Source organism: Pantherophis guttatus, chromosome 6, assembly GCF_059756535.1.
Source record: "Pantherophis guttatus breed Tessera chromosome 6, ASM5975653v1, whole genome shotgun sequence".
Classification (NCBI taxonomy): domain Eukaryota; kingdom Metazoa; phylum Chordata; class Lepidosauria; order Squamata; family Colubridae; genus Pantherophis; species Pantherophis guttatus.
In genome coordinates this window covers 104,198,164-104,342,342 of record NC_142068.1, presented here as the reverse complement: position 1 = coordinate 104,342,342, position 144,179 = coordinate 104,198,164, and the positions used below count along the sequence as shown (strand labels likewise).

General features: G+C 45.1%; 1 protein-coding gene and 2 long non-coding RNA genes across 3 annotated transcripts; 2 read left to right on the top strand and 1 right to left on the bottom strand.

Moving 5' to 3' along the window:
* Window positions 1-42,347: 42,347 nt before the first annotated feature.
* LOC148113222 (vomeronasal type-2 receptor 116-like) lies at window positions 42,348-142,252 on the bottom strand. The gene is made up of 2 exons (XM_087872175.1): window positions 141,838-142,252; window positions 42,348-42,521 (listed from the first exon to the last, which is right to left on the bottom strand). The coding sequence occupies exons 1-2, from the start codon at window positions 142,153-142,155 to the stop codon at window positions 42,348-42,350; spliced, it is 492 nt and encodes a 163-aa protein (XP_087728301.1). The 5' UTR covers window positions 142,156-142,252.
* LOC148113224 (uncharacterized) lies at window positions 96,875-110,006 on the top strand. The gene is made up of 3 exons (XR_015728540.1): window positions 96,875-97,017; window positions 108,974-109,100; window positions 109,921-110,006. It is a non-coding gene; the product is annotated as an uncharacterized LOC148113224 (long non-coding RNA).
* LOC148113223 (uncharacterized) lies at window positions 119,369-120,204 on the top strand. Its single transcript, XR_015728466.1, has 2 exons — window positions 119,369-119,787; window positions 120,045-120,204. It is a non-coding gene; the product is annotated as an uncharacterized LOC148113223 (long non-coding RNA).
* Window positions 142,253-144,179: the final 1,927 nt, after the last annotated feature.

The following is a 144,179-nucleotide window of genomic DNA, read 5'->3' as shown; positions in this document are numbered from 1 at the left end:
TTAGGGTACATACATGACAACTTTTTAGGATCTAAATGCCATCTATAAAACATTTTATAAAAATTTTCCCTCAAATTCTGGGACTGTGTAAATTTAACATTCTGAACCCAAATTTTTTCCCATGTTTCCAACATCACTGGTTCTTCAAAATTTTGTGCCCACTTAATCATACAATCTTTAACTAATTCCGTTTCTGAATCCCTTTCTAGCAAAACATTGTAAAGCCTTTTAATATGCATTGGACCTTTCTCTCTTATATGTCTAACCAATTCTTCCTCATGCAACATAATACCAGTTTTTTGGTCCTCTTTCCATCTCAATTGTAATTGATTATATTGTAACCAGGTTAAATTAATCCCTTCGTCCAACAGTGTCTGCAATGTCTTCAACTGCCATCTGCCCGCATCTGTAAAAAGAACCTCTTTGTATAAAAACCCCCCGAGTGACATTATATTTGTATTCCACAAGGTATGACCAAGATCCAGCCATAGCGGTATTTTATAATCCCATTTGAGTCGGTGCTTCTTCCAAACTCTCATCAAAGAGTCTCTAAGTATATGACTTTTAAATACTTTATCAACTTTGTCATCATAAAATAGGTAAGCATGCCATCCAAATTCAAGATCAAAACTTTCTGCATTCAATATTCCAGCCTTTTTACTTCCAAACCAATCACTTGTTAAAGTTAAAGCTGCTGCATCATAGTATAACTGTAGGTTTGGAAGTTTAAGGCCTCCTCTTTCTGGAACATCTTGCATAATTTTCAATTTCACTCTCGGCTTTTTTTCGTTCCAGACAAACTTATTAAGTCCAGTTTGCCAAACTTTCAGTTGTTTATCACTTTTAAGCACCGGAATCATTTGAAACAAAAAGAGAAATCTTGGCAAAATGTTCATCTTAACTGCTGCTATTCTTCCAAGTAAAGACAGTTGCAGCTTTTTCCAAGTCCCCATGTCTTTCTGAACCTCTCGCCACAACACCTCATAGTTATTTTGAAACAATTTCATGTTTGATTCTGCAACCTGAACTCCAAGATATTTTACCTTAGGTACAATTTCAAAACCTGCCCTCCTTTCAAACTCATGTTTACGATCTTGTGTCATATTTTTGACTATCATTTTAGTCTTTTTTGAGTTCACTCTGAAACCTGAAACTCTACCATAGTCTTGTATAATGTCGTTCATCAAGATTATTGATTCCATTGGTTGTGATAGGGTAACCACCAGATCATCTGCAAATGCCTTTACTCTATAATCCTCTTGCCTTATCATTATGCCTTTCAAAATTTTTGAGTCCCGTATTGTATTTAGCAAGACTTCCAATGTTAAAATAAATAAAAGTGGGGACAACGGACATCCCTGTCTTGTTCCTTTTTCAATTTTAAACTCTGTCGTCAAACTTCCATTAATAATAATCTGTGCTTTTTGCTCTTGATAAATTGCTGAAATTGCCTGTGTAAACTGGTCCCCAAAGCCCATCTTTTTTAAAGTCTTTAGTAGAAAATTCCAATCCACTCTATCAAAGGCCTTCTCCGCATCCAAAAAGACCAGCACTGCAGAAATCTGTTTATTCTTATCAAGATATTCCAATAAGTCTATTACTTGCCTTACATTGTCCTTCATGTATCTACCCTCAATAAATCCCGCTTGGTCCTCATGAATCACCTTTTGGATTACTGGCATCAACCTGTTGGCTAATACCTTCGCGTAAATTTTATAGTCTGTGTTCAAAAGAGATATTGGTCTGTAGTTCTCTGGTTTTTTAGGACCAACTTGTTCTTTTGGTATCAAAGATATATAAGCAGTTGTCCAGGATGGGGGTATTTTACCCCCTTGTTGAATATTACAAAATAAATCTCTAAGTTGTCCCACCATTTCAGCTTGTAAAGTTTTGTAATACACTGCAGTCAAACCATCCGTGCCAGGAGCTTTGGCTGTTTTTAGCTGTTTAATTGCTGCTGTTATCTCCTCCTCTGTTATAGGATAATTCATTCTTTCCTTTTGTTGATCAGTAATTTTTGTAACTCTCTTATCCTTTAAATATTTTTCTATAAGTCCATTCTGCACCTCATCTTTGGCATATAGTTTAGTATAATAATCCACAAAAGCTTCTTTAATTAGTTTTTGTTGAAAGATTTCTTTCCCTCCAATATCAATACTATCAATAGTCCGTATACTTTGTTTTTTCCTCAATGTGTAAGCCAACCATCTGCCCGGTTTATTAGCATTGCAAAATGTATTATGCTTCGCGTATTGTAAACTTGTTGCAACTTGTTCCGCCATAAGCATTTGGAATTGGTCTTTCAAAAGTTTTATAGCACTTCGTATTCTTTCATCTGTTGGGTTTTTAATAAGTAACTGTTCTTTATTCTTTATTTCCATTTCCAACTCAGATCTTTTCTTTTGTCGGAACAATCTATGTTTAGAATTCATGTAGATAAGTACCCCTCTCATATAAGCTTTACTTGCATCCCAAACAATTTCAACTGGGGTACCTTTATTCAAATTTATTTCAAAAAATTCTTTCAAATGCTTTTTAAGTTCTATTATATTTTTTTCATATCTAAACAGGTTCTCATTTAATCTCCAAGAACGTCTCTCAACCTTATCCATCTCGATTTCTATCCATACAGGACTATGATCAGTCAAAATTCTTGGAAAAATCTTTGTTCTTTTTGTCTTAACAAGTAGATCATTTGACAACAAAATAAAATCAATCCTAGAAAAAGATCTATGTCTATCAGAAAAAAAAGTGTAATCCAATTCATTTGGGTTATGTATTCTCCAAACATCTTTTAGTTCCATATCTTCTTTCATATCAAAAAAGGTCTGTGGTAATCTAATTCTAGACTTTGCCAAGCTCTTTTTATCTAATTTAGAATCAATTACTCCATTCCAATCTCCCATAATTAAAATAGATCTGTAGTCCCATTGCAATATTTTAGTATGTAACATCTTGTAAAAATAATCCTGTTGTTGGTTGGGAGCATAAATTCCAATCAAAAGAATTTGACCATTTGCTGTAAACAATTCAATTGCTACAAATCTACCATCTTGATCTACTTCTATAACTTTTGCTGTTAATTTTTTATTTACATAAATAACCACACCATTCTTTTTCTGCGAAGTTGAAGATATATAATGTGCTCCTAGTTTTGAGTTTATCAAATATTTTTGATCTTGAGTTGTAATGTGCGTTTCTTGTAAACATATTATATCATTATTAAATTGTTTCAAATATGTAAATAATTTTTTCCTTTTCTGTGCTGAATTCAACCCATTGACATTCCAAGATAAACACTTAAAGGTCATTAGCCTCTTCATGGAGCGCGGAGCAATATGCTTGAAGTTGATCCACAAGCTTCGATCTCGCTCCTCCCATAGCGCCAATCTCTTGTGCAGTGCTCTTAACTGCCTTCTTGTCTTGTCTTTCCTGTTGTTGTTGTTGCTTCTGTTTAAGTAGCTTGGATTGAGCTCTAGTTATACGTTGATCTTTAACTTCAGTCAACTGAATCAAGTCCAAAATTGGAGAAGAATCCAGCGATGGCTCACTCAGAATACCTCCTTCTGCACCTTGCACATTTTCTAATTCCTGCTTAGACTGTTCTTTCAATTGCCTCTCTTCACTCTCCTTAATCTCCAGAACTGTAGATGTACGTGGAGATGGTGTTCTTTCCATAAGAATAGTACTGTAAAAGTGTTGCGCCTTCTCCACGGTATTCAACCGATATCCTTCTCCCTTATATCTGAAAATTACCCCAGCTGGTGCATCCCACCGGAAGGGTATCTGTAAATTTTTCAATTCCTTAACAAGAAAACCAAATTCTTTTCTAGCTTTCAGCATTTTAGGAGGTAACTCTTTAAAAATTACAAGCCGTGAGCCCCCCACTTGTATAGAGGTGTGAAAAGATTTTTGCAGGATATCATTTCTAATTTCTCTCTCAGTAAAGTATATGACCACATCTCTGGGTAATTGTCTTTGCCTGGCCACCCAAGAGTTCACTCTGTAAATTTTATCTATTTTATGAAATACCAAATCAGGATTAACTTGTAAAATCTTAGCCAGGGCTTCAGAGCAAACTTGTCTCAAGTCCTGTCTTTCCTCCTCTCGAATTCCCCGAAGCCGTATGGCAAATTCCATCGCCCGGAATTGTATCATAACAATCTCATCTTCAATTCTCTGCATTTTATTGTCAACTTCATCAATTTTATAATCATTGTCTTTCATCCTAACATTAACTTCTGATTTAAATTCTTCAACTTTAAAATCAACTTTCCCAATAAAATCTGCCAGGCCAGACGCCACTTCTGATATTTTTTTGGTCACCATAATTTGATTCTGTTTCACCATGTCTTTAATTTCATTAATTTCCTGCAAAAATTCCTGATGTGATTTTTGAAGTTCCTGTTGTGATTCTTGAAATTTATCATCCAAAGTTTTAGAAATAAATTCTTTTAAATCTGCCACATCAAATTCTTTTTTCTGAGTTTGTAGCTGTTGAGCAGGGGGAAGTTGCGTTTGCTGTTTGTGTGTGGGGGATCCCCCCCCTAATGCCTTCCCTTCCTGCTTCTTTGAAGCCATCCTGGCTCGTGATCTAGTTTTTCTAAAGAGGGAGGTTCCTTTTCCTTTCCCTCCTGCACAAAGACTTCTAAAAAAGTCCCCCAGATTTGATCAAACAAGGGTTAAAATAAAGCAAAGTCCAATATTGAAAGGGGAAAAAATTTCCCAGTTATTTCTCTTATAACAAGCGAGGCAGCTTAGTAGCAACTTGGAAACTTTGTAGCAAAACAAAGTAACTTCACCAATCCACACTCGCTGGCTCGTTAACTCTGAAGCTAGGCGCCATGTTTTTTCAAAGCACTTTCACTCATTTGCATTTTCTCAGATTGAAAAGTCAACAAAGTGCTAATACTTGCGTTTCCAAATTTCAGGATTCAGGTAGTTTCGCTGTTTATTAAAGCTGGTTCTTTCGCTTTAAGTTTCCTGCAGCCGGCTTGTTCTGCAGAAGCAGAATCGTCCCACGCCGCCCGGAGTCTCAGCAGGTTGGAAGGGAGCCGCGCCTGTTTCCTCCCCAGAAACGATTCCCTGGGGGGTTACAGGGGCTCGACCTGTGCCCTGCTATCTCTCCTCCAACAATCCTCAGGATTTTGAAGTTTTCGAGCCGCTTCTTCGTCTCGAAGCGGCTCTACAGGCGGCGGGGCTGGCGGAGCTTCAAAGAGCGCCGCCGTCGCCGAAGACAAGGAAACCGGAAGTCCCTATTTCCTTTTTCTATACTATGTAACCGGATGGACAAAAATTGTATTATTATAATTTCTTAATAATAAAACATTTAAAACCAAAAAAAAAAAAAGAAAAAAGAAACCAGAGGGATGTATAATAAGTGGATAAAAACTGTCTTCAAAATGATACTCAAATAATTTTTAACCCTTTTTACTGTAAATCTTTCCTATGAAACCTGAAGGTGATGGATAACAATTTGCTGTTAGCCATCAATTTTTCTACGTTGTCATTAATACGATAATTAATACGATCTTAGAATAAGCTAATTTGATCTGATTTAAAGAACATCAAGCTTTTCAATTTACAAGCCTTATTTGAAACTTCATTTAAATTTTTGATAAAATAACAAAGGTTTTAAATCAACTTAACAGCGATAATCAGAAGATAGCAACAATTGTTGAATTGGATGGATTGGATGGTCGGATGTACGGGAACTTAATTTGCTGCTGGCATCCCTGAAGGAGGAGTCTGGTTTGAAGGCAGCAGGGGTGAAATCTAATATTTTTTGCTACCGGTTCTGTGGGCGTGGCTTAATTAGTGGGCGTGGCTTGGTGGTAAGGTGACTGGCTGGGCGTGGCCAAGTCAATGTCACTTCTTTGCCCTTTTTTAACCTACAAAACACAACACAACACAACTGGCTCACCCACAATGTAAAAGCAGCTGTGCTAGACTCAAAATGGCTCCGCAACAAGCAGGAACCTCACACAGCCACAAAAAGCCCAAAAAAACAACTTTCACACTTCGCACACACAAAATTCCACATATAGCTTTGTGAGAGTTTGTGTGATTGTGTAGTTAGAGTGAAACACTACAGAAACACACTAAATCTCAGAAAGCTGCACAAATATTATTTTATTTTATTTTTATTTTTATATAAAAGCAGCTAAATTTAAAACTTCCTAAACTTTAAATGGCTAGGTCTAAAAAAAGAACAACTATAAAAACCCCAATTAAATATTTTTTTTAAAGCTCCCAAAGGGGAAAAAAACTTACCCAATAGAACAGGGGTCTCCAACCTTGGCAATTTTAAGACTTGTGGACTTCAACTCCGAGAATTCCTCAGGCAGCTTTGCTGGGAGTTGAAGTCCACAAATCTAGGCAAAAAGGCAGGCAGGCAGAAAGAGCTGCTCACCGATGAGCTTGATTGCAGGCAGGGAGATTCAGTTGCTTGCTGATGCAATGGATTGCAGGTATTATAGTGTTGCGACAGCAGCTAAGGTAAGCAAGCTGGAGGCTGGGAGAGGAGGCGGGGGAGAAAAAAAGAAAGTTTTTTTCTTTTACATGGCTCTGGCGATCCAAGCTGAGTTGTCTGATTCAGGCAACTGGGATGTCAGAGCTTGGCTGGTCAGAGCCATTTAAAAGGAAAAAAAGGTTCTGATGATCGCGGGGCTCAGCTGGGCATGGAGGGGTGGGGGCAGGGATTTTTGCTACCGGTTCTCCAAACTGCCCGCCGCCATCGCTACCTACTTGCTCGAGCCGGTCCGAACCGGAAGCATTTCACCCCTGGAAGGCAGGCTGCTTGTAGATGGCTGGAGAGGCCATTGACCCTGAAGACTCAAAGTGGACAGAACAGATGATTGAAGAAATGGATTCTTTCAAGAAGATTGAGGGAGATTGGGGAATGGACGTGTCATATTTCCAGAAAAAATATTTATGATTAGGACACAGAGAAGGGTGCATAAATAAAAAGCAGTAGAAAAATATCTGATTTTTAGCAACTAGGACTTGACTAACAATAGAGTCTCATAAAAGAACATGAATGATGGACTGGAAGAAAGATGAGGGACACCAAACTTGATATGTATGTTTGTGAAAATGATCTCAAAATCGTAGTTAACTGGAAACAGACTATGAGTCAGCAGGGAGATATTAATGGAAAGAAGGCAAATGCAGCCATAAGAATCTCAGGAAGTGAATATTGTGGTTTGAGGAGACCCCAACTCAAGGACCAGGTCCCCTTGCAGGCACCATGCTTGGAGGAGAATTTGCCCAAAATCTACATGAACTTCAGGGAAGGAGAAATCAGCCAAGGAAGAGATCAAAGGAGCTGCTCTTAGCCTTGAGGAAAGAGAACAAGGAGAAGAGCTGAAGATCAGGAGGAGTCTGGGAGCCCCTTTTCCAACTGACACAGTGTGTGTAAAATCTGCTCACTATTATTCTAGATTGTCAGACACGGAAAAATGAATTCTGTTACAAGAGAGGAGAATTTAGCTGAATGAGAGAAAAAAATATGATAAAAGGATGAACTGTTTTAGAGCTGAGCCAGTAAAGCAGAGACGTTCAGTCTCCTCTTCATGGATTATCTGAGTGCAAAGACTGAGCAGCCATCAGTCAGAGAAGCTTTAACTGGGATTCCTGCAGAGAGGAGAGGTTGGGCTAGATGGTCTCAGGGTCTCTTCAAAATTGATAAAGGTTGTCATGCCACAACATGTATCTATTGTGCTGTTGTTGCTCTAGCCCCACCTAGTGGCCGGGGGCAGATAAGCCTAACTGTATGGTCTGAAGCCAGACTCCCTTTTCTCTCAGCCTTTGGAAGAGACGGAAGCAGCCGGTTTGACCGAGACACCTGGTCATCCAGAGGCCTCCGTCCCTCACACGGAGCATCCTTGGAGAGGTCCCAGCTGCTTCTTTGTTGGCTGTTAGTTAATGCTGCCTATCTCCTATTTCTATTTGATTCTCACTCTTTGCATCTCCTCAGTTTCTCCGTGCCCTTTTCTCCCAATGAAACACCCAGATCCACCCCAGGCTTCCTTTCACTGGAGGAGAAGAGGGGGGTTTAGCTGCCTGTTGAGCTGCACACAGACCCACCTGCAGTGGGGACAGAACAAAGGGGAAATTCCACCATGCTCATCACAAACCCACAAATACAGGAATTTATTTAAAAAACAATACAGCATTTTCAAATGAGCAATACTTAATAATGCCATGGTATCTACTCTTTGGAACCATTATTCCCTGAGTGATTGAATTGGCCAGATCTGTTGAGATGGTTCCCCTCCTTCTCCTCTGGATTCCTCCTCCAAAGGATCTAAGATTGATGGATCTATATCGGGACCCCATACTTGCCACGGCTGCAGCCTTGGAGACCCCAACATCTTTTCTCCCTCCTTCCTCCTCCTCCTCAATCTGGAGGAATAAGCGGCATTCAAGGCCTGGGCCAGAGTCTGAATGATACTGTAATATTGATAGTGATTTGGGAACCTTCCTCTGTTCCTTTTCTCCTGGGTCTCCAGTGGGGCTTTCTGGGTGCATCTTCTGCGGCCTTTGATAGAAAAGACGTTCTTTGAAAGAGAACAGAGAAAATAAGGATCTTGAAACTTTTCTTCCACAGAGAAATGGGGTTCAAAGGCAGAATCTTTTGGCCTTTCTTTTTTCAGATAACCAAAGTTCCAAATACTATGGATGTATTTGAGAAGTCTACGATTGTTCATTCTATATCCTACAAAATTTGTGAGGATCCAGACTTTCCCTTCAATGGGTCCTGGCAGACGCATAAATGTTAAATGGAAAGGAAGGATTCTGCCCCAAATGGAATCAAATTCCATGAAGTGAACAAAAATGTTGACTTGTCTCCACTTAGAGAGGGAATCCCTGAGGGCTGTTGTGTATCCAATTCTTGAGAACAGTTGTGATATAACAACACAAATTCCACTCCTGACAAGCAAAGGAGGAAAAATCCTCATGAAATTCTCTCCATTTTCTGTGTCTGAAGCAAAGAGGCCAATCAGGGTCCATCTGAAACGGAGGAGCAGTGGGACAATTGCTGGGTACTGGAATCCTTCTTTGGGATTCATCTGGTGGTAAAAGGGGAATTGACTTTTATCACTCAGAGCCTCTGAAACAATGTCATGACTGATCTGAAAAAGCAATGAAGAATGCGTTATATTTGGAGTCAGATCAACTCCAAAATATTAGATTTTAATAAATCCAACCTGGTTCTCATGAATATATTAGAATAGTTTGTTAATCAGACATTGTTTAAAATATCTTTAATATTTTATTACATATTAGCAGGATTGTATCATAATAATGGAAAATAATAAGCAAATTAAAAAATAAAAATGTAAATCATATTACTGTATCACCCCTACAATTTACCACAATTAGATTAACACGTGCAAATGCCAATTGGAGTATTCTATACCAATAAAGGGCCTATTATAATTTTCGAGGATTGCTGCATCTTTTTTTGCTTCTATATCCCAGATTCTTTATGGAGGAAATTTTTTAACTTCTTTCTCCGGTTATACAAGAAACAGGCAGACCTCAAAGCCTAACAAGATTTGTCAGTTGCATAATCCAAGTTTGGTCTTTAATTATAGTTTTGTCTGTTCCAACAGCCACAATTTTCAGAGTCTGTCAGTTTTCATAGATTAAATTTTATGCCAATGCCCGTATCTTCTGAATTTAGACAAAGCAGAAATTGTGTAAATTCCCAAATCAGCTCTGAGGGCAACAGCTGGAGTCCTTTTACCCACCCAGAGGCTGAGATTGGGTTGGTTCTGCTGGTGGTTTCTCTCTGAAGCCCCAAACATTTTTTGATCAGTTAAATAGTTGTTATAATATCTTCTCCAGGGAAGAAGATATTTCAGGCCTTTTATGATTAATCTCAACATGAACATTGTTGTAGGAAAAGACGGGACAAGGCCAAGCTCTTCAATGCAGGAAAGGTTTATTATGCATAAAGGTTCAAACAGCAATAACACAGCAAAATGTTTGAACCCTGAAGGGTGTACAAAGGTGTTGTTCTTATACTCTAAATTACGTATACATGGTCTGGGTGTTACATTTAGACATATATGGTCCTAGGAGGAACCGAAAGACGCCTAGTCCAGACATTTGGTAACAGATAAGGGGGGAAAAGGGAGTCACATGAATATACAGGGAGTTGCATATACTATCATATGTTATACATGACATTTAGGGTGGAATGCAGAAGTGAACAACAGGATGCATCTGTCTGGGTCAGTCTGCTCTTTGCTGATAAAAATACCTTGTGTCATCTCAGCAACTTCTTACTGGTGAAGAGAAAAACTTTTAGCCTTGACCAAAGTTTTGGGCCCTTAATATTGAGGTTTTAGGTCTGAACCAAGACTTTGGCCCGGACCCCAAATCTAGTCCTCCTCACTCCCCCCTTTGTGACTCATCTGACATATCCAGAAGAGTCACATACTCAGGTTCCTCTCTGGGTTGGAGTATTTCATATTCCCACATAGCCATCACCTGAGCTGTTGCTTTTCGCTCTACTAACAAAGATAAACTGTTGGAAATGGTTTTAACAAAAATAGGTAAAATACATGGAAGCAATACAGAACCTGCCGCTATCAATCCAATCAAACCTACAATTGCTTGTAATCCAGGTAGTTTAGGCCACCATCCTGAAAACATATCCCTCAAGTTTAATCCTCTCCATGTTTGTACAGGTACATGAGCTATCTTAACCATCTTATCAGTAATTTCTTTTATGACCTTACCACTTCCATCTATCTCAATGCAGCAATTAGTTAGGTTAAGTTTTCCACATACTCCCCCCCCACTTATTTAGCAAGCAAATAATCCAAAGCTAATCTATTTTGCATGATGTAAGTTCTTGATTTGACACTTTCTCTGGCTAACTGAGTAAGACCTTTTACTGTTTCATTGGTAATTATTTCAGCCACAGCCTGCAAACGAATCAATCTATTCAGGATATACACAGGAGTTCGATAGCCATACAAACCATCTTCTGCCCAGGTGGCAGGTCCGTATACCTGAATAATTCGCTCTGCAGGCCATTCCTCCTCTCCCCACGTAGGCTGATTACCACCAACATGAACTTTTCCTGTGTGGGATGTGTCTACATGTCTCCTTCGTCTATTCTGATTTCCCACTTCATCATACACTGGAACACCCAGAATTTGTCTAGTCTTCAAAGGCAGTAGAAAGAACCCAGGTCTAATTATCCCTAATACACATGCTCCACACCAATTTTCAGGTAGGTATCTGTATGCCATCTTCCCACATATCCAATACAGTCCATCGGGAGCCATCCATCCAAGGGTTTGATTATCTGGATCGTTTAAGAACGCTAGCCCTTTGATTTTAAACAGGGCTTGCTCATCAATACCCTCTGTTGCGTTACTTCCCGACCACCATATCTTACTTTCCCATTTTCCGATGCATATTAGGTTTCCAACTTCTTTGCATCCTTTTATACTTTTTCTTTTGAAGCATACATTGCCTACCAAATTAGTGGTGAGTGTCCAATCTCCATCCTTCCCTTTAGTATAGGATAAATTACCTTTCTGGTCCATTTCTAATACCTTTGAATAGTTTAGCTCCTGGGCTTCCCATGGCCATTTCTCTCCCATGTTGGTCCCTCCACAGACAAAACAATTAGACACATTTAGAGTGTGTGCTATATTTTCAGCTAATTTAACAAATGTGTTAGTTACATATTTGGGGATTTCAGGTATGTTGAGTTTTTCCATTTCTAAATAAAATGACCAAATTAGTCCCTTGGTGTCCTGTAGTTTCCTGGTGATCTTTGTGACTTTCCAACTAAGTGCTACATGAGGATCTGCTCCTTTGGCATAAATTCCTAAGCCATACCTTACATCCCATGTTCTAGTAGGAGTACAGGTAAGCTTAACAGGATTGCATCTATTTCTTTGACAGTTACTGGTTGCCACTCCTGTTTCTAGCTTACACCTCTGATTACCGACAGGAGAGTCCCCAGACCACATAGTTACACAGGACCAATAGGGGCAATAACTATAAGTATTTTGGTCATGACATTCACCTTAATTATAACACATATATTTCTGGTTCAGCATATAGCTCCTCTCCCATTCTAAAGTCCCACAAGAAGCCTTCCAGCAATTCCGATTAATGGCTACGCATGCATCGAAAGATAGTTCGACTTGCCTATTCAAGGACCGGAATTCGGTCTTATTTAACAATTCCTCTCTTCTGCATTCAGTGGTATATATTGACATTTCATATGTGGTTATTTATTTAGCCTCTGCGGGGTTATAACATTGTACTTTACCATTTAATACGCACATATGGTATACTGTGGTCTTCACCTGACATGTGGGGTTAAAAATTGACTTTTTTCTAATATGGAGAAAAGCAGCTCTTTGATTCCATGGAGAAGACATGATTGCATCTATTGCTCACCCACCACCACCCACTCCTCACTTTACCAGAAGGAGAAACACACACAAACCTGCGGGACTTTGTAGGTGCCTCCTAATGTTGACATCTGGATGGAGATCTCCCTCTTGGCTCCATCAAGAAGAGCCAGGAGGTTCTCCTTCCTTCCACAGCTGTAGTTGGGGACATTGGTTTCTCCAGTGGAGAGCATGTCCAGCAAGGCATCTGAAGTGTGGAAATTGCTCATATAGTTGTTATGGAGGTTGTAGCCAAGTGTGAGATTGTGCAAGAGTTGGGAATTCTTGTTGGCCAGTTGAATGTTGAAAATGAATATTAAGCAATAACAAAATTCATTAAAAGTCCTATTGAAAAAAAAGTTATTATAATCCACAGCCACAACAAATACTTTTGTTACATATAATATATATATAATCCTCCAGAAGCCTTAAACCAGCATTGATCTAAAACTAATGATCAGTTACACAAATATGGAAATGGGCTGAGGTACAGCAACTACAACTGATTCTACCACTACTTAAAATAAAACTCATTATCCAAGTGATAAATTAAGGATTGAACTGAAGGAGGAAAATAATCTGCAGCCCTTTCAGCTTTTTTTCAGACCCCTTTTTGAGTCTCTTTCACAAAATCAGACCAAAGAGAGAAGCCATGGAAATCAAAATCATTCAGGAAATTACACATATCCCCCAATATAGGAATAAATGAAAAATAAAAAACAGAAAAGAAGTTGAGTGTTAGAATTGAGGGACTGCAACTCCATCACCCTGAATGACTTACGAATCATGGAAAACAAACTGAAGAGAAGGAGCCACATTGAAAAGCAACTTTGCATGCAATCTTTCCTTTCCACTGGTGACTATACCGATTAGATGGTCTCCTGGCCTATAAAAGCTCTGTGGTGGTTTTCCATCCTGGTGCTCCGGCCTCAGCGGGCATTTCATTCTCAGCTTCCCAGAGACTGAATGGGACAAAAGCAGCATCAGAGGCAGAAGCAGGAGGTCCATCATTCATGGGGTGAATCAATGAATCCCTTTCCTGTTTCTAAAGAAGAATTAGAAGAATTCAAAGAACTCTCACAAGGTGGAACATCCAGTTGCTTTTTCTCAACACAGAGAAACACTCAGCTTCACCTGGAAAGGAGAGAGATGTACATTCAAGAGGACAGACTCTGCCTGTCTCCAAAATCCATATTTCTCTGCCCGAAGTCTCCCCTGGAGGATTCGGCCAAAGAGCAGAGCTGAAACTTTTATCATAATTCTCCCTCTCAGGAGGGATCCCTGGATAATTCAAGTAGTTCTTGTACTTGGAGATTGTTGGGAAATTCTCTGGAGGGAAATGAAAAGGGAATAATCCCCATGTGATTTAAAATAACAGGAGCAGAGATGGAATTAAATTGGTCATCTAGAATTGAGAGTTTTGGGAGCTCCATGCAGGGAATACATGGCACCTGTGGCTGAAGAAACAAATAAATCTGAGATTTGTTTCCATAGTGATGAAAGACAGAATGGGGTGTGGAGGCCAGTTAATGCCGGAGCATGTCACAGATCTGAAATAGCTGCCAGCTGAGTTGGAGCCAAAATTTACTTTATTTTGAAAGCTAATGCTCAAGGGCATCGCACAAAAGGGCTGATGCAATAGTGCGGCCAGGCTCTAAGAACAAAATCAACTTTAGTAAAAAACTATTTTTTTGAACTTTGTAGAGTTAAAAAAATGAGAGAGAGAGGGAGGGAGGGAGAGAGAGAGACGTACATTAGAAAAAAACCATGTGAAAAGAGATGGAGAAATCAAGGCTGCCTCTCACCCCATGAGGGGAGGGGAGGGGAGGGAAGGGGAGCTCAGGACCCTCGTGTTGGAGGTGGAAAGCTGATCTTCAAAATCCAACTTCTATCTTCAGAGACCTGGGAATGCAGAAGCCCATGTCCCATGTTCCCCTGCCACCCTTTCCCATGTGCAGGCCAAGCAAGGGGGCTCTTGCAGGGATGCCAGACAGGCCTCTGACCTGCTGAGTGGGGAGCCCCTCTTGGGAGAAGGAAGCTGGGGAGCCTCGTGGTGGGGAAGAGAAACAGATCTGCAAAATCTCCCTCCAGGTTCCATCTTCTGAATCCTGGAAACAGGGGAGACCATATCCCATGTTGCTCGGCCACCTCTTTCCATGCATGGGGCACTCAGGGGAAAGCAAAGACCAGACCCACAGAGAAAGTCCAGGATGGGCAGGGAGGAGGAGGGGATCTGGGGCATTCCAGGGAAGAGAGTAACCTGGTTTATGAGTCCCAGGGTTGAATATTGGGGGGATGCAGCCCCCAGGATTTCTCCAGCCTCGCTTGGGCTTTGTGTCTTTCCAGGAGAGGCTCCTGTGGGGGAGAAGCCATGCAGGGCTGGGTCTTCCAAGGGGCATCCAGGGTTGCCCTGGGGGAAAAGACAGCCAGCCTCACCCTGGAGGGGACCCTCCATGACTCTGAGGAAGATGGGGGTCCCCTGTGGCCCCTCCAGAGCCCCCAGCTGAGGAGACCCTCTTCATTGCAGCCTTTTTTGGGGAAGGGACTTAAGCCCCCCCTCCCTCTGCAATTCTGAGAGCTTTTGCCTCTTTCTCATCCCCCCCCCAAGCTTTGAATTTTGCTCTTTATTTGACACCCCCCCCCCCTTTGGCTTGGCTTCTTCAGCCTCTTCTCCATCTGTAATGATTGCCTCTCCTTCCATCTTAAGAAAGTAAAGACTCTTGAAACATGATAGTTCAAAAGGATCCTTTTATTAAGCAGGAGAGATAGCAACCCAGTTAAAGAAAGAGCTGAATACTCTTAGGCAAGACAAGTAGGATTAAAGCAGTAGAGACCCCTCCCTTTAAATCAGAATGCAGATTTTAGCCACTACACAAGTGTGAAGATGTTTTCTTTACTAGTTTCCCTGAGAACCTGAACAAACATGGATTCCTACCATTATCGTTTAAAGTGAAACAACCCACATGGCTATCATAAACATTCCTCCACGTTAAGAGGATCTCAGGGCTCTTTGGTGCCAGGATATAAATTGTAAAATATCTGTTGACACAGGCAATGCTAGTAAATTGAATCCAAGTCTCCCCCTTCTCCCAATTGATTGGAGTATCACTTTTAGGGATCTGACAGGTGTTTTAAATTGATTGGTTCACACTACAGGTGGGAAATTCAAGAGATCTCAGTGGCTGAGCTGTCAGACAGCTCCCTTTAAAAGAGGGAAGAGAGCTGTGACATTCACTCACTGACTTCTTGTACCAGTCTACCAAATAAAAGAGCTATTATCTTAGCCGAGAGTCCTGCCTCTTCACTTGACCCACACTTAACACTTTCCACACTCCGTGCATGGATCTGGTCTCCTCCTGAGGGGATCCTTTGATGGGAAGGGAGGGATTGCCCCTTTCCTGAGACTCTTTCCACCCATCATGGGTTGAAATGGCTTCTCCTCTTGGCTCTCTGGCTGCTTTTCCTCCGGCCTTTTGAGGTCCTCATTGAGATGGAAGGGACTCTCCTCCTGGGTTACGTCCAGTTCCTTGTAAGATTTGGCTCATCCACTCCTAGACACAAATAAAGAAACTCCCATTAAAATACAAGAACAAGAGATCCGTCTACCTACTTTGTGTGTCTTCTTTTACCACCACCAATATATTTTTCCCTGAGGTTGTTTTCCTTCTGACTCCGTCCCAGACAATTTAAGGCCTCCTTGCTCGGCCTTTCCTGTCGGTCACAAGAGAAACTGATTTGTCTCTATTCCTAAGTGGGTCCCACTTCCATTAGACTCAGAGAATGAGGGAGTGGCAGGAAAGACCGGACTAAAGAGGAAAAAGTCACCTCTAAGGAACCATAAACCTTTTTTCCATCTCCTGCAGAGGGAAGTGAAATGCGGCCTGAAGGAGTTTTTCCTCCAGGAGCCCCTCCTGCTTCTATAAAGCCCCCTCCTCCCTGAGCTGGTGGCCTCCTCCTTGTTTCTGCCCCTCCACAAGGGGAGACTTTGCTTCTTGGAGCACCCACAACTTTCCTTTCCTCTCTTTGGGAAGACAAAGGGGTTTTGGGAAGAGAGATCAGGGTCCTTCTCCAGGCGCCTGAAGGTCCCAGTGCTTTGGATGGGGGACAAAACCTTCAGCTGAACCTGGCAGGAGTGAAGGGGGCTCCTGAGTTGTTTTCTCCTTTTGGTTCTGGGACTTTATCACCTCTGACGATAGATGGATAGATTAATGGGGGGCACCAGCCCAGACCCCCCCCCCAGGGCCTGATCTGGGGGTCCTTCTGGAGCCACAACTCCTGCCTGAGGATCAGGGGGCAGCCGTAGTTAGGAGAGGCCATGGCAGAGTTTTGGGTTTTGCCCCAGTCGTTCCCTTTCCTGGGACACCTGGCTCCCTTCACGGCCATTCATGCCCTGCTCGCCCCCAGGATGGACTACTGCAAAGCTCTCTCTGTGGGGCTGCCCTTGGAGAGCATCCGGGGACTCCAACTGAGGCAGAAGGCAGCTGCGAGGACAGTTGTATCTCTGCTGAAACAGCGATGGACAAAGAACAAAGGGACCTCGATCTACAACGGTCCATTTAGTGACGGTTCAAAGTTACGAGGACACTAAAAAAGGACTTATGACCCTTTTTCACGCTTACAATTATTGCAGTATCCCCATGGCCACGGGACCAAAACTCAGATGCTTGGTAACTGTCTCCAATTTATGACGGTCGTAGTGTCTCGGACTCAGGTGATGGCCTTTTGGGACTTCTGGCAAGCAAAGTCAATGGGAAGCCAGATTTGCTTAATGACTGTGTTGCTAACTTAACAACTGTGTGATTCACTTAACAACTGAGACAAAAAAGGTTGTAAAATGGGGCAAAACTCACTTAACGATTGCCTTATTTAGCAACATAAAATTCTGGGCTCCATTGTGGTCATAAGTCGAGGACCATCTATAGACTTATTTGGAAGCCTCCTTCCCAAATGGTGAAGTGACATTCGACACAAAGACACACAATTGCGCACAAAGGGCCAGAGTGCGACTGTGACAGAAGGGGATGAATGGGGGCAGGTGGGAAGTCCTGGGATTTGGCTCCCTTCAGACAGAGCCCTTCCTCCCCTGGGATGAGCCCCGAGTTAGATCCCCCAGGGAGATCACACACACACACACACACACACACACACGAGTGTGGGTGTTGGGGGGGGCTGTGGAGGTTCCCTCTTGCCTGGGAGGGGTCCCCTCCCTGACAGCCTCTTCACCTGGAAGCCAAGAAAAGGGGGAGTCAAAGGCAGCAGCCAAGAAGGGCTGAATTTGAACTCTTTGCTGCCATTTTGCCAGCTCTGAGCCAGCCGGGAGAAGGGAAACAATCCGGGCAAAGCAAAGGGGAAGAAAGATTTTTTCTTTCCGGCCTCCATCCCAGAAAAGACCAGCAGGGAGGCATGGAAGATGGAGGAAAACGGATCAGCTCTTATCCCCTGTTGGGAATCCTCCCCCTGAAGCTCCCCCTCCTCTTCCGGGCTGAGGAAGAAGCCTTCTGCTGAGGAAAGGTCTCCCCTCCCCCATCCCAAATCCAGCTCTGGTCTCCAGGGACAGGATGGCCGGAGCTGCTCAGGGACCCCCAGGTGCCCCATCTGAGCTTCTGGGGTTTTCCTGCTTCAGCCACACAGGATGGTGGAGGCAGCTGCCGTTTTCCCAGGGCCCCTCCGGGTAACACAACTCTTGAAGTGGGGATGTTGTGGACCAAAACTTATGTGGTTCCTTCCTGCGGGTTCTTTGTCTTGAGGCTTGGCCAGAGTTTTCCCTGAGGCCCAGAAGGATAGGGGGGCTTTTCCCCACCTCTGCTGCCCTGCAAAGCCCCTTTTCCATGGGGCTGACATGGAACCTCCTGGACCTGCCAAGAGGAAAGTGGTTTCTGGAGACCAGGAATTCCCTCGGCCTGTTCCAGGAGCTCTTTACCCCTCCAGACAGGGAGAAGCTTTCCTTGTCACACGAGATCCTTTCCTCTCTCCAACCAATCCCACTGATCACCTCCAGATTAAAGAGTATTTTATGGGGTGCAATCTGATGGGATGCAGCTGCCGCTCTTCCCCCCCAATAACCAGCATTCCCCCCAACACAGTCCTGGCTAGGCTGTTTTCTCCTTTGGATTTGCAAAGGGGGATTTTTCTCATTTCTCTTGATCTGAAAGGGTTCGGGGCAGCCAGCAGCACATTCTGGGGCCTCTGCCCACCTGCTCCAGGCACAGAATCTGCCTTGGTCCCTTTGGGCCAGCACCAGCAGTTCTTCCAGGGTCTCTGGTTGAGAAGGGCGTCCAAAGTGCCTGGGATCTCTGGTCCCTCCAGGCTGGCTCTTCAGGACCAAGCAAGCATCCCTCTCTGGGGTCCCAAGTGGGTCCCCTAAGTGGATGGAGGGAGTCTGCCCAGGGCTCCCTTCCTTGGAGTTGGGCAGAAACGGCCCTTCCCAACCTTCTCCCTCCCTTTTGGCCTTCCACCTGCGGAGGGGAGTGGGATTTAGCCAGGCTGAGTCTTGGACAGGATTAGCCAATCAACCTCACAGTCCAGCTGAGGGGCCATAAGGGGCCAGGCAGGCGACGTGATTGACAGATGTAACAGTAGGGGGGCTTCGATCCCACTCCCTCCCATGAGGGTCCCCCAACCTTCCCCCACCCGAGTCTTGGATTGACCCACCCAACTTTCTGTTGGAGATCCATAAGGGGCCCAGATAGACACAGAAACACACACACAGGGGGGGGGAAGCCTTGTCTCTCCCTCCCTCCCAGGAAGGGTCCTAAAATGCCCCCCTCCCAGCCTCCTGCAGGGAACCCCCAGCAACGCTGCCAGCAGCTCCTTTCTTGCAGGGAAATCCTGGATTATCCGGGGAGTTGGGGGGGGACAGTGGCTGCCCACCCTTTACTTGGCAATGCTGGGGAGACCCCCGAAGAGCAGGAGGGATTCCTTCCTGGGGTTCCCAAAGAGCATCCAAACTTTCCTGGCACGGAGAGGAAAAGAAGCCTAAAAGGAGAGAAATTCCTGTGTTGGCTGCGATTGTGTCTGGGAGGAGATAGGAAACCCCCCTCCTTGCAAGACCCCACCCCCACTGTAGCCTTCCATCTGGTGGGACCCTGGGGATGGTCCTCCTGGCCCCTCCCTCCTGCCAGGCCCCCTTGCAGCCTCTTCGCCCTGGAGGGAGGGCTGGGGTGTGTCTGGGTGCAAAGGGCGGGGGGAGAGGGGATTCCCATGTATTTCCATCAGGTGGGGGGGGGCGAAAGAAGCAGAGACAGGCAAAGGGCAGACACACATGCTCAGTTCCCTTCTGAGGCTCTCAGGCTGCCAGGACTTCACTGCCTACGGAGGGCGCCCCCTGCTGATCCCCACCGGCCATCGCAGCTCCACTTGCAAGAGATGTACCTTTTCCTCCTTCGTGCCGCCATCCAAGTGGGGTTAGATCTGATGGGTGGGGGGAGTGTATGAGGGAACACAGAGGAGATGCCAATTGACAGCATGCAGTCCGCGTACATAGGCAGCCTCATCTACGCCGGTCTGATTGAGGCTCAGCACAAGGGTTAAGGCCAGAGAGGTGTTGAGTCCTAGAGCAGAAAGGAGTTCCAGTTTCCTTGCAAAAGATCCTCCCATGTGGAATTCTTCCTCCTCCATCCAGGAGCGACTGCGGGCACCATTCTCTCGCACATGCTCCGTTTGTCCTCTGAAGCCACTGAGGCCGCTTCTCCCGGGCATTCTGTGAGCAAGGCTCGGAGGCTTCCCTCAAGCTGGGGGGGGGGTGGTTGTGAGGGGGGGGGAGTCACGAGGCAATCTGGCTCCACTCTGTGCCCTCCTTTTCCCTGCGTTGAACTGTTTGGATGGGCGCCACCGGGGGGGGTTGGGTGGCTGTTTGGGGGGGCTACAAGGGGCCTTTCTGGCAGGCGCTGCTAAAAGGGCCTGGCTGCCCCTCCCCATGGGAAAAGAGTGGTGGATTCTCCCAGGGGGTTGGGGGGAGAAGTCTGGTATTAAGAGAGAATTATGGGTTTTGTGGTCCAGGATATCTGTTGGAGGGTGGAGTTCTGGGGCTGTTCTAGTGTTTCTTTCTCTTTCTCTTTCCCCTCCCCCCCCTCACACACACAAACTATCACAAATCTCAGAGTAGAATATTGATAACTACCCAGCACAACAAAGTGATGTCCCTCCTCCACATCTGAAGGAGCCCCAAAGGTCCCATTCCCAGCCAACTCCCCAGTGGAAGAGGGAGAAAGTTCTTACCCCACCCCCAACCCTTCTACACGATACAGAGGGGCTTGCAGGGGGGGCGTTGAAGGGGGACAATACAAGGGACTCAAGAAGAAACTTACACCCGTTGGAAGAAAGCAGAGCTCTCTTTTGGGAAGATGGAAAAGGGGGGTCTTTTGGGGGGTGATCCTGGGGGGCAGAAAGAGGGCTCCCTTTGCCCTCAGTTCTTCTTTTCCCCAGAGTAGCCCCCTTTGATGGGAAGGGATCCAGGCAGCCCTGATCTTCAGTGGGGAGGGAAGTCCAGAGTCTGAAATTGCTTAGTGAAACTTTTTGCCTGAAGCCAAGTTCTCTGGCAGGAAAGTTTTCCATTTGGGGCCTTTGGGGCCAGGGGGGAGAAGAGAGAAGCTGCCTCGACTCCCTGGGTCTCTGCCCAAAGTCTCCCAGGAGGATTCGGCCAAAGAGCAGAGCAGAAACTCAGAGGGTAATAATTCTCCCTCTCAGGAGGGATCCCTGGATAATTCAATGAGTTCTTGAACTCCGAGATTGTTGGGCATTTCTCTGGAGGGAAGTGAGAGGGAAATAATCCCCATGTGGTTCATAATGATAGAGTAGAGATGGAATTAAATCTGTCATCTAGAATTGAGAGCTTTGGGATCTACAGCCTTGAAATTGGCCCCAGAGGAAATACACGGCACCTGTGGCTGAAGATAAAAAGAAATGTGACATTTGTTGGCATAGCAATTAGAGAGAAAACCTCGGGGGATAATTAATGCCTGAGCATGTCACGGATCTGCTTGTTGAGTTGGAGCCAAACTTTACTTTACTTGGAAAGCTGATGCTCAATGACAAAAGGGCTGATGTAATAGTGTGGCCTGACTCCAAGAACTAAATGAAAAAATAGTGAAAAACTACTTATCAGAATTTTGCATAGTTGGAAAAAAACCACCACATGCACAGACAAACAGAGAGAGGGAGAAGTGAAAGAAAACCAAGTGAACAGAGATGGAGAAATAAAGGAAGCAACTCACCCCTGGAAAGGAGGGAGGGAGGGATATGGAAAACTATTATGCAAAATCCCCTTCAAACTTCCATTCTCTGAGACCAGGGAATGAGGAAGCCCATATCCCATGTTCCCCTGCCTCCCTTTCCCATGCCCAGGCCAGGCAAGGGGGCTCTTGCAGGGAAGAAGGTCCATTGATTGATGAAGCAGAACCACCAGGGCTCTGGACCAGCTGAACAACTAGCTGGACGAATGCCAGGATTTTATGCAGGTCCCGAAATGCTGCTGGGGGGGGAGGGGTTGTGCAATGCCTGAAATGCCCTTAGGAAATTGTGCCATGTAGTGAGCTCTGTGTCTTCTGCTAAATGGTGGTGGGTTAATTCTAAAGACCGAGTCTGCTTTCTGTCTTTAAAAGCCTCTTTCTCCATTTCTCCTTTAGGGATATATAATATTCTGCCTTTTTAATATTTCCCAAAATATTTCATTCTTCGGGGGAGGGGGAGCTTCCCACACTGGGAAGAGACTAACCTGGTTTATGGGTTGAATGTTGGGGGGATGCAGCCCCCAGGGTTTCTCCAGCTTCCCTTGGGCTCCATGTCTTTCCAGGACAGGCTCCTGTGGGGGAGAAGCCATGCAGGGCTGGGTCTCCCAAGGGGGATCCGGGGTTGCCTTGGAAGAGAGAGGGAGAGAAAAAATTGTGTCTGGCTTATTGAGCAACGTGTGAGTTAGCCAATTCTTGGTTTAATTCCTTCTAGAAGGGAGGAATGAAGAGCTGCATTTTTCAAACTTGGAATTTTAAGATGAATGGACTTTTAATTCCCAGAATTTCCTGGCCAGCATGATGAACTCCATGCATTGTTGGGTGGGGAATTCTGGGGGTTGAAGTCCATTCATCTTAAAGTTTGAAAAACATGGATGCAGGACAACAACTCTCCACGTTACCTCCATTTTGGAAAACAACAGACACCTGAAGAGACCACCAGTGATTGCATAATGCAGAAACCATGATTTGGTATGGCCATCACAAGTGAAACATGCCACAATTAATTGGATTGACATACAACCCCAAGACCCTGATCCTGGTTTGGAAGCCATCCTGGTTTGTTCTTAGAACTCTCTAAGCCAACATTGAGCAAAGCCTGGGATGCCCTGTGAATTCAGCCCCTTCCTGGCCCTTCAGACTCTCACAGAGTCACAAAACCTTCCCAGATATTCCAAGTGAGGCTCTCAGGCCCAAAACCTCCCTGGACCAGGAATGGCTGGCAGGAGCTTCCAGGAGAGCCTCCTTGGCTCTTTCTCTCTGGCTGTAACCACTGAGCCCACCGGCTCCTCCTTGGGGGACAGAACAGCCTCCTCCGAACCTCCGTCTTTGGCATCTGCTGACGGCATAGCTATGGCTGAGGATGATGGGAGCTGAAGTCCATGCATTTGGAAGGGGCGGATGGGAATTCACTCCATTCAGGCGGGACAGAGATCCATAAAGAGGACTTGGAAAAAGGCTCTTGAAAGCAGCAGCCTCCATTCTTCCTCCCAACGCCTGGCAGGAGAGAGAGAGAGAGAGAAGGGAACCCAGGGAGGGTCACAGCCACATTCTCCCTTTTTCAGTTTTATGGAATTCATGTCCAGCCTTTCTGCTCTGGGGAGCAGCCCCAGTATCCTGAGCCATGGCCTCACTGGGAATACTGGAAACCAGCATCCAAAGCCATTTCTGGGGCTCCAAGTGGGATGAGGAGATTCAAAGTGACCGGTGGATCCTCTGAAGAGACACGGAGAGATCTGTGGAAGTCTCCATGAAGGTTTCCAGTTTCAAGGTTCCCATTGATTTTCAGGGTGATAATCAGGGCTTATTTTTTCCTTTAAAGGCCGGAGATCCCTGGAGTAAAGAATGGAGTGAGGAGGGTTCAGTCTGGGAGAAGAAGGAATGGATGGATAGAAAGTCCGTCTCTTTCCTCCCCAAACAGCCGGAAAAAAGGACGAGGCCTTTAACTCTCCTGACTCTGTTCTCCTCCTACGTGTCTATTTGGGTGTGTTTGTCCTGAAGCCTCAAACAGAGTCATTTTTCTTTCCCTTCTTCATTTACGCTGCTTTGGTTTAATCAGGGTTGGAAGATCTACATGGGGCTCTCCTTGAAGAGCACTCGGAGGCCCCAACTGTTCCAGAATGTGGCTGCGTGGGTGGTTATGGGCGCAACCTGCGTGAGCTGCACTGGCTCCGGGTGTGATTCAAGGTGCTGGTTACCACCTTTAAAGCGCTCCATGGCATAGGACCCGGGTACCTTCGAGACCGTCTTCTGCCACCAGTAGCCTCCCACTGGCCAGTCCGCTCCCACAGAGAGGGTCTCCTCAGGGTGCCATAAGCCAAGTTATGTTGGCTGGGGACACCCAGGGGGAGGGCCTTCTCTGTAGGAGCCCCTGCCCTGTGGAATGAAATACCCCGGAAATGCGTAAGATCTCTGACCTCCGTGTATTTCGCTGTGCCCTCAAGACCCTGCTGTTCCGCCAGGCCAGGCTATCAATGTAATGATTTTAAATTAGGTGTTTTAAATTTTGGGGGTTTTAAATTTGAGCCAAAATTATTTAATAATTTTAATTATTTTTAATTGATGTTTGTCTTTGTGCTTTTAATAGGCTGTGCATCACCCTGAGTCCTCCAGGAGAAGGGCGGTATAGAAATAAAATTATTATTATTATTATTATTATTATTATTATTATTATTATTATTATTATTATTATTATTATTATTGTTGTTGTTATTATTATTGTTATTATTATTATTGTTGTTGTTATCATCATCATCATCATCATCATCTTTGGTTCGGTTGATGCTCCAAAAAACCGATCTTCTTGCGCTGCGAGACTCCCCCCTCTCGCAGGCCTGGCCCTCCACGTTATCGAGGGCCTATCTTGATGACGGGCTTTGGGACCCCGAGAGATGGCATGCAGCAAAGAGGGGGCTGAGGGGTTTTTTAGCTAAATTTTTAAGGAAAATTTTAAGGGGACCCAGGAGGATGGGTGGGGGTTGTAAAAGTGGACCTGGGGGGGTCCAGATAGCGACTGTGCGGGATGATGGGTTGGTTAGCTGCAGCAGAGGGGTCGTGAAAGGAAATTTAACTGGGGGGCAGGGGGACGATAGAAAGGGCTGTGTAATTGAAATCATGAGTGGGAGGGGTAGGTATGACGGGCGCAGGGGGTCATATCAAGTGTCGGGGGTGCGCACGCGCTGTCTCCGAGCGATTGCGCACTCCGACCCCCAATGCGTGACTCGTGTCCTGGGTTGTGTAGAGTCTCAGGCCCAGGGTCCGCGGCTGATGTTATGTAATGCCAGGTCGGTGGTTAATAAGGCCCCCCTCATCTGTGATCTTATTTTGGAGGGGGGTGCAGACCTGGCAGGTATTACGGAGACCTGGTTGGGCCAAGAGGGGGGGGTCCCCCTCATAGAGATGTGCCCGCCAGGTTTCCGTGCATTTCATCAGCCAAGGGCCCAGGGGAGGGGTGGGGGAGTGGCGGTGATCATTAGGGAGAGTCTTTGTCCGAGGGAGACCACTGTTCCTCAGATAGCCGGATGTGAGTCCCTTTGTGTGAAGTGGGGCCATGCAGTGCAGATGGGTTTGCTGACTACGTACCTGGCTCCCTGCCACGTGGCAGCGATCCTGCCTGAGCTACTCGACGTCATTGCCGGGCTGGCGGTCGATACCCCCAGACTTATTGTCATGGGGGATTTCAACCTCCCATCCACAGGTGAGGCGTCAGAGGTGGCTCGGGAGTTCATGGCTTCAATGACGGCCTTGGACCTGACCCAGTTAGTTCAAGGCCCCACTCACATAGGGGGACACACTCTGGACCTGATTTTTATCTCTGGTCAGTGGTTGAATGATCTTGGTAGAGGGGACCTAGATATTAAACCCTTGTCATGGACAGATCATTCACTCCTTCAACTAGACTTTCCTACCGCCTGCCCCCACCGCAGGGAGACGGAACCGACTAGATGGTTCCGTCCCAGGCGCCTGATGGATCCCGAAAGGTTCCTGACGGAGCTTGGGCCGTTTCCTGAGACTCTAACACACGACTCGACTGAAGAGCTGGTGGCCGCCTGGGAGAGTGCGGCCGCTGGAGCTTTGGACCGCGTCGTGCCTTTGCGGCCTCTGACCCGATGCTGATCTCAATTACCTCCTTGGTTCTCTGAGGAGCTGAGAGAGATGAAGCGTCGGAAAAGACGCCTAGAGAGCATTTGGAGGACTAGTCAATCCGATTCCGACTGGACACAGGTGAGGTCTTATATCAAGACCTACCTAGTGGCGATAAAAGCGGCAAAATCTAACCATTTTTCCGCTCTTATCGCATCTGCAGAGAACCACCCAGCCGCCCTGTTTAGGGTGACCCACTCCCTTCTTCGGGGGGGAGTGCGGGAAGATCCCTTGCAGGGTCGTGCTGAGGATTTTGTGCAATTCCTGCACGATAAAGTCGCTCGGATTCGGGATGGCTTGGACTCCGATTGGATGAGTCCACGGGAGGAGACCGGGGCAGGTCTTGAGAATGTTATCTGTGAGGAGTTTGATCCTGTGACTCCCGAGGATGTGGACAGGGTTCTGGGTAAGATTAGTGCTGCCACGTGTTTATTGGACCCGTGTCTCTCCTGGTTGGTACTGGCCTCCCGGGAGGTTACAAGGGGCTGGCTCCAGGGGATTATAGGTGCTTCTCTGGGTGAGGGTGCCTTTCCTGCTGCCTTGAAAGAGGCGGTAGTGAGACCCCTCCTCAAGAAGCCTTCCCTGGACCCGGCTGAATTAGCCAACTATCGTCCAGTCTCCAACCTTCGTTTGTGGCGAAGGTTGTTGAGAGCGTGGTGGCACGACAACTTCCCCGGCACCTGGATGAAGCTATCTATCTAGACCCGTACCAATCGGGCTTCAGGCAGGGGTACAGCACAGAAACGGCATTGGTCGCGTTGGTGGATGATCTCTGGAGGGCTCGGGACAGGGGTTGTTCCTCTGTCCTAGTCCTATTAGATCTCTCAGCGGCTTTTGATACCATCGACCATGGTATCATGCTGCAGCGGTTGAGGGGGTTAGGAATAGGGGGCACCGTTTTGCGGTGGTTCTCCTCCTTCCTCTCCGACCGCTCGCAGTTCGTGTTGGCAGGGGGGCAGAGGTCGACCTCGAGGCGTCTCGCATGGGGAGTGCCGCAAGGGTCGGTCCTCTCGCCCCTCCTGTTCAACATTTATGTGAAGCCGCTGGGTGAGATCATCTGTGGTTTTGGGGTGAAGTACCATCTGTACGCTGATGATACTCAGCTGTACATCTCCACCCCAGACCACCCCAACGATGCCCTTGATGTGATGTCCCGCTGCCTGGAGGCCGTGCGGGTCTGGATGGGGAGGAACAGGCTCAGACTCAACCCCTCCAAGACCGAGTGGCTGTGGCTTCCGGCGCCCCGATATAGTCAGCAGGTGCCATCGCTGACTATTGGGGGTGAATCTTTGCCCCCCATGGAGAGGGCTCGCAATCTGGGTGTCCTCCTAGATGCGTGGCTGTCTTTAGAAGAGCATATGACGGCCGTGGCCAGGGGGGCTTTTTATCAGGTTCGCCTGATTCGCCAGTTGCAGCCCTTTCTGGATCAGGACGCCCTGCGCACGGTCACTCATGCCCTTGTTACTTCCCGGTTGGACTATTGTAATGCTCTCTACATGGGGCTCCCCTTGAAGAGCACTCGGAGGCTCCAACTGGTCCAGAATGCGGCCGCGCGGGTGGTTATGGCGCAACCCGTTATGCCCATGTGACACCCCTCCTGCGCGAGCTGCACTGGCTCCCGGTGATCTTCCGGGTGCGATTCAAGATGTTGGTTACCACCTTTAAAGCGCTCCATGGCATAGGACCCGGGTACCTCCGAGACCGTCTTCTGCCACCAATAGCCTCCCACCGACCAGTTCGTTCCCACAGAGAGGGTCTCCTCAGGGTGCCGTAAGCCAAGTTATGTCGGCTGGGGACGCCCAGGGGGAGGGCCTTCTCTGTGGGAGCCCCAGCCCTGTGGAACGAACTGCCCCCGGAAATTCGTAAGATCTCCGACCTCCGGGTGTTTCGCTGCGCATTGAAGACCCTGTTGTTCCGCCAGGCCGGACTATCAACACAATAGTTTTAAATTGGGGTATTTAAATTTATTGGGGTTTTAAATTTGAGCCACTTATTTAATTATTTTAAATTTTATATCATTGTTTTGTCTGTGTTTTTAAATAGGCTGTACACCGCCCTGAGTCCTTCGGGAGAAGGGCGGTATAGAAATAAAATTATTATTATTATTATTATTATTATTATTATTATTATTATTATTATTATTATTATTATTATTATTATTATTATTTATTGGTTAATCTTTAGTGAGATTCACAGCTTTTGAGGCTGGTTAATAGCTCAGCAGTCGAGTCCTAACCAAGGACCTAGGAACTGTTAAGGTATCGTCGGAGGATGTAAGCTGTTCCAAGTAAGGTGGTTTTTTGTAGAGTCAAAATGTTCAAATCCGGCAAATTTAGAATTTCTAAATAGCGGGGTAGCCCTTTGGGTATTGCTCCGAGGGCTCCAATTACAATCGGGACAACACACGATTTCTTTTTCCACAGTCGCTCAATTTCAATTTGTAAGTCCCGGTACTTTGTGATTTTTTCTTGCTGCTTATCTTCAATTTGTGCATCACCAGGTATTGCAATGTCAATGAACCATACTTTTTTCTTTTCAACTATTGTTATGTCAGGTGTGTTGTGGACCAAGTGCCTGTCAGTCTGAATCCTAAAGTCCCACAAGATCTTGAGTTTCTCATTCTCTAAAACTTTCTCAACCTGATGTTCCCAGTGGTTTTTGCTGTACTCAAATCCAAACTTCTGGCACAATTTCCAGTGAATGATTTTAGCAACACGGTCATGGCGTTGTAGGTAGTCAGTTTGTGAAATTTTGCTGCACCCACTGATCAGGTGGTCAACTGTCTCTTCTTTTTCATTGCAGAGGCGGCATTTGCTGTTGGTGGTAACATGTTGAATTTTTGCCTTCATACAGTTTGTGGCTAGGGCTTGTTCTTGAGCTGCCAAAATAAAGCTTTCTGTTTCTTTTTTCAGTACTCCTGATCTTAACCAGTTCCAAGTTAGTTTCTGGTCAGCTTTGCCTTCAATACTTTTCAAGTATTGGCCATGCAGAGCTTTGTGTTTCCAATTTTCAGCTCGCTGCTCAATTACTTCTTTCTTATATTTTGCTTTTGTTTTAGTTGTCTTTAAAAGGCCTCCTTTATTTACTTCCTTAATCATTGGTTCTTCACTTTTCTGGATGTAACCATTCAAGCTGCATTTTTCTTCTCCCACAGTCTGCTTTACTTGTAGGAGTCCTCGACCACCCTCTGCTCTTGGTAAATATAATCGGTCAACATCACTTTTAGGGTGCAAGGCATGATTCATTGTCATAAGCTTCCTTGTTTTTCTGTCCAAATTGTCTAACTCCATCTGGGTCCAGTCAATTATTCCTGCAGAGTATCTAATCACAGGTATAGCCCAGGTATTTATGGCTTTTATGATGTTTCCTCCACTCAATTTGGACATTAATATCTTACGAATTCGTCGAATGTACTTGGCTGAAGTTAATTCCTTGACTTTATTATGCATTAAGTCAGAGGCTTCTAAAATCCCCAAGTACTTGTAGCCTTCTTCTGATTTTACTGCCTTTATCATTTCTTCATTCTCTAGTTCTATTCCATCCTCTTCTATGATCTTGCCTGCTTTGGTTGCTATTGTTGCACATTTGTCAATTCCAAACTGCATACCAATGTCTTGGCTGAATTCTTTTGTGTTTTCAATTAATAAATTCAGTTCAGCTTTTGTTTTACCAAACAGCTTCAAATCATCCATGTACATCAAGTGCGAGATTTTCAGTCCTTTCTTTGCAAGTTCGTATCCACAGTTCATCTTCTTCAAAATGATTGTCAGTGGTAGCATTGAGAGTATAAAAAGTAGGGGTGAAAGGGAATCGCCCTGGAAAATGCCTCGTTTAATTTCAACTTCACCCAGTTCTTCTTCATTAGCCATAAGTTTTGTTTTCCAGAGGTTCATTGAAGATTCCATGAATTTTTGTATGTTGCTGCTGATGCCTAATATTTCCAGGCATTTCTTGATCCAGCTATGGGGAACTGAATCAAATGCTTTCTTATAGTCTATCCAAGCCATGAACAGGTTGGTTCGTCTTTTCTTTGAGTTCTTTAGGATTAGCTTGTCGATCAGCAATTGATCTTTTGTTCCTCTTGAGTTTTTGCAGCATCCTTTCTGTTCTACAGGAAGCAAGTTATTTCTTTCCAGGTATCCATAGATTTGGTTTGCAATGATACCAGTAAGAAGCTTGTATGTTGTTGGCAAGCAGGTGATTGGCCTATAGTTTCCAGGGTCCTTTCCTTTTTCTTTATCTTTTTGGATCAAAAATGTCCTTCCAGTTGTCATCCATCCATCATTTTCAGGTGTTTTTAGGATCTGGTTCATCTGGGTTGCCAATCTTTTGTGCAGACTTGTAAGTGCCTTTAACCAGAAGCCATGCAGCTCATCCGGTCCAGGTGCACTCCAGTTCTTCACTTTTCTTGACTGTCTTTGCACCATTGCTTTTGTTATTTTCACGTCTTCCATTTTATGCACTTTAATAGAGTCCTCAACCTGTTTGATCCATTTTGCATTTCTGTTGTGCTTCTTGTTGTTTTCCCACAAATTCTTCCAGAATTTCAGAGCTTTCTCTTTATCAGGCTTTTCATTGGTTGTTACTCCGTTTCCATTTTCTAAACTCTTATAAAACTGGTGCTGATTTGCTCTGAACTGTGAGTTTTCCTTGAACTGAGTTACTCGGTTTTCATACCTTTTAATCTTTTCAGCAATGGCAACAACCCTCTACTTCAGCTCTTCAATTACTATTGCAATCTCCTTATTCCTTAGATCGTATCTTGCTTCCAGGCTGCTTTTGACCTGCTTGTTCTTTAGCTGACCTTGCCTTAGGTTCTTCAAGTTGCTCAAATCTCCACGTACTTTTTTGATCTTCAATTCTAACCGAATTTTCCACTTAGGCTTCCCCTTCTTGCCTCTTTGGTTCTTTTGTATTTTCAACCCCAGTTCTTTGGTGGTTATGACAGCTGCTGCATACATCAGTTGGTTAGTTTCGGCTAATGTAGTGGTTCGAATAGTTTGCACAGCCTCATTGACCTTTTTTAGTACATTTCTCAATTCTTTCCGGTTCACTTGGTTCAGCTTTGGCAAACGTGTTCTTTCATCATCTTCCATTTGGTGCTTTATTTTTCCAGCTAATTGAGCACTATCTGTTGGTGTTTGTTCTTCAGTGCTTCCTTGTTCTTTATCTTCATCCATTTCAGTATCCTCTTCTTCTCTTTCTTCCTCAATTTGCTTTTGAGTCTGGAAATCATTCTTGATGTTACTCCTCTTTGTTGTTGTACTCAGACCATTAATTGCTTTCTCTTCTATTGCTATTAATTCTTCTGTAGTGAAAAATTTGTGGTTTAGGATTACACGTCGTTGGTCCATTAACCTTTGTTCACTGGTGTCACAGTCCGTATGGTTCATCTTCCAAATCTGATACATTCTTTTTTGAAATCCATGTTTTGCTGGTTCAGACTGATAGTAAGCTTTCATAATAGAGGTGTTTTCTTCCCTGGTCCAGATTTTTCGCTTTTTGGGTTTTTCTTCCAGTAGCTTGTCAGCTCCATGCCTTGGTTGCCTAGCAGAGGGAGTTGAGCCCTGTAACTCATTTTGCATAGAATGCCCAGGAGCCATAGCATCCAACGGAACCCTTGTTAATCCGGGCGACGGTTCAGCCGGCATAAATTTCATTTTTTCTGTATTCACCATATTTGAATGGGTTGTGGAGCAGATTTTGTCTGGCCCTTCACCTAAGGTCTGTCTGATATGGTTGCACCTGTTCAGCATAGCCCTTAGGATCACTAGAGCACGCAAGCCCCTCCACCACGACAAGGTAGAGCTCCTCGGAGGGGTTATTATTATTATTATTATTATTATTATTATTATTATTATTGCAGGAGGATTATTCCGGCTTCTCATTTTAAGTGGAAAGTGCAGAAAAGATGAACAGCAGTCCTGTAATTCTTCCATTAGCCACCTGTCCTGGTCTCCCCCCCCCCAACGCCCCTCCCCCCAACCCCCCTCCCCCCCTTTGGGGAACCTTCCCAACTCCAAAAATCTCCCCTCAGTTTTTTTCTCCCCTCAAAATGGAGGGAGGGAGAATCGCCTCAGGAAAAAAGAGGCCACAAAATGGAGGACGCTGCAGGGTCTTTGCCCGCTTTAGCTGTCCTGCTCGCGGCCTGTGGGGGGCCAGCTGGGGCTGAAAGGCCGGACTGTAGGCTGCCCCCTACAGGCAGCATGAGGGACAGCTAAAGCATGGAAAGAGGATGGAGGACCCCGAGTGCTGGACAGCGGATTCTGGGAGTTGAAGTCCAGAGGCCTTTGCTGAGGTTGAGCCACCTGCCCTGGGAGGCCCTGCACTGGACACTCGAACAGATGACCTCCACTGTAGGGCCCCCAAGGGGGGGAGGCCCAACCCCCCCTTCCCCTTTTCCCTGATTTCATGGGGGCAGGAGGGGGATATGGGACACTGGGGGGCAACCAGGGAATGAAAGATTTTTACCTCTTTTTTAATATATATATAAATATATTTTGTATTTGAAGGGCACAAAATATTTAATACTACACTTATTAACCACTGCCAGGATTGCCTTTGCACAATGTTGGAAACAGCCATGGACACCCGTAGAGAAACTGGTCATACAAAAGGTCATGAATTGCGCAGAAATGGACAAATTAACGCTGAGTCTAAAAGATAAAGAGGCATCGATATTTTACAATGTGTGGGAACAGTCGTATAACTGGATAGAACGGAGGTAGATGGAAGATAGATAGTTATTAAGTATAAGTAATAGATAAAATAAGAATGTAAATATGAACAATTTAATTTTTGTAAATAATGCATGAATTACTATTACAAGAAAAACACCACAAATAGTTGTTGTTGAATGAAATATTTTTTTTATGTTTTTAATGTAATAAAAGTTTAATAACTTTTATTAAACTAAAAAAGTTTATTGCTGAGCACATTGTAAGCCACCCTGAGTCTTTGGAGAAGGGCGGCATATAAATCAAATTAAAAAAATAAAAAATAAAGTGTTTAAAGAATATTTTTTTCCTGATCCATCAGCAGAGAATTCACACCCACCTGGGGGTGAAATAGGCTTTTAATTTAAGGCAGCACTTCTGCAGTACTTTTGCAAGCTTTTCAAGCTGTACCAGCGATATCACCCCTCACTGGCCCTCCCCCACACCCTTCGGCTTCACCTCCAGCAGCAGCAGCTGCGTGATCAGAAGTGCAGCTCAGCCGGTGAAAGACATGTGGCTAGAGTGGATGCTCGCTGGAAGATAAAGCCGAGGGTAAGGGGGCGGGGCTTAATCCCACCACTCCGCGGGCTGGATGCGTTGCATTGGTGGGCTGTATCTGGCCCGCGGGCCCTAGTTTGAGCATCCCTGCCATAACCCTTCCCACTGCCACCTAAAGGCCACCATAGGAGCTTCTGTCAGACCACAGTCTGTGTCCAAGTGTCTCTTGTGGCTGGAAAGGTTTGTGGTCCCTTCCGTCCCAATTTCTCAGCCTCCCTGGCCCTGCTGTGAGCTCAGCCGAGCGATGTCTGGAGGTATCCAGGAACTGAGGGGGAATTTGGCTTTGAGGAGTGAATGGGACCCTCTGTTGAAGAATGGAGACTGACCCAGAGGTTCTGTGCAAACTCCCTTTTTCCTGTTGTCTGAATGGAGGAACTCAGCTGATCCTAGGCAGGGAGGGAAGTGGATGATGGGACTCAGGGGGACTCTGATTGGGGAAGGAATCTTTCCCAAAGAAACAGGGAAACTGTTATGTATATATCTATTTTGTGCGGGAAATTCAAATGTACAGTGAATTCTGATTGGTTCTTGGTTGCCTCTGAAAAGTATATAAGGAGGGCTGTTGCCTGTGTTTCTTTGCTGAAGTCTCACCCTGAATTAAAGAGCTGTTGTCACTAGCCTGCTTGTGCCTCTCGTTATTCCCGCGCTACAACATTGGCGACGAAGGTGGGATTGAGGCCACAAGAAGCAACCCAAAAAGAGCTCTGAGTTTCAGCCAGGGTGACTAGCGAACACGGAGACACGACATGTCTGCCTACGTTCCACCAAAACCCTTCAACCCGACCCAAGAGAAGTGGGGATCGTATATGACCAGGTTTGAGTGTTCCCTGGAAGCAAGCGAAATGCAAGGGCTCTCAGCGAACAGAAAAAGGGCTCTGTTCTTAAGCCACTGTGGGCCAGACGTATTCGAGATGGCCGAGTCCCTCTGCGAGCCAGCCCCAGTCCAGATGGTCCCCTGGGACGTCCTTCAAGCCAACCTGAGAGCCCACTATGCTCCAGTTCCTTCCAAATTTGTACAGCGCTACGAACTCCAGCAACGAGTTCAAAAAGAAGGAGAGCCAGTCAGCGCTTATGTGGCCGCGCTTAGAAAAGCCGCAGTGCATTGTGACTATAAAGACTTAGACGACGTGCTGCTTGAACAATTGATTTGCGGGGTTTGGGATAACCGGTTACAAAGGCGCCTTCTGGCCAAGCCAGACTTAAGACTAGCCGGCGCGCTGGATGAAGCCCATGCACATGAGGCATCAACGAAGGCTTCGGAAGCGCTGCAACGACCACTTTCAAGCAAAGACGGGCCGAAAATGGCCCCCGTCCACAGAGAAGAGGCGCGAACTAGCACAGAGGAAGAGTCAGACGAGGACGTCTTCCATACTGAAAAGAAATTGAGTGAGCAAAGCCGCCGCCATGAGAACTGTCCTAGCTGTAGCGGGGATCACGAGAGACAATCGTGTAAATACAGAGAAGCCATTTGCAGGCGTTGCGATAGGAAAGGCCACCTAGCATGAGTTTGTAGAGTTCAATTTCCGCGTAGTCGGAAGCCACGTGACTACCACGACCAACCAGAACCGGCTCGTTCAAAACAGCCAATCAAAGATGACAGCGTGAGGAAACGGCGCGAATCTCAAAAGCGGGAGACCTACAGCACGAGAATCGGCCAAGCCAGCACAACCGACGATGAGAAAGTCTACACGAAAGTAGAAATCGATGGCAGACCGTGTGAAATGGAAATCGACACTGGGTCTACGTTATCGATCATGTCCTGGACAACACTCAAGGCGCTCCTTCCCATGTTCCAGAAAACGCAGCTGTCCCGACAGAAAATTCGCCTCCTCGACTACCAGGGAAACCGAGTTCCCGTAGAAGGCGTGGGCACATTCCGGGTCACCTACGGCGAGTTCCAGAGAGAGCTGCCCCTGACCATCGTAAGCAAGCCACTACCGAGTCTCCTGGGTATGAAATGGTTTCGAGCCCTCGGCATGGGCTTCACCGGCGTTCACAGCATCAGTGGCTCATCCCTCAAAGAAACCCTTCTTCACGAGTTTCGGGACGTTTTCTTTTTTTTTTCTTTTTTTTTTTATTGCAAAAGTTTTACAATTACATTTTCACCCCTTTCCCCCCCCCACCTCCCCCCTCAAACTTCCCAACCTCCCTAACCCTCCCTGACCCTCCCCTCCCTCCAGACTTCCCTATAATATACTCATAACTGGTAAAAAGAAAACACAAAAAAAAACCCTTAATATGACACTTATATGTAAACTTGAACCCCTCCCTCCCCTGTATAATTTTTCTCTTTACCTCATTACATTAAAATATTTCTAATACATTATTTTCAAATAAAAGCTATTTGATACTTTCTAGTTTGATATTTGTTCTGAACATATTCTATCCACCTTTTCCATTCCCATTCATAAGTCTCTTGTGAACAATCTTTTAAGTATGCTGAAATCTTCGCCATCTCTGCAAAACTGGCCATCTTTAAAGTCCATTCCTCGATAGTGGGCAAAGCTTTATTCTTCCAGTATTTACCTATCAACAATCTTGCTGCTGTTATCATATACAATATCAATTTTGTTTCACCCAATGTAAAACCCTTAACTATACCCAATAAAAACAGTTGTGGAGAAAATTGAATTTTTTTCTTCAAAACATTCTGCATGACCCACCAAATTTTTATCCAAAAGGCCTTAACTTTCCTACAGGTCCACCAAACATGATAATACGTAGCATCCAAACATTCACATCTCCAACATTTTGGCTGAACATTAGGGTACATACATGACAACTTTTTGGGATCTAAATGCCATCTATAAAACATTTTATAGAAATTTTCCCTCAGGTTCTGCGACGTTTTCAAAGAAACTCTAGGCAAGAACGTGGGGACCCCTATATCTTTTAATTTAGACCCCAACATAGCGCCAATTAGACTGAAAGCAAGACGAGTTCCATTTGCTTTAAAGCCCAAAATTGATGCGGAGCTCGACAAGCTTATTAAGCAAGGGGTGTTAATTCCCATAGATCACGCTAAGTGGGAAACCCCAATAGTCATGCCAGTCAAATCGGACGGCTGAATTAGAATTTGCGCTGACTATAAGTGTTCGATCAACAAGGCATTGCAGCAGAGCGCCTATCCGGTTCCGATAGTCCAGCGGTTCTCAACCTGGGGGTCGCAACCCCTTTGGGGGTCAAATGGTCATTTCACAGGGGTCACCAAAGCCCTCTCTCACCCCCCCATGCCTTCACTCACCCTCTGCCTCTGTTGGATCGCCGGTTGCCGTTTGCTTACCCCGCCCACTCCTAATCTATTGCTGCCTCCGGAGTCCCAGTTGATGGCTAGAGGGGAAAAAAACTTTAAATTCTTGCCGCGGGGCTTCAAAGAGCCGCCCTACTCTCAGCTGTTTTGCGGAGGGCTCTGTTGCTATCTAGCTGCAAAGAGGTAAATTCCTGGAGCAGATTTTTTTCCCCCTAGCTATGCTGAAAAAGCGAAATTGAAAGTAAGCAGGGTCTTTGGTGCAATGTGACAAAATGAGGCAGAGAAATTTCTTTTTCTTTTTCCTCACCAAAAAAGGTAGGTACAAAACTGCAAACAATGGGAAATTTAGGGCAAAACAGGTGGTTCAAGATTTTAAAACACAAAAGAAAAAAAGCTCTATTTAACTAGGGAATTGTAATAATTGAGATACTATTAATTGTATACTGTGTTAAAAGCCGAAATGGTTAAGTTGTTGTTTGGAGGAATATATGGGGAAAATTATTTGGTTTATTATTATTGGTAAATATAATTAATTGATTTGTAAGGAATTGGATTGTATGGAAATAATTGGAATATTCATGTTCATATTGATTAATATACAAAAAAGATAGTTATATAACTAACTGATTTATATTAAAATGTTGAATTTGTATTAAACAACTGTATTACATAATTACATAATTAACCAATGTGAGGATGGATATAAAATAGATGACAATGGGAAGGGGTATAATATAGAATAGAAAGGAAAAATTGAATTTGATTAAGATTAGAGATGAGGATGAAGGGTAATATTGGTTTTTTTAAAAAATAGATGAGGAATAAATATGGTAAAAAGGAAATATAGAAATTGTAAATTTAATTGAAATGACTAAACACTGTGTTGGAAGAAATATCCCTCTGGGTTCTGCTCCAAGTGGGGAAAAAGACACTGGAAACATGGAGAATGTTGTGTTAGTTTCTGTTGCTATTGTGTTCCAAATGTGCTTTGACAAAGGATTGACTTTCTGCCTCTGGCCCATTAACAAAGGGTGGGGGGCAGGAAGGTGGGAGCTGCTTTGTCTGTAAAATATGCTTCTCCATTTCTCATCCAGGGAAATATAATATTCTGCCTTTTTAATATTTCCCAAAATATTTCATTCTTCTAGGAAAGGGGTGGGTGCTAACCTCCTACAACTGTTTAAATTTGTGAACCGGCCAAATACTCTGTTCAAAGAAAATACGTTGTATGTTTGTATGTGTGTTTCTAATTATTGCTATTTATTCCTATTTGTTCTCTTTTATTCTTTAAAGTTTAACAATTCATTCTTTATCTTAATATCTTTATATTTGTTTGGGGTTGGCTTTCTTCCCTTTCATCTTTTTTATTGTACAGCAATCTTTCTCCTCAAACCTACCACCTCTGTCTTTTCTTTCCTTCTTACTTTCTCTTCCCCCCTCTTCTTCTTCTCCCTACTTCCTCTTCCTTTCTCCTTCTCCTCCTCTCTTCCTCCCTCTCTTACCCTCACTCCTACTCTAATTTCCCTTCCCTTCCTTCATCCCTCTCTATTGCTGTATCCTTTTATGCATATGGACTACTCAGAGGGCTGAAAAAGTAATTTTTGACTGGTCCTCGCACTTTTGACCAGTCCTTGAACTTACGACTGTCCTCACAATTTACGTTTTTGCCCTATCTTGTCACCATGGTGAAGAGAAGCAGTTGTGAAATGAGTGACACGGTTGTGAAGAATGCTGCAATGGGCATAAATGATGACCAGTCATAACTGCAAAGACCGGTCAAACGTGCGAGGACCTGTCAGAAATCACTTTTTTCAGCCCTCTGGGTAGTTCTTTTATACACAGGGACTACTCAGAGGGCTGAAAAAGTTATTTTTGACTGGTCCTCGCACTTTTGACCAGTCCTCGAATTTACGATTGTCCTCACATTTTACGTTTTTTGCCCTATCTTATCACCATGTTGAAGAGAAGCAGTTGTGAAATGAGTGACATGGTTGTTAAGAATGCTGCACAGGCATAAATGTGAGGATGGTCATAAGTGTGAGGACCAGTCAAAAGTCCGAGAACCTGTCAGAAATGACTTTTTTCAGTCCTCTGAGTAGTCCCTATACACATAGCCATGGCCACCCAGTCACATGACCAGCTAGCCATGCCCACCCAGTCACATGACCTCCAAGCCACGCCCACAAAATAAGCCATGCCCACAGAACCGGTAGTAAAAAATTTAGAACCGACCCCTGGTTGGAGGTCACCACAACATGAGGAACTGTATTAAAGGGTCGTGGCATTAGGAAGGTTGAGAACCACTGCGATAGTCCATCATCTACTACACTCCCTGGGGCCTGGCAAGCTATTCGCAAAACTAGACCTTGCGCAGGTGTACCAACAACTGCCTGTAGATGACACTACGGCAGAATCACAGACAATAGTAACTCACAGAGGTGCCTTTAAATGCACCAGACTACAGTTTGGGGTCAGCATCACCCCTGGGCTCTTTCAGAGCACAATGGAGCACCTTCTACAAGGCCTCCCGGGTGTCGTCCCGTATTTCGACGACATTTTGATTAGTGGCCAAGACGAGACTCAGTTAGGTCAGAGGGTTAGACAAGTCCTAACCAGATTCAGAGAAGCGGGACTCAAACTCAAATGAGCAAAATGCAAAATAGCGGTTCCATCAGTGGAATTCTGAGGTTACTGGATCGATGGCACAGGCATTCACCCCACAGAAAGGAAAGTCAGGGCCATCCAAAACACGCCCACCCCCAAGTCGAAGACCGAACTGCAGGCCTTTCTGGGGCTTCTCAATTTCTATACGATGTTTTTGAAACACAAAGCCTCCGTTGCAGAGCCTCTGCACAGGCTCCTTGGAAAAAACGTCCCGTGGGTGTGGGGCAAGCGAAAAGCGGCCGCATTTAATGTAGTTAAGAGACTTTTGTCTGAGGACAGTTTCCTTATCCAATACAATTCTGAACTACCTCTAGTGTTGGTCTGTGATGCTTCCCCCTTTGGTGTAGGCGTGGTTTTAAGCCATAGACTGCCGAATGGGTTAGAGGCGCCCATTGCCTATTACTCTTGCACCTTGTCTAGTGCTGAAAGGAACTATAGCCAGCTAGATAGGGAGGCATTAGCAGCTGTAGCTGGGGTCAAAAAATTTCATGAGTATTTGTTTGGCCGCACCTTTGAACTCATTACTGACCACCAGCCTCTTTTGGGACTTTTGGCTGGAGATAAACCGACCCCGGCTGCTCTTTCCCCCCGGATGTCCAGATGGTCCATTTTCTTAGCCGCCTATTCTTACAGACTGCTCCACCGGCCGGGCAAAACTCTGGGACATGCTGACGCCCTCAGCCGATGCCCCTTGCCCGAACTGTTGGACAACCCGACCCCGGAAGCCCCAGTTTTACTTATTGACATTGTTTCCCCGGGCCCCATGGCTTCTGCCAGAGACTCTGTTTTTCGCACTGTAATGGGCTGGGTAACGAGGGGTTGGCCTACCAAGGTGGACGGTGGTGATTTTCAATTGTACTTTAACAAAAAAAATGAACTGTCAATGTTGGGGGGTTGCTTGTTGTGGGGAGACAGGGTGGTCATTCCTTCGCGGTTAAGGCACAGAGTTCTAGAAGTGCTGCATGAGGAACACCCTGGTATTGTTCGCATGAAAGGCCTAGCTCATAGCTATGTGTGGTGGCCACATCTCGACCAAGATGTCACTGAGTGGGGGGGGGGAGTGCAGGCCCTGCCACGAATCCCACCCAGATCCTCCTATAGCTTCCGTTCGGGAATGGGAAAAACCAAAGGGACCATGGGGGAGGATTCATATCGATTTCGCTGGCCCGTTCCACGGCCAGAACTTTCTAATCATTGTAGATGCATATTCTAAGTAGCTCGAAATTGCCTTAATGCCATCTACCACTTCTGAGGCCGTAATCAAAGTACTCAGAAAACTATTCGCAACATACGGGTTGCCGGACACCCTGGTATCCGACAATGGGCCCCAATTCACGGCAACTCAATTTGAGGGCTACTTAGCCGAATTAGGCATAAGACATGCATTATCCGCTCCTTTTCATCCGGCTTCGAATGGCCTTGTAGAAAGATTTGTAAGAACGGCCAAAGAAGCTCTTTCCCGGCTCGATGCAGGGGACTGGCAGGCTAGAATAGATGAGTTTTTAGCAGTACAGCACGCCACCCCGTGCCCCACCTCGGGCCGCAGCCCAGCCGAGCTCTTAATGGGCTGAAAGCTAAGATGCATTCTCAATCGACTGCATCCCAATTACTCCTCCGATAACTTCAAGGGGGAAGGGGGAGGACTAAGACAATTCCAAGTGGGAACACCAGTTTTTGCTAGAAACTACACCAATGGGCCCTTATGGGTAGAGGGAACCATCGTAGGAATTACCGGTCCAAAGTCATACACAGTTGATATAGGGCATGGTAAAATTTGGAGGAGACATATAGATCAATTGTGTAAACGTTTACAAAATGAAAACTCATGTCCTAACTATCAAAATCTTCCTGACACAGCTACCTCAAGCCCGAGTAAGCCAGAATATTTATCTGGCAACCCAGAGTTCCAGCACCACCCCAGCGAGTTGACACTCCCAGCCGGGGATAGCCACACCTCCGGAGAAATCCAGGAGGTTCCATTGGCGGAGCCAGGAGAGACGGGAGGTCCCTCCGACCGGCTCAACGCCTCGCCAACAACTGAACTGTGCAGGTCAACCAGGATTAAGACACGCCCTGGTCACCTGCGTGATTTTGTATGTAAATATGTAAATAGATAGAATAAGTGCCTTCTGGGAGTGGAGGGGTGTTATGTATGTATCTATTTTGTGCGGGAAATTCAAATGTACAGTGAATTCTGATTGGTTCTTGGTTGCCTCTGAAAAGTATATAAGGAGGGCTGTTGCCTGTGTTTCTTTGCTGAAGTCTCACCCTGAAATAAAGAGCTGTTGTCACTAGCTTGCTTGTGCCTCTCGTTATTCCCATGCTACAACAGAAACCCGCTGTGTCCCAGGGCTGGAAGGGGGTCTGATGCCCCCAATGGTGTTCCATAGGCCTCAAACAAAAGGGAGGCTGTGAAATTGGAAGGGATCATACAAACAACTTTTCCTCCCAGGTGGGTAGAGAAACAGCCCCAGATGTGAATCCAAGGACCCCAATAATCAGCGCAGGGGAGGAAAAGGGGAGGCTGGACAGGAACACCCTCCAATTCCAGACATGGACCAAGATCAGACAGATCATGATCTGAAGGGGAAACGTCAGAATCTCTGGGAGAAAAGCAAGTGGGAGATTTCTCCACTCTGGGGGTCTCTCAGTGGGATCCACAGGGGCTCCTGATGGTTTTGGGAACACCGGTGGGGAACTCCGTGTCTGGCTGAATGTCTGAAGCAGTGGACAGAGTCAGACTCAGCGGTCATCCTGTGCCCAGGGAAATGGACAAAGACAGCAGGGTGGGGGTCACGGGGGGCTCCTTTTGGCTTGAGATTGGTGGGGTCAGTCTGGGTGTAAATGGAGACGTTAGAAATCCCCTCTGCCCTCCAATCCTCCCCTTGATCTGCTGGCCAGTCCGACTTCCAGAGAGATGGGGGTGGCCAGTCTTTGGGCCTCCTGGAGGGATCCAGAGGAGAGTGGGGGGGGGGCAGTGAGAGGCCTTCTGGCTGTAAAAGGAGGACAGGCGAAGACCCCTTTGGAGAAGGAGCCGCTTTCGGTTGTGAAGGAGCAGATGAGGGGTTCCAGAGGGAGTGGAGGAGCATAGGGGGGAGGGGATTTTTTTTATTTTTCACATTTCTTAAGAGCCCATATCCCTCCCTGCTCTGTGAGAAAATCAGCTTGAGTGCAGACAACAAAATCACAAACACACACACACACACACACACACACAAAGAATTAGCACAACAGAAAGTGGCTGACACCACCACCCAAGCAGCTGGACTGTTCTCTTTCAAACTCTTACACTAAACGTATGCACACACATACACACACACACAAACACTGGGAGGGATTTTTGAATAATTATGAAAAATTAGCCATGTTTTCCATCCACCGAGTACTGAAATGGCTCCTCCTCTTGGCTGTTTGGCTGCTTTTCCTCAGGCCTTTGAGGCCCCAATGGAGCTGGATACGACTCTCCTTCCAGGTCACGTCCAGTTCCTTGCAAGGACATCAGATCTGGCCCTGAATAATTCTCATCAACTCCCTGATAAAAATAAAGAAAATCCCATTAAAATACAAGAATGAGAGATCCGTCTATGTCAATTCTGTATTCGTGGCATTGGGTTCCTGCACGGGGGAGAAGGTTGGACTAGATGATCATGAAGGTCTCCTCTCACAGCTTCCATTCTGGGATTCTCTGAATGTCTGCAATACAGGCAGTCCTTGACTTATGACCATTCATTTAGCAATGGTTGAAAGTTACGACAAAGCTGAGAATCACAACTTAGAAGCAGATTGTTACAGTGTCCCTGCAGTCACGTGATCACAATCCAGGCGTTTGGCAACTGGCTCACATTGACGATAGTTGCAGGGTACCAGGGTTACGTGGTGGCCATTTGCCATCTTCTCAGGGGCTTCCAACAGGCAAAGTCAATGGGGAAGCCAATGGGGAAGGTTGCAAGCCACGGTCAGGGGAGGTCTCACTTTATGACGAGTTTCTCTGTCCCAACTGTGGTTGAAAGTCAAGGACTTCTTGTACTATGTCCTTCTAAAAGGAGAAATCAGGTTGTAGGACTCCCCAGAATATCATTAATTCTTTGAGAGGCAGTGAGACCCCCAGTATATAATACCCCCAGTATTCCCAGTACATAAAACAGCAGCCCCAGTATCCTGAGCCATGGCCTCACTGGAAATACTGGAAACCAGCATCCAAAACCATTTCTGGGGCTCCAAGTGGGACGAGGAGAATTAAAGTCACCGGTGGATCCTCTGAAGAGACACGGAGAGATCTCTGAAAATCTCCATCAAGTTTTGTCCAGAGATTGTGGGGAATTCGTGACATCCATCCATCCATCCATCCATCCATCCATCCATCCATCCACCCATCCATCCATGAAGCCTGGTTTCCGTTCCTCTCCCACCATCCCAGCTCCAGATCTTCCGGCTCTGGGGATTTGCAGAGGCCCCTTCACCCTCCCTTCCTCCATTAAACCTCTCAGACTGGCCGTCCCACTGGATCCCTTCCTCTTCAACTGTGGCAGGGACCTAGATCTGGCCAGGGATGATTGACAGCTCCAGGGTTTTTAGGATTGGGTTTGAGATCCACTGGCTGGTGGGGTTTGCTCTGCTGTGTAAGAGTTGTGTAAGGGAACATCACAAATATGCTCCAGACACCTGGTGGCAGGTGATGAGGGAGGAAAACTGCAGGTAAGGAAAAGATCAGAAGGAGCAGGAAAGAGGGATTGGCAGAGAGAGAGAGAGAGCAAGGAATGGCTGGAAGACTTGGGGTCCCTTCTGAAGAGGGAAACCTTCTCCCTGGTTTGACCTCTGAAGCTTTGAGCAGGTCAGGCTGATTCCTCTTCAGTCCTTTGCAGTTCCAGACTCACCCAAAGGGAAAGGAAGGGGAAGGGGTTTCTCTCCTCTCCCCCTCCACTTTCCAGGCAGCGACCCAGACGGAATGCCAATTCCTCCTTCATTGGGATCGCCTGGACAGGAGGCCACCCAGAAGTGACACCTTCTCTTCATTGATGGATGAGACTGACGTGGACTCCCCTCTCATGCACAACATCCCTGGGCGGCTCAGTGCAGAAGAATAAAATATACAACAACCCAAGAAAAGGACCCCCAAGTCTTCCCTGGTTATGGGGGGCGGCTCCCCTCTTCTCATCCAGCTCCACCCTCACCCCAACCTCTTCCTAGGGTAGAAATCCTCATCTGTGAAATAAAACGTGTGTGTGTGTGTGTGTGTGTGTGTGTGTGTGTGTGTGTGTGTGTGTGTAATCAGCGGTTCTAAATTGGGGGGAGGAAGCTTTGATTTTGGATTATGGAGGTGGGAAGGACAAGAATCAGTGGAAGCACCAATGGGAATTCTCCCTGCTTGAGCGTCATCGGTCTCCGGGCAGAGTCTTTTGTGGCTTCACCTGGAGGAGGAGGGAGTTCATAGCAGAGAGAGAAGCGGAGAAATGTGTGTGTGTGTATGTGGGGGGGGGATCTGTTCGGTATTTGGGAGGGGGGGAAGCAGCTGAAGGAGGTTCATGGCAGCCCTAGACGGGACCCTCCACTTTCTTTGCTCCCTTCAGGAGTCTCAGCCAGGGATTCCCGCTTCCCCCCTTCTTCTCCCCCCCCCCATTGACATCCACAACAGCGGTTCTTGAACCCAAAACCGAGCTCTTATTTGAGGTGGGTCCGAAAACCCCACAGACCCTCCGGCAGCCCCTTTGCCAGGAAGGGAGCAAAAGGCAGGAGCTTCCAGGAGGGCAGGGAGGGCAGGGAGGGCAGGGACCCCCAGGGGTTGAGGGAGGGGCAGTCCCAACGACCAAATTTGTGTGTCATGAACCCCCTCCTTCTTCACCCCTCCCCCCCTTTCTCCGCTCCTCTCTCTGAGCCATCTCTCTGCCATCAGGTGAAGTCAAGGGAGATTCTGCCCGGAGACCGATGACGCTGCAGAACGGAGAATTCCCATTGGTCCTTATGCTTTTCTGGGCACGTCCTAGGCAGAAATCTTCATCTGTGAAATGAAACGTGTACGTGTGTATGTGTGTGTGTGCGCGTGTCCTGGCCAGATGCTTCCAGCCCCAGAGGAGGGATCGGGGGTCTGAACTGGGGGGAGGAAGTGTCGATCTCGGACTTTGGAGGTGGGAAGGGCCAGAACCAGCGGCTGCACCAATGAGAATTCTCCCTGCTTGAGCGTCATCGGTCTCCGAGCAGAGTCCTTTCTGGCTTCACCTGAACCCCTCCCCCTTTCTTCCCCCCCTCCCTCCGATTCCGCCTGTGGGGCTGCGGGGCCGGTAGAGCTTCTTTCCTTTCCCTTCCCTTCCCTTCCCTTCCTTTCCTTTCCTTTCCTCTCCTTTCCTTTCCTTTCCTCTCCTTTCCTTTCCTCTCCTCTCCTTTCTTTTCTTCTTCTCTCTTCCTTCCCTTCCCTTCCCTTCCCTTCCCTTTCCTTTCCTTTCCTTCCCTTCCCTTCCCTTCCCTTTCCTTTCCTTTCCTTTCCTTTTCTTCTTCTCTCTTGCTTTCCTTTTCTTCTTCTCTCTTCCTTTCCTTTCCTTTCCTTTCCTTTCCTTTCCTTTCCTTTCCTTTCCTTTCCTTTCTGTCCTTCTTCTCTCTTCCTTTCCTTTCCTTTCCTTTCCTTCTTCTCTCTTCCTTTCCTTTTCTTCTTCTCTCTTCCTTTCCTTTCCTTTCCTTTCCTTTCCTTTCCTTTCCTTTCCTTTCTGTCCTTCTTCTCTCTTCCTTTCCTTTCCTTCTTCTCTCTTCCTTTCCTTTTCTTCTTCTCTCTTCCTTTCCTTTTCTTCTTCTCTCTTCCTTTCCTTTCCTTTCCTTTCCTTTCCTTCTTCTCTCTTCCTTTCCTTTTCTTCTTCTCTCTTCCTTTCCTTTCCTTTCCTTTCCTTTCCTTTCCTTTCCTTTCCTTTCCTTTCCTTTCCTTTCTGTCCTTCTTCTCTCTTCCTTTCCTTTCCTTTCTTTTCCTTTCCTTTCCTTTCCTTTCCTTTCCTTTCTGTCCTTCTTCTCTCTTCCTTTCCTTTCCTTTCCTTTATTTAATTTATTTTATTTATTTATTTTATTTTGAATTTGTATACCGCCCTTCTCCCTGAGGACTCAGGGTGGTGAACAGCCAAATAAAAACATCAAATACAAATATTAAAATACAGTTAAAATATACATATATAAATTTGGCCCTGTTAATTAAAAACAATAAACAAAAGACTTAAAAACACTTAAAAAATTAGGCCAGCCCGGCTTGCTGGAAAAAGTGGGTTTTAAGGGCACGGTGGAAGGCACTGAGGTCTTGGATTCTCCTTATCTCAGGGGGCAACTGATTCCAGAGGGTAGGTGCCCCCACAGAGAAGGCCCTCCCCCTGGGGGTCACCAGCCTACACTGTTTGGCTGATGGCACCCTGAGGAGGCCCTCTCTGTGGGAGCGCACAGGTCGATGGGAGGTCGTCGGTGGCAGCAGGCAGTCTCAAAGATAGCTAGGCTCTATGCCATGGAGCGCTTTAAAGGTGATAACCAACACCTTGAAGCGCACCCGGAAGATCACTGGGAGCCAGTACAGCTCGCGCAGGAGTGGTGTTACATGGGAGCGCCATGCTGCTCCCGTCACTACCCACGCTGCTGCGTTCTAGACCAGCTGGAGCCTCTGGGTGCTCTTCAAGGGGAGCCCCATGTAGAGAGCATTGCAGTAGTCAAGGCGAGAGGTGACGAGGGCATGAGTGACTGTGCACAGGGAATCCCGATCAAGAAAGTGCCGCAACTGGCGAATCAGGTGAACCTGACAGAAGGTCCCCCTGGCTACAGCCGTCAGATGTTCCTCCAAGGACAGCTGTGTATCCAGGAGGACTCCCAGATTGCGAGCCCTTTCTGTGGGGGCCAACGACTCGCCCCCAATAGTCAGTGATGGAGTCAACTGACTATATCGGGATGCCGGGAGCCACAGCCACTCAGTCTTGGAAGGGTTGAGCCTGAGCTTGTTCCTCCCCATCCAGATCCGCACAGCCTCCAGGCACTGGGACATCACTTCAAGGGCATCGTTGGGGTGGCCTGGGGTGGAGATGTACAGCTGGGTGTCATCAGCATACTGGTGGTATCTCACCCCAAAGACACGGATGATCTCGCCCAGCGGCTTCACATAAATGTTGAACAGGAGGGGCGAGAGGACCGACCCCTGAGGCACTCCACATATAAGAGGCCTTGAGGTCGACCTCTGCTCCCCTGCCAACATGAACTGCGACCGGTTGGAGAGAAAGGAGGAGAACCACCGTAATACGGTGCCCCCCATCCCCAACTCTTCCAACCGGTGCAGCATGATACCATGGTCGATGGTATCAAAAGCCACTGAGAGGTCTAACAGGACCAGAACGGAGGAGCAACCCCAGTCTCGAGCCCTCCAGAGATCATCAACCAACGCGACCAATGCCGTTTCCGTGCTGTGCCCATGCCTGAAACCCGACTGGAATGGATCTAGATAGGATGTTTCCTCCAGGAATTGCGGAAACTGTCGCACAACCACACTCTCAACAACCTTCACCAGGAAGCGAAGGTTGGAGACAGGACGATAGTTGGCCAATATTGCCGGATCCAGGGACGGCTTCTTGAGGAGAGGCCTCACCACTGCCTCTTTCAAGGCGGCGGGGAAGTGACCCTCACTCAACGAAGTGTTGATAACACCCTGGAGCCAGCCTCGTGTAACCTCCCGGGAGGCCAGTACCAACCAGGAGGGACACGGGTCCAGTAAACATGTGGCCGCACTAAGTCTCCCCAAAATCCTGTCCACATCATCGGGAGTCACAGCATCAAACTCCTCCCAGGTAACATTCTCAAGACTATTCCTCGTCACCCTGCCCTGATCTACCCAGTCAGAGTCCAAATCCCCCCGGATCTGAGTGATTTTGTCATACAGGTATTGTCCGAAATCCTCCGCCCTGCCTTCCAAGGGATCCTCCCATGCTCCCAGATGGAGCAGGGAGCGGGTTACCCTGAACAGGGTGGCCGGACGATTTCCTGATGACGCAATAGAGGCGGAAAAGTAATTAAACTTTGCCGTCTTTATCGCCACTAGGTAGGTCTTAATATGCGACCTTACCAGTGTTCGGTCAGATTCAGCGAGACTGGCCCTCCAACCGCTCTCAAGGCGTCTTTTCCAGCGTTTCATCTCCCTCAGCTCCTCGGTGAACCAAGGAGCCGCGAGGGATCAACACCGGGTCAGAGGCCGCAAAGGCACGACTCGATCCAAGGCCTCACCAGCCGCCCGATCCCAGGCAGCTACCAAGTCCTCGGCCGAGTCGTGTGCCAGATCTTCAGGAATTGGCCCAAGCTCCGTATGGAACCTATCAGGGTCCATCAGGGAGGCGGACCCATCTAATTGGGTCCGCCTCCCTGCGGCGGGGTGTAGCGGTTCGAAGGTCCAGACGAAGGAGTGAGTGATCTGACCATGACAAGGGATTCATGTCTATATCCCCTATAATAAGACCACTCAACCACTGGCCAGAGACAAAAATCAGGTCCAGCGTGTGTGTCCCCCTGTGAGTGGGGCCATGAACTAACTGGGTCAGGTCCATGGCCGTCATGGAAGCCATGAACTCCCGAGCCATCTCCGACGTTTCACCAACGGACGGCAGGTTGAAATCACCCATGACCATAAGCCTGGGTGTATCAACTGCCACCGTGGCTATCACGTCGAGTAGCTCGGGCAGGCCCGTTGCCACGTGGCAGGGAGCCAGGTACGTAAGCAGCAAGCCCATCTGAACCCCATGACCCCATCTCACAAAGTGGGACTCACATCCGGCAATCTGTGGCACAGTGGTCTCCCTCAGACCAAGACCTTAATAATAACCGCCACCCCCCTCCCCTCCCCTGGGCCCTCGGCTGATGGAATGCTCTGAAGCCTGGTGGGCACATCTCAACCAGAGGGACCCCTCCCTCCGGGCCCAACCAGGTCTCCGTGATACCCACCAGGTCCGCTCCCCCCTCTTGGATAAGATCGCAAAAGGATAAGATCCTTTCCTTTCCTTTCCTTCTTCTCTCTTCCTTTCCTTTCCTTTCCTTTCCTTTTCCTTTCTTTCCTTTCCTTTCCTTTCCTTTCTGTCCTTCTTCTATCTTCCTTTCCTTTCCTTTCTGTCCTTCTTCTATCTGCCTTTCCTTTCCTTTCCTTCATCTCTCTTCCTTTCCTTTCCTTTCCTTCTTCTCTCTTCCTTTCCTTTCCTTTCCTTTCCTTTCCTTTCCTTTCCTTTCCTTTCCCTTTCTTTCCTTTCCTTTCCTTTCCTTTCCTTTCTGTCCTTCTTCTATCTTCCTTTCCTTTCCTTTCTGTCCTTCTTCTATCTGCCTTTCCTTTCCTTTCCTTCGTCTCTCTTCCTTTCCTTTCCTTTCCTTCTTCTCTCTTCCTTTCCTTTCCTTTCCTTTCTGTCCTTCTTCTGTCTTCCTTTCCTTTCCTTTCCTTTCCTTTCCTTTCCTTTCCTTTCCTTCTTTTATCTGCCTTTCCCTTTCCCTTGCCCCTGCCCCTTTCCCCTTTTCTTTTAAGAGTGCTTCTTCTTCCACAGCTGGAATATGCCAATTTCCCTTGCAGGAAAACTGGCAAAATGTCTTCCTGACCCACAGAAAGGGGGGGGGGTGTTCCCTAAAGCTTGGGAAATAAGCTGGGAATAGTCACATTTCTGTTTGTCTTTTAAGCAGTCTTTCCTGATGATTGCCAGTTTTATCAATTGTGTTGTCATCCCTCCCTCCCTCCCCTCCCTTCCCTTCCCTTCCTCTCCCTCCCCCTTCCCTTCCCTTCCCTTCCCCTCCCTACCCTTCCCTTCCCTATCCTCTCCTCTCCTACCCTCCCCTTCCATCCCCCTCCCCTCCCTTCCTTTCCTTCCCTCTTCTCTTCTCTCCTCCCCTCTCCCTCCCCTCCCGTCCCCTCCCCACCCTTCCCTTCCCTCTCCTCTCCTCTCCTCTCCTCCCCTCCCCTCCCCTCCCCTCCCCTCCCCTTCCCTTCTGGAAACCGTTTTCAAGGGATTGGTGCCTTTTTTTTATTGAAAAAGTTTTTCAAATACAGATTTCCCCCCCTTTTTTCTCCCCCCCAACTGCCCCTCGCCACCCCTCCCCCTGTGACTTCTTCAAAGTAAAATCCAAATTCATAACAGATTATATAATACTTTACCATCCCCTTACTCCATCCCCCAAATACTGACCCTTTCTTTCTAATAATATTATTATATCCCCCTTTTACTATACATTTCAAAATAACATTCTACTGTAACATTGTGTAATAACTTCTGGTTTAGCATAGTAATATTATTATAACTCCCAATTTAGCAATAATCTGCCCTTTTTCTCCTCCCCCATACATATATCTCTTAAATCAAACCTTTTATGTATATTAATATAACATTTCAAAACAACCTTCCACTTTAAAACTATATAATAAATCCTAATTTAATATTTAATCTTTTGTGTATATTAATATAACATTTCAAAGCAGCCTTCCACTATAAAACTATATACTAAATCCTAATTTAACATTTATTCAACTCATAATCTATCCATTTCCTCCACTCCCATAAATATATCTCTTAGACATCCCTTTTCTTAAACTAAACAATCAATAAACTAGCCTGTCTCCACCCACTTTCCTACAAAATAACAATTCTTAATATCTTTATTCTTCTGCCCACCCTGCTAAAAAAATACTCCCTTATATAGATAAAATCAATGACTTTAAACTTGTAATCCATATAATGTCTTCTATAATGTCTTTCAACTGGATTGTTAACTCCATCACCCATATTAGGGTAACATCACATCCTAATTCCAACAGAATGTTCGGAATCCTCAGTTATCATCTGCCCCCATCAATAATAAATATCTTCATGTATGTATGTATATATGTATATATATATATATATATATATATATATATATATATATATATATATATATATATATATATATAAAAGAAAACAACCACCCGAGTGACATTATAATTGTATTCCATATAGTATCTGTAGTAGTGGCTTTCTTCAAGATTATTAATTCCAACCATCATAATGGGGTAACAACCAGATCTTCTGCGTGCCCCAACGTAGCTCTCTTGCCATATAACTCAACATAAACGTAATACATTTATCAAAGAATCCAAAATAGATAATTCCAATCCAACAGTTTAAGGCCCTTTTCACATCCCAAAAATACAGCATTGCAGAGGTCTGCCACTCTCCTCAGGATAATATTAACCAATACTTCGCCTCAACTGTCTTTTCATATATTCAATCATGTTTTAGATAACTGGCTTCGCTGTTGCCTAGTTTAAAATTTTTTGTTTTTGTGAGACCTATTTCTTTTTTTCTTGACTTTTTGTGGGTTTGATCTCCATCCTGATTTCCTTTCTGTGAGTTGTATATCAACTGTTCGGTTTTCGTTCTGATCTATAACTTGATCTTGTTGGTTTTGCTTTTGTAGTTTAGATCGCCATTCAGGTTTCTTTTCTATAAGTTGTGTATCAACTGATTGATTTCCATGCTTGTCTGTGACTTGATGAGTCATCACATTAGAATCCAACGCCGCTTCTCTCGTATTTATAAGTAGTCCAACTGAGACATCTAAAGGATCCAAAAGCGATTCATCTACAAAGACCTCTGTAGCTCGATGTTTTTCCATTATTTCCAACTCCTTCTGCTTATCCTGTGTTATGCATGAAGATGTTGAACTCATTTTCAGAATCTTATAATAAAATTCTTCCGCTTTTTCAACAGTATTTAATTGGTATCTTTCTCCTTGATATCTCAATATTATACCAACTGGAACATCCCACCTAAATAAAATATTTTGTTTTTTTTAAGCTCAGTCACCAGGAATCCAAATTTCTTTCTATCTACTAACATCTTGGGCGGTAGCTCTTTATATATCCAAATCTTTCTTCCATACAGTTGTAAAGTAGAATTAAAAGATTTTTGCACAATATTATTTCTTATTTCTTTGTCTGTAAAATAAATCACCACATCTCTAGGCAGTTGCCTTTGCTTTGCAATCCAAGAATTTACTCTGTAGACTCTATCAATCCTGCAAAATACTTCCTCAGGATGAACCTTTAAAATCCCAGCCAGAATTTCAGCAGATATTTTCCTTAAATCATCTCTATTATTTTCCTGTAATCCTCTCATTCTGATCGCAAATTCTGTGAACCTGTGTTGCATCATTAAAACTTCTTTTTCAATCCGTTGTTTTATATTTTCTACATTGCAAGTCTTATGATCAGCTTCCATTTTAAATTTTTCTTCTGAGCTATTGTCTTGAGTATTTATCAAATCATTTTCAATTCTTTGTATTTTATTATCCAAATTATAAATCTTGTCATCAACTTCCTCCATTTTAGACTCTAATAACTTAATATTATTATCCATCTTTATAAATATTTCTGTAAAGGTATCAGCCACTGTTATAATCTTTTGTTTCAAATTATCATACTTTGATTGTATCAATTCTTTAATTTCCTGCTTGAATTTTTCAAGATTCTGGTTCACAATCTCATCCCTTCTTACCATCTCCTCCAAGAGAAATTCAATTAAGTTAAAATCATTTTTCTGAGTCTGTAGGTTTAAAACTTGTTCACGTAGTTTGTAAATGGGGGAAATCCCCCCCCCGCTGCTTGTTTGTCTGGCTTTGTTAATTTAAACGCCATCCTTCCACACAGACAAATTCTTTTTTAAGAAAAGAAAGCTTCTTTCCAAACAAGATCAGTATCAGATCTCCAGGAAAAAAGAAACATAAAAGTAGAACTTTTTCTTCTCAATTGTAGCCAGCAGTATTTATTCCGCTACTTTGTGGCTTGTTAAACTATTGAAACGGAAGGACTTTCTCTTTCAGCTTTCCCTTCTCAAGCCTCAGCAGTCGCCATTTTAAATTTCTTTTTTCCTTTCTTCAATATCATTTATAAAGTCAATGAAAATACTTGCGATTTAGGGTCCCAGGTCCAGATCTCATCCTCTTTCATTAAACAATCTGTTAATTTTCTTTAAAAGGCTTGTTCTCGTCACCTGGCTCTGCAAAAAGGCAGAGATCTCCCAAAGCCTGGAGCGGCGGCGAGGGAAATAGGGAGCCTCATCTGCTTCGTCCCCAAGAGTAAAAAAAAACTCTGGGGGCTTCTCAGAGAGCTCTACCTGCCCTCACCTGCTCTCTCTCACATTTCCTTATGGAAATGGAGTTTTTCGAGCTGCCTTTCAGCTGTAAAGGTGGCTCTTTACAGGCCACGGGGCTGGCGGTCCCGAGGGACCGTCTGGCAGCGACAGAGAGCAAACCGGAAGTGGGATTGGTGCCTTTTGTGGGATATATGAGAAAAAGGATCTTTCCATCTAGAGATGCCTTGGGGATATAAATACAGGCAGTCCTCAATTTACGATGGTTCATTTAGAGACTGTTCGAAGTTTCAACAGTACTGAAAAAGGGACTTATGGCCGTTTTTCACACTTATGACCCTTGCAGTATCCCCAGGGTCACCTGATTAACATTCAGAGTGTCAGGTTTCAATGTCATCTCAAATAAATTGCACTCCCAAACAATTAATCTTTGCTGAGATATTCCATTTATTGAGTACGACAGATCTGGCCCCGACTCATCGTAGCCGATACTAACCCTCTGACCCCCAAACCCTTCCCTTTCCGTTCCCCAATTCTCATCTTCTCATTGGCCATCTTCCAAATCAGTCTTCCCAGCTCCTGCCTTCAACCCCAGGAATGTCCCCCTCCCATCCCATCTCCTAGGGGATATTATCTACAGAGAAAATAAGTAGGTGAAAAGTCAAGCCTCATCGTCTCCTCTTTATGGCAGCATTGAAATGCTGACACAGAGGCTTTGCGGCTGACTCACATTTATGACGGTCAGTGTCTGGGAATCACGTGATCCAGTAAAGTCAATGAGGAAACCAGGTTCACTTCACATCCCGTGTGAACTAACTTAACAACCGCAGTGATTCACTTAACAACGGTGCCAAAAAGGTCGGACAGTGAGTCAAAATTCACTTAACAACTGTCTTGCTTAGGAAAAGAGAATTTGGGCTCCATTGTGGTCGCAAGTCAAGGCTCACCTGCACGGTGGACACAGAAAGTCTACAGACCCCATCAAAATACTGAGAGGTTCCTGAGGTTTCTGAGACGCAAATAAAATAAAATAAAATCAGATCAAAATAAACCTGAAAGAAAGAAGATCTGAAAGAAGAAATATTTAGAGAGCAATCTTGAATTTAAAATTAATTTATTGCAGCCTCAAATACACAAACAGAAGAAAAGGTATATTACATAGATATATATATTACATGTATAATACATATTTACAAATACAGAACTGCTGCGGCCATCCAGACAGAAACCCCCAAAGTTCCTTGGAGACCCTGGAAAGTGACCTTGTTCCTCTTTGGGGTCCTTGCTTGGCTTGGCCTCTGCGTTGAAGGTGCTGCAAGCATCACCAGAAGCACCAGCTGAAGATGAGGAGGCGGCTTCAATCACTGTGGAACCTCCATACCGGAATCCATCACTTCCCACATCACCATCATTGATGAAAGACGATGCCAGACGTTCAGCCCTGGTCAACAATGGGATGGTTGGCATCTCAGCCGTGGCCGCTCCTTGTCCTGGGGCAAAAGAAGCACAGATTGAATATTTTAGTAATAATGAAATAGAAAGGAAGAAACAAAACAATTCAAAAAACTGAGCCACCAAATTAAGATTAAAGGCTCCTAGTTTTCTTTCCTGTTGGCTTCCATAGTCCAAAAACTCCCACCCAAAACCCCAAAGCAAGAAATGCAAAACAAAAGGCATTAAATAACAACAACAATAATAACAGAATATCTTTCAAATAAAAAAATAAAGAAAAACTGAAAACCAAATTAGTTCAAACTAATTGAGACGAGGTGGAGCAGTGGTTAGAGTGCAGGACTGCAGCTACTCAGCTGACTGCTAGTTCAGCAGATCAGCGGATCAAATCAAGGTTGACTCAGCCTTCCATCCTTCCGAGGTGGGTAAAATGAGGACCCAGATTGTTTGGGGCAATATGCTATTTAGTATACTGTCTATGCTGTAAGCCACCCAGAGTCCTTGGAGAGTGGGCAGCATAGAAATATGAATAATAATAATAATAAAATAAAAAAATAAACACTTACCAACCATCACATTGTTGAGCAACGTAGAACGTCTGACATCCTCCTCCGTTCATCAATGATGGTGAGGTTGGGGTTGATGGGTTCCGGTATGTACGATTCCACCGTTATGATGGCGGCCTCCACATCTTCACTTTGTTGCTCTGGTGACACTTGCAGACACCTTTTCCTGGGGATTGGAGAAGAAAAAAAGAATAAAATATCACTGACTGGTACATTCTTTTCTTAACAAGGATAATAAACATATTCTTAATGGGGGCCCCATTAGTGGAGATTTTAAAGAAAAGCTTGGGGGTTGGACTAGAAGACCTCCAAGGCCCCTTCCAGCCCAGAGGGACTCTATCCTTTCTCCTGTTAGTCCCACCAACATTTTGGGAGGCTTTCAGTGCCTCAGGGCTCCCCAGGTTGTGGTGACGCCACTCCCCTGATCAGGAGCATCTTACCTGCACTGGTGGAAGAAAACGCAGAGGCCAACCAATGCATAAACCCCAAGGACAAACAAGGTCACTTTCCAGGGGTCTCCAAGGACCTTCTGGTGTCTGTCAAGGGATGGCCGCAGCAGCTCATTTGGGTCCATTTCTGGAAGAGAAAAGGGATGGAGGAAGAAGAGTCAATTTCTGGTTTTAAGGGTTGGTGGTTCCCCTCCAAGACTAACCATCCCAAGGTCAAACTCCCAAGCAAGGAAAAAAAACCACACCTCAGACCAGAAACCAAGTCCTGCTCACCTCTTGGTCTCAGTCTCAGTCTCAGTCTCAGTCTCAGTCTCTATCTTTCTCTTTCTTTCTTGCTCTCTCTCTCTCTCTCTCTATCACTCTCTCTCTGTGTGTCTCTGTCTCTCTTTCGAGTGAGTCTTTGATCCACTGAACCTTCTTTAGCCTGCATGGCCCCACCCATCAACGGAAAAGAATCCCAACAGAATCCAGGTAATCCAGCTGTAATTTCTTGGGTTTTTTCCCTTGAAGACATTTCGCTTCGACTTCCACTTGGCTCTGCGAGCCTCGAAAGATGTTCTTTTGAGAGCGTCCGCTCCCTGGTTCCGTTAAAGCCCCAGAGCAGCTGACAAACGCTGTCTGGAGGCTTGAAATTCTCTCCCCGGGCAAAGGGGAGAGAGAAGAGCAGGCAGGTGGAGGTAGAACCCCCCCGAACGCCCTAGGAAAACTCCTGGGGCGCGAAGGGTGCGCGCTCCCTAAAAGCCTGTCAAGCCGCTCCAGACCAGGGATGTCTCCGCTAATTAGCGGAATTAGAAGCCGCGACCAATCTTGCTGAATGGAAATGAGGGAATTAACATCTTGAACTAACAGCAGGCGGAACGAGCAAGGAGAAATCAGACTGCAAGTATATTTTACCTAACTCCAATGCTTAGAGCCTCCTTCGGAAGTAATCACTTAGTACTTTGCAACAATATGGCGATTGAAGCTTGAAAGGGCGGGGGAAATGGAAAGTTACAGGAAAAGTTTCGTTTTGCTGGCAGCCCTTCGCCTGGAAAAAAAAAAAAAGCTTTTGTGCTGACAGAAGGAGGATTTTAAACATTAATTAATATTGGGAAATCTTTTAAGGAACACTTCTTTTTGACTCTGATTAAATATAAAGACTAATTTCAAACTGGAAATGGCCTCAAAGTCTGTAAAAACTGTTCCTACTAAAGGAACTGGGAGTTCTGGTAGCTCCCCAGCTCATATTCCTAGATTACAAGTTTCTGCTCCTCCAGCGGATCCACAGACCCTAACGTTGGAAATGTTGCAACAAGCTCTCCAAATCACCCAAAATAAAATTGTTGATGTGATTGATGAAAAAATTAAGGAAACTAATGAAAAAATTAAGGAAACTAACGAAAAGATACAGGCTGTGTCAGATGAGATTGCAATTCACAATCAGGGGATTAGGGATGATATATTAATGGCATTTAAGTGTCTGGCAGGCAATATTGAGATGGTGGATGATAGAGTTGAGGAAATTAAACAATCTTCTGAAATTTTGGATAGTAAAATAGGAGAAGCTCAAAACAGAATTCAAAGGGCTGAAGACGACGTAATAACGATACAATACAGAGACATGGAATTTGCTTTAAGATTCAGAGGGGTGAAGGAGAATAAACAAGAGAATTTGAGAGAAATGATGTCTGAGGCATTGGCACCGCTGGTGGGGGAGTCAAAAAATGATCTGGGCTGGCAGATGGACAAGCTGTACCGCGTTAATTCCTGGATTGCTAGACAGAAACATCTACCAAGAGACATTGTGATATATTTTACTACAAGGAGAGTACGTAACGAAATTTTACAGGCTACTTTTAAAAACAAGCTTCGGGTGGGAGGCCAGGAAGTAATGACAATGAAAGAAATCCCCCCTAAGATCTTGAGAGCTAGAAGGGAGTATGCCTTTCTGGTGGATGAGCTGAGAAAACGTCCGATACAGTACAGATGGGAGGTGCCAACTGGACTAGTTGTGACTTACTCAGGAGAGAGATATCAGCTTAATACAATTTGGAAAGCAAGAGATTTTTATACTAATGTATTAAAGGCTGGCACACCCAAACCAACTAAATCACCAGAAGGCAAAAGAAAGAAAGAAGTAATGGAAGCTGAGACAGAAGAGCTCTTGACAGTAGTTCAGGGGGGAGCTTTGGCTGATCAAGAAGAAATATTACAAATTCAAATGGCTACTCAAGAGTTGGCGCTGATTGATTTCTCGCAGTTACAAAAGGACCAAAGACAGACCAGATCGGTGACAGCTAGACTCAAGGAAGAATTAAGACAGCAACAATCCCAGATGGCAACTCAAGAAATGATTCAAGATACTACTAAAACAGGAGCAGTGGGGGGCGCAAGACCTAAAACTCAAATGAGATCAGAGCATCAGGACTTGCTTCAGAGGCTCCAAAGGTCCAGAGATGGGAACTAGATTTTTGACCTGGAACGTTAATGGCTTGAATTCTCCACAGAAAAGAAGAAAAATATTTCACTATCTTAAGCAATTTAAGAATGAAGTAATTTGCTTACAAGAGACTCATATAAGAATACAAGATTAAAAATATTTGATTAATGCAAGACTTGGTACATCTTACGTAGCAGCAGCATCAGAAAAGAAAAATGGTATAGTTATATATTTGAAAAGAGACTTAGTTGCTAAATTAATTGAAGCAGACGATCAAGGAAGATTTTTAGCGATAGAACTTTTAGTAAAAGGAGAAAAAATACTTGTAATCGGAGTTTATGCCCCGAATCAACAACAAGAAAACTTTTATAATTTACTACACTCAAAATTGACACAGTGGGCATATAAAACTTGTATCCTGTTAGGCGACTGGAACGGTGTTTTGGACATTAAAAAAGACAAGAAGGGACCTAAACAAAATGTGTTAACAAGAGCAAAATTGCCCAAAGCGTTTTGGGAAATGATGGACGACTGGGAGTTGAGAGATATCTGGCGTGAAAGAAACCCGGAAGAAAAAGATTTTACTTTTTTTTCAGATAGACATCAATCCTTTTCAAGGATTGATTTTATACTAATTACTAATGATCTTTTATCTAGGGTGAAAAATACGAAAATTTGCTCAAGAACATTGACAGACCATAGTCCAGTTTGGCTGGAATTGGAGTATGAGAAAGGGCCTAGGAGGTCCTGGAGGTTAAATGATAATTTGTTTAGGTATGAAGAAAATGTAAAAGAGTGTAAAAAATTTATGAAAGAATTTTTTGTTATGAATATGCAAAAGGGCACATCGATGGAAATGGTATGGGATGCAAGTAAGGCATATATGCGAGGAATTTTGATATATTTGAATAATAAATATAGAAAGAAACAGGGGACAAAAAGAAAAGAATTAGAAGATGAGATTAGTAAACAGGAACGGGCTTTAGTAGCTAATCCAACGGATAAGAAAATTAAAGAGGCAATCAATTTATTGAAAGGTCAATTTAATATGTTAATAGCAGATCAAGTGGCAACTAATTTAAGATATGCAAAACATAATACTTTTTACAATGCCAATAAACCAGGCAGGTGGTTAGCATATTTGTTAAGGAAAAAGCAAAAATCAAGGACAATAGAGAGAATAAAATATAAGGGTAAAGAGGTTTATGAGCAACAATTGATTAAAAAATCTTTTTTAGAGTTTTATTCGAGGCTGTATACTGGTGATAAAATTAAAGATATAGACATAGAGAGATTTTTGCAGAAAGAGAATATTTATACAATTTCAAATGAGCAGAGGGATAGTTTAAATCAATCGATAACTTCTGAGGAAATTGCGTTAGCAATTAAGCAGTTGAAAGTGGGTAAAGCTCCTGGGATGGACGGTTTGACGGCTATTTACTATAAAACCCTACAGGAGGAAATGATAGAACCGTTGAAAGAATTATTTAACAATATACAACAGGGAGGAAAGGTACCTCCAACTTGGAAGACAGCATTTATCTCGTTGATCCCAAAAGAAGGGCATGACGATACAGATCCTAAAAATTATAGGCCAATTTCATTATTAAATACAGACTATAAGATATTTGCTAAAATTTTGGCAAATAGATTAATGACAGTCATGCAGCAAATGATTCACCATGATCAAACTGGTTTTATAAATGGTAGACAAATGAAGAGTAATGTAAGGCAAATTGTTAACTTATTAGAGTATTTGGGAAGGAGCAACCAGGTCCCCGCAGTGCTTGTGTTCTTGGATGCTGAGAAAGCCTTTGATAGATTGAATTGGCAATTTTTACTAAAACTAATAGAAAGGATGCAATTTGGAGAACAATTTGTACAATCTATTAAGGCAATATATCAAAAACAAACAGCGCAAATAATAGTTAATGGTGGTTTAACATAGAAAAAGGAACAAGGCAAGGCTGTCCTTTGTCCCCGTTATTGTTTATTTTGACGCTGGAAATTTTATTAAACAAGATACGCTAGATGAATACAATTAAGGCAATTAAAATTAGACAGCATGAGTACAAGGTACGAGCATTTGCGGATGACCTGGTTGTTACCTTAACCCAACCGGTACAATCGATTACAGCCTTTTTCTGTTGGGAATAGTTACGGATTGTACTGTAGTAGAGACTAAGCTGGTTTTGAACTTAATAACGGCTGCCAGGTTACTGGTGGCACAGTACTGGAAGAAGGAAGATCCACCTACTATTGAGGAATGGACATTAAAAGTTGTGCATTTGGCGGAAATGGCAAAAATTTCATCATACCTTAAAGACCATTCAAATGAGAGATATATATCGGAATGGAGAAAATGGATTGATTACATACAGAAGAAGTATCCGAATAAGAAGATTCATATAGCTTATGAATGAAATAATATTAAGTAGTTTATGTTTGTTTTTTCTGAGTTATAAGGAGTTAAGGACCTAGGGAGAACATGAAATGTAATAACTTGTTAGCACATTTTAGTTCTTGGTTTGTGAATGCTATACCCTGTGCTCGTTCTGGGAAGTCTAGGGAGGGGGGTGGGGGGAGGGAGGGGAAGGGAGGGTGGGAAGGGGAGGGGGTTGAGGGGGGAAGGTGTGTGTGAAAATGTTTGTACTTTTCATAAAACTTTTCAATAATAATAAAAAAAGAAGACATTTCGCTTCTCATCCAAGAAGCTTCTTTGGTTCTGACTGAATGGTGGGAAATGGAAGGATTTCTCCTCCTTGCAGCTGTTTGGTGGTTAGCCGTGGGCTCTCTGAGAGGCCTTGAGGCCGCCTGGGGGTTTATCTGCACCCTCAGGGTCCCCTGAATCAGAGGGCAAATGGGGGGGGGAACCTCCTTGGAACTGGGGAAAGGACCCTGTTGCTGTCTTCGGAGAGAGCAAAGTCCACCCTCTGGACAGAGGAGACCCCTGGTTGGAAAGAGGGTCAAAGAGGCTATCTACGTTAAAACAGAACAGCCCCCTCTCAACAGAGGGTGAGGGTGAGGACCCCACCTCTCTCTTGTGTGCAACACAGTCCTCAGAAGCTCCTCTCAATCCACCCTCTCCCCTCCCTCTCTTCTCTATCCTGGATCCTCTAGTCCACTCCTTTCTTATGTAGGAAGTTAGCACTTTCCTTTCCTAGAGGAATGAAATATTTTAGGAAATATTAAAAAGGCAGAATATTATGTTTCCCTGGATGAGAAATGGAGAAGCATGTTTTAAAGATGAAGCAGCTCCCATCTTCCTGCCCCCACCCTGTGTCAATGGGCCAGAGGCAAAAACTCAATTTTTTTTTTACTGAAAAAGTTTTAGAAAAACAACAGTTTTCCCCCAGCCCTTTTTCCCCACCCACCCCCACCCCGCCCACCCCCCGACTTCCCAGAGCAAAATACAAGGTATTTCAGTTAACAGTTAACAATAAACTAAATTACCTAACTATCCTTAAATTCCTAAATCCCCCCCGAAACCTTAACTCCACCATAGATAACATAATACTTCTACAGTTTAACATTCATTCATAAACTATTTGATATTTTCTAGTCTGATACTTATTTTGAATATAATCAATCCATCTTCTCCATTCCGATATGTATCTTTCTTGAGTATAGTCCTTCAGGTATGCTGAAATTTTCACCATTTCAGCTAAATTAGCTACTTTCAATGTCCACTCCTCAATAGTAGGCAAAAAATCCTTCTTCCAGTATTGCGCTACCAACAGCCTAGCTGCTGATATTAAATTCAGAATCAGTTTAGTCTCTAGTACTGTACAGTCCGTAGTTATACCCAGTAAAAACAATTGCGGCGTAAATTTCAACCTTCTTTTCAAGATATTCTGCATCACCCACCAAATTTTTATCCAAAATGCTTTGATTTTCCTACAAGTCCACCATATATGATAGTAGGTTGCATCATCACAGTCACATCTCCAACATTTAGCTTGCACATTTGGATACATACATGATAATTTTTTAGGATCTAAATGCCATCTATAAAATTTTATAAAAATTTTCTCTTAAGTTTTGTGCTTGCGTGAATTTAATCTTTTCCCACGTCTCCAACATCACAGGTTCTTGAAAATTTTATGCCCATTTTATCATACAGTCCTTAACCAATTCCATTTCTGAATCTATTTCCAATAATGCATTATACAACCTTTTAATATGCATTTGACTTTGATCTCTAATCTGTTTTACCAAGTTTTCCTAATTTTGCATAAAACCAATTTTTTGATCCTCCCTCCATCTAGCTTGCTATTGACCATACTGAAACCAAGTATAGATTATGCCTTCTTCTTTCAATGCATCTAAAGATTTCAATTGCAGTTTACCCCTTTCCATAAAAAGAAGCTCTTTATAAATAATCACCTCCTGTTCTGTTCTGTTCTATACTTATATTTTCTATTGCATGTCTAGGATTTGCCCATATGGGTACCTTATAGTTTAACTTATATTGATACTTCTTCCAGACCCTCAGCAGAGCATTTCTAAGTATATGACCTTTAAACACCTTATCCACTTTTTTATCATATAACAAGTAAGCATGCCATCCATATAACAAGTCATAGCCCTCCAAATTTAACATTCTCCCTTCAGTTAAGTTAAACCAATCACTAATCACTCATACCTTGGTTACATCACGCCTGGACTACTGCAACGCTCTCTACATGGGGCTCCCCCTGAGGAGCACCCGGAGGCTCCAGCTGGTGCAGAATGCGGCCGCGCGGGTGATTATGGGAGCGACGTGGCGCTCCCACGTAACACCTCTCCTGCGCGAGCTGCATTGGCTCCCGGTGGTCTTCCGGGTGCGCTTTAAGGTGTTGGTTCTCATCTTTAAAGCGCTCCATGGCTTAGGGCCAGAGTATTTGTGAGACCGCCTGCTGCTACCGATAACCTCCCACCGGCCAATACGCTCTCACAGAGAGGGCCTCCTCAGGGTGCCGTCGGTCAGGCAATGTCGGCTGGTGGTCCCCAGGGGAAGAGCCTTCTCTGTGGGGGCACCTGCCCTGTGGAATGAGCTGCCTCCTGGAATACGATTGATCCCGGACCTCCGGACCTTCCGTAAAGCCCTGAAGACGTTTTTATTCCATCAAGCCGGCCTAGCCTAAATGGTTTTTAATTGGGATTTTAAATTTTATGGATTTGGGGGTTTTAAATTGGGAAGCCAGTGATTTAATTCTTTTTAATTATCTTAACTTTTGTATTTGTATGTTTTTTAATTTTGGCTGTTCACTGCCCTGAGTCCCTTCTGGGAGAAGGGCGGTATATAAATTAAATAAATTAAAATAAATAAATAAATAATTTGTGACAAGACAGCTGCTTCATAACACAATCTTAAATTAGGCATTTTAAGACCTCCTCGCTCACACACATCTTGTATAATTTTCAATTTTATTCTTGGTTTTTTCCCCGCCCAAATGAAACTATTAACCCCTTTCTGCCACTCTTTCAGATTTCCATCTTTCTTAAGCACTGGTATCATTTGGAACAAAAATAAAAACCTGGGTAACACATTCATTTTTATTGCTGCTATTCTTCCAAGTAGAGACAATTGTAATTTTTTCCAATTCTCCATTTCCTTCTGTACTTTTTGCCAAAGAACTTCATAATTATTTTTAAATAATTTTGTATTTGAGGCTGCAATGTATACTCCTAAGTATTTAAACTTTTTGATTATTATGAACCCCGTTATGCTTCCTAAGTCTTCTCTTTGAAATACAGACATATTTTTAGTTATCATCTTTGTCTTGTGTTGATTAACTTTAAATCCTGATACCTTTCCATATTTATTTATTTTATTTTTATTTTATTTTTCAATTTATATACCGCCCTTCTCCCTGAGGACTCAGGGCGGTACACAGCCAGAATTAAAAACATGAAATACAAATATTAAAAACAATTAAAATCTATATAAATTTGGCCCAAAATTTAAAAAACCACAAACCAATTAAACATTTAAAAATTTTAAAAAATTTCTTCCTAAGCCAGCCCGGTTTGCTGGAAAAAGTGGGTTTTAAGGGCACGGCGGAAGGCACTGAGGTCTTGGATTCTCCTTATCTCTGGGGGCAGCTGATTCCAGAGGGTAGGTGCCCCCACAGAGAAGGCTCTCCCCCTGGGGGTCACCAGCCTACATTGTTTGGCTGATGGCACCCTGAGGAGGCCCTCTCTGTGGGAGCGCACGGGTCGCTGGGAGGTCGTCGGTAGCAGCAGGCGGTCTCGAAGATAGCTAGGCCCTATGCCATGGAGCGCTTTAAAGATTATAACCAACACCTTGAAGCGCACCCGGAAGACCACCAGGAGCCAGTGCAGCTCGCGCAGGAGCGGTGTTACATGGGAGCTCCATGCTGCTCCCGTCACTACCCGCGCTGCTGCGTTCTAGACCAGCTGGAGCCTCCGGGTGCCCCTCAAGGGGAGCCCCATGTAGAGAGCATTGCAGTAGTCAAGGCGAGAGGTGACGAGGGCATGAGTGACTGTGCACAGGGAATCCCGATCAAGAGAGGGCCGCAACTGGCGAATCAGGCGAACCTGACAAAAGGTCCCCCTGGTTACAGCCGTCAGATGTTCCTCCAAGGACAGCTGCATATCCAGGAGGACTCCCAGATTGCGAGCCCTTTCTGTGGGGGCCAAGGACTCACCGCCAATAGTCAGTGATGGAGTCAACTGACTATATCGGGATGCCGGGAGCCACAGCCACTCAGTCTTGGAAGGGTTGAGCTTGAGCCTGTTCCTCCCCATCCAGATCCGCACAGCCTCCAGGCACTGAGACATCACTTCAAGGGCATCGTTGGGGTGGCCTGGGGTGGAGATGTACAGCTGGGTGTCATCAGCGTACTGATGGTATCTCACCCTGAAGCCACGGATGATCTCGCCCAGCGGCTTCACATAAATGTTGAACAGAAGGGGCAAGAGGACCGATCCCTGGTTCACTCCACAGATGAGAGGCCTCGAGGTCGACCTCTGCCCCCCTGCCAACACAAACTGCGACCGGTCAGAGAGAAAGGAGGAGAACCACCGCAATACGGTGCCTCCCACCCCCAACTCTTCCAGCCGGTGCAGCATGATACCATGGTCGATGGTATCAAAAGCCGCTGAGAGGTCTAACAGGACCAGAACAGAGGAGCAACCCCTGTCCCGAGCCCTCCAGAGATCATCAACCAACGTGACCAATGCCGTTTCCGTGCTGTGCCCAGACCTGAAACCCAACTGGAATGGATCTAGATAAGATGTTTCCTCCAGGAATTGTGGAAACTGTCGCGCGACCACAATCTCAACAACCTTTGCCATGAAGCGAAGGTTGGAGACAGGACGATAGTTGGCCAATATTGCCGGATCCAGGGACGGCTTCTTGAGGAGAGGCCTCACCACCGCCTCTTTCAAGGTGGCAGGGAAGTGACCCTCACTCAACGAAGCGTTGATAACACCCTGGAGCCAGCCTCGTGTAACCTCCCGGGAAGCCAGTACCAACCAGGAGGGACACGGGTCCAGTAAACATGTGGCCGTACTAAGTCTCCCCAAAATCCTGTCCACATCATCGGGAGTCACAGCATCAAACTCCTCCCAGATAACATTCTCAAGACTATTCCTCGTCACCCTGCCCTGATCTACCCAGTCAGAGTCCAAATCCCCCCGGATCTGAGCGATTTTGTCATACAGGTATTGTCCGAAATCCTCCGCCCTGCCTTCCAGGGGATCCTCCCGCACTCCCGGATGGAGCAGGGAGCGGGTCACCCTAAACAGGGTGGCCGGACGATTCCCTGATGACGCAATAGAGGCGGAAAAGTAATTAAACTTATTGACCTATTATATCCAATATGTGTGGAACCGACTCTATAGGTTGAGATAAAGTAACAACCAAGTCATCTGCAAACGCTCTTAATCTATAATCTTGCTGTCTGATTACAATTCCCTTCACTTTATTAGAATCACATATCTTATTCAACACTTCCAAAGTCAAAATAAACAACATTGGAGACAGGGGACAACCCTGCCTTGTTCCTTTCTCTATTTTAAAAACCTCTGTTAAACCTCCATTAACTATTATTTGTGCTGTTTGCTCCTGAAATATTGCTCTAATTGATTGTGTAAAGTACTCCCCAAAGTGCATTTTTCTATTATTTTAAACAAAAATTGCCAATTCAATCGATCAAATGCCTTCTCTGCATCCAAAAATATGAATGCTGCAGAAACTTGTTTTTTTCCAAATATTCCAATAAATTTGCAATTTGCCTAACATTATATTTCATTTGTCTCCCTTTTATGAACTCAATCTTTGTTAATGGACCATCATCTGCAACACAATAGGACCCATCTAGGACAGAAACTCACTACATGGCACCTGGGAAGATTACATCAGCCAGCAAGGCTAGCTAAGACCCCCCCCCTCCTGGGAGTCTGACAACCAATCAGGATACTCTTTCAGGGACCCAGGAAGTTCAAAGCCAGAGAGAGCATAAAACCCAGGGACTCGCTGTATCTCATCCCTTTTCTGTTCAGGAACTCAAGCCATGTGATCCTGTCCACCATTAAACCATCTTTCCAAGCAGTCTCCATGTCTCCAGTGTCCTTTTCCCTAGTTGGAGCTCAACCCAGAAGGATATTTCTTCCAACACTTAGAATGGACTCCATTCCCTTCATTTCCTTGGGGATTTCTTTTGTGAGGTGGGACGTCGGGGGCCGATGGGGCAGCTGGGAAGGAGAGAGGCTGTCTGGTACAGAATTGGAGGAAAGATCAGATTCCAAAGGCTTTTTGGCCCAGAGTGGAAAACCTCTTTCCCCCAAAGTGCCCAACAGATGGAAAGAGGCCTTTGCTCTGCCTAACAAACCCCAAAGTCACCCACTAAGACAGCTCCCACTGGCCCCTCCCCAGCCCCCCTCCCCCTTCCAGCCCTGCCCTCCCCAGGGAGACTCCTGGGTCTCAAGGGTTCGAGAGTCCCTTGTTGGGAGCCTCCGTGGCAGCTGCAAGTCTCCTGGTCCCGGCCTCTTCCCAGCCTTCCAAGAGTTGGGCAGCTGCTTCCTCTCCGTCTGGACCCTCCCAGCCTTCAGGCACTGGGAGATCCTCTGAATGGGAGCCCTGGAGTGACAGCAATGTGGAAATGGTAGTGGGGGGCCCTGTGGGGCGTCTTCCTGCTCCTTTTTTTATATCTCTGATATGTGTTTTTATAAGGGTCTGAAATTATGCTGGATATCCATATCACTCTGCTAAAGAAAGAAAAAGAAGGTGAGTGAGCTCCTCTCCAATGAGATAATCAAGGAATTTGCAGTAACTCTGGGACAGCTGAATGGAAAGGGGAGGGAAATTGGAAGAGCCTTGATAGCACAGTGGTCTAAGCACCCTGTTATTAACACAGCTGCCTGCAATTACTGCTGGTTCGAATCTCTCCAAGGCTCAAGGTTGACTCAGCCTTCCATCCTTTCTAAGGTAGGTAAATTGAGGACCCAGTTTGTGGGGGCAATAAGCTGACTTTGTATAAATATACAAAAGTATGAAGGCTATTGCTTAACGCATTGTAAGCCACCCTGAGTCTCCGGAGAAGGGCGGCACATAAATCAAATTTTTTAAAAAGGGGGGGGGGAGGAAAAGGGGAAAGGGGGCGGAGTTGGAAGAAGAAGGGAAAGGGGAGGGAAATTGGAAGCAGGGGAAGGCAAAGGGTAGAGGCATAGGAAGAGAAAGGGAAGGAGAGAGGAAAATGGAAGGAACAGGAAGAGAAAGGGAAAAGGAAGCAGAAGGGGAATTGGAAGAAGAGAAAGGGAAAAGGAGGAGGAGAAGAGGAATGGGCACTGAAATAAATCCCTTCATGTTTCCTTCTCTTTGGATTATTTTGTAACTACAAATAACTGAACAAGAATCAGCCTGACCCACTCACAACTTCAGAGAGCAAACCAATCAGAACGCCTCTTCAGAAGGGACTCACACAGCTGGATTTCTCCCTCCCTCCCTCTCTACTCGATGTTCCCTCTCTCTTTCTCTCCCTCACCTTTTCCTTCCATGGAGTTTTCCTCCCTGATCAGCTGCCACAAAGTGTCTGGAGCCATTTGTGACGTCCTCTTATTACGCAGCCCTTACACAGCGGAGCAAAACCCAGCCAGCCCAAAATCCCCGGGAGCCTCACTCAGCCCCGGGAAGCTGGAAATCCCAGGCACCGCTGGAGAGCAGGGGATCTAGCGGGAGAGCCACTTGGAGGCGTTGGGCAGAGGAAGGAAGGGGCTCAGGAAGGTTGCTTGGCTGAAGTCCAACGGGCGCTGGAACCAGGGCGTCTCTGGGGCTGCAGAGTCCTTGGGTGGGGGCGGCTGAGAGGGCCTCGGAGGGGTGGAGACCTTCGGCTAAAGGGCCCCGCAGCCCCCCGGCTTCCTTCCCAGCGGCCAGAGGCTGCTGAGCGCTCCGAGTGTGGGTCAGTCCGGGCTCTTCAGGGGCCTCCGCAGTGCCTGGAGGCAGGGAAGGTCTGGAGGGGAGGAACCGGCTTCACCCCCAACAAAAGGGGAGTTTCGGCCCACCTGGCTCAGGTCTCCTGCCATTGTCCTCCCTCCCCCAAGTCAGGCGGAACCTCCCCTTCCCCGGATATGGATGCCTAGAGTTGGGGGAGAGTTGGGGGAGGGAAGGAGGGTCCAGTTCTTTCATCACTCCCCCCCCCACAACTCCCCAAGGAACAGAAGGGGGGGAGATGAGCTCAGGGGCCTCAGCGCAATGGCCGCAGAGAAAGACCGAGGCAGGAAGGGGGCTTGGCGGTCCTGGGGAGGGGGGCAGTTTGCCCTTGGCTGCCTCTCCAGGGGCTTCTCCGCAGGCAGCTGCCAGCAGAAGGAGTACCGCCCTCGGAATGCTGGGCAGGACACAGACTGGGGGAGGAATTAAGGTGGGTGGAGAAATTCGGGGGCCCAGCTGTTTCATCATCCCCCCCCAACACACACACAACTTCCCAAGGAACAGAATCGCAACCATTAAAAAGACCAGTAAGCCTAAATATCAGCAACAGAAACTGAGGTGGGGTGGGGGTGGGTGGGTGGGTTAAGCACGAAGCATTACAAAGCGCTGGGCTACTCCTGACCCCTTCCTTCCTTCCCGGGCACAGCAAAGAAGTCTGCGCGCATGTGCCCGAAGGTGGGAGAGAGGGGGAAAGCCCGCTGCGCGGCAGATACAAATATCTCGGTGACCAGGATCCTCCCCCCCTGACTCCCCCCTCCCTTTTTTCAGCGGTGTTCGGGCTTTATCTTCCGGTTAAGAGAGCAAGTAGCCATGAAACTGTTGGGTATAAATGCCTGCCCTTGCACACATAACCATGAGTCAAGCACTGTAAGAGTTAACTACCCAGGGACCCCTTCACCCACTGACCCCTCTTTACCTTTACTCTGCTCCTTGGGTACTTAAGGGTCATCCACACGGTCCAGTGGCCATTCCCAGCTGCTCACCTGTAAAGACAAGATACAATGTAAATAAATACTTACTGAATATACACGTGCTTGTGTATTGAATTTATTGGGCTCGATCCTTGAACACGTCTAACAAAATGGTAGCAGAGGATGGTTAAATAGCCCAAACTGATCCGAAGAATGCCAGGAAATCCCAAGCAGATTGAAGAAATAAAAAGAGTAAACACCAGAGCATTCAAAAAGATGATGGAAGAACAACTAGCATCAGCCGAAGCCACACTGACAGAGATGCCAGAGGCGAACGAACAATTTTCCAGCCCAGGCACACTGACCAGATCAGAAGAAGACCTATCGGAAAAGGAAAACGACCCAGAGACCACCTCATACAAAGAAAACGACCTAAAGAAAAAACTACTAACCCTGATCGACTCGGCCACGACCAACTCGAGCCTCGTTGCAGAACTCCGAAGCCTAATCGAAGACTGCGGAGCAGCAGCAGGAGAGGACAAAGACAAGATGAACTACGAACCCAAAAACATGGTAAGAGACACGCACCCTTACCATTTGCCCACCGAAAAGGCCGAAACCGAATTCGCGCCCTTTTCACGGTGGCCATCTTGGATGATGACATCACCAAAGATGGCCGACCGACTACCAATAGGTTCCTGAGATTTAAAAACCATGGCGGGAACCGAGGCCTACCCAAGAACTGCCACCGAAGACCACTACAGGGCCAGAGACAATCCAGACAAGAAATCAGTGAGCTCGCCTACCAAGCTCGAAATAGACATGGCCATCCAAACATTGACCATGGCACTCGGGTCTAAAGTAAAAATACTGGGCTCCAACTCCGACGTTCTGGAGGAGCCCGAAGTGACATCCTACTCGCAAAGGGCAAACTACAAGGACCAGCTATAGAAGGCTTACACCGGGGCATGGATGCATCGACAAATGCACCATGCCGAGAACCTCCCCATGCCCACACCGAGACACGCAGCGAAGCCCGAAGAACTAACCAACTACTCACCAGTCCGTGGGATCCATCCGGGGCTATCGGCGGGCATGGGCTTCGGCCCGGGCCCAGTCTTCAACCACCAAGCTGGACCAGGCCTTCCAGATCTTCACCCGACCATCGCGGGCCCTTTGCTTCTTCCAGGCCACACAGCAGGGTTCCCGATGCTCCAGACGACGACTCAGACGATCTTCAGCCACCCAAGGCCACCCAAAGTCGAGCTGAGGGTCCATTCCAGCGAGTGGGGCCTTCATCCAGGAGCCACAGAGGCAAGCTCCTTCCCCAATGAACGCTGGAGTAGAATGACCCAGGAGCATGCGCAGAATCCACCTACAAAGAGAAAAGAAAAGACCATAGAAGCAAGTCAATACAGACTGACACCATGCATTCCCCTGCCTTATTGTGAGTTCCCTTTTACTCAAAACCATGGACAGCAACTGCCTGTAAGTAACATCACACATAATATAGGAACACTACCAACTGACTTTCCTAAGCTAAAATTAGATGGATCTAATTTCTTGGAGTGGAATCAGCAGCTCCAAGTTATCCTCTTAAAGGAACATTTACTATTTCTGATCACAAACCCCCCTGAAAAACCTTGGACTTTTGAACTGGATTGCATGCACCATAAGGCATACTATATGTTATTAGCTAGCATTTCGCCAAGCATATATCCCAGTATCAGCCACAACTTAACTGTTTCAGAATTGGTATCTAGATTATTTAATCTGTTTTATAGTAGGAGCATGGCCACCACCACCAGAATTTCCAGGGAGTTCCACTCAGCCAGGCATAAGGCAGGAGTCTCCATCAGCAAACACATATTAGCTCTAAACGCCACCAGGGCTGAATTAATATAAAGAGGGGAAACTATAACGGAGGGAAGCATGATAAGCGTAATCATTAACTCTTTAGACTCTAGTTGGGACAATTTCATTATGCAGTTAGATAGTCTTAATCTAGAACAACTAACTATTGAAACTCTGACCAGCAAACTAATAGCGGAGGATAATCTAAGAAAGGACCGATCAATGAGTCATAGAGATCTAAAAACAGTCAAGAGAGTAGAATTCCAAAGTAGGGATCATAGTTCCACAGAATGCTTTATCTGTGGCTCCAAAAATCATTATAGAAGAGATTGCCCCCAGAAATGTGAGGGATAGAGAGCGTTCCTATCATAGGGACAGAACAGAATACAGACCAAGATTCACAGATAGGCAATCACTGGATAACAGATACAGACGTAGAGACTCTCCCAATCCCAGAGATAGGAGGGGGCATAGGGACAATTCTAGGGAAAGCCAAAAGGGCTCATTGTATGGACTTGGGGATCAAGATAATACACATAACTTTACCAAGAAGGAAAACACCTGGCTCTTAGATTCAGGAGCCACAAACCACACCACCTACAATTCAAAATTGCTTACCTCATTCACTAAGGAAAACTTTATAATCAAGATGGTGAATCAAAATAATGTTTTAGTAACTGGGAAAGGTAATATGACTATCCCAGGAATAGGAGAAATAGAGGGGGTATTGCTTGTTCCGGAAATACCCTATAATATACTAGCAACATTGAAACTGAGCAAGGATACAGGGATTGAGATTACTTTTAAGGAGGGGAAGACACTCATGACAAGGGAAGGAAAGAGCATTGGGAGGACCATGGTTAGTGGGGGCCTGCCATACTTTCAATCCAACAATGATGATTACCCTAAGGTAAATATCAATATAAACGCCAAGGCAGATTCTACACCCAACATTAGTGAAGGGAACAACATTGAAGGAATAGAGGGGGCTGATTGTGAACATGTGCCCAATGACCTGAACACTAACCAAACATCAAATAAGGAAAAACCCTCTTTAGGCAAACCCATCCATGATGAATGTGCACACCTCTTGCACAGGAAGTTAGGCCATAGCAATTTCCCAGCTATTCAAAAAATGGTCAATTGCTCTGAAGGTATAAAAGTAAAGAATTGTGAAAACTACCTAGAGTGTTCAGTGTGCAAGTGTTCTAAGCTAAAGACCAAATCCAGACCCAAAAAGTCAGAACGCACTACTGACTCCATTTTTCAACTGATACACATGGATTTGGTGGGGCCCCTAAGGCCATCCATCAAATACAAAAAAAATTTTTTTATGACCATTGTAGACAACTTTAGTCGTTACGGGTTCGTATATACGCTCAAGCATAAACATGAGGTGTTTCAAAAATTTAAGGAATTTTATAAGAGGATAGCGTTACAACATAACACAAGGATCAAACAAATAATGACTGATCGGGGGTCTGAGTTCATGTCAAAGGAATTCTCACATTGGCTAAAAACACAGGGAATATTACATTTTACATCAGCTCCGTTTTCAGCCTTTCAGAATGGGGTCGTAGAGAGAAAGAATGGAACCCTACAAACTATGATGAGGTGTGTCCTAGAGGATGCTGGATTAGGGCAACACTTCTGGTCAGAGGCAATTATCTATTCCAACTACATGTTGAATAGGCTGTGGTGCAGTGTAATAGACAAGACACCGTATGAGTTAATGTATAAGAGGAAACCACAGATAGCCCACCTACACATATTCGGTGTCACTGCAGATGTACACATCCCCAAGCAGCTACGGCGCAAGGGAGATAAGGTTTCAAGAAAGCTAAGGTTCATGGGGTATGAGTCAGGGACCAAGGGATTTAGATTTATAGATAACAATAATAAATTTATAGTGTCCCATACTGTAGTGTTCCATGAGAACTCCAATTGGTCTAGAATACACCTGAATGAGGTATTCCCAAAAGGAAAGCAAACCGATAGCAACCAAAACAAAATAGAGCAGAGCAAAGAGGAAAAAAGTAGATCAGAGAAAATCAAACAAAGGAGCCGAGGAATAGAAATCAGGGAATGGAAAGAAAGTCACCCAGATATAAAACTAGACTCACTAACAGAGAAAGAGGCTAAATACTTACACGACACAGAAACACCACCCGATAGGCCGATCAGATCCAACAGAAACAAGACCCCAAGAAACTAGAGGACTATGTACTGTCCCTTCACGCTAGCCACATAACACCCAATAACTATGAGGAAGTACTGAAGTTACCAGAGGAGGAAAAAGAAAAATGGGAACAGGCAATGGAAAGGGAAATGGATAGCCTCCGGGAATTAAAAGTATACACACCCACCAAAGTCCCAAGTGATAAGACTCCAATTGGTACTAGATGGATTTACAAAATAAAAACACTAGAGGGCGATAAAGTACTGTACAAGGCTAGATTGGTAGCTCAGGGTTTTGCGCAGAGGTATCCAGATGATTATACAGACACATATTCCCCCACAGTCAGGGCTGAAAATGTCAAATGTGCGCTGGTGATAGCTTCCATCCTAGGCTTAGAGATACATCAATTCAACGTACAAACTGTGTACTTACATGCGGAGCTAGATAAGGAGATTTATGTCAGGACACCTCCCAGCAAGGACACCCATAAAAGAGAAACTTGACTACTAAATAAAAGCCTGTACGGACTAAAACAGTCTGGAAAGAGATGGTATGAATGTTTAGCCAAAATACTAAGGTCAATGGACTTCAAAGCTATTTCTGCAGATAACTGCTTCTTTATCAAAAAAAATAGGTGACTCTATTGAATATGTTCTTATATATGTAGATGATATTTTGTACATCGGTGATCAAACACGCAAATGCAATGATTTTGCTAGAGAGTTGGGGAAACACTTCTCGTTAAAGATATTAGGGAAAGTAGACAAATACCTGGGGATGCAGATCACCAAGACTGACAAAGGTTTCAGGTTATCTCAAAAGGAAAAGATATTAGAGCTATTACACAAATGTTATATGTTTGACGCCAAACCCTGTGAGACACCCATGCAACCTGATTTTTTAAAAAACATGTATGATGAGGCTGAACCATTCAATGACAACACCCTTTACAGATCTATCATAGGTTCCTTATTGTACATAGCAAACTGGACAAGACCTGACATCACCCTACCCGTTAATCTCCTGTCCAGACATGTTGGTAAACCTACCACATATCATTGGGATGTCATAAAGAGAATACTTAGGTACTTGAAGCATAGCACTGAAGCCTATTTGTGTCTGGAGCCAGAGCCCTCCACTAAACCAGTACTAACTTGTTATGCAGATGCTGACTGGGCTGGGGACTTGAAAAGTAGGAAGAGCACATCAGGATACATATTCTTCTTAAATAACAGTCCTGTGCATTGGTACACTGGTAAGCAAAATCTAGTAGCCACATCAACTACCGAAGCTGAGTACATATGCTTATCCAAGGTAGCCAACAATTTAGTTTGGTTCGATGACCTACTCTCTAATGTTTGCACTGAACCTGCATATCCCATCACTATACACGAGGATAACAAGGCAGCGATTGAGATATCAAAGGCAGAAGCAGTAGGGCAGAGATCGAGACACATAGACATAAAACATAAACACGTTAGACAACTCTCTAGCATTTGATTCATAAAGACAATACATTGTGAAACAGAAGAACAAACTGCAGACATACTAATCAAACCTTTGCTGAACAAACAGCACATAACTTAACTTCAAGACTAGGCATTAAACTCATTAATGCATCTTCTCATAATCAAACCACACATACTCCCATGGTCAGGCATTTAGAGCGGGATCTGTTGGGTATAAATGCTGCCCTTGCACACATAACCATGAGTCAAGCACTGTAAGGGTTAACTACCCAGGGACCCCTTCACCCACTGACCCCTCCTTACCTTTGCTCTGCCCCTTGGGTACTTAAGGGTCATCCATGCGGTCCAGTGGCCATTCCCAGCTGCTCACCTGTAAAGACAAGATACAATGTAAATAAATACTTACTGAATATACACGTGCTTGTGTATTGAATTTATTGGGCTCGATCCTTGAACACGTCTAACACAAATGCAAACTTTCTAATAAAAAAATAATAATAAAATAAATAAATAAATAAATAAATAAATAAATAATAGCGTCCGTCTGTGTGGAAGGTTCAGGCAAGCGGGGAACAAGAGCCCACTGCCCCCTTTTGCGCTCCGACATCCGTTCAAAGAGCGGCTTTCAAATGTCTCTGTGTGTGAAGTGCTGTGATTATGCTTTGAGTTTATTTTTCCCTCCCGATCCAGCTTTACAGCTGTGCGTCTCTATTGATGTGCGGGAGTGGGGGGGGGGAAAGAGATGGCTAGGCGCGTTTGGCTGCAGGAGGCGGCCTGGGTGGAAGGCGGCTTTTTCAGCAGCATCCCCCTCCCCTCTTTGGAGTGCCCTGCAAGGAGGCGGCTCTGCCTTTGCAGAAACGGGGTGGGCGGTTTGTATGGAGGATTGGCGAGGGGGATGCGCGGCCCTCCGGGATGAAGAGCAGGGCAAGAGAAGGCTCCAAGGTTTGCCTGGCCAGTCAAGCCAGAGGGAAACTCAAGGCTTTGGGGGCTTCAGAAAGGCAGAATGGGCTTCTGTGCAGCTCCTGGCTTCGGTGACATCCTGTGAAAGACAGAATCTGCTTCTGTGCCAGAATGTGGAGTTCCTGGCTCTAACAATGAGTGACGTGAATGACGTCAAACTGGCCACGCCCACCCAGTCACATGACCACCAAGCCACGCCCACAGAACCAGTAGCAAAAGAATTTAGATTTCACCCCTGGCCCAGCTGTTTCATCATTCCCCCCCCCACAACTCCCCAAGGAACAGGAGGGTGGGGGATGAGCTCAGGGGCCTCAACGCAATGGCTAAGAGAAAGGCCGAGGCACGAAGGAGGCTTGGTGGTCCTGGGGGGGCAGATTGCCCTCGGCTGCCTCTCCAGGGGCTTCTCTGCAGGCAGCTGCAAGCAGAAGGAGCGCCGCCCTCGGAGTGCCGGGCAGGACACAGACCAGGGAAGGGATTAAGTGGGGGGGGTCTTTTCAGATCCTGGGGGTAGGGGGGAGAATTGCAGCTGATGAGAAGCTCTTGGAGCCTCACCTGGACACAGGCAAGGAAAGGGGGGAGGTTGAGACCTTTCCCCCAAGAGGAGATTCCCTTCCCTCCTGCCCTCCCCCCCCTTCCCAGAGCCTCCAAATTTGTCCCCCCCTCCACAAACCGCTGCTGCTCTTGGCCTCTTCTGCTCCCTCCGTGGAGCCAGGCACTGTTTCTCCCATGCCCTACGGCTGTAACCTTGGCCAGAGAGAAACCGGACCCAGAGTCTGGGAGTGGCCAATCTGCTCCTCTCAAGACCAGATTCCCCGCCGCCCCCTCTGCAGCACCTGCCCGCCTCACCCGTCTACCTGGCAGCATCTGTGGGGCTTCCGAGAGAGGCTTCCCCTTGTAGCCGCCTCGGTGTCCTAACTGGGCCCCGAGCCCCAGAGGCCACCCGGAGCTCCTCCCGCTGTCAGGGTTCCAAGGGACACCCCTAACGAAATAAAGCTCTGAGGCCTGAGGTTCCTCAAAGTTCCAATTTATTAGAGATGTCATGTTGGCACATCTGGGAAAACCCGAATCTGAAAGCTTCCAGGTTTTCTCCACCCAGCTGACAGTTCACAGCCCTCCCCACACCCATAAGTTCATCACATTGTCCAATCAACTCTTCACACTCCACCGGATACAATCTTCAGGCAGTCTCCATCAGATGCAGGCAAAAGTCCTTGAATACGGAATGTTGTTATGACTAACTTTCTACTACTACCCCTCCCAACTTCTCCAGCTAAGGTATGTGGCAGTTAAGAAGCAACAAAGAAAATTTTCTTCTAAAACTGATGCCAGGTTAGTCTCTTCCCAGGAATGCCCCAGATCCCCTCCTCCTTCCTGGCCATCCTGGGCTTTCTCCGTGGGTCTGGGCTTTGCTTTCCCCCCCTGAGTGCCCCATGCATGGAAAGAGGTGGCAGTGCAACATGGGATATGGTCTTCCCCATTTCCAGAATTCAATAGATGGAACCAGGAGGGGGATTTTGGAGATCTGCTTCCCTTCCCCACCACGAGGCTCCCCAGCTTCCTTCTCCCTAGAGGGGCTCCTTACTCAGCTGGGCAGAGTCCTGCCTGGCATCCCTGCAAGAGCCCCCTTGCCTGGCCTCCGCATGGGAAAGGGTGGCGGGGGAACATGGGATATGGGCTTCTGCATTTACAGGTCTCTGAAGATGGAAGTTGGATTTTGAAGATCAGCTTTCCATCTGCAACACGTCTCGGCTTTGTCTATCGTCCGGTCCGTGAGCGTCAAAAAGAACCAAGAAGCGACTTCCGGGTTGCTGTTTGCCGCTGCCAGACGTTCCTTTGGGATCGTCAGCTTCCATCGCCTGTTAGAGCCGCCTTCACAACGGAATGGCGGCTCGAAAAAACTCCGTTTCCATGAGGAAACGGAGATAGAGCCGGCAGGGGTGGGTAGAACTCTCTGCGGAGTCCCAAAAGTTTTTTTTTTACTTTTGGGATGGAGCGGATGAGATGCCCTGTATCCCCAGCCGCCGCTCCGGGCTTTGGGAGACCTCTGCTGATGCAGAGCCAGGCGTCAAAAGCAAGCCTGCAAATTTAACAGACTACTCAAAGAAAATGTGAGCTGGACCTGTAATATTGAACCGCAAGTATTTTACTTATCTTCTAAAAAAATTATTTAAGAGAAAAGAGGAAAAGAAAGAGGAAAAAAAAAGAAGCCTTTTAAAATGGCGTTGGCTGGAGGAGAGGCTGAAAGGGAAAGTCTTTCCGTTTTCTATTACTACAATGTAGCGGAATAAATACCACTGGCTACATTTGTAGACAAAACTTTGCTCCTGTGTCTTTTTCTCTTTTTTTTTCCCTTGGAGACCTGATATTGTTGTTGATTGGAAAGAAGTCCCTTTTTTTTCTTTCTTGCTTTTTTTTTTAACAAAGCCTGCCTGGGCGGAAACATGGCACTGAGACTCATAAAGTCAGATAAACAAGAAGGGGGGGGGGATCCCCCCACCAACAACTTAAAGGAACAAGTCTTAATTCTTCAGTCTCAGAAACCTGACTTTAATATAATAGAATTTTTTATAGAGGAGATTGAAAGAAGGGAGGAGATTGTGAATCAGCAATTTGAAAAATTTAAGCAGGAAATTAAAGAATTGGTGAAATCTAAGTTTGATTTTTTGGAGAAAAAACTCTCAAAAGTGGTTAATGGTTTTACAGGATTTATGAAACAGTTGGACACAAATACTAATGTACTAGAGTCTAAAATGGAAGAAATTCAAGATAAATTGGACAATAGAATTCAAAAAATTGAAAATGATTTGACAAACACTCAGGATAATAGCTTAGAAGAAAAACCTAAAATGGATGCTGATCAAAAGTATGGTAATGCAGAAAATCTGCAACAGAAGATTGAAAAAGAGATTTTAATGGTACAATATAATTTTACAGAATATGCGATAAGATTAAGAGGTTTGCAGGAAAATAATAGAGATGATTTAAGGAAAATATCTTCTGAATTTCTAGCTGGGATTCTAAAGGTTCAACCTGACGAAGTGTTTTGTAGGATCGACAGAGTTTATCGAATCAACTCCTGGATTGCTAAGCAAAGGCAATGGCCTAGAGATGTGGTGATTTATTTTACAGATAAGGAAATTAGGAATAATATCGTTCAAAACTCCTTCAATTCTAATTTGCAATTGTATGGAAGAAAGATTTGGATTTACAAGGAACTCCCACCTAAGATATTGATGGAAAGGAAGAAATTTGGTTTTCTGGTGAATGAGTTAAAAAAGAGAAATATCTCCTACAGGTGGGACGCCCCAGTTGGTATTATATTTAGATACCAAGGAGAAAGATATCAGCTAAATACTGTTGAAAGAGCGGAAGAATTTTATCAAAATAGGTTGAAAATGAACTTAACATCTCCAGGTATAATACAGGATAAGCAGAAGGAGCCGGAAATAAAGGTAAAATATCGAATTACAGAGACTGTACCAGATGAATTGCCTTTGGATTTATTGGATACCCCAGCTGGACTATCTACAAATTTGAGAGAAGAGACATCTAATCTTAATGTGATGACTTATCAAGGCAAGGATAAACATGGAAACCAATTAGGGGATATACAAGGGATAAAAAAGAAATATGAGATACAAAAGCAAAACCAACAAGACCAATCTACAAAGCAGAATAAAAACCGACCAGATGATACACACTTTATAGAAAGGGAACCAGGATGGAAACCAAACCCACAAAAAGAAAAGAAAAAAAGAAATAGGTGGCATAAAAACAGAAATTTCTAATCAGGCAACAGTGAAGCCAGTGATTTTAAAATATGAACGATTATGCGTAAACACAGAAGAGGCGACGTATTGGTTAATATCATCCTGAGGTTTGTGGCAGATCTCTGCATGGCCGTAATCTGGGGACGTGAAACGAGCCTTAAACTGATGGATTTGAATTATCCATTTTGGAATTTCTTTTTGTGTTCATAAACATATTATATTATCTTGAATCACAAGGCAAGAGAATTATGCTGGGGCACGCAGAAGATTGGGTTGTTACCCACTACGATGATGGGAATTAATAATCCTGATGAAACCACTTCTGGGTTTGTCTGCCACCGGCGAAGACGGTCGTTTTTGAAGGACCGCCAGCCCCGCCGCCTGTAGAGCCGCTCCGAGTGAGGGGAGCGGCTTGAAAACTCCTAAATCCTGATGATTCGAGGAGAAGAGTGAAGCAAGAGGCAGGTCGAGCCCCTGTGAACCCCCAGAAGTTTGCTACTGGGGAGGAAACGGGCGCGGCTCCCTTTCAACTTGCGGAGACTCCGGACGGCGTGGGACGACTCTGCTTGTCAGAGCAAGCCGGCTGCAGCAAACATTTAAATTGATGGAAAAATAACTTTGCTATAAAACAACCTCAACCCCCAAACCAAGAAACTGCAAGTAACTCTTTGTTTTTGAACTTTTGATTTGGGAAAAGGCTAGAGTGAGTGGAAACGGCTTGGAAAAAATGGCGCCGTTCCAGCGTTAACGAGCTGAAAGGGAGAGTGATCTTGCAAAGTTATTTTAATAAGCTACATTGTAGCACTGCTTGTAGCAAGTGAACAGAGAAGAGTGGAAGAAAAAATTCCTTTTAAAATAAACCTGAGCTTGCTTCAGCTTACTCAATTTCTAATTTGATTAAATCTGGGGGACTTTTTCAAAGGACTTTGTGGAGGTGCAAAGGAAAAAAGACTTCCTTTTTTCAGAAAAGTTAATTTACGTGGCAGAATGGCTTCAAAGAAACAGGAAGGAAAGGCTGCAGGGGAGGGATCTCCCACTCATAAACCTGAACAGCAGCCCCCTCCCAGCCAACAGGGTGAGGGAAAGGACTTTGATGTTCAAAGTTTGAAGGACTTTATTACCCAGGCTCTGGATGATAAATTTCAAAAATCACAACAGGAAATGAAGAAAGAAATTAATGAATTTAAAGAGGCAATGAAAGAGAATTATGATAAGGTGTCTGACAAATTGACAAATGTGGTTTCTGATTTGGCAGAAACCATTAGCAAAGTGGATTCCAAACTGGAAGAATTTAAATCAGAAGTTAATGTTAAAATGAAGGATACTGATTCTAAAATTGTTGATGTGGATAATAAAGTGCAGAGAGTTGAAAATGAAATTACAATGATACAGTTTCGATCCATGGAATTCGCTATTAGGCTTCGAGGAATAAAAGAGAATGACAGGCAAGATTTGAGACAGATTTGTTCTGATGCCTTGGCTGTATTGTTAAAAATTGATCCAGCAGACGTGGTCTATAAAATAGATAAAATTTATAGGTAAATTCATGGGTGGCTAGACAAAGAAAATTACCCAGAGATGTGGTGATATATTTTACAGATAGAAGAATAAGAAATGATATTTTGCAAAGATCCTTTCTTTCCTCTGTGCAAGTGGAGGGAGCTCAAATTGGAGTTTACAAGGAATTACCACCTAAGATGTTAAAAGATCGAAAAGAATATAGGTTTCTAGTGAATGAATTGCAAAAGCAAGAAATACCATTCCGGTGGGATGCCCCAACTGGTATAATTTTGAAATACAATGGAGAAGGACACCGATTGAATACTTTTCAGAAGGCGGAATATTTTTACTACAATATTCTTAAAGAAAGATCATCATCCCCACATACATCTACAATGTTGGAGATAAAAAGTGATAAGGAAAAGCAATTTCAGCATGAGAGGGAACAACAGTCCAAGCAGACGGAATTAGTGGAAATGCAGGGAGCTGTAGGAGGAGGAGGCCTTATGGAGGAATCCCTGCTAGAATCTTCACCAATTTTGCCAACAAGAGATGCTGCTTTGGATTTAGCTCGGATACCTGAAGTTAAGGACCAGCGTATAACTCGTGCAGTCTCCAAGCAAATAAAAGAAAAACAACAACAAGTAAGTCAACATAAAGGGGAGCTAAAAGCACCACACAAAGTGAAGCTATGGGGGGAGCAAAGCCAAAGACCTCAGAAGAAGCGAGGCAAGGCAGCTCATCACTTCAGAAAGGCCAAGATGACAATTAGGCTCTTATCTTGGAATGTTAACGGATCACAAAAAAGGAACAAGTTATTTACATATCTGAGACAATTTAATAATGACATAATTTGTCTACAAGAAACTCATATTCGAACTCAAGATCACAAATACTTGATAAACTCTAAATTAGGAACACATTTTATAGCTTCAAACTCGGAAAAAAAGAATGGTGTGGTTATTTATGTAAATAAAAGATTGTCTGCTAAAATTATAGAAGCAGACGAAGGTGGTAGGTTTATTGCAATTGAATTGCATACAGCAAATGGCCAAATTCTTCTGATTGGAATTTATGCTCCGAACCAACAACAGGATCATTTTTATAAGACTTTACATAATAAAATATTGCAATGGGATTATAGATCTATTTTAATAATGGGAGATTGGAATGGAGTAATTGATTCTAAACTAGATAAAAAGAGTTTGGCGAAAGTAAGGATCAGACTACCACAGACTTTTTTTGATATGAAAGAAGATCTGGAATTAAAAGATATCTGGAGAATTTATAACCCAAAAGAATTGGACTATACTTTTTTCTCTGATAGACATAGATCTTTTTCCAGGATTGACTTTATCTTGCTATCAGATGATTTACTTGTTAAAACAAAAAGAACAAAGATATTTCCAAGAACTTTAACTGATCATAGTTCTGTATGGATAGAAATTGAGATGGGAAAAACTGAGAGAAGGTCATGGAGATTAAATGAAAATTTGTTTAGATATGAAAAAAATATAACAGAACTTAAAAAACAGATGAAAGAATTTTTTGAGATGAACTTGAATAAGGGCACCCCAATTGAAATTGTATGGGATGCAAGTAAAGCATATATGAGAGGGGCACTCATTTATATGAACTCTAAACACAAACAGAATCGACAAAAGAAAAGACTCGAATTGGAAGTAGAAATAAAGAATAAGGAACAGCTACTCATTAAAAACCCAACAGATGAAAGAATATCTGGTGCTATAAAACTTTTGAAAGATCAATTTCAAATGCTCTTGGCGGAGCAAGCTGCAACAAACTTACAATATGCGAAGCATAATACGTTTTGTAATGCTAATAAACCGGGAAGATGGTTGGCTTACACCTTAAGGAAGAAGCAGAGTGTACGGACTATTGAGAGTATTGATATTGGAGGGAAAGAAATTTCTCAACAAAAATTGATTAAAGAAGTCTTTGTAGACTACTACACTAAATTATATGCTAAAGATGATATACAGAATGGACTTATAGAAAAATATCTAGAAGAGAAAAGAGTCTCAAAAATTACTAGTCAACAAAAAGAAAGAATGAACTACCCTATAACAGTTGAGGAAATAATTGCAGCAATTAAACAATTGAAAACAGCTAAAGCTCCTGGAACAGATGGATTGACTGCAGTGTATTATAAAACTTTACAAGCAGAAATGGTGGAACAACTTAGAGACTTATTTTGCAATATACAACAAGGGGGTAAAATACCCCCATCATGGAAATCAGCATATATTACTTTGATACCAAAAGAACAAGTAGGTCCTAAAAAACCGGAAAATTATAGACCAATATCTCTTTTAAATAATGACTATAAAATTTATGCAAAAGTATTAGCCAACAGATTGATGCCAGTAATTCAAGAGGTGATTCATGATGATCAAGCGGGATTTATCGAGGGCAGATATATGAAGGACAATGTAAGGCAAGTAATAAATTTATTGGAATATCTTGAGAAGAATAAACAGATCCCTGCAGTGCTGGTTTTTTTGGATGCAGAGAAGGCCTTTGATAGAGTGGATTGGAACTTTCTATTAAAGACTTTGAAAAAGATGGAGTTTGGGGATCAATTTATACAGGCGATTTCGGCAATTTATCAAGAGCAAAAGGCACAGATTATTATTAATGGAAGTTTGACAACAGAGTTTAAAATTGAAAAAGGAACAAGACAGGGATGCCCGTTGTCCCCACTTTTATTTATTTTAACACTAGAAGTCTTGTTAAATACAATACGGGACTCTAATATCTTGAAAGGTATAAAGATTAGGCAAGAGGATTACAGAATAAAGGCATTTGCAGATGATCTGGTTGTTACCCTATCACAACCAATGGAATCAATAATCTTGATGAAGGACATTATACAAGATTATGGTAAAGTTTCAGGTTTCAGATTGAATCCAAAAAAGACTAAAATGATAGTTAAAAACATGACACAAGATCGCAAACATGAGCTTGAAAGGAGGGCAGGTTTTGAGACTGTACCTAAGGTAAAATATCTAGGAGTTCAGGTTGCAGAATCAAACATGAAATTGTTTCAAAATAACTATGAGGTGTTGTGGCGAGAGGTGCAGAAAGATATGGAGACTTGGAAAAAACTGCAGCTGTCTCTACTTGGAAGAATAGCAGCAGTTAAGATGAATATTTTGCCAAGATTTCTTTTTTTGTTTCAAATGATTCCGGTGCTTAAAAGTGATAAACAATTGAAAGTTTGGCAATCTGGAGTGAATAAGTTTGTCTGGAACGAAAAGAAGCCGAGAGTGAAATTGAAAATTATGCAAGATGTTCCAGAAAGAGGAGGTCTTAAACTTCCAAACCTACAGTTATATTATGATGCAGCAGCTTTAACCTTAACAAGTGATTGGTTTGGAAGTAAAAAGGCTGGAATATTGAATGCAGAAAGTTTTGATCTTGAATTTGGATGGCACGCTTACTTATTTTATGATGACAAAGTTGATAAAGTATTTAAAAGTCATATACTTAGAGACTCTTTGATGAGAGTTTGGAAGAAGCACCGACTCAAATGGGATTATAAAATACCGCTATGGCTGGATCTTGGTCATACTTTGTGGAATACAAATATAATGTCACTCGGGGGGTTTTTATACAAAGAGGTTCTTTTTACAGATGCGGGCAGATGGCAGCTGAAGACTTTGCAGACACTGTTGGACGAAGGGATTAATTTAACTTGGTTACAATATAATCAATTACAATTGAGATGGAAAGAGGACCAAAAAACTGGTATTATGTTGCATGAGGAAGAATTGGTTAGACATATAAGAGAGAAAGGTCCAATGCATATCAAAAGGCTTTATAATGTTTTGCTAGAAAGGGACTCAGAAACTGAATTAGTTAAAGACTGTATGATTAAGTGGGCACAAAATTTTGAAGAACCAGTGATGTTGGAAACATGGGAAAAAATTTGGGTCCAGAATGTTAAATTTACACAGTCGCAGAATTTGAGGGAAAATTTTTACAAAATGTTTTATAGATGGCATCTAGACCCTAAGAAACTGTCGTGTATGTACCCTAATGTTCAGCCAAAATGTTGGAGGTGTGATTGTACAGACGCTACATATTATCATATTTGGTGGACCTGTAAGAAAGTTAAGGCTTTTTGGATAAAAATTTGGTGGGTCATGCAGAATGTTTTGAAGAAAAAAATTCAATTTTCTCCACAATTGTTTCTATTGGGTATAGCTAAGGGTTTTACAGTGGATGAAACAAAGTTGATTTTGTATATGATTACAGCAGCGAGATTGTTGATAGGTAAATATTGGAAAAATGAAGCTTTGCCTACCGTTCAAGAATGGATTTTGAAGATGGCCAGTTTCGCTGAGATGGCGAAGATTTCAGCATATTTAAAAGACCGCTCACAAGAGACTTATGAATGTGAATGGAAAAAATGTGCAGAATGTGCAGAACAAATATCAAACTAGGAAGTATCAAATAGCTTTTTATTGATAGTATTATATTACATTAAGATAGAAATATTTGAACTATGTGAAGATGAAAAATGATATGGGGGATGGGGGGGTTTAAAGCTCAAGGTTTTTTTTTTTATATAAAGGGGACAATGATGGGGTATACTCTATGGAAGTCCGGGGGGGAGGGGAGGGTTAGGGGGGGTTAGGGAGGGTGGGCTGGGGAGTTTGGGGTGGGTTAGGGGGGTGAAAATGGGGTGAAAATGTAATTGTAAAACTTTTACAATAAAAAAAAAATAATAATCCTGATGAAACCCACAATTATTACTATATGGAATATAATTATAATGTCACTCGGGTGGTTGTTTTTACTTTTATACATATAAGAAGATATTTACTACTGATGGGGGCAGATATGATTGAAGATCCTGAATAAACTGTTGCACCAGTAAGCTATGTTACCCGATTATGGATGTTGGTTCTACCAATCCAGTGGAAAGACCTCAAAGAAGATACTATATGGATTATAAATTTAAAGTCATTGTCTTTTCTTTTTTTTTATTTAGATATAATGGAAAATATAGACATATATTTTTAAGAAGTGAGGGCAGTGAATCAAAGATGTTAAGAAATGTTGTGTATGGCAATTTTGCATGATAGTGGGTGAATAAGCTATTTAGTAGATTGATTAGTCTAAGAAAAGGGATTTTTAAGTGTTATATTTAGGGGAGTGGAGGAAATGGATAGAGTGGAATAAATGTTAAACTAGATTTTATGGGGAAGGCCGCTTTGGAATGTTATAGTAATATATATAGAAGATTAAATGTTGAAGTAGGACTTATCGTATAGTTTTAAAGTGGAGAAGTTATTTTATAATGTCATAGTATAATGTCTTTTTTTTTTCCCTTTCTTTTCTCTTTTTTGATATGTATGGATAAAGGGGGATGTTATAATATTAATAATATTTTTAGTAAGTAAAGGTCAATATCTAGAGGAGGGAGTAAGTAATCTGTTATGAATTAGGTTTTTTTTTTTGTTATGAAGAAGTCACGGGGGGGATGGGTGGGGAGGGGGAGTTAGGGAGGGGGAGGGAGAGGGGGAAAAAAAGGGGGGGAAATTTGTATTTGAAAACTTTTTCAATAAAAAAAAAAAAAAAAAGAACCAAGAAGCAATGTTGATTTGCAAAGTTTAATCAAGGTCCAAACAAGGTCTAAGCAGCAGCACAGCCAGAAGAACATAACAAGCCAGATCACGCAACCGCCGTGCAACGCTATTTATTCCCTTCCCGGCTCTCAACTACCATCTGGCACGCAATCCACACACCCCCATCAGCTGTTCGGCGGTTTCACTACTCCCGCCAATCAACGCTGTCGGCGCTCCATGAACGTCATAGGTCAGCGCCAATGACTCAGACTTTGGAAACTGCCAATCTTGCCAAGGCGGTATGCTGGTTATTGCTGGACCCAGCCGGTTGCTGCGCAGAGCTTCCCCCACCGTCCCAGGCAGCCATGCTTCGACTCCCCCACCCTCCCATCAATGGCGAGTCCCAGCTGGGGCTCGACAACACGAGGGTCCTGAGCTCCCCTTCCCTCCCTCCCCTCCCCACATGGGGTGAGAGGCAGCCTTGATTTCTCCATCTCTTTCCATTTGGTTTTTCTAACCTCTCTCTCTCTCTCTCTCTTTCTCTCCCTCCCCCTCTCTCTCTTCCTCCCTCCCTTTCTCTCTCTCTCTCCCTGCCCCCCTCTCCCCCCTCTCTCTCCCTCTCTCTCTCTCCCTCCCCCTCTCTCTCCCTCCCCCCTCTCTCCCTCTCTCTCTCTCCCTCCCTCTCTCTCTCTCTCTCTCTCTCTCTCTGGATGTGATTTATTTAAGTCTGCAAAATTCGAAAAACTAGTTGTTCACTAAGGTTGATTTTGTTCTTGGAGTCTGGTCACACTATTGCATCAGACCTCTTGTGCGGTGCTCTTGAGTATTAGCTTTCAAAATAAAGTAAATTTTGGCTCCAACTCAGCTGGCAGCTATTTCAGATCTGTGACATACTCTGGCATTAACTGGCCCCCGGAGTTTTGTCTTTCATCACTATGCAAACAAATATCAGATGTATTTTTTTCTTCAGCCACAGGTGCCGTGTATTCCCTGCATGGAGCTCCCAAACCTCTCAATTCTAGATGACCGATTTAATTCCATCTCTGCCCCTGTTATTATGAGTCACATGGGGATTATTTCCCTTTCATTTCCCTCCAGAGAATTTCCCAACAATCTTTGAATCCAAGAACTACTTGAATTATCCAGGGATCCCTCCTGAGAGGGAGAATTATGGTAACAGTTTCAGCTCTGCTCTTTGGTTGAATCCTCCAGGGGAGACTTTGGGCAGAGAAATATGGAGTTTTGGGACAGGCAGAGTCTGTGCTTTTGAATCTATGTCTCTCTCCTTTCCAGGTGAAGCTGACTGTTTCTCTGTGTTTGTAGAAGGAAAGCAACTGGATCATATTCCACCTTGTGAGAGTCCTTTGATTCTTCTACTTCTTCTTTAGAAACAGGAAAGGGATTCATTGATTCACGCCATGAATTATGGAACTCCTGCTTCTGCCTCTCATGCTGCTTTTGTCCCATCCAGTCTCTGGGAAGCTGAGAACAAAATGCCCGCTGAGTTTGGAGAACCAGGATGGAAAACAACCACAGAGCTTTTACAGCCCAGGAGACCATCTCATTGGTATAGTCCTCACTGGAAATAAAAGATTGCATACAAAGTTGCTTTTCAACATGGATCCTTCTCTTCAGTTTGTTTTCCATGATTGGTAAGTCATTCAGGGTGATGGAGTTGCACTCCCTCCATTCTAGCACTCTCCTTCTTTTCTGTTTTTTATTTTTTATTTATTCCTATATTGGGGAATATGTCCAATTTCCTGAATGATTTTGATTTCCATGGCTTCTCTCTTTGGTCTGATTTTGTGAAAGAGACTCAAAAAGAGGTCTGAAAAAAAGCTGAAAGGCCTGCAGATTATTTTCCTCTCTCAGTTCAATCCTTAATTTATCACTTGAATAATGAATTTTATTTAAAGTAGTGGTGGAATCAGTTGTAGTTGCTGTACCTCAGCCAATTCCCATATTTGTGTAACTGATCATTACTTTTGGATCAATGTTGGTTTAAGGCTCAGTAGGCTTGTGGAGGATTATATATTAAAATCAGTATTTATTGTTGCTTTTGATTATAATACCATGTTTTAACAATAGGAATATTTATGGTTTTTCATATGGCTTACGATTCATTTTCAACATTCAAATGGTCAACAAGAATTCCCAGCTCCTGCACAATCTCACACTTGGCTACAACATCCATGACAACCATTTGAGCCCTTTCCGCACTTCAGATGCCTTGCTGGACATTCTCTCCACTGGAGAAGCCAATGTCCCCAACTACAGCTGTGGAAGGAAGGACAACCTCCTGGCTCTTCTTGATGCAACTTACAGGGCCATCTCCATCCAGATATCAACATTTGGAGGCACCTACAAAGTCCCACAGGTTTGTGTCTTTTTTTCTCCCTCTGGTAAAGTGAGTGGCGGGTGGTGGTGGGTGAGCAATAGATGCAATCATGTCTTCTCCATGGAATTCAAGAGCTGCTTTTCTCCATATTAGCAAAAACATCAATATTTTACCCCATTATGTCCATGTTGAGATTCATCAAAAAAGGCCTGAAATGCAAGCAATACGTTCCCTGGAGAAGACATTTTATCAACTATTTAACTGATCAAAAAATATCCCTGGTTGTTGGGGCCTCTATTGACATCTTTATTTTCACAGATAAATAATGTCAGCCCTATCCAGTTGGATTGAAGTTGGCAATAGTAGCACTTTACCTATCTAAAATGTGGAATAAAAATTACTCTAGCAATTACAGGCCAAATAGACTAGCAGATATTCTGGCTAAAATTTATGCCATGATCCTCTTAGTTAAACTTGAGAAAAATGCATTCCTTGCAGAAGAAGGAGAAGGTTTTAGGTAGAGTTAAATGCTTTGTAGATTTTGTAAAAATAATGCATAAATTAATAATCTAATATTGGCAACAAGTTTGTCTTGAAATATCTAATCTATATCAGTGAGGTAAAACAAGGTTTGCTGCTTTCTAGATGTTAGTGCAGCATTTGACTCAATAAACAGAGAAATATAATGGGGAAAATGGATTTCCCTCAAAATGGAGCTCAACCTGTTGGCCCTGATCCAAGCCCTTGTTTGAGAGGGAGGTTTGGGCTCAATGGAGCCATGAGAAGAAGGATCTATGCTTACCAAGGGGGAAGGGAAAGATGCATATTTGAATCCTTGTTCTTCAGTCTAGATATGAATGACTTACTAGGACTAATGCAGGGTCAAAAAACAGATCACAAATAAATGTTATTTCATTCTTTGACAAAAATGACTAAATTAGTGGACCAATGAAATGCAGTGCATGTAGTATACAGAAAAGGTAACATCATAGCAATGTACCAATATTTGGGGGGCTGCCACAGAGAACAGGAGGTCCACCTATTTTCCAAAGTACTAGAAGGCAAGACAAGAAACAATGGATGGAAACTAATGAAGGAGAGAAACAACCTAGAACTAAGGAGAAATTTCCTAATGGTGAGGAATGGAACGTCTCCCCTTCAGAAATTGTGGGTGGTCCATCACTGGAGGCTTTTAAGAAGAGACTGGACAGCCATTTGTCTGGAATAGTATAGACAGATACAGATTAACAGAGTTGGAAGGGACCTTGTAGGTCATCTAGTCTCTGAGCCTGAATCTTGGCTCCCTCATCATCCAAGGAGCTCAGTTAGAGAAAGGGCAGGAGTGAAAGTGGTGCTTAAATGAAAACCTCACAGCTCTCCAGCTTCCTCAGCCCCAATTATTAAAGTATCGGAGGCCCAGTTTTCCCCCATGTTCTTCCATCAATCTGATGTTTGGGGCTCCAGAGAGAAACCACCAGCAGAACCAACCCAATCTCAGCCTCTGAGGAGGATCTTGAGGTGGGTAAAAGGACTCCAGCTGCTGCCCTCAGAGCTGATTTGGGAATCTACACAATTTCTGCTTTGTCTAAATTCAGAAAATATGGGCATTGGCATAAAATGTAATCTATGGAAAGTGACAGACTCTGAAAATTGTGGCTGTTGGAACTTCAAAACTTCAAACTTGGATTATGCACCTGACAAATCTTATTAGGCTTTGAGGTCTGCCTGTTTCTTGTATAACTGGAGAAAGAAGTTAAAAAATTTCCTCCAAAAAAAATCTGGGATAGAGAAGCAAAAAAAGATGCAGCAATCCTCAAAAATTATAATAGGCCCTTTATTGGAATAGAATACTCCAGTTGGCATTTGCATGTGTTAATCTAACTGTAATCAATTGTAGGGGTGATACAGTAATATGGTTTACATTTTTATTGTTTTTTAATTTGCTCATTATTTTCCACTTTTATTATACAATCTTTTTTTTTTTGCTTTAATTTATATGCCGCCCTTCTCCGGAGACTCAGAGCAGTTTACAATGCGTTAAGCAATAGCCCTGATACTTTTGTATATTTATACAAAGTCAGCTTATTGCCCCCACAATTTGTGTTATGTATGTATCTAATTTGTGTGGGAAATTCAAATGTACAGTGAATGCTGATTGGTTCTTGGTCGCCCCTGAAAAGTATATGAAGAGGGCTGTTGCCTGTGTTTCTTTGCTGAAGTCTCACCCTGAATTAAAGAGCTGTTGTCACTAGCCTGCTTGTGCCTCTTGTTATTCCCGTGCTACAACATTGGCGACGAAGGTGGGATAGAGGCCACAAGAGGCAATTCAAAAAGAGCTCAGAGTTTCAGCCAGGGTGACTAGCGAACACGGGGACACGGCATGTCTGCCTACGTTCTGCCAAAACCCTTCGACCCATCCCGAGAGAAGTGGGGATCGTATCTGACCAGGTTCGAGTGCTCCCTGGAAGCGAGCGAAATGCAAGGGCTCTCAGCGAACAGAAAAAGGGCTCTGTTCTTAAGCCACTGTGGGCCAGATGTATTCGAGATGGCCGAGTCCCTCTGCGAGCCAACCCCAGTCCAGACGGTTCCCTGGGACGTCCTTCAAGCCAACCTGAGAGGCCACTACGCTCCGGTCCCGTCCAAATTTGTACAGCGCTACGAACTCTGGCAACGAGTTCAAAAAGAAGGAGAGCCAGTCAGCGCTTATGTGGCCGCACTTCGAAAAGGCGCAACACATTGTGACTACAGAGACTTAGACGACGTGCTGCTTGAACAACTGATTTGCGGGGTTCGAGATACCCAGTTACAAAGGCATCTTCTAGCCAAGCCAGACCTAATGCTAGCCGGCGCGCTAGACGAAGCCCGAGCACACGAGGCATCAACAAAAGCTTCGGAAGCGCTGCAGCGTCCAAGTTCAAGCAAAGACGGGCCGAAAACAGCCCCCGTCCACAGAGAAGAGGTGCGAACCAGCACAGAGGAAGAGTCAGATGAGGACGTCTTCCATACAGAAAAGAAATTGAGCGAATCAAGCCGCCACCATGAGAACTGCCCTAGCTGTGGCAGGGATCACGAGAGACAATCATGCAAATACAGAGAAGCCATTTGCAGGCGTTGCGACAGGAAAGGCCACCTAGCACGAGTTTGCAGAGCTCAATTTCCGCATAGTCGAAAGCCACGTGACTACCGCGACCAACCAGAATCGGCTCATTCAAAACAGCCAATCAAAGATGACGGTGCGAGAAAACGGCGCGAATCTCAAAAGCGGGAGACCTACAGCACGAGAATCGGCCAAGCCAGCACAACCGATGATGAGAAAGTCTACACGAAAGTAGAAATCGATGGCAGACCGTGCGAAATGGAAATCGACACCGGGTCTACGTTATCGATCATGTCCTGGTCAACACTCAAGGCGCTCCTGCCCAAGTTCCAGAAAACCCAGCTTTCCCGTCAGAAAATCCGCCTCCTCGACTACCAGGGAAACCGAGTTCCCGTTGAAGGCGTTGGCACGTTCCGGGTCACCTACCGTAAGTTCCAGAAAGAGCTGCCCCTGACCGTCGTTAGCAAGCCCCTACCAAGTCTACTGGGCATGAAATGGTTCCGGGCTCTCGGCATGGGCTTCACGGGCGTTCACAGCATCAGTGGCTCATCCCTCAAAGAAACCCTGCTTCACGAGTTCCGGGACGTTTTCAAAGAGACTCTAGGCAAGTACGTGGGGACCCCTATATCCTTTAATTTAGACCCCAACGTAGCGCCTATCAGACTGAAAGCAAGACGAGTTCCCTTTGCTTTAAAGCCCAAAATTGATGTGGAGCTCGACAAGCTAATTAAGCAAGGGGTGCTAATTCCCATAGATCACGCTAAGTAGGAAACCCCAATAGTCACGCCAGTCAAATCGGATGGCTCAATTAGAATTTGCGCTGACTACAAGTGTTCAATTAACAAGGCGTTGCAGTAGAGCGCCTATCCGGTTCCAATAGTCCACCATCTACTACATTCCCTGGGGCCTGGCAAGCTATTCGCAAAACTAGACCTTGCGCAGGCGTACCAGCAACTGCTAGTAGATGACGCTACGGCAGAATCACAGACAATAGTAACTCACAGAGGTGCCTTTAAATGCACCAGGCTTCAGTTTGGGATCAGCATTGCCCCAGGACTTTTTCAAAGCACAATGGAGCGCCATCTACAAGGCCTCCCAGGTGTCTTCCCATATTTCGACGACGTTTTGATTAGTGGCCAAGACGAAACTCAGTTAGGCCAGAGGGTTAGACAAGTCCTAACCAGATTCAGAGAAGTGGGACTTAAACTCAAACATACAAAATGCAAGATAGCGGTTCCATCAGTGGAATTCTTAGGCTACAGAATTGACGGCACAGGCATTCACCCCACAGAAAGCAAAGTCAGGGCCATCCAAAGCGCGCCCACCCCTAAGTCGAAGTTCAAACTGCAGGCTTTCCTGGGCCTTCTCAATTTCTATACGATGTTTTTGAAACACAAAGCCTCCGTTGCAGAGCCTCTGCACAGGCTCCTTGGAAAAAAACGTTCCGTGGGTTTGGGGCAAGCGAAAAGCGGCCGCATTCAATGTAGTTAAGAGACTTTTGTCTGAGGACAGTTTCCTTATCCAATACAATTCTGAACTACCTCTAGTGTTGGTCTGTGATGCTTCCCCCTTTGGTGTAGGCGCGGTTTTAAGCCATAGACTGCCGAATGGGTTAGAGGCGCCCATTGCCTATTACTCTTGCACCTTGTCTAGTGCTGAAAGGAACTATAGCCAGCTAGATAGGGAGGCATTAGCGGCTGTAGCTGGGGTCAAAAAATTTCACAAGTATTTGTTTGGCCGCACCTTTGAACTCATTACGGACCACCAGCCTCTTTTGGGACTTTTGGCTGGAGGTAAACTGACCCCAGCTGCTCTTTCCCCCCGGATGACCAGATGGTCCATTTTCTTAGTGGCATATTCGTACAGACTGCTCCACTGGCCGGGCAAAACCTTAGGACATGCTGACGCCCTCAGCCAATGCCCCTTGCCCGAATTGTTGGACAATCCGACCCCAGAAGCCCTGGTCTTACTGATTGACATTGTTTCCCTGGGCCCCATTTCTTCAAACGAGGTGGCGAGGGTTTCTGCCAGAGACTCTGTTTTGCGCACTGTAATGGGCTGGGTAACGAGGGGTTGGCCTACCAAGGTGAACGGAGGCGACTTTCAATTGTAGTTTAACAAAAAAAATGAACTGTCAATGTTGGGGGGTTGCTTGTTGTGGGGAGACAGGGTGGTCATTCCTTCGCGGTTAAGGCACAGAGTTTTAGAAATGCTGCATGAGGGACACCCTGGTATTGTTCGCATGAAAGGCCTAGCTCGTAGTTATGTTTGGTGGCCACATCTCGACCAAGATGTCACTGAGTGGGTGGGGAAGTGCAGGCCCTGCCAGGAGCCCTGCCCAGATCCTCCCATAGCTCCCGTTTGTGAATGGGAAAAGCCAAAAGGGCCGTGGGGGAGGATTCACATCGATTTCGCTGGCCCATTCCATGGCCAGAACTTTCTTATTATTGTAGATGCTTATTCTAAGTGGCTCGAAATTACCCTAATGCCATCTACCACTTCTGAGGCCGTAATCAAAGTACTCAGAAAACTATTCTCAACACACGGGTTGCTGGACACCCTGGTATCCGACAATGGGCCCCAATTCACGGCAACCCAATTTTTTTTTTTTAATTTGATTTATATGCCGCCCTTCTCCGGAGACTCAGGGCGGCTTACAGTGCGTTAAGCAATAGCCTTCATACTTTTGTATATTTATACAAAGTCAGCTTATTGCCCCCACAAACTGGGTCCTCATTTAACCTACCTTAGAAAGGATGGAAGGCTGAGTCAACCTTGAGCCTTGGAGAGATTCGAACCAGCAGTAATTGCAGGCAGCTGTGTTAATAACAGGGTGCTTAGACCACTGTAGTACCAAGGCTCTTTGAAGGCTACCTAGCCGAATTAGGCATAAGACATGCATTATCCGCTCCTTTTCATCCGGCTTCTAATGGCCTTGTAGAAAGATTTGTAAGAACGGCCAAAGAAGCTCTTTCCCAGCTTGATGCAGGGGACTGGCAGGCTAGAATAGATGAGTTCTTAGCGGTACAGCACGCCACCCCGTGCCCCACCTTGGGCCGCAGCCCAGCCGAGCTCTTAATGGGCCGAAAGTTAAGATGCGTTCTCGACCAACTGCATCCCAATTACTCCCCAGATAGCTTCACGGGGGAAGGGGGAGGACTAAGACAATTCCAAGTAGGAACACCAGTTTTTGCTAGAAGCTATGCCAATGGGCCCTTATGGGTAGAGGGAACCATCGTAGGAATTACCAGTCCAAAGTCATACACAGTCGATATAGGGCATGGTAAAATCTGGAGGAGACATATAGATCAATTGCGTAAATGCTTACAAAACGAAAACTCATATCCTAACTATCAAGGTCTTCCTGACACAGCTACCTCAAGCCCGAGTAAGCCGGAATACTTATCTGGCAACCCTGAGTTCCAGCGCCGCCCCAGCGAGTCGACACTCCCAGCCGGAGATAGCCACACCTCCGGAGAAATCCAGGAGGTTCCATTGGCGGAGCCGGGAGAGACGGGAGGTCCCTCCGACTGGCTCGATGCCTCGCCAACAACTGAACTGCGCAGGTCAACCAGGATTAAGACATGCCCTGGTCACCTGTGTGATTTTGTATGTAAATATGTAAATAGATAGAATAAGTGCCTTCTGGAAGTGGAGGGGTGTTATGTATGTATCTAATTTGTGTGGGAAATTCAAATGTACAGTAAATACTGATTGGTTCTTGGTCGCCCCTGAAAAGTATATAAAGAGGGCTGTTGCCTGTGTTCCTTTGCTGAAGTCTCACCCTTAATTTAAGAGCTGTTGTTACTAGCCTGCTTGTGCCTCTTGTTATTCCCGCGCTACAACAATCTGGGTCTTCATTTCACCTACCTTAGAAAGAATGGAAGGCTGAGTGAACCTTGAGCCTGGTGAGATTTGAACTTGCAGTAATTGCAAGCAGCTGATGTTAATAACAGTGCTTTAGTCCACTGTACTACAGGCTCTTTTTGCTAATAGTCTGTCTTTTAATATTTTAAACAATGTCTGATTAACAAACTATTCTAATAACATTCATGAGAACCAGGTTGGATTTATTAAAATCTAATATTTTGGACTTGATTTGACCCCAAATATAACATAGCATTCTTCATTGCTTTTTTAGATCAGTTATGACATTGCTTCAGAGGCTCTGAGTGATAAAAGTCAATTCCCTTTTTTCCACCATATGGAGCCCAAAGAAGGATTCCAGTACCCAGCAATTGTCAAACTGCTCCTCCATTTCAGATGGACCCTGATTGGCCTCTTTGCTTCAGACACAGAGAAGGGAGAGAATTTCATGAGGATTTTTCCTCCTGTGCTTGTCAGGAGTGGAATTTGTGTGGTTATATCACAACTGTTCTCAACAACTGGATATACAGCATCCCTCAGGGATTCCCTCTCTAAGTGGAGACAAGTCAACGTCTTTGTTCACTTCATAGAATATGATTCCATTTGGGCCAGAATTCTTCCTTTCCATTTAACATTTATGCGTCTGCCAGGACCCATTGAAGGGAAAGTCTGGATCTTCACAAATTTTATAGGGTATAAAATAAACAAGCATAGAAAGCGCAGACTTCTCAAATACATCCATAGTATTTTGAACTTTAGTTATCAGGTAAAAAAAAGGCCAAATGATTCTGCCTTTGAACCCCTTTTCTTTGTGGAAGAAAAGTTTCAAGATCCTCATTTCCGCTGTTCTCTTTCAAAGAACGTCTTTTCTGTCAAAGGCCGCAGAAGATGCACCCAGAAAGCCCCACTGGAGACCCAGGAGAAAAGGAACAGGATCCGGGTCCCAAATCACTATCTATGTTATAGTATCATTCAGACTCTGGCCCAAGCCTTGAATGCCGCTTATTCCTCCAGATCGAGGAGGAGAAGGAAGGAGGGAGAAAAGACTTTGGGGTCTCCAAGGCTGCAGCCGTGGCAGGTATGGGGGTCCCAATATGGATCCATTAATCTTAGATCTTTTGTAGGAGGAATCCAGAGAAGAAGGAGGGGAACCGCCTCAAAAGATCTGGCCAATTCAATTGCTGAGGGAATAATGGTTCCAAAGAGTAGATACCATGGCATTTTTATATTAAACTCTGCTCATTTGAAAATGCTGTATTCTTTCTTAAATGGATTCCTGTATTTGTGGGTTTGTGATGAGCATGGTGGAATTTCCCCTTTCTTCCGTCCCCACTGCAGGTGGGTCTGTGTGCAGCTCAACAGGCAGCTAAACCCCCCTATTCTCCTCCAGTGAAAGGGAGCCTGGGGTGGATCTGGGTGTTTCATTGGGAGAAAAGGGCACGGAGAAACTGAGGAAATGCAAAGAGTGAGAGTCAAATATAAATAGGAGATAGGCAGCATTAACTAACAGCCAACAAAGAAGCAGCTGGAACCTCTCCAGCCATGCTCCGTGTGAGGGACGGAGGCCTCCGGATGACCATGTGTCTCGGTCAAACCGGCTGCTTCCGTCTCTTCCAAAGGCTGAGAGAAAAGGGAGTCTGGCTTCAGACCATACAGTTAGGCTTATCTGCCCCGGCCACTAGGTGGGGCTAGAGCAACAACAGCACAGTAGATACATGTTGTGGCATGACAGCCTTTATAAATTTGAAGGAGACCCTGAGACCATCTAGCCCAACCCCTCCTCTCTGCAGGAATCCCAGTTAAAGCTTCTCTGACTGATGGCTGCTCAGTCTTTGCATTCAGATAATCCATGAAGAAGAGACTGAACTTCTCTGCTTCACTGGCTCAGCTCAAAAACAGCAAATTCTCCTCCAAGAGTGGTGCCTGCAAGGGGACCTGGTCCTTGAGTTGGGGTCTCCCCAAACCAGAACGTTCACTTCCTGAGATTCTTATGGCTGCATTTGCCTTCTTTCCATAAACATCTCCCTGCTGACTCAGATTCTGTTTCCAGTTACTGTATTTTTCAGAGTATAAGATGCACCTTCCCCCCCCCAAAGGGGGTGAAAATTTAGGTGTGTCTTATACACCAAATATAGCCCTGCCCACCCACTGGCCCCCACCCTTTGGCCTCTACCTCCTTGCAAGCAAACAGCAATAAAAAACAGCTCCTTTCAGCTTCAGCCCAGCCTTATTAGCACAAGTTGATTGGATCGGCCTCCTGACTCTCTGCTGTTTTGCACAGGGCTCTGCTGCTTGCTGCAAAGAGGTAAATTGCTGGAGCAGATTTTTTCCCTTTGTGCTAATCAAGCTATGCTGAAAATGAAAACGTAAGTAAAGCAGGCTGTTTGCTGTTTGCTGTAACGAGGCAAAATTGCTCAGAGGCAGAGGGAGATTTCTTTTTCTTCTTTTCCTCACCAAAAACGGTAGGTGCATCTTATACTCTGGTGCGTTTTATATTCCAAAAAATACGGTAACTACGATTTTGAGATCATTTTCACAAACATTCATTTGAAGTTTGGTGTCCGTCATCTTTCTTCCAGTCCATCATTCATGTTCTTATATGAGACTCTGTTGTTAGTCAAGTCCTAGTTGCTAAAAATCAGAGATTTTTCTACTGCTTTTTACATATACACCCTTCTGTGTATGCTGATGATAAATATTGTTTCTGGAAACTTGATATTCCTCTCATTAAATTTTATTTTATTCAAAAAGGTAAAATACAAACTTCAAAAAATGAAACTATTACAAAGTCAAAACAAAATTAGATGAAACATTTTTTAAAAAAATTGTGCATTAAAAACAGATAAAACCACATACGCATATATTGTATAGTTGAATACTGACAGATGTACATTTCTCTTCCTTGCAAGATAGACCCACAATTATAAACTTCTACCGATATATTTGCAACTACTTGACTTGTCATCTGTCTGCTGTATATAAAAAATGTAGTTAACAGGCAATCAAAAAAAAAATTAAATTTCAAAACTTCAAAACTGTCTGTTATCTGCTATTATATTTAACTCTCAGGCAATTTGCAGGGGCTTCTTATCTACCACAGACCACCACAATCATTATCTCTGATCCATCCTGAATCTGTTCATGATTCAATATCTTTGTTTGATTCTTAATAATAATTCATTTCCTTAAAACTTTAATTAGGATCTTTCCCAGCAAGTGCTTTCCATTCCCCAAAGTCACAGGATCTCCTGTAAATTGAAACTCAAGGACTCTTAAGACTTGTTTTCCAGTTAAATATGACAAGTCCATTCCCTCAATCTCCCTCAGTTTTCTTGAAAGAATCCATTTCTTCAGCCATCTGTTCTGTGAGATTTAAAATTCCCAAATTTTATACCCACGACTCCGAGACAGGTCTGGTTAACAAAATCAAAGATTTATTGGAGAAAAACATGAAAATAAAAAGAAGAAAAGCAGTTGCAAGCGCTTTTAGACTCTTAGACTCTTCCCAAATGGATTGAGTTCAAAGAGCACAAAAAGCAGTGTTCAAGCTATAAATTTTATACACCTTCACAATGCATGCCACGCCTAAGGAGCCCTCCCAACTCCCCCTGTTGTAGCGCGGGAATAACGAGAGGCACAAGCAGGCTAGTGACAACAGCTCTTTAATTCAGGGTGAGACTTCAGCAAAGAAACACAGGCAACAGCCCTCCTTATATACAGTTCAGAAACACCCGTTAACCAATCACAAACATTTCCCCATTTGAAACTCCCGCTCAAATTGGATACATACATAACACCCCTCCCTTCCCAGAAAGCACTTATTCTATCTATTTACATATTTACATACAAAATCACGCAGGTGACCAGGGCATGTCTCACTCTAGTTGACCTGCGCAGATCAGTTGCTGGTGAGGCGTCGAGCCGGTCAGAGGGACCTCCCATCTCTCCTGGCTCCGCCAATGGAACCTCCTGGATTTCCTCAGAGGTGTGGTTTTCCCTGGCTGGGAGTGTCGGCTCGTTGGGGCGGCGCTGGAGCCATGGCTTGTTAGCTAAGTATTCCAGCTTACTCGGGCTTGAGACAGCTGTTTTGGGAAAACTTTGGTAGTCAGGCTCAACCATGTTTGTATTTTCAGAGACCTCGTAATCTAATTGTTTTTGTAATTGATCTATGTGTTGCCGCCATATTTTGTCTAGCCCTAGGTCTACTGTGTATGATTTCGGGCCAGTGATTCCCACAATTGTTCCCGCTATCCATAGTGGCCCGTTAGCGTAGTTCCTGGCGAATACAGGGGTCCCAATTTGGAACTGCCCTAGTCCAACTCCCTCTCCCTTGAAGTTGTCGTGGGAATAGTTGGGGTGTAACCTATCTAGGACGCATCTCAGCTTCCTGCCCATGAGAAGCTCTGTGGGACTGCGCCCCGTGGCAGTGCATGGGGTGGCATGTTGTATGGCTAGGAATTGGTCTATTCTAGCTTGCCAGTCCCCTGCATCGAGTCTGGACAGGGCTTCCTTGGTCGTCCTCACAAATCTTTCTACAAGGCCATTCGAAGCCAGATGAAATGGAGCTGACAGGGCGTGCCTAATTCCTAACTCTGCTAGGTAGCTTTCAAATTGCGTTGCTGTGAATTGGGGCCCGTTGTTGGATACTAGGGTATCCGGCAACCCGTGGGTTGCAAAGAGTTTTCGGAGGACCTTAATCACTGCTTTGGCGGTGGTAGATGGCATTAAAACTATTTCTAGCCACTTAGAGAAGGCGTCTACGATAATCAGGAAGTTTTGCCCATGGAAGGGTCCTGCAAAATCTATATGAATCCTCCCCCATGGTCCCTTTGGTCTCTCCCACTCTCTGAAGGGGGCTGTAGGGGGATCTGGTCGGGATTCCTGGCAGGGTCTGCAATTCTCAAACCACTCAGTGATGTCCTTATCTAATTGTGGCCACCAGACATAGCTTCTAGCCAAGCCCTTCATACGAATAATACCTGGGTGCCCCGCATGCAACAACTCCAGAACCTGAGTTCTTAACCGTGAAGGAATAACCACCCTATCGCCCCACAACAGACAACCCCCTTGCATTGACAACTCATTTTTCTTGTTAAAAAACATTTGAAATTCCCTACTGTCCACCTTGGTTGGCCACCCTCTCATGACCCAAGCCATAACAGTACGGATGACAGTGTCTTTAGTAGATGCCTTTGCCACCTCGCCAGATGAGATTGGTCCCAGAGTCATGACATCCAGCAATAGGACAGGGGCTTCAGGCATAGGATTGTCCAACAGTTCGGGGAGGGGGCATCTGCTGAGGTCATCAGCATGGCCCAGTGTCCGTCCAGGCCTGTGGGTTAACTGGTACGAGTAGGCAGATAGGAAGATAGTCCACCTGGTCATTCGAGGGGACAGAGCAGTGGGGGTGGGCTTGTCCCCGGCCAAAAGTCCCAACAATGGCCGATGTTCAGTCACCAGTTCAAAAGTCCAGCCAAATAAATATTCATGGAATTTTTTGACCTCCGCAATCGCCGCTAAAGCCTCCCTGTCCAGCTGGCTGTAATTCCATTCAGCGCTGGACAGGGTGCGAGAGTAGTATGCAATGGGCGCCTCTAACCCATTCGGCAGTCTATGGCTCAGTACTGTGCCTACTCCAAAGGGGGATGCGTCGCAAGTGAGGACTAAAGGCAATTCAGCATTGTACTGGATTAGGAAGCTGTCTTCTGACAAAAGTTTTTTTACTGCCTCAAATGCGGCCGCTTCTGCCTTGCCCCACACCCAAGGAACATTCTTCCCTAACAGTCTGTGTAGCGGTTCCGCCTCGGTTGCCTTATCTTTGAGAAACATGGTGTAGAAATTCAATAGTCCCAGGAATGCCTGGAGTTCTGTCTTAGACTTTGGTGTGGGCACGTTTTGGATGGCCCTAACCTTGCTTTCTGTGGGGTGGATGCCCATGCCATCGACTCTGTACCCTAAGAACTCTACAGAAGGGACTGCGATCATGCATTTCTTCTTTTTAAGTTTAAGTCCCGCTTCTCTGAATCTAGTGAGCACCTGTCTAACTCTGTCTCCTAGTTGTGATTCGTTTTGGGCACTGATCAGGACGTCATCAAAATAGGGCACCACCCCTGGAAATCCTTGTAAAAGTCACTCCATGGTGCTTTGGAATAGCCCTGGTGCGACGCTGACCCCAAATTGAAGTCTGGTGCATTTAAAGGCACCTCTGTGGGTTATTATTGTTTGCGCTTCTGCGGTGGCGTCATCGACCGGCAGCTGCTGGTACGCCTGCGCAAGGTCCAATTTGGCGAATATTTTGCCGGGGCCCAGGGAGTGGAGTAGATGATGCACAATCGGCACGGGATAGGCGCTCCGTTGCAAGGCCTTATTTATCGTGCACTTATAATCAGTGTAGATTCTTATTGATCCGTCTGCCTTTACTGGTGTGACTATTGGGGTCTCCCATTTAGCGTGATCTACTGGGACCAACATCCCTTGCTTGATCAATTTATCAAGCTCCTCGTCTATTTTTGGTTTTAAGGCAAATGGTACTCGCCTTGCCTTTAACCTAATTTGGGCTACGTTAGGGTCTAAATTAAATGAAATAGGGGTCCCCACGTACTTGCCAAGCACCTCTCCGAAAACGTCCTGGAATTCGTGCAGGAGGCTGTCTTTCAGAGACGGTCCGTTCACGCTGTGGATGCCCGTGAAGCCCATGCCGAGGGATCGGAACCACCCTAGGCCCAGGAGACTTGGTAGTGACTTGCTGACAATTGTCAAGGGTAGTTTCTTCCAGATCTCGCCGTAGGTGACCCAAAACATGCCCACGCCTTCCACAGGAACTTGGTTTCCTTGATAGTCGAGAAGGCGAACTCTTTGCCGTGACAGTTGAGCTTTTCTGAAGTTGGGTAGAAGAGTCTTTAGTGTCGCCCAGGACATGATTGACAGGGCAGACCCGGTGTCGATCTCCATCTCGCATGGCCTCCCTTCGATTTCTACTTTGGTGTAGATTTTCTCTTTGACAGACGTGCTGGCTTGGTCGATTTTCGTGCTGTAGGCTTCCCGCTTTTGATTCTCGTGCCGGTTTCTCGCGCCGCCATCTTTGGTTGGCTGTTTATGTTGCGCCGGTTCTGGTTGGCTGTGGTGGTCACCTGGTTGGTAGTTTCTTGGAATTATGGCTCTACAGACCCTTGCCAAGTGTCCTTTCTTCTCACAACGCCTGCAAACGGCGTCTCGGTATTTGCAGGTCTGTCTCTCGTGAGCCCCACCACAACTCGAGCAGTTTCCTCGGCAGTTGTTTTGTTCCTTCTTCCTTCTCTCTGTGTGGAAGATGTCCTTGTCTGACTCCTCCTCGATGCTGGTCTGCGCTTCCTCCCGGTGCACCGGCGTCGACTTAGGAGTGTCTTTGCTCAATAGCAGGCGTTGTAGAGCTTTGGCGGCTTTTGTGGAAGCTTCATGCGCTCTGGCCTCGTCTAGAGCGCCGGCTAGGGTTAAGTCTGGCTTTGCGAGTAGCCGCCTCTGCAGTCTCGTGTCTTTAACGCCACAAATTAATTGCTCGAGAAGCGCATCATCCAGATCTCGATAGTCATAAAGGGTTGCGGCTTTTCGGAAGCTTGCCATGTATGCGCTGACCGGTTCTCCTTCCCTTTGTACTCGTTGCCAGAATTCATAGCGCTGTACAAATTTAGAAGGCACAGGAGTGTAGTGGGCTTTGAGAGTGGCTTGGAGCACATCCCAGGGAACGGTCTGGACCGGCGTTGGTTCTCATAGGGATTCAGCCATCTCGAACATGTCTGGTCTGCAGTGGCTCAAGAAGAGGGCTCTCTTGCGATTTGCTGAGAGTCCTTGCATCTCGCTGGCTCCCAGGGAACACTCGAACCTGGTTAGATATGACCCCCATTTCTCCCGGGTTGGGTCGAAGGGCTTGGGCGGTACATAGGCAGACATTGCAGTATGTCTCCTGTTGTCCGCTTCGTCACCCTGGTTGAAACTCAAGCTCTTTTTGATTTGCTTCTTGTGGCCTCAATCCTACCTTCGTTGCCAATGTTGTAGCACGGGAATAACGAGAGGCACAAGCAAGCAAGTGACAACAGCTCTTTAATTCAGGGTGAGACTTCAGCAAAGAAACACAGGCAAAAACCCTCTTTATATACAGTTCAGAAACACTCGTTAACCAATCACAAACATTTCCCCATTTGAAACTCCTGCTCAAATTAGATACATACATAACACCCCCTTATTCTCGTAAGTCATCCTTTAAGTTGTTTTACCCTTTAAAGGGTCTTCTTGACAATTTCCCTCCATCCCCGATGATCCTGTCTCCTGATAGCTTTTTGCTCAAGGCTTAAGTTCCTGTTTCCTGGGGAGCTCTTAGCAAATCATAATGCATTGTCTCCACTGATTACCATTTGTGGTCACTTTACATAGTCAGAAAACAGCAGACAGATAGTCTCACACTTTACAATTTATAAAAGAATGACCTTTATTTATTTCTTTTAGTTCTGTCCACTTTGAGTCTTCAGGGTCCATGGCCTCTCCAGCCATCTCCAAGCAGCCTGCCTTCAAAGCAGACTCCTCCTTCAGGGATGCCAGCAGCAAATTCAGTTCCAGTCCATCTATCCAATCCATCCAATTCAACAATTGTTGCTTGCTTCTGATTTTCGTCTTTAAGTTGATTTAAAACTACTGTTATTTTATCAAACTTTTTAAATGAAGCGAAGTTCATCAGCTCTTCATGGAGTCTTCCATCAGCATAGGGAGTTCTCGGTCCTTTGTCTGCTTCCTCGGAAACAAGGCAGTGACTCAGCTCTTTTGCTCCTTTGAAGTAACTTCAGCTTTTTCTCTCTCTCTGCCTGCGTGAGCGTGTTTCAGTCTCTCTGTGTGTGTTGCGGGCTAGGAAAGCCCTCCCTTATATACTTCAAGAATGTCCGTTGGAAAAGCCCGGGAAAACTCAAAATCAATTACTGTGGCATGATTGGTCAGTTCAAGCTTACAAGCTGATAACCAATCAATGGTCACAGCTAATCCTGAGAGGATTTATCTCTCACATTAAATCACATCAAATTAGCTTACTCTAGGATCTACATCTTAGATCAAATCTTGCGTGAAGGGGATTTATCAACTTGACTGTATTAATAATAACATAGAAAAATTGATGTCCAATAGCAAAAAGTTATCCCTAACCTTCAATCCCTGGCCCATTAATTAAAGTATATAAAGCAGTGGTGAAATCTAAAATTTGTTACTACCAGTTCTGTGGGTGTGGCTTGGAGGGGAGGGGGTAATGTGACTGGGTGGGCGTGGCCAATTTTTTTTTTACTTTTTTTTTTCTACAACCTCTTTGGCGTAAAAAAATGCTTTCAAAATGCTCTGACGATCCCAGCTGAGTTACCTGATATGGTATATGGTGATAGGCTAAGTTACTGATTGTTCAATATTGGAAAAGGGATGTTATGTTTATTATAGAAGAATGGACTCTGAAGGTGGCCAGTTTCGCAGAAATGGCGAAGATATCAGCATACATAAAAGACTGGACCCAAGAGATCTATGTATGGGAGTAGAGGAAATGGATAGACTATGTGCGGAATAAATATTAAACTGGGAAGTATCAGATAACTTTTAGCTGAATGTTGTGTAGAAATGTATAGTATATAGAGGATAGAACACTAGAATGTGAGGAAGAAATGTATACTACACAGGGGGTAGAGTAGATGGGCGGTAAAGTATTATATAATGTGATTTGGATTTGAATTTCATCCTGGGGAAGCCATGGGGGGAGGGAAGGGTAAGGGAGGGTTAGGGAGGGAAAGGGGGGGGGAGAAGGGGGAAAATTTGTATTTGTAAAACTTTTTCAATTAAAAAAAAAAAAACAATTCACCTTATCTGCAGCCAGAATTTGAAAACAACATTTAATACAGCTCAGTACTTGAGCAAAATGGCTCGGTTGAGATCGGCATTTGTGGGGCTGATTGGGGTCGACTGAAGGGGTGATATTGAAATATGATTTTATCATATTTTATTTATCCATATATTATTGTATTCTATTCCAATCTCATTTTGAATTGCATTTTATTCAAATTCCATTTTAAATTGTTTTTATTGGATTTTAGTAATAATTTGTATTTGGAAATCTGCATTTTGATTTGGCCCATGGACTAATCAATCAAGTAAACAAACATAACCTTCAGGTGTTGTTGGAAAAATTTAAAAAGATTAAAAATTATTTGAGTATCATTTTGAAGACAGTTTTTATCCATTTAGCTATCATACCATCCGCCCCTCAGTTTTCTAATCACACCACACAATTGTTTCTGAGTCCATTACTGAAATCCAGTCTTCCCATAATCTATTTAGGAAGTGCAGTGATGTGTGAGAATGACTTTTGGGATGAGGAGAAGAGAGGCTGCCTAGGGAAGGATCAGAGAAGAGGGGAGAATCCAGGGGTGAAATTCACTTACCTCCCCCACCGGTTCGCAAATGTGTGCGCACTACCACAGAGCCCTCATCAGAGCCTCCCCAGACTCCAGGACTGGCCCATGTCCCTCCCCAACCTCCTCAATGTCCGAATCTGCTGCCAGCTCCACTGGCCACTGGTGGGCCACAACAGCTATACGGATTCTTGCTTCGGCTTCTGTCAATCCTGTCTCCAGGCGCAGAAGTGCGACACAACGTGGCATCTGGAGAATTGATCTGGTGAATTTGGATTTAACTACTTCTAATGATGTAAAACATGAAGCTGACGGTCCGAGCAACGTCCCATAAAGGAGCTGTGCTAGCGACTTGGGCACAAAAAGCTTAATAGCAGCAGGGACATAGTAGCCTCCCTTTGTGCAGAAACAATTAATAATGGTGCTGGCTGATCTTTGGCCCAGGGCAGCCGCATGTTTCTCGAACCCTTGGCCTGAATGGACACCCCCAGGGATTTGAAGGGGCTTCCCTGCTCTATTTTGTGGCCATTTAGATACCATGAATCAAGTTTTGGCCTTTTTGATCTTTGTTTTCTCATCATTTATGCCCAGTTGATTGTAATTACAGTGCTGGAGAAGGGCTCGCAAGGCTCTTTTAAGGCCCTCTGGTGTCCTGGAGAGGATCACAGGGGCATCTGCATAGAGCAGGAGGGCGATGCTTCGGTCACCTATTTTTGGGGGGGGGAGGTGATTTAGTTTATTTAGTCATTTTACCATGCCAATTATGTAAAAGTTGAAAAGCAGGGGGGCCAAAATGCCCCCGTTTAACCCCCTTTTGAGTTTTCTTCGAGAGGGACCCCTGCATATCACACCTCACCTTGAGGGATGTTTTAGTATGTAGGGCAGGTAAGAGATGAAGAAGCCTGTGGTCAATTGAGGCAGCTTCCAGCTTCTCCCATAGCTTAGTTCTGGGAACTGTATCAAAGGCTGCCTTGAGATCTATAAAGGAGGCGTAGAATGATGCAGGTCTATTTGATATGTATTTTTCCATCAGTTGATGAAGAACTAAGCACTGATCGGTAGTGCCTCTCCCCTCTCTAAGCCCGGCTCCCTCTTCAGCGATCAAATTCTCCAGAGCCAGCCACTCTCCATCTGGAGGTGTTTTCCATCAGGCTGACCAGGGAGAAGATTAGCCTGACAACTTTCTTCTTGATCAACCCATGCTTTCTGGGAATCAACCTCTTGTTTTCAAAGAGTTTATGAATCATCTTCTTTTTCCTTTCTTCATTTTATTTTCATCTGCTCTAGAATGTTCCCTATAATTGAACAATTGTATCAATTATATACTTTCTCTATATTTTGTCAGTATATGATGGACAAACTTTTCTCAAAACTTTTCATTCACTTATGAAGATAATGGCAGTATTTGTATCATATTTAACCTTATTTGGAGATTAGACAATTGTGGAAGAATGATTCAATGTGGGAGAAGAAACAAAGTTCTCTGTTTTACAAATTCCTGGATGTTCCCATTCTAGTTTCATCCCTTTCTGGAGAAGAATGAATTTTGGAATATTTCTCAAAGACAACTGTACTTGGACCAAAATGGAGAGATAACAGCAGATCTAGGCATCGGAATCTACTTGGTTCTCCCCAAGGGGGATGTCAAGGAAGAAACTCTGGTGTATTCTCAAAGACAGAGACTTTCTATCAAAAAAGGTGCTCTTTCACGGCTAAAGCTGCTCAATAAGGTGGGAGAAATTTTGATGTCTTTTCTCTGTTTTCCAAAGCCTGAGGCCCCATTTCAAGTGGGTAAAGCAGGGGTGAAATGCTACCGGTTTGCTCTGGTTTGGGCAAACTGGTAGTAAAAATACTTTTAAAAGATAAAAAAAGGTTCCAACGATCGCGCAGCACAGCTTTAATCATCGGAACCTTTTTTTTTTTTACTTTTTAAAGCATTTTTTTTACTACCTATTCGCTGGAACCGGTAGTAAAAAAAATGCTTTAAAAAAGTAAAAAAAAAAAAGTTGGCCAAGCCCACCCAGTCACATGACCCCACCAAGCCACGCCCACCAAGCCACGCCCACATATCCAGTAAGAACAAATTTTACACTTCACCACTGGGGCAAAGCCTGGAGTCTCCAGGGTGGTTGGCCTCCCATGCCAGGTGGTGTCATCTCATGGAAGCTCTTCAAGAGACGGGACCTAAATGGAGTGGCTTTGCCATGTTTTATGGAAACCTTTCAAGATCTTACTGGTCAGAGGTTTCTTTCTTCATCACAGTTTTTACTCTACATTAAAAAATCTAATGGAATAAAAGCTTCCTAAGTCTTTTACAGTAAACTTTATTATCAGTTTTAATAAGAATATATCATCATATTTTTTAAAAAAAATCAATTCCATCTCTGTAGACTTTTATTAAATAGTTAATGTTAAATTTATTGTAATGTTAAATTCCGAAAGCAAAAGGAACTAAATGAAGAATCTGCCAGTTGTTTTACCTCCTGCATCTGTTTAGGAGTAGTCAGAGGTTTCATATTTACCCCAATGAAGACCAGAGGCTACTTGTCTCCATCCATTTCTTTCCCCATTTTCCATGGACAGAGAGTCCTAACATCTTTCCTTTGGCATTCCTTTTTTCCTGCTCAGTCCCTGCCTCAGTCCAAATGTGTGGAAAGTTGCCATCCTGGATTTGTCAAGAGGGCTCGAGAAGGAGAGCCAGTTTGCTGCTATGACTGCGTTCCTTGTCCGGAGGGGACCTTCTCCACTCAGGAAGGTGGGTCACACTGAGGAAAATGGGAGGCTTTGTGGAATTCGATCCAAATTAAAAGACAGATTGAAGCTCATCTGGTTTTTTATTTTTAACCTGCACAATTTCTTATCTAAAAGGAAGTAAATCAAAAAGAATTTGAAGGAGGGGCTGGGAAGAGATGGGAGGAGGGGGTGGCAGACTGGGCAAGCTTTACTAACAGCAGAGGGAACATCTCTTCTGCTTTTCATTTTGGATATGTGCTGCTAAGTTCATCTTTCTAGGAACATCTGAGTTCTTTGAAACTAGATGAATTGTTTCAGGTCCACCTTCTGAAAGGCCTTCAGAAGTGTGGGAGCTTTTTACTGGAGGCTTTCGAGAAGAGACTGGACTGCCATTTGTCAGAAATCGTGTAGGGTCTCTGCTTAGGCAGGGAGGAGTGGACTAGATGACCTATAAGGTCCCCTCCAACTCTGTTAATCAGTAATCTGTATATTGGATCCTCCCCTTGAGGATCACTGAGAAGGTGTCACTGGTCCATAATGTGGTGCTGTGGATAGTTATGGGGGGAACTCATTACACAAATATTCTGCCAGTCATGTACATCAATCAATCAATCAATCAATCAACCAGAATAGAGCTGGAAAGGACCTTGGAGGTCTTTTGGTCCTACCCCCTGATCAAGCAGGAGACCTTATGCCATTTCAAAGGAGTGACTGTTTAATGAAATAGCTAAGAAATACTTCTTGGATAATGCCTGTGGTATCAGCTGTTATCCAAAGAAGGTATTTCTTGTAAGATAAAAGGACAGAATATTAAAGAAATATTGCTTTTTTTGCTTTCTCAGATACCGAAAAATGCACCAAATGTCCGGATGATAAATATCCTAATGTGGACAGAGTCCAATGTATCCCCAAAATTATAACCTACCTGTCTTATGAGGAACATCTGGGCATCATCCTGGTCTCTTTTGCCCTATTCTTATTCCTAAACTCAGGCCTTGTTTTAATCATCTTTATTAGATACCGAGAAACTCCCCTTGTCAAAGCCAACAACCGGGACCTCTCCTACATCCTCCTGGTTTCCCTCCTCCTTTGCTTCTTGTCTCCTTTTCTCTTCATTGGTCAACCAAGGAAAGCCACCTGCCTTCTCCGACAAACGGTCTTCAGCATCATCTTCTCAATTGCTGTTTCATCTCTCTTGGCCAAAACCATCACGGTGGTGCTGGCTTTCCTGGCCACAAAACCAGGAAACCGAGTAAAGAGATGGTTGGGGAAGAGGTTGGCCAACTCCATCATCCTTTCTTCTTCTGTTGTCCAAATTATCATCTGCTCCATCTGGCTGGGAGTTTCTGCCCCCTTCCCTGACTCTGACCTCCACTCCCAGCCTGCAGAGATCATCCTGCAATGCAACGAAGGGGCCGTTGTCATGTTCTACGTCACCCTCAGCTACATGGGCTTCCTGGCTGCCATCTGCTTCACGGTGGCTTTCCTGGCCAGGAACCTGCCTGGGGCCTTCAACGAAGCCAAGCTGATCACCTTCAGCATGCTGGTCTTCTGCAGTGTCTGGGTGACTTTTGTGCCCACCTACCTGAGCACCAAAGGGAAATCCATGGTGGCTGTGCAGGTCTTCTCCATCCTGGCCTCCAGTGCTGGTCTGCTGGGCTGCATCTTCATCCCCAAGTGCTACATTATCCTTCTGAGGCCAGACCTGAACACAAAGGAGCAGCTCACAGGCAGAACAAATGTAAAAACATGAGATATAACACCATTATGATATTGGAAAAATTGTTAACGGTTCTTTTATTTGAAAGGAGATATTAATTCTTTCCATTTAGATAGTATGCAGGAGTCAAAGAAAATCATTTCTATATGTTTCAAAATGGGAAATTCTTGAATGACTGTAATTCTAGCTCTCTTCCCTTTCAGCTCAATAAAGAGAACTCAATAAGAGTCATTCAAAGAAATTTGCTCTTCAGCAACAGCTATTGAATGTGACACCTTATTCAAAATAATTTGGGCACTTGTTCCTACAGCTAAAAGTGTGTGTGAGAGAGAGCAGGAAAAGAGGCCAGGAGGAAGCTGTGGGAACCAGCCTGGTTGCCTGATCCTCTCCCTGACAAAGCCAGAATGATGTGAAATGCCATGTTTGACTGGCTCTCAGCTGAGGAGGGAAATCTTCATCTCTCTTACATAATTCTTTCTTGATTTCCTCATAAAAACCTCCTTTGCAGAAAGTGTTCAACAGAAGAGCTTCTTTAATTTTCCACTCTACAATTTCTATCTAAAGCATTTTCTCTGCTCCTCTTCCAAGCTTGTCTTGTCTGTGAAGGGTTGGAGAAGATGCCCAGATCTGGGGACCCTGAGATTCTCCCCAGGAGGAGGTTGAGGGGATCCTGTCTAAAGGCAGCCGCATCACTGACCAGGTCACAAACCTTCAATGCTGCATAATATTCATCCAGGTCCAAGAAGGGGGTGAATAGAGGAGGGGGGGGACTTCCAGGTTTCTAGGGAGAGGCACCCATGGAAGCTGTTCTGCTCTCCAACCACACAGATTGATGATCAATTGGGAATCAATGTTTAGTTCTCAGAATGGCTCCTAATTGCGAATAATTTGCAAATTCCATTTTAAGGAGATAAGAAAAGCTCTGATGGATGAGACCGAGATCAGTCTAAGATTCACACAGATCCCTCTGGTTCTCCCACAAGCAGAAGGCAGAGAGACTTATGGCTTTGCCCAACATGGAACAGGCATTTTCCCACAATTTCCACCATCACACCACACAATATTGGACACTCGGCCATCTCACACTCTAGGAATCCCCAATTCTGGTATCCCAAATATATCTGAGAAAACATTTCCACATTTCACACCCGCAATCAAAAAGCACTAAGGCGGGATTGGAACTCAAGAGTCTCCTGGGGATTGGCCCAAAGTCACTCAGGAAGATTTCATGCCTATGGGATGATTAGAACCCAGAGCCTCCTGAACCTTGGCCCAAACTCCCGCAACAGGCTTTCATGCCTAAGGCAGAGCTAGAACTCACAATCTCCCGATGATTGTTTCAAAGTCGCCCATTTGGCTTTTATTCTAAAGCTGGTTTGAAAACTGAGTGAGGGGAGAAAAGTCCCTCGGCTGCCTTTGGTTCTCTGCACCCTCCCCGGGCACTCCTGGCCCCCCTCCCCCCCCAGCACCATAGGCTCCTCCTGCAGCTGCGCCTCCCTTCTCCCCTCCTCCCACACCCGAACAGACAGCTGTCACTCAAGCGTCCTGTCCCGCTCCCTCGCGCCCAGGTCGGGCAGGGGTCTGCCTGAGGCCCTCCCCTCCCCGCCCCTCCCGCCGCCTTGTCCCCGCAGGAGCCTCTTCGGGGCTGGCCAGGAGCCTCGCCAGGGAGCCGGTCGGAGCGCAGCGGACGAGTGAACACCTGGACGGGCTTCTTCCCAACCGGGCTGCGGGGGTGGCTGGCGGGGCTCCCAGCGCCTCTTTCCTCCTGGGCTACGTCGGGGCTCTGGTTCCAGAGGCTGCGGCGGCCCCACCGAGGAGAGCGGGCAGAGGACCGGGGGGGGGGGACAGCGTGACCCCCGGATCTGGGAGCGGGAGAAGCCCGGGGGGAGGGCAGGCAGGCGGCCTCTGGGCCTCTGAACCCCCGACGGACCCCCGGGGGCTGCAGGGGGGAAGCCTCTCTCCCTCTCCCCACAGACGCTGCAAGGCAGGCGGGCGAGGCGGGCGCTGCGGAGGGGGCGGCGGGGAAGCCGGTCTTGGGAGGAGCGGATCGGCCACCACCGGGCTCCCTGGAAGGTTTCACTCCCTCCGAGGTTGCAGCCGTTGGGCAGGGAGGGAGGGAGGGCGCCCGGCTCCACGCAGAGGCAGGAGGGGGGAGGAGGAGGAGGAGCAGCAGCTGCAAAGTCGGAGGCTCTTGGAAGGAGGGAAGCGGCTCTTTGCGTGGCTGTGGCTGTGTCAGAATCCCCCCTTTGAACTGCATCCAGATAAGGGGCTTCCCTTGTCCCTCCCGCCCCCCTTAGTCGCTTCTCCGCTCTTCGGGCGAGCCGGGAGTCCGATCCGGCGCTCCTCCTGCCTGGCAGCTGCTGCCCAGAAGCCCTGGAGGGCCCTTCCCCCCCCCAGGACCGAAAAGCCCCCTTCCTGCCTCTGCCAAGGGCTGCGCTTGAGGCCCCTCCCAGACCCCCCTCCCCAATGCCCGCATCCTCTGTTCGTGGGGAAGTTGCGGGGGGCGATGGGGAAGCTCAGCCCCCCCAAACTCCAGGCGGCAACATCTGGGCCAGGTGAGGCTTCCTCCGCCTTGCGGGAGAGATGAGAGACGGGGCACTCCAGATGCTGAACCTCCCCCGTTCTTCAGAGCCCGGAGCCCTGACTGGAGGAGGTTGTACTTTAAAAGGAAGCCTGGGGTTCTAGACATGAAGGGGGGGAGTGAGAAAAGGCGGGGGGGGCTATTTGATGTGTGGCGGAGCGTGGCGGAGCCTCCACGAGGGGGAGGTCGAAGGGGCGACCGCAGGCAAAGGCTGAGCGCTCCAGCTCCTCTCCAAAGAGACGCGAGAGGTTTTGGAAGCGCGGAGCAAAGACTTCAAAGGCGGTGGAGCTCTTGTGTGGCTGGGGTGTTCCTTGTTCCTCAGTTTCCCCGGTGCAAAGGGAGGGGGACGGGCAAGGGGCGGGCGGAACGGTGGGATGTTTGGGCAAGGCGAGAGGGGGCGGGGAGCCGCCTTAATATACCTCTTTTCCTCCCTCCTCACCTGCCACCAGGTGTCCGCAGTGTATTTGTGCCATTGCCTTATGCAGCTCTAATACAGCAGAGCAAACCCACCCAGCCAGTCGACCTCAAAAGCAGCCCAAAATACCCAGGAGCTGTCAATCATCCCCGACCAGATCGAGGTCACTGCCAGAGTTGAAGAGGAAGAGATCCAGCAGGACGGCCAGTCTGGGCCGTTTGATCGAGGAAGGGAGGGTCTCCTGTGACTGAATTGAAGGGCCCTCGTGAAGGGGCCTCTGCAGATCCCCAGAGCCGGAAGGTCTGGAGGGGAGGAACTGGGTCCACCTGAACTCAAACAAAAGGAGGATTTTGCCCCCCTGAATCTGAGCAGCTGCCCTTATTTCTCTCCTCCCCCAACGCAGAGGAAGCCCCACCTTCTCCAGATGTTGATGTCTACAGTTGTGGGACTGAAGAAGGGCCCAGTTGTCCCAATCACCACTCCCCCACCTGCAACTTAAATGTTATTAAATGTTATTAGATAACATTAACTGTTATCTAATTCTGGGTTTTATTTAATTGACCAAACTAAGTAATAATTTTAAATAGCAATTTTATGATATTTGTGTGTCTATACACACACTGACTGTACACCACCTTGAGTCCTACGGGAGAAAGGCGGTATAGAAATATAATAAATAAATAAATAAATAAATAAATAAATAAATAAATAAATAAATAAATAAACTTCCCAATGAACCTGACCCCAAGATCGGGCGGGGGGGCGGGAGGGTTGGGAGCCCCCGGGACTCAGCCCAACCGCCTTGACAACGGCAGAGGGGGAAAGGGGGAAAGGGGGAGGGTCTGGCCATGGGCAGAGCTCCCCTCGCCCCTCCCTCCATTCACTTCTCAGCCAGCAGCTGCAGGCAGGAGACACACAGTGGGCCAAGAGAACTGGGGTGGTGCAGGATGGGGGGGGCAGGGAAGTATGCACCTCTTCCCCCAACCCAAAAACCCCTCGGCCTCAGTGGGCAGAGCAGAGTGAGAAAGGGGGGGGTCTGGAGGCTGAACCAGGGGATGACGAATGAAGGGACGGGGAACGTCCGGTTTAAGGGAGGGAAGGGCTGCAGGGGATCGGACAGCATCGCCCAATCCTTGGGTGGCTCTCATGGAGAAGAGGGGCTCCAGTCATCCTCCGGAGCCCCTGAAGGCAGGAAGAGAAGCAATGGAGAAAAGCCCAGAGAAGAGAAATGCAACCTAGAAGTCAGGAGAGATTTCCTGACAGTGAGAACTAATAATCAGGGGAAGAGTTTCCATCACGGAAGTTGTGGCTGCTCCATTGATGGAGGTTTTCAAGAAGAGATTGGAGAAGCCTTTCTCTGGAATCCTTTAGCATCTCCGGCTTGAACAGGGGGTTGGTCTTGAGGACCTCCAAGGTCCCTTTCAACTTCTATTCTATTCTATTCTATTCTATTCTATTCTATTCTATTCTATTCTATTCTATTCTATTCTATTCCATTCCATTCCATTCCATTCCATTCCATTTTCCATTATTCTTTTCTGTTCTGTTCTGTTGTATTCCATTCTGAATAAGGAGTATTAATTCAAGAGAATTAAACAAAACCATAAAGGCACAGCCTAAAAAGCATCCATCTCAAGCAACATGACCCCCAATCTCCCCTAAACTGCCAGGATCTGCTTAAGGACGACAACCGAGAGACCCGAAGGGCGGCCAATTTCCAGAGGACCCAGCGCCAAGCTCCATCCAGAGGCTCCCAGGTCAAAGTGCCTGGAGGCCGTGCGGGCCTGGATGGGGAGAAACAGGCTCCGACTCAACCCCTCCAAGACCGAGTGGCTGTGGCTTCCGGCGTCCCGATATAGCCAGCTGACGCCATCGCTGGCTATTGGGGGCGAATCACTCGCCCCCACGGAGAGGGCTCGTAACTTGGGCGTCCTCCTGGAGGCACGGCTGTCGTTAGAAGATCATTTGACGGCCGTGGCCAGGGGGGCTTTTTATCAAGTCCGCCTGATACACCAGTTACGCCCCTTTCTAGATCAGGACGCCCTACGCACAGTCACTCAGGCACTCGTCACTTCCCACCTAGACTACTGCAACGCTCTCTACATGGGGCTCCCCCTGGGGTGCACCCAGAGGCTCCAGTTGGTCCAGAACGTGGCCGCGCGGGGGATTATGGGGGCGACGAGGCGCTCCCATGTGAGACCTCTCCTGCGCGAGCTGCACTGGCTCCCGGTGGTCTTCCGGGTGCGCTTCAAGGTGTTGGTGACCACCTTTAAAGCGCTCCATGGCTTAGGGCCGGGGTACTTACGAGACCGCCTTCTGCCACCAATAGCCTCCCACCGGCCAGTACGCTCGCACAGAGTGGGCCTCCTCAGGGTGCCGTCCGCCAGACAATGTCGGCTGACGACTCCCAGGGGGAGAGCCTTCTCTGTGGCGGCGCCCACCCTCTGGAACAACCTCCCCCCAGAGATACGTACAATAACAGACCTCCGGATTTTTCGTCGGGCCCTGAAAACCCATTTATTTCAACTAGCTGGGCTGGCTTGAGTTAATTTTAAATTGATTTTAAATTGGGTTGTTTTAATTTACGACCAAAATATTTAATTATTTTAAACTGCTTTTAAATTTTGTATGTATTGTTTTTTTACTTTGGCTGTTCACCGCCCTGAGTCCTATTTTGGAGAAGGGCGGTATAGAAATTTAAATAATAAATAAATAAATAAATAAAGGCAACTTCGGGGCTTCCATCCCAGTCTGGACTCAGGACCTCCTGCCTGTTTCCAGGGCACCTCAACTAGGGCAGCCCAGCCTGGCTGCATGGGGACCCTGGTTATTGCCTGGGAAACTATGGAGAGGAGCTGATGTCCACAATCTTGGGGTTCTCTCTTCTCCCTCACCCCAATTTCAAGTAGAAGGGAAAGACAAGCAGGTTAGCTCAGAAGGAACTCTAAACTTCTGGAATCTCCTCAGTGTGCAGAAGAAATCAAAATCTCTCATTCAAACCCCTGAACTAAGGATGGTCTTGCACAGTTGTTACTTCAGGGGCCAATCTGGGTTCTGGGGGGAGGAAATTCCAAAGGGCCACAGAGGGTGTTGGGGTCTATTGGAGGGAATGCCCCCCACCCCACCCCTGGACCTCTTTCCATCTGTTGGGCACTTTCAGGGAAGAAGATTTTCCAGCTCTGGACCAAAAAGACTTTGAAATCTGATCTTCCCTCCAATTCTTCTACCGGACAGCATCTCTCCTTCCCAGCTGCCCCAAACCTCCCACCTCAAAATCAATCTCAAAGGGAAATTGAGGGAAGCCGGTCGGTTCTATAAAAGAAAAGAAATGGGCTAGAACTAGAGGATCCAGGATAGAGAGGAGAGGGAGGGGAGATGGTGGGTTGTGAGGGAGCTGAGAGATCCACTTGATCCCTTTGACAGAGAGATCCAAAGATTATCTCCAGTGCCTGCAAGAAATTCCTGCAGTCTTCCCAGTTCAAGGACATAAAGGCAGTTAAGCCTCCCTTCCCTGTATTTTCTCTTCCCTCCTTCCTCCTTTTTCTCCCTCCCTCTCTTCCCCCCTCCCCAAGTAATTCAGCTCGTCTTTCCAAGGCCTTTCACTCCCAGTTTTTCCTTTTCCCTCCACAGACTTTGTCTGGGACTCTCCGGATGTCTCTTCCAGCTTCTGACTCTCCATCTTGAAAGACCCACAGTTCCTGGGGGGTCTCTGAGGGGACCCCCCCCCATCTCTCAACAGCTGGATGCAAGATTGTGACGTCACACAAAAGGTCCTGAAACCTCTCCTGGGCTGATTGTGGACTGGGCTACATGGGGTCATCCATCAGGGCTCCCTCTGAGGGTCTGCCCAGCGTTTGAGGAGAAGCAACACAGCAGGAGCCCCCCCCCAACCTCATTGAAGGAGCTGAGGGAGATCCTGGGAAGGAAGCAGATCTGAAAAGGGGATCCAGCAGGTCACTGGTCACCTACTAGACATTTAAAATTAAATTCAACAACCACAGAGATCCCAGTCCATCTTTCCTTGCCCACAATGACTTCTCCTCCACCTTTGGCCCTTTGCCTTTTTCAGCAGGAAGCCTCACTTCTGGAGAAAGTCCTGAGATGCCCTCACCCAGCCTGTGTTTCCTAAAAATGCTCCGGTAGCCCCAGAAGGAAATCTTCATGGAAATAAGCTTTGACAGAGACTGGCACTCTGCTTTTAAGCAGTGGAGCCTTGGTAGTACAGTGGTCTAAAGCACCCTGTTATTAAGAACAGCTGCCTGCAATTACTGCAGGATCGAATCTCGCCAGGCTCAAGGTTGACTCAGCCTTCCATCCTTTCTAAGGTAGGTAAATTGAGGACCCAGTTGTGGGGGCAATAAGCTGACTTTGTATAAATATACAAAAAGGATGAAGGCTATTGCTTTCATGTCTCCCCCCACCAAGGACTCTTCCTGCGTGCTGCATTGGAGGATGGAGGCAGAAAGCAGGTCAGTCTGGGAGAAATCCTCTCAATTCTGGAAACCTGCAGAGACCCGGCTGTCTCCTTGCACAAAGACTGGGCCGCCCCAAACCCCATGTCCTCAGGACGGTCTGATAGACAGGAGAGAGGTGGGGTCCTCCCCTCCCCCTCTGTTGAGAGGGGGCTGTTCCGTTTTAACTTAGATGGCCTCTTTGACCCTCTTTCCAACCAGGGGTCTCCTCTGTCCAGAGGGTGGACTTTGCTCTCTCCGAAGACAGCAACAGGGTCCTTTCCCCAGTTCCAAGGAGGTTCCCCCCCACATTTGCCCTCTGATTCAGGGGACCCTGAGGGTGCAGATAAACCCCCAGGTGGCCTCAAGGCCTCTCAGAGAGCCCACGGCTGACCTTCACAATGCTAACCACCGAACGGCTGCAAGGAGGAGAAATCCTTCCATTCCCCACCATTCAGTCAGAACCAAAGAAGCTTCTTGGATGAGAAGCGAAACGTCTTCAAGGGAAAAAACCCAAGAAATTCCAGCTCTCTTTTGAAAAGCACCTTTGGGATGTGTGCTGAAGAGGCCCCAAAGGGGGATGGTGCTTTTGGAGTCCGTTCCGTCGCTGAACAAGGAGAAGGGATGAGCCTTTCTTTTAGGCTGCACCTCAGCTCTTGTGCTTGAGGATCCCTTTGCAAAGAGCAGGTGAGCCTGTCAGGCCTGCTTGGGAAAAAGGAAGTTTCCACCATGGGTGAAGGATGTTATTTGATGGCCGTGTCCATGGGCACAGGTGGGGTGGAACCAAGGTTTGGATGGTCGCTTCTCGGAAAGCCCCACAGAAAATAACAGTTGGAAGGGACCTTGAGGTCTTCTAGTCCAACCCCCTTCTTAGGCAGGACCCCCCTGGATTCCCCACTGCTGAGGGCCACTAAACTGTTAACCTTCCCTCCTGAGCTGAAAGGGGGGGGGGATTCCAAGGGAGGGAGGGGCCAAGGATTGAGTAGAGGGAGAAGTGTTGTTTGACCTCTAGGTTACTTGGATACCTGGATTCTGTTGGGATTCTTTTCCGTTGATGGGTGGGGCCATGCAGGCTAAAGAAGGTTCAGTGGATCAAAGACTCACTCGAAAGAGAGACAGAGCCAGAGAGAGTGATAGAAAGAGAGAGAGAGCAAGAAAGCAAGAGAAAGAGAAAGATAGAGACTGAGACTGAGACTGAGACTGAGACTGAGACTGAGACTGAGACTGAGACTGAGACTGAGACTGAGACTGAGACCAAGAGGTGAGCAGGACTTGGTTTCTGGTCTCAGGTGTTTGTTTTTTCCTTGCTTGGGAGTTTGACCTTGGGATGGTTAGTCTTGGAGGGGAACCACCAACCCTTAAAACCAGAAATTGACTCTTCTTCCTCCATCCCTTTTCTCTTCCAGAAATGGACCCAAATGAGCTGCTGCGGCCATCCCTTGACAGACCCCAGAACGTCCCTGGAGACCCCTGGAAAGTGACCTTGTTTGTCCTTGGGGTCTATGCATTGGTTGGCCTCTGCGTTTTCTTCCACCAGTGCAGGTAAGTTGCTCCTGATCAGGGGAGTGGCGTCACCACAACCTGGGGAGCCTCCCAAAATGTTGGTGGGACTAACAGGAGAAAGGATAGAGTCCCTCTGGGCTGGAAGGGGCCTTGGAGGTCTTCTAGTCCAACCCCCAAACTTTTCTTGAAAATCTCCACTAATGGAGCCCCCATTAAGAATAGGTTTATTATCCTTGTTAAGAAAAGAATGTACCAGTCAGTGATATTTTATTCTTTTTTTCTTCTCCAATCCCCAGGAAAAGGTGTCTGCAAGTGTCACCAGAGCAACAAAGTGAAGATGTGGAGGCCGCCATCATCACGGTGGAGCCGTACATACCGGAACCCATCAACCCCAACCTCACCATCATTGATGAACGGAGGAGGATGTCAGACGTTCTACCTTGCTCAACAATGTGATGGTTGGTAAGTGTTTATTTTTTAATTTTATTATTATTATTATTATTCATATTTCTATGCTGCCCACTCTCCAAGGACTCTGGGCGGCTTACAGCATAGACAGTATACTAAATAGCATATTGCCCCAAACAATCTGGGTCCTCATTTTACCCAACTCGGAAGGATGGAAGGCTGAGTCAACCTTGATTTGATCCGCTGATCTGCTGAACTAGCAGTCAGCTGAAGTAGCTGCAGTCCTGCACTCTAACCACTGCTCCACCTCGTCTCAATTAGTTTGAACTAATTTGGTTTTCAGTTTTTCTTTATTTTTCTATTTGAAAGATATTCTGTTATTATTGTTGTTGTTATTTAATGCCTTTTGTTTTGCATTTCTTGCTTTGGGGTTTTGGGTGGGAGTTTTTGGACTATGGAAGCCAACAGGAAAGAAAACTAGGAGCCTTTAATCTTAATTTGGTGGCTCAGGTTTTTGAATTGTTTTGTTTCTTGCTTACTGTTTCATTATTACTAAAATATTCAATCTGTGCTTCTTTTGCCCCAGGACAAGGAGCGGCCACGGCTGAGATGCCAACCATCCCATTGTTGACCAGGGCTGAACGTCTGGCATCATCTTTCATCAATGATGGTGATGTGGGAAGTGATGGATTCCGGTATGGAGGTTCCACAGTGATTGAAGCCGCCTCCTCATCTTCAGCTGGTGCTTCTGGTGACACTTGCAACCCCTTCAACGCAGAGGCCAAACCAAGCATGGACCCCAAAGAGGAACAAGGTCACTTTCCAGGGTCTCCAAGGAACTTTGGTGCTTTCTCTCTGGATGGCCGCAGCAGTTCTGTATTTGTAAATATGTATTATACATGTAATATATATATCTATGTAATATACCTTTTCTTCTGTTTGTGTATTTGAGGCTGCAATAAATTAATTTTAAATATCAAGATTGCTCTCTAAATATTTCTTCTTTCAGATCTTCTTTCTTTCAGGTTTATTTTCATCTGATTTTATTTTATTTTATTTGCGTCTCAGAAACCTCAGGAACCTCTCAGTATTTTGATGGGGTCTGTAGACTTTTGTGTCCACCGTGCAGGTGAGCCTTGACTTGCGACCACAATGGAGCCCAAATTCTCTGTTGCTAAGCGAGACAGTTGTTAAGTGAATTTTGACTCACTGTACGACCTTTTTGGCACTGTTGTCAAGTGAATCACTGCGGTTGTTAAGTGAGTCACACGGGATGTGAAGGGAATCTGGTTTCCTCATTGACTTTACTGGACCACGTGATCCCCAGACACTGTGACCGTCATAAATGTGAGTCAGCCGCAAAGCCTCTGAATGTTAATCAGGTGACCCTGGGGATGCTGCAAGGGTCATAAGTGTGAAAAACGGCCATAAGTCGCTTTTTCGGTACTGCTGAAAGTTCGAACAGTCTCTAAATGAACTGTTGTAAGTTGAGGACTGCCTGTGTTTAGATCCCCCAAGGCATCTCTAGATGGAAAGACCCTTTTCTCATATATCCCACAAAAGGCACCAATCCCTTGAAAACGGTTCCCAGAAGGGAAGGGGAGGGGAAGGGGAGAGAAGGGAGGGAAGGGGAGTGAAGGGAAGGGAAGGGAAGGGAAGGAGAGGGGAGGGGAGGGGAGGGGAGGGGAGTGAAGTGAAGGGAAGGGAAGGGGAGGGGAGGGGAAGGGGAGGGAAGGGAGGGAAGGGAAGGGAAGGGGAGAGGAGAGGAGGGGAGGGGAGGGGAGGGAAGGGAAGGGAAGGGAAGGGAAGGGAAGGGAAGGGAAGGGAAGGGAAGGGAAGGGAAGGGAAGGGAAGGGAAGGGAAGGGGAGGGGAGGGGAGGGACAGAGGCAGGAGAGGGGAAAAGGTCTCCCTTCTCACCACTGTGGCCGTCCTCGTATCCCAAAAAGTCACTTCCTCAGCGTTCAAGGCAGGGCCTCCTTTGGGAGGGTGGGAGGGATGACAACACAATTGATAAAACTGTCAATCATCAGGAAAGTTTCTGCTTAAAAGACAAACAGAACTGTGACTGTTCCCAGCTTAATTCCAAAGCTTTACGAAAACTATTTAATTTTCATCACTTGACAGGCAGACATCAAATCCCCCCCCCTTCCATGAGAAATCCTCCACTTGGGTCTCTCGGGAAAGGTGCAGCTTCCCTTTATGGGGAAAAATGGTGGCTCAGCAGACTAAGCAGACTAAAGCACTGTTATTAACATCAGCTGTCTGCAATTACTGCAAGTTCAAATCTCACCAGGCTCAAGGTTGACTCCGCCTTCCATCCTTTCAAAGGGAGGTGAAATGAGGACCCGGTTTGTGGGGGCAATAAGCTGACTTTGTATAAAATATACAAAAGGATGAAGGCTATTGCTTAACGTACTGTAAGTTGGCCTGAGTCTCAGGAGAAGGGCGGCATATAAATCAAACCAAAAACAAAAACAAAACGATTTCCTTCCTTGAAACCTGCGTCTCTCTTGCTCAGAACGTCTGGAGAAGTTGCTCCTTCCGATTCTCCGCCCCTCAACCCCAAATGTGAAGGAACCCCCCTCCTCTTTCTGTGGGTCAGGAAGACATTTTGCCAGTTTTCCTCCAAGGAAAATTTGCATATTCCAGCTGTGGAACAAGAAGCGCTCTTAAAACAAAAGGCTCCTTTTTATTATTTTTTATTAAGATTATCATGGCATAAAATAGAAAATAAAGGTAGTAAAGAAAGGGGAAAGGGAAAGGGAAAGAAAGGGGAAGAAAAAAGAAAAGAAAAGAAAAAAGGAAAGGAAAGGAAAGGAAAGGAAAGGAAAGGAAAGGAAAGGAAAGGAAAGGAAGAGAGAAGAAGGACAGAATGGGAAAGGAAAGGAAAGGAGGGGAGGAGAAGGGCTCAGACCAAACCATGCCCACAAAACCGGTAGTAACAAATTTTACATTTCACCCCTGGAGGAAAAGTCCATGGACCGAAAAAACGGGACGGAGTCAGGGTGGAGGGAGGGAGCGATGGAAATCAAGAAATGCCCAGAAGCCAAGAAAGCTGCACGGGGTCCCTTCTGAAGAGGGCAGCCTTCGGATTGCTTTGATCTCAGAAGTTTTGAGCAGGTCCGGCTGATTCTTCCTCGGTTATTTGTAGTTACAAAATCATCCAAAGACAAAGAAAACTGATGGGGTTTCTTCCCCTTCCCTTCCCTTCCCTTCCCCTCCCCTCTTTTAATCCCCCTTTCCCTTCCCCTCCCCCTCCTCTTTCAATCCCCCTTTCCCTTCCATTTCCCCTCAGCTCATGCAGACTTCATGCAAATTGTTACGAGTAAATGCCTAACTGTGTATACACCATTGCATAGACTGACCCACTGACCCCTCCTCCCTCACCTAGCCCCTCCCATGACCCCTCCTTACCTTGACTCCACCTCCTCCATATATAAGGCTGTGCACAGAAGTCCAGGACCAGTTCCAAATGAGTACCTGAATAGAAAGAAATGGAGTAAATAAATACATTGAACTCAAAGCCTATCGTGTCTGTGATTATTGGGCAAGATCCTTGGAAAACTTACTTCTCAATATGGTAGCAGAGGACGGTTATGCCCAATAAACAGAACCAAAATCGGAAATGGAAGGAAGGATGAACACAAGGTCCACCACCAGGCTGATGGCAGAGCTGGGGGAACCTGAAGGTGCCACCGCCAGAATCCCAACTGCCTTGGAGATGGAGGAACTGGACCAAACAAACAGAAGCATGAGGCCAAAAGAAAGTGCAGCCAGGCACGCCAGAGACAGATCACCCGAGAGAGATGAACTAAAGGACATCATACAGAAAATGATAGACGCCTCCATAAGCAAGGATGAACTCATCGCGAAGCTCCGGGACCTTCTAGATGACCAGGGAGCAGCGATGAGCCCCCAGAAGCAAGACCATGAGGCTGCCAGACCGGTAAGACAGAGATACCCCTTGGCAGAGACCCAAGACCCAAACGGTTCCAGTTTCGCGCCATGCTCCCGGCGGCCATCTTGGGATGGCCACCGACCAATAGGGAGCCAGGATTCAAATCCAATGGCGCCAAATGAAAGAAACCCCAGAACAAATGGGGGAACAGCCAAAGGCACCCCAGAAGGGACACACCAAGGCATCTGGAGCTCGCCTCCTGAGCTCGAAGCCAGAAAGACACCCGGGGCCCCAGCAGCCACGATAGGCCCTGCACGCAACCCCTTCATGCCAGCCGCGCACCTCAGAGACACTGCCGCGAACCAAGGGGGCTACGGGGGGGCCATCGATGATAGCACACACACCCCAGATACTCCACACGATGACCAACCCCCACGAAGACAACCGCAGGGCACCAACTATGCTTGAATCATGCAGATGGCAGGACTCGAACCCAGCACCCGCAGCACCAAGCATAAGAGGCCCGAGGGGAAGAGGCCACACCAGCTACTCAACCCCCATGCGGCCTCTGCCCGGCCTACTCACGTGCCCAGGGACCAGCAATCAAGGATCGGGGCCCACCGCAGCCGCCACGCCGCAGAACCCCAGAAGTCCTCGACCTATGACCGCCCCGCCTCCTCGCCTCTCTCCAGCCTCCTGCATGTATCCGGATGCCTAGCGATGGATGCCTGCCTCCAGAGATGAAGCCGGACACCCCAGGAGTGAGATGGGACCCCCAACTGGAGGCCTAGGCCGAGGCCTAAGAGCAGCAACAGCCAGCTACTCTCCCATCGGCTACAGTAGCGAAATGGGCCTCGCACATGCTTAGTTGGCTCCTGCAAGAAGAGAAGGAGAGAACATAAATCCAAGTCTGTACAGAGCTGCAAACTGCATACCCAAGCCATATTGTGAGTTCCCTCACCTGAGACACCATGGGCAGCAACAGACTGTGAGTAATTCATCACACAACTCAGGGAATTTACCAGCTAACTTTCCCACTCTTAAATTAGATGGATCAAACCTCATGCAGTGGAATCACCAACTCCAGGTTTTATTTTTAAAAGAGGATCTACTGTTTTTAGTTGATGACCCCCCCCACAAAACCTTGGACTTTAGAAACAGATTGCTTGCATCACAGGGCTTACTATTTAATTATAGCAAGTATCCCACCAGGTGTATACCCCAGTCTAAGCCATTATCTGACTGTGTCTGAGATACAGCAGAGAATATTTAATCTGTTCTATAGTAAAAGCGCTGCCACCACAGCAAGGATATCCAGGGAATTCCACTCTGCCAGGCATAAAGCAGGGACTCCCATGGGTGAACATATACTGAACCTGAATGCCACAAGAACTGAACTGATACAAAGGGGGGAGGTTATATCCAAAGAGAGCATGAAGAGCATTGTCATCAACTCCCTGGACTCCAGCTGGGACAATTTTATAATGCAGCTGGATAGCATAGGCTTAGGCCACCTCACACTGGAGTCACTGACAAATAGGATAATAGCAGAAGATAAGGTCCCTTAAGGAGGTACCGCTCCATCAGCCGCAGGGACAGCAGGCCAACTAAGAAAGTTGAGTTCCAAACCAGGAACCTAGACTACCCAGAATGCTTCACTTGTGGCTCAAAGAACCACTACAAACGGGATTGCCCAAGAAACTCAAGGGGAAGGGACCACACCTACCAAAGGGAAAGGGAAGGCAGGAAGCCAGGGCTCCCCGATAGATCCCCATCAGACAACAGATACAGGCGCAGAGACTCTCCCGACCCAAGGAACAGAAGGGGAAGTAGGGACAGCTCTAGGGAGAGCCGACCAGGGTCCATGTATGGGATCGGGGAGAACACACACACACACACTCACAAACCAGAGAAGGAGAAACATGGCTCATCGACTCGGGAGCCACCAACCACACAACTCATGACATAAAGATACTGACCTCATTCACAGAGGAAAACTACCACATTAAGGTGGCCAATCAAAACAGGGTCCTAGTGACAGGGAGAGGAAACACGTTCATAAGCGGAATAGGCAAAGTAGAGGGGGTATTACTCATACCCGAAATACACCACAACATTTTAGCACCGCTTAAACTGAGCAAGGACATGGGCATAGAGACCACCTTCAAAGAGGGAGAAGCCTACCTGACCAGAGACAGGGAAAGCATCGGCAAAATAGTCATTAATGGAGGGCTAACATACCTCCACCCTAAAAAGAATAACCAGACCCAAGTTATTGCCCAACTAGAAAACACTGAGAATAAAGTCAACACACATGTTGAGGCAGAGGGGGGCAGGGAAGACGACCCCACCGAAGGCAACACGACACACAGAGGGAAATTGTTAATAGGCAAACCCATTCACGATGACTGCGCCCATTTGCTACATAGAAAATTGGGCCATGCCAGCTTCCCAGTCATCCAAAAAATGACAGAATGTACCAGTGATTTGAAAATAAAAAACTGCAAAAACTACTTAGAGTGTTCTATATGTAAATCATCTAAGTTAAAAACCAAACCCAGACCTAGAAAAGCCACCAGTACCACCAATTCTATCTTCCACCTGGTACATATGGACATTGTGGGTCCCATGAAGCCCTCTATAAAATACAAAAGGAGATATTTTCTGACAATAGTAGACAACTACAGCCGCTATGGCTTTGTGTATACCATTAATCATAAAGACGAGGTATTCCAAAAATTTAAAGAGTTTTATAAGAGAGTGGAAACGCAACACAACACAAAGATAAGGCAAATAATGACAGATAGGGGGTCTGAGTTCTTATCGAGGGAATTCTCGAACTGGTCAAAGATGCACGGGATAATACACTACAAGACTTCTCCCTTTTCCGCGTTCCAAAATGGAGTCGCAGAGAAGAGGAATGGAGTCCTACAAACAATGATGAGATGCGCCCTAGAGGATGCAGGGTTAGGACAGCCATTCTGGGCGGAAGCTCTCAACTACTCAAATTATACGCTGAACAGACTCTGGTCTAGCGTAATAGGGAAAACACCTTATGAGGTGATGTATGACCGAAAACCAAAGATTGCACACCTGCACATATTTGGAGTCACGGCAGATGTGCACATCCCCAGGCAACTGAGGCGAAAAGGAGACAAGGTCTCCAGGAGATTAAGGTTCATGGGGTAAGAACCAGGCACAAAAGTAGCTCACAGCTTGGCTGAAGACCTGGTGGCTGCCTGGGACAGTGCGGCCGCCGGGGCTTTGGACCGTGTCGTGCCTTTGCGGCCTCTGACCCGGCACCGTACTCACTTAGCTCCTTGGTTCTCCGAGGAGCTGAGGGAGATGAAGCGCCGGAAAAGATGCCTAGAGAGCGGTTGGAGGGCCAGCCAATCCGAATCTGACTTGACACTGGTAAGGTCTCACATTAAGACCTACCTAGTGGCGATAAAAGCGGCGAAATCTAGCTATTTTGCTGCTCTTATCGCATCATCAGATAACTGCCCAGCCGCCCTGTTTAGGGTGACCCGCTCCCTTCTCCATCTGGGAGCGCGGGACGACCCCTTGCAGGGCCGAGCTGAGGACTTTGTACAGTATCTGTATGATAAAATAACTCAGATTCGGGAAGACTTGGCCGCTGACTGGGTTAGTTCAGACAAGATGACTGAGGCAGGCCTTGAGAGTGTTATCTGGGAGGAGTTCGACCTTGTGGCTCCCGAGGACGTGGACAGGATCTTGGGACAGCTGAACATGACCACATGTTTATTGGACCCGTGTCCCTCCTGGTTGGTGCTGGCTTCCCGGGAGGTTACATGAGGCTGGCTCCAGGGGATTATTAACGCTTCTTTGAGTGAGGGTGTCCTGCCGGCCGCCTTGAAAGAGGCGGTTGTGAGGCCCCTCCTCAAGAAGCCCTCTCTGGATCCGGCTGTTTTGGCTAACTACCATCCAGTTTCCAACCTTCGTTTTATTGCGAAGGTTGTTGAGAGTGTGGTGGCGCGACAGTTTCCCCAGTACCTGGATGAAGCTGTCTATTTAGATCCGCTCCAGTCAGACTTCAGACCTGGGTACAGCATGGAAACGGCATTGGTCGTGTTGGTGGATGATCTCTGGAGGGCTTGGGGTAGGGGTTATTTCTCTATCCTGGTCCTGTTAGATCTCTCAGCGGCTTTTGATACCATTGACCATGGTATCATGTTGTGCGGGCTGGAGGGACTGGGAGTGGGGGGCACTGTCTTGCGGTGGTTCTCCTCCTCTCTCTCCGACTGGTCGCAATCTGTGTTGACAGGGGGACAGCGGTCGACCCCGAGGCGCCTTGTTTGTGGGGTGCCACAAGGGTCGGTCCTCTCGCCCCTCCTGTTCAACATGTATGTGAAGCCGCTGGGTGAGATCATCCGTGGTTTTGGGGTGGAGTTCCATCAGTACGCTGATGATACTCAGCTGTACATCTCCACCCCAGACCATCCCAACGATGCCTTGGAAGTGATGTCCCAGTGCCTGGAGGCCGTGTGGGTCTGGATGGGGAGAAACAGGCTTCGACTCAACCCTTCCAAGACCGAGTGGCTATGGCTGCCGGCATCCCGGTATAGCCAGCTGGTGCCATCGCTGGTTATTGGGGGCAAATCATTGGACCCCACGGAAAGGGCCCACAACTTGGGCGTCCTCCTGGATGCACGGCTGTTTTTAGAAGAGCATATGACGGCCGTGGCCAGGGGGGCTTTCTATCAGGTTCGCCTGATACGCCAGTTGCGCCCCTTTCTGAATCGGGACACCCTATGCACGGTCACTCAAGCACTCATCACTTCTCATCTGGACTATTGTAACGCTCTCCACATGGGCTCCCCTTGGGGTGCACCGGGAGGCTCCAACTGGTGCAGAATGTGGCCGCGCGGGGGATTATGGGAGCGACCGGGCGCTCACATGTGACTCCTCTCCTGCACGAGCTGCATTGGCTTCCGGTGGACTTCTGGGTGTGCTTCAAGGTGTTGGTGATCACCTTTAAAGCGCTCCATGGCTTAGGGCCAGGGTACTTACAGGACAGCCTTCTGCCACCAATTGCCTCCCACCGGCCAGTTCGCTCCCACAGAGAGGGCCTCCTCAGGGTGCCATCGGCCAGACAATGTCGGCTGGCGACCCCCAGGGGGAGAGCCTTCTCTGTGGTGGCACCTACCCTCTGGAACAATCTACCCCCAGAGATACGAGCGATCTCAGACCTCCGGACTTTTTGCCGGGCCCTTAAAACCTACTTTTTTCAGTTAGCCGAGCTGTCCTGATTTTATGGTTGGTTTTAGAATTTGATATTGATTTTAATTGAAATGTTTTAAATTATGGGCCAAATTTTGTTTAATTATTTTAAATCTATTTTAACTTTTGTGTATGAATGTTTTATATTTGGCTGTTCACCGTCCTGAGTCCGGAAGGAGAAGGACGGTATAGAAATCTGAAAATAAATAAATAAATAAAAATCATGATGGGAACAGGTGGTGTAGATGCAGGTGGTCTGAGGGATGAGATTACTTCTCGTTTGAGTAAACTGATATGGAATACTGGGTGGATCTGCCTGTGTGTCTTTGGAAGGAGTAGTTCAACTACTACTGGATTGATGATTCTAGTGATGGAGAAAGGTCCAACGAACTTTGGCCCTAGTTTTTTCAATGGTTGTAATGATTTCAGGAATTTTGTAGATAAGTATACTCTGTCTCCAATATGAAAAGGTTTGGGTTCCATCCTTTTCTTGTCAGCTTGAATCTTAAAAGCTTCTCTAGCTTCCTGTAAGGCTAATCTAACCACTGGTCACGTGTTTTGCAAATTGTCCATCCACTCCTTAAGTGAGGGGATGGTGGGTTCTTCCGTGGGTAGTTCAGGCATGGGGCTGAAATCCTGGCCTGTTGCTACTCTAAAAGGGGTAAAACCAGTGCTTGAATGAACAGCATTATTAAATGCAACTTCAGCAAAAGGCAAAAGTTCGGTCCAGTTATCCTGTTGAAAATTAATGAAACATCTTAAATATTGTTCTAGCACCAAGTTCAAAATTTCAGAATTACCATTAGTACAAGGATGAAAGGATGTGCTCAACCCCTGGCCAGTACCAAGTAAGCCCCAAAACGCCCTCCAAAAGTTGGAGGTGAATTGAGCCCCTCTGTCAGAGATGATCCTTTGTGGAGCCCCATGAAGTCGATAAATGTGTATTAGGAATAATTTGGCTAAACTTTTAGCAGTTGGGATCTTTTGGCAGGGTATAAAATGTGCCTGTTTTGAAAATAGGTCTGTCACAACCCAAATAACAGTATTTCCCTCACTGTTTGGCAATTCTACAATGAAATCCATAGCAATCTCTCTCCAAGGCGCTGCAGGTTCAGCTACCTTCTGCAATAGACCTGGGGATTTCCCCTGACGTCTTTTAGCTGCTGCACAAATGGGGCAGCTAGCTACATAGCTTTCTATGTCCTTTTTTAGTGATGGCCACCAAAATTGTCTTTTAATCAGGTGTAAACTTTTCACAAACCCAAAATGTCCAGCTAATTTGGAGTCGTGGCACCTTACCATTAAGCATAGCCTTTGGCTGGCAGGAACATACAACTTCCCCCACACCCAAGCCAAGCCTTCTTTCATCAGACAGCTGGATTTGTTGTTCAAAAACCATTCATCAGTGGCCAATGCTTGCTTAAAATTTTGGGTGGTGTCATTGTTAGGTATACATTTTGTTGCATCTGCTCCCGAGAAGAAGAATGGTATAGTTATATACCTAAAAAAAGACTTAATTGCCAAATTAATTGAAGCAGATGATCAAGGAAGATTTATAGCAATTGAACTTTTAATAAAAGGAGAAAAAATACATTTAATTGGAGTATATGCACCGAACCAACAACAGGAAAATTTTTATAAGCTTTTACATTCCAAGTTACTACAATGGGATTACAAATCATGCATTTTATTGGGCGATTGGAATGGAGTTTTGGACACTAAAAAAAAAATAAGAAGGGGCTCTTGCAAAATATCTCAACACGTGCTAGATTGCGGTTTTCTGGATAGCGCATCCGCCAGAAAGTTTTTTCCCCCCGGGAGGTATTTTAGAGTAAAATCAAACCGTTTAAAGTACTGAGCCCATCGTACTTGTTTTGGGGAGAGTTTCCTTGGGGTCTTTAGGGCTTCTAGATTTTTATGATCAGTCCAGACTTCAAAAGGGGTCTTACTGCCTTCTAGGAAGTGCCGCCAGGTTAACAATGCCCAACGAACTGCATACGCCTCTTTCTCCCAAATAGCCCACCTTTGCTCAGTCTCATTCAACTTTTTGGATGTGTAAGCGCAGGGTTGTAGTTGGTGTTGCTCATTCTTCTGAAGCAGGACCGCTCCTATTGCCACATCGCTGGTATCTGCTTGTATGACAAATGGTTTCTCCGTGTCTGGGTGTTGTAGAATTGGTTCTGCTGAGAACAGCCGTTTAAGTTTTTCAAATGCTGCCTGGCATTCCATAGTCCAGTTCAATGGTTGCTTTGGTTTAGGGTTGTCCTCCCACTTTGTTTTAAGAGCTTGGTGATGGGGAGGGCAATCTGAGTGTACGCAGGGATAAACTGGCGGTAAAAGTTGGCAAACCCCAGGAAGCTCTGTAACTGTTTACGTGTGCATGGAGGGTCCCAATCAAGTACAGCCTGCACTTTTTAGAGGATCCATCTCAATCCCCTGGTGTGAAATGCGGTATCCCAAATAGTCAATCTTCTCTTGATGGAATTCACATTTGGAAAGTTTGGCATAAAGTTTGGCAGCACGGAGTTTGTTTAAAACCACCCTGACTAGTTTTACATGTTCTGCTTTGGTCTCGGTATGGATTAAAATGTTGTCCAAATATACCAGGACCCCCTTATATAAATGCTGATGCAGCACTTCATTTATTAACTGCATAAACACTGCAGGAGCTCCTTGCAACCCAAAGGGGAGCACCTTGAATTGGTAGCAGCCGAGGGGGGTGTTAAATGCCATTTTCCACTCACCCCCCTCCTTAATTCTGACACGGTAGTAAGCCTCCCTTAAGTCCAGCTTTGAAAAATTTTTCCCTTTAGTGAGGTGTGCTAACATATCTTTCATAAGGGGGAGAGGATACACGTTCTGCACACTGATAGTATTAATGTTTCGATAGTCAACACATAAGCGTTTTGAACCATCTTTTTTCTCTCTAAACAACACTGGGGCTGCAATTTTTGGTCGGGCTGGCTCGATGAAACCCCTTGCTAGGTTTTCTCAATGAATGTTCTCAGCTCTTCCAACTCCCTCGGTGACATGCTGTACATCTTGGGTTTAGGGAGTTTCGCGCCAGGTAAGATTTCTATTGCACAGTCAGTGGCACGGTGGGGGGGGGGGAGCTCATCTGAGGCTTTTTTGCTAAAAACCTCAGCTAAATCCTTGTATTCTATGGGTATGCCCTCAGTTGGTGTGGCATGACCAGGCATGGCTGTTTCTCGATTCTCTGCCCCCTCAAGTCCTTTATGTGGATACTCAGCAAAAGTCACCTTCTTCTGAAATTTTATGATGCCTTGTTTCCAATTGATTTGTGGGTTCCATCATTTTAGCCAAGCAAGGCCCAGAACCAACGGCCATTCCATGCCAGATGCCACTATAAAGGTAAGCCTTTCCTCGTGGCTTCCGATGCCTATATGTAGAGGCACGGTGGCCAGAGAAGCTGGCTCCCCTCCTGCTATTGACCCATCTAGTTGGCAGAAAGCAATGGGGGTTTTCAGCTTTCTTACGTTAATCCCTAACTTCCCTACTAAGGTTGGGCTGATCAAACAACGGGTGCACCCCGAATCCACTAGGGTGGGGATACTTATCTCCCTGTCCTGGTTTGGGATAAATAGTCTTAAGGGGAGAGTAAGCAGTTTAATTGGTTTGCTTACCAGTGGCTCATCATCTGGATTGCTTCCGAACGAGTGTGATTCCTCCTGTTCAGATGCCAGGGTTTCCTCCCCAAAGAGGGGAGGGGATGGGACTTCTACGGTCTCCCTGCTCCTCAGAGCAGTCTCCTTCCCATGCTGACCCAGTTTTTCAGGACCCTCCCCCGGTGGGTGGTTCCAGGCAGGTGCTTGCGAACGACACTCTGCAGCTCGGTGCCCTTCTTTTCCACACTTGAAACAGGCTGAAGATCTCGGGGAGAATGCAGTTTGTGGTTTCTGGGGCTCTTGCTTCCATTGGGGTGGGGATTTCTTCCATGCTCGCCCCGCTCGATACTGGTTTCTGGCCATATCGATCTCAGCTTCTTCAGCGGTGACATACCATTCATGTAAGTCATTCGGTGCCCCTCGGGCCACGCAGGCATTGTATAGATCATCACTCAGTCCGTCCTTGAAACAGCTCACCAAAATATCTTCCGGCCAGTGCACACGACACGCGAGGTCCCGGAATTCTTCAGTATACTCTGCTACTGGCCGTCGCCCCTGCCTCACCACCTTAATCTGGTCGCGTGCTTTGCGATCTGCCAGTGGGTCCTCGAACCGACATCGCAGGGCCATCATGAAATGGTCGAAATTCCACAGTTCTGGTGCATTGGCGTTATGTAGGCGGCATGGGAAAAAGAAACGTTCGCAATGAGATGGGTGCTGTTAACCTGGCGACATCTGCTAGAAGGAGGCCAAACACCGTTCGAGGTTTGGACTGACCATAAAAACCTGGAGGCCCTCAAGACCCCATGGAAGTTATTGCCCAGGCAAGTCCGGTGGGCCCAATACTCCAATCGTTTCAACTTCGAGCTGAAGCAGATCCCAGGGGGGAAGAACTTTCTGGCCGATGCCCTCTCCCGAATGCCCCAATACAACAGTGAACGGGAGCAGGTGGTGAATGCCATCATCCCCTCTGCCCAAGAAGTGAGTCAGGTAACCACCAGATGGCAGCATCACGACCAGCAGGGGCAACCAGCAAGTGATCTGACGACAAGGCTCAAGGCAAAAACGTTGGCAGACCCCTGGTTCCGAGACAATCAACATCTCTTGACAAAGAGGGATGGCCTAGCGTGGAGAGGGACAAAACTTTATGTCCCAGAGAGTCTATGCACCCTGGTCCTCAAGAGGAGTCACGACGTTAAACCAGCGGGGCATTTCGGTTTTCTAAAGACTCTGCATTTAGCCCGGAGACAGTTTTGGTGGCCCCACATGAGAAAAGACGTGGACAGCTATGTAAAAAGTTGTACCATCTGTGCCATGATGAAAACCCGACCAGGAAGACCTCCCGGGGTGCTGCAGCCAGTAGCTGAACTGTCAAGGCCATGGGAGGAGATTGCTATGGACTTCATAGTCAAACTGCCGAGGAGCGGCGGAAACACAGTGATCTGGACTGTAATAGACTTATTCTCCAAACAGGCACATTTCATACCCTTCAACGGACTACCCTCAGCCCGCCAATTGGCCAAACTGTTTGTGAAACACATCTACTGCCTGCACGGAGTACCCAAAAGAATCATCTTCGATCGAGGTGTCCAGTTTACAGTGAAGTTCTGAAGGGAATTCCTTCGATCCATAGGATCATCCCAAGGCCTCAGCTCAGCATTTCACCCCAGCACCAATGGGGGGGCGGAGAGATTGAATGCCATGATAGAGCAGTACCTGAGGTGCTACGTTGACTACCAACAATCGAACTGGGTGGACCTCTTATCGTTTGCGGAGGTCGCATATAACAATGCTGTCCACAGTAGCACAGGACTAACCCCATTTAAGATAGTGAGTGGCATGGATTTCATCTCCATGCCAGAGTACCCAAGGGAACCTCCTTCTTCAGTTAGCTTGACCGACTGGATGGCAATGCTGAGAGAAACCTGGGAGAATGTCAAGAGGGCGTTAGACAAGGCAGCACGGTCTTATAAGAAACAAGCAGATAAGCACCGAACCCCCCAAAGGCCGTTCCGAGTAGGGGAGAAGCTCTACCTCTCCACCAAGTATTTAAGACTCAGACTCCTGGGGGCTTCCGGGTTGGCTCCGCAGCACCATGGACGGTCTTTTTAGACCGCCGCCCCCGTGATCCCGTTGAGCCGTTCTGACAGCGCTAATCAGCTGTCAAACGGCTTGAAAATCTCCCCTTCGGGAAAAGAAGGGGAGGAGAGCAGGTGGGTGAGGGTAGAGCTCCCCGAAAACCCCTGGATTAATTCCAGGGGTTAGGAGGGCGAGAGCTCCCCGTTCAGCCCACTGAAACTCCGGATCCGGGGGGACTCGGATTTTTTTTTTTTTTACAGAGCTAGGCGTTGCGTCCAATTTCTGCTGTCAAACAGAAGATTAAATGATTTCAAGAAAGCAGGCGGAACGGAAGCAGGAGGACAAGCTTTTTGCAAGTATAATACTTTAACTCCGGGGATACAATGTTTCTAATTGGATTTTCTGAGCTGGAAGTAAAGATGGCGTTTCTTTGTTGTGATTTTAAAAATGAAAGTTAGAAAGGAAAGTCTTTGCTAATAGACTCGTGCTCAGAGACTGGTTTTAAGTTGCTGGAATAAATTTTGAAGAACTGTTTGGGAAAAGATTATCTCGTTTGGTGATTTATAAAGAAATTGCTGAAAGCTGCTTAAAAGGATGGCTCTGACTTTATGATTTTATGGTTGTGGGAAGAAAGAAAATCTTTTAAAAATAAAATGGCTTCCAAGAAAGGAGATCTTGAAAGTGCTGGAAGCTATTTGAAAGTGTCAGAAATGAAACAGTTGTCTGATTTACAGAGCTATAAGGATTTTGATGCAGAACTTACAGAATTTATAAAAGAAGCCATGAATAATCATACTGCAGCTATAAGTAATCAAATAGCAATTCTTTTTTTTTTTTATTGAAAAAGTTTTCAAATACAAATTTTACTTTTGGGACGGAGCGGATGAGACTCCCCATATCCCCAGCCACTGCTCCGGGCTTTGGGAGACCTCTGCTATATGCAGAGCTAGGCGTCAAGAGCAATCCTGCAAATTTAACAGAGTAATTAAAGAAGACATGAGCTGGACCTGTGATCCTGAATCGCAAGTATTTTACTTATTTTTCAAAAGCTATTTAAGAAAGAAAAAAAAAGGAAAAGGAAAGAAAAAAAAGATTTTTAAAATGGCGACTGCCGCGGCTTGAGGAGAGGCTGAAAGGGAAAGTCCTTCCATTTTCTATTATCACAATGTAGTGGAATAAATACCTTTGGCTACAATTGAAGACAAAACTTCACTTTCGTGTTTGTTTTTTTTTCCTGGAGAGCTGATATTGCTCTTGGTTGGAAAGAAGTTTTCTTCTCTTTTCTAATAAAGTTTGTCTGGGCGGAAACATGGCATCGAGACTTATAAAGTCAGACAAACAAGCAGTGGGGGGGGGATTCCCCCATTAACAAATTACAAGAACAAGTTTTAAGTCTCCAGTCTCAGAAACCTGATTTTAACATAATAGAATTCCTTTTAGAGGAGATTGTAAGAAGGGATGAAATTGTGAATCAGCATCTTGAAAAATTTAAGCAGGAAATTAAAGAATTGGTGAAATCTAAGTTTGACTTTTTGGAGTGAAAGATTTTAAAAATGGCTAACGGTTTTTCAGAATTTATGATCCAGTTGGATGCAAATACTAAGTTATTAGAGTCTAAAATGGAAGAAACTCAGGATAATTTGGACAACAGAATCCAAAAAATTGAAAATGATTTGACAAATACTCAAGATAATAGCTCAGAAGAAAAACCTAAAATGGAGGCTGATCAAAAGACTGGTAATGTAGAAAATTTGCAACAGAGGATTGAAAGAGAAGTTTTAATGATGCAATATAATTTCACTGAATATGCGATTAGACTGAGAGGTTTGCAGGAAAATAACAGAGATGATTTAAGGAAAATATCTTCTGAAATTCTGGCTGAGATTTTAAAGGTTCAACCTGAGGAAGTGTTTTGTAGGATTGACAGAGTTTATAGAATAAACTCCTGGATTGCAAAGCAAAGGCAATTGCCTAGAGATGTGGTGATCTATTTTACAGATAAAGAAATTAGGAATAATATTGTGCAAAATTCCTTTAATTCTACTTTGCAATTGTATGGAACAAAGATTTGGATCTACAAAGAGCTCCCGCCCAAGATGTTAACGGAAAGGAAGAAATTTGGTTTTCTGGTGACTGAGTTAAAAAAAAGAGATATTCCATTTAGGTGGGATGCCCCAGTTGGTATAATATTGAGATATCAAGGAGAAAGATACCAACTAAATACTGTTGAAATAGCAGAAGAATTTTATCAAAATTTTTTGAAAATGAACTTAACATCTTTAGGCATAATACAGGATAAGCAGAAGGAGTTGGAAACAAAGGGAAAACATCGAATTACAGAGGTTGTGGTAGACAAATTGCCTTTGGATTCTTTAGATACCCCAGCTGGATTATCTACAAATATGAGAGAAGTGGCATCTGACTCCAATGTGATGATTCATCAGGTCAAAGATAAGTATGGAAACCAATTAGCTGATATACATTTGGCAAAGAAGAAATATGAGATACAAAAACAAAATCAACAAGACCAACTTATAAAGCAGAATGAAAACCGATCAGTTGATATACAACTTGTAGAAAGGAAACCAGGATGGAAATTAAACCCACAAAAAGAAAAGAAAAAAAGAAATAGGTCTCACAAAAATAGAAATTTCTAAATCAAGCAACAGTGAAGCCAGTGATTTAAAAAAAAAAATGAATGAACATGCGAAAAGATAGTGGAGGTGAAGTATTGGTTAATATTATCCTGAGGACAGTGACAGACCTCTGCAATGCCGTAATTTTGGGATGTGAAAAGAGCCTTAAATTGTTGGATTTGAATTATCTACTTTGGATTTCTTTCTTGTATCGATAAATATATTATAACTATCCTGAGCTACAAGGCAAGAGAGTTACGCGGGGGCATGCAGAAAATCTGGTTGTTACCCACTAGGATGATGGGAATTAATAATCCTGATGAAAGCCACAGTTACAACTATATGGAATATAATCATAATGTCACTCGGGTGGTTGTTTTTACTTTTATATATATATGAGGATATTTACTACTGATGGGGGGAGATGATGATTGAAGATTTTGAACAAACTGTTGCATCAGGAAGCTACGTTACCCTATTATGGATGATGGACTCAACAATCCAGTGGAAAGACATCAAAGAAGATATTATATGGATTATAAATTTAAAGTCATTGTCTTTTTTTATATATATAACGGAATATATATATATATATATATATATATATATATATATATATATATATATATATATATATATATATATATATATATTAGCAGAGTGGGCAGTGGATTAAAGATATTAAGAATTGTTGTGCATGGCAATTTTGTAGGAAAGTGGGTGGAAATAGGTTAGTTTACTGATTGATTAGTTTAAGAAAAGGGATGTTTAAGTGATATATCTAGGAGAGTGGAGGAATGGATAGAGTTGAATAAATGTTAAATTAGGATTTATGGGGAAGGCTGCTTTGAAATGTTATATTAATATACACAAAAGATTAAATGTTAAAGTAGGATTTATTATATAGCTTTAAAGTGGAAGGTTGTTTTGAAATGTTGTAATAATATACAGATATAAGTTTGGGGGAGGAGAAAAAGGGCAGGTTATTGCTAAATTGGGAGTTATAATAATATTATGCTAAATTAGAAGTTATCATACAATGTTATAGTAGAATGTTTTTTTTTTTGAAATGTATGGTAAAAGGGGGAATTAACAATATTAATAATATTATTAGCAAGTAAGGGTCAGTATTTAGAGGAGGGAGTAAGGGGATGGTAAAATATTATATAATCTGTTATGAATTAGGTTTTTGTTGTGAAGAAGTCACAGGGGGGATGGGTGGTGAGGGGGGGTTAGGGAGGAGGGGGGGAGAAAAATGGGGAAAAAATTTGTATCAAATAGCAATTCTTAAAGGGATAACAACAGAAATGACTGAGGAGACAAAAACAAGTACGGAGCATGATGACAATTCAGGAGATATTCTGATTGCAGCAGAGAAGGTGGAAGAATCTTCTCAAGAATTTTCGAGCTTATTCTCTGCTCTTCTTGAAAAAATTGATAGAATCTCTCAAAATTACGACTTGGTTTGGAAAAAAGTAGTAAATGACCAGACTTTCGAAGTTTCAGAAGATGAAGGAGATTTGCCAGTGGTATTTATACATTTAATAGAAAAGAAACAACTGAACTTTTTTTCACAAACTCTTGACAATCTTTGGTCCTACAGACGAAGGAATGAACTGATTTATATAAGCAAGAAGAGGCGATTTGGGAGCTCTAAATCAGAGGAAATTTTTTTCAAAAAGGGGACAATCTTTGCAGTTACATCAACCTCAAATTAAAATGAAAAACCTCCTCAAAATAGAAGTAGGAGGGATGCAGAAAGACTGGAAAAAATATAAAAAAAAAGCAAGAATGGAAGATTAACCTTTCCTTTTGGTTTTGCAGCTGTTCTACTCATGGTTAAAAATGATTATGTTTTAGGTGTTATAACTACTGAGGGGGGAAAAGTATAAAGTTAAATATTGATTTTTAAATACGATGCATTAATGGTTGAATGTAAGATTAATCCTTTTGGTTTTCTAGTTTATGTATTAATGGTTAATTATGTTGATCTTTTAAAATTTTAAAAGTTGGAGGGAGGAATAATGAAGGGGGAAAATTTAGAAACTTAAAAAATGTAGAAATTTAACTATTGAATATCTAAGGTTTATCTTTTGTTATGAGATTTCAAAATATCTGAACTTTGAGAAAAGTGGGAGGGGGAAAATGTTTTTGCAAATGAATTGAATACTTTATTGATATATTAAGAGAATTTTTAAGGTTTGAATGTTTAATATTTGTTAATGGTTTTAAAACTCTTAGAGTTATTGGATTATACGCTACTTTGAGTCTATAAAAAGGGAGGTTGATGAAATTGTAAAAGGGGAGTTAAGGGGTTTTGGGAGTTATTAAATCTTGCAGTTATTAGTTTATTTTAGCGAATGTTTGGTGAAATCTATGCCCTGTTTTTGTTCTGGGAAGTCGGGGGTGGGGGGTGGTGAGGAGGGGTTGAAGATTGAGTTTACCAAGGATTGGTTTTTTTTTCTTGATGATAGTTTGAATGATTGTTTACATTGTATATTTGTTTGATCAGAAAATAAAAACTTTTTATTAAAAAAAAAAAAAAGACTCAGACTCCTGACTAGGAAACTCAGCCCAAAATTTATAGGACCATTTCCGATAGTAAAAATAATCAACCTGGTTACAGTACAATTGCAGTTGCCCCGGTTACTAGGGAGGATACACCCCGTTTTTCACAGTAGCCTCCTGAAGCCTGTGGTAGGGTCAACTTTAAGGCCAGTGCCACGTGATCCCCCAGGGCCCTTAATTGTTGGAGGTCAGACCCACTATGAAGTACAGCAAATTCTTGATTTGAGGTGGCACAGAGGGCGCCTCCAATACTTAATTAAGTGAAAGGGTTACCCCTTGTCAGAAGCTTCCTGGGTGAAGAGCACGAACATTCAAGCTGACCGTCTTATAGCTAAATTCCATGCAGATCACCCAGACAAGCCAGGAGGGGGTGGGACACACCCTCAGACAGGGTAAAGGTACTAAACTTGTTGTTTGTCTCCTGCAGGCCTCACTGGGAGAGTGAAGGGAGAGAGGCCGGATGTCAGCGTCCCAGCACTGACATATAATAAAGGGAGGAGAAGCCTGCTAATTCCTTTTGAAGATTCTGTCTCCTCGGAGATGGGAGAGGGGGGAGACATTCCTGTGATCTGACGAAGAAGGAATCAGGAAAGTGACTTGGAAGATAGCAAATGAGAAGCAGAGAATTGGGGATCGGAAAGGGAGGGATTGGGGGGCAAAGGTCAGTACTGACCGCGAAAGAGTCAGGATCAGATTGCTGTTCTCGAATAAAGAGAAAATTTCCTTAAAGATCGGCAGTTTGGAAATTCATTTATTTTGAGATAGCATCGACACCTGACATAATGCTGTTAACTGTTAAATATACAGTTAAGTATATTCAATTATACCATAAGCTTTGAAGTAGCAAAGTACAGAAGACTCATCTTCCCAATCTCTCTTGGTTTGCCTTGATTACACTATACATATTACTGAATTTCTTATTCAAAATTTGGGCAATAAATGATGACTTCCATTTGCAGTAAGAAACATGTAAGGATTATTTCCAAAAATTAATAACAGGCCACATTTATTTTAAAAAATCATCCTGCTGTTTCCTGTTTTTGACATGTATCAGAAACAATCATAGTCTAGTATAGTACAATTAAAACTATCTTCTGGGTTTTGGGGAAAGAACCCTCTGCTTGCTGTGTCCTCATTGCCCAATGAGGGGATGGAGAGAGGATGGTGGATCTCATGGAAAAGCCTCTTTCACAGGATGGGGGCAGCTATGGAAAGGTGCTCTAACTAGGTCTCATTGGATGAGAACATCTAAGCAAGAGGACCTACCCTATCTGGTTTGGTGGGATGGCCAATGGTTCTCATGGAGATTATCAAGCAACATTTTCCTGTTCATTCTGTCACACAGATACCATTTAGCTGCTGTTAATAGGATAGGACAATATGATTTCTTAAAATTTGTCATGTTCTTTAGCAATTGAAAAAAAAAATCCTCTGAATGATTTTCACAGAGTTCTCTTTAATAGCTTTTATTGCGATGAAACAGACAGGAACAGTCATTGAACCATTTCCCATTTGAAACATAGATATATGACATTCTTCTGCATACTATCTGAATGGAAATAACATTTTCTTTCAAAAAAAGGAGGTTTCAGTATTCTTTCCATATCATGATATTATGTCTCATGTTTTTACATTTATTCTGGCCATAAGCTGCTCCTTTGTGTTCAGGTCTGGCCTCAGAAGAATAATGTAGCACTTGGGGATGAAGATGCAGCCCAGCAGCCCAGCACTGGAGGCCAGGATGGAGAAGACCTGCACAGCCACCATGGATTTCCCTTTGGTGCTCAGGTAGGTGGGCACAAAAGTCACCCAGACACTGCAGAAGACCAGCATGCTGAAGGTGATCAGCTTGGCTTCGTTGAATGCCCCAGGCAGATTCTTGGCCAGGAAAGCTACCGTGAAGCAGATGGCAGCCAGGAAGCCCATGTAGCTGAGGGTGACATAGAACATGACAACGGCCCCTTCGTTGCATTGCAGGATGATCTCTCCAGGCTGGGAGTGGAGGTCAGAGTCAGGGAAGGGGGGAGAAACTCCCAGCCAGATGGAGCAGATGACAATTTGGAGAGCAGAAGAAGAAAGGATGATGGAGTTGGCCATGCTCTTCCCCAACCATCCCTTCACTCGGTTTCCTGGTTTTGTGGCCAGGAAGGCCAGCACCACCGTGATGGTTTTGGCCAAGAGAGAAGAAACTGCAACTGAGAAGATGAGGCTGAAAACCGTTTGTCGGAGAAGGCAGGTGGCTTTTCTTGGTTGACCAATGAAGAGAAAAGGAGATAAGAAGCAAAGCAGGAGGGAGACCAGGACAATGTAGGAGAGGTCCCGATTGTTGGCTTTGACAAGGGGAGTTTCTTGGTATTGAATCAAGATGACTAAAACGAAGCCTGTTGTTAGGAAGAAGAGTAGTGCAAAAGAAATCAGGATTATGCCCAGATGTTCTTCATAAGACAGGAAGGTTACGACTTTGGGGATACATTGGACTCTGGCCTCATTTGGATATTTATCATTTGGACATTTGGTGCATTTTTCTGTATCTGAGAAAACCAGAAAGCAAAATTTCTTTAAATTTCTCTATTCTTTTATCTTTAAGAAATATATTCTTGGCACAACAACTGACAACAGGGACATTTTCCAAGATGCATTGCTTAACAATTCCAAGGGGAAAAAATTGAAATACCATTTTCTAAAAACTATGTAGCTAAAGTGTATGAAATTGGGAAAATCCTAGGACCAAAATATTTCTTGTGTAAGAAGAAAAACTTTCATATAATCCTTCATTATTAGAGGTAAATGATGAATCTGATCATCTTTCTAGGAACACTTTCTGGGTCCTTCCAGATGGCATTTCTCAGTAGACTGGACCCAGAGGATTCCTATTCTGGGAAATCTGGTTGGCTGATAGAGAAAAGTAGTCCTACAAATAATCTGAAATGGCTACTGGGAGCAGCACTAATATGGGTGTTGTGAGGTGCACCCACAACTATCCATGCTATGTCTCTCGATCCATGAATTGTCTGCTCTCATCTCATTGGATGGTGAAAAAATGCTTCATGCGGTTCAGATGGAACTTCTGAAGTGTCATCTGAGAAGGTATTTTTCTCTCCATTGGATGACAATCCTCATTCCTGCACAGAGGGCCTCCTTGTGTGAAATCGAATACACCTGAGTGTATGTGTATCATTTCAGTGGATGAAGCCTGTAATGGAAGAGCTACACAGAGTCTCTGAGGTAGGATTAATGAAACGGGCAACTTTGGGCCAGTCATTCTCTCTCAGCCCCCACAGGTTGCTGTGGGAAAGTAGGTGGAGGAAGGATTATTTTGTGTCTCCTCTGCCTTGAGTTATTTATAAAAATATATACTTTATTTTTCAAACTAATAAAAGCAGGCTATCAAGAAATAAATGAATAATATATTTTAAAAGGGATTGACTTTTAAATCCCAGTTAGATATATTAGACTGAGGAAGTAATAAGAATTTATTTGTTTGCTTGTTTCTTTATACAAATTATAGGCTGCCTGATTTCCGGTGTCTCTAGAATACTTATTATTTAAAAAGTAAAATATTTCAGAAGACGAAATGAGTCCTGAATGGCCCCCAAAGCCATCTGTAACCCCACATGATCCCCTCCAGCGGGGGATCCCTCTGCTCCAGAGCCTGGAGAACACCCTAGCCTTTCATGGCTTCCGGAAGGTCCTCAGGGTGGGAGCCATCTTGAGCAGAAGCCCTCAAAGGTCTCTGGGGGAAATGGAGGTCCTCCTACACCTCTTGGTCACTTTAGCTCTGTAGATTTTAACTTTATCTTTGTGTTCTTATTTTAACATGCCCGTTCTTATGGAATGAGGATTTTTCTGAATTTCACACTCTGGGCCTATTTTGAGATAACATTTTTACTCCTCTGTAAATGTTTATTAATTAGGAAACTTCATTTCCATCCTAGAAAGCACTTCTAAAGAAATTTCCAATTCTAATTTTAAGG

Bases quoted from the DNA above. Each gene is read 5' to 3' on its own strand.
- LOC148113222 (XM_087872175.1), bottom strand. From the start codon at position 142,155: ATGTTCTATGTCACCCTCAGCTACATGGGCTTCCTGGCTGCCATCTGC. The intron at 42,522-141,837 runs GTAAAAACATGA...TATTTTTATCAG, and splicing joins AGCTTATGGCCAGAATAAAT to GGAGTTGATGAGAATTATTC.